At 44.6% G+C, this 144,179-nt stretch overlaps 1 protein-coding gene across 2 annotated transcripts; it reads left to right on the plus strand.

Moving 5' to 3' along the window:
• Positions 1 to 615: 615 nt before the first annotated feature.
• DOK5 (docking protein 5) lies at positions 616 to 62,465 on the plus strand. 2 transcript variants are annotated; one of them, XM_053394295.1, is made up of 8 exons: positions 616 to 831; positions 43,043 to 43,150; positions 51,615 to 51,729; positions 51,853 to 51,972; positions 54,268 to 54,457; positions 55,965 to 56,100; positions 59,963 to 60,083; positions 61,896 to 62,465. In XM_053394295.1, the coding sequence occupies exons 1-8, from the start codon at positions 766 to 768 to the stop codon at positions 61,952 to 61,954; spliced, it is 915 nt and encodes a 304-aa protein (XP_053250270.1). In that variant the 5' UTR covers positions 616 to 765; the 3' UTR covers positions 61,955 to 62,465. The 2 variants fall into 2 exon arrangements, with proteins under 2 accessions (XP_053250270.1, XP_053250271.1); XM_053394296.1 differs by having other exon boundaries at positions 54,307 to 54,457.
• Positions 62,466 to 144,179: the final 81,714 nt, after the last annotated feature.

Genomic DNA, 144,179 nt, shown 5'->3' on the forward strand with positions numbered 1-144,179 from the left:
TTCACTCTTGATGCTACTACCAATTAGGTGCCAACACAAAGTCTCCAGCTGAAAACCCGATTTTCTTGCCCCCACTATTTTTTAATGCCAAGGAGGGGGGGGGACCTGTAGCCCTCCAGAGGCACTCCACTTCCCATCAACCCCACCCAGCATGGCCAGCTGTCAGGGATGATGGGAGATGCAGTGCAGCAAAACATCTGGACTGAGGTCCACAGGTATCCTCATCCCTGGGCCACAATCAGGCGAGCCCTTCTTTCCCGGCGCAGCCTCACCCGCTTTCAAAGAGGGAAGGGGGCAAACAGACGTCGTTATATATAAGTGTAGCATTTCTTTCACCCAGGCAGCGAGTGAGGGCGGATCTCGCCGCCCACAACCGGGGAGGGGAGGAAGGAACGAGGCTTGGGGAGGGGGAAGCTCTCTCTGGGCTGATTCTCTGATCTCATCGCACAAGCCAGTCAGCTGCGAGCTGTCTGCCTCTCTCGTCAGCTGATCTAGCAGGAGAGCTTTCCGTCTCTCATTGACTCTTCTCCTCTCACTTCCCAAGTGGATTCCTTCCTTCCTTCTTCTTCTTTTTTTTAAAGATAGCAGCAGCAACAAAACTCTTGCCGGGGAGGAGGATATATTCCGAAGGCTGGTCTGTGGGGGGATTTAAAGCAAAACAACAACACCTAAACACAGCAGCAGCAGCACCCAAGCCCACAGCCCCAAACTGGATTGCATTGCAACTTTGCTCCAACTCCGCTCCTTCTGTTCCCTCCATCCAGGATGGCTTCCAATTTTAACGACATTGTGAAGCAAGGGTATGTCAAGATAAGGAGCAGACGTTTAGGAGTAAGTATTTTTATTTTTTTAAAAAACAAACAAACCAAAACCCTCCACTGGCGTTATTGTACCGTGTTTGATTTATCAATGGGTCAGTGTTGTTTAACCACAGCGTTGGCCACGTGCGTTGTGTGCGGTTGTCCGAGGATCTGAAAGGGAAACAAGGTTGCACGCTTTATTTTTATTTTATTTTTGACTGTGCAAAGGGCCAGTCCTTTTCCAGGTCTCTCTCCACTGCCATATGTGCACTATAAATATAGAAGCAGCTTGCAGTGCCGTGCAAAGGACATTTCTCGATAACGGATACAAGCGGGGTGGAGGAAAGGAAAGCCTGCAAAATCCACACTGGCTCTAATGCTATCTTTCCAGTGCCTTAGCTTTGTTTGTGTGTGGAGAAAGTAGCAAGCTTTGGAATGTCACAGAACTCTTCTGTTAATGGGGTTTGTGGAAGTGAAGCTCATTTCCGAAGATTTATGAGCGTGCTTCGATACATTTCTTCTCCAATCATATTAGAATTGTCTAAGGGATCTCCTAGTCAGCCAGTGTCTCCTCTTAACTTTTCACTTTCAGAAGAGGAGCCAGCAAGCAGACTTTAGACTCAGTGGTTCAGTGCCCATGCGCAGTTCCCATTCATTTCAATGGGGCTCGCCCAAAAGAACTTCCTGGCAGATTAAGAGTGTTGTAGCACCTTAGAGATAAGCAGCCTGACGCTGGACAAGCTAGCTCAGAAATAAGCCCTGCAGGATCCAGTGACATTTATACCCCAATAAATATGTTGCGGCAGTAAATTCAGTGGTATTTTTGCATGCAAAAGGTCTCTGGTGAAACCCCTGGCACCTCCAGGTAAGGCAAGGAAAGATCTCTGTCTGGAACCCTGGAGAGTCAACAGGAAACCATATGGACCAATGGTATGAGTCAGTATAAGGCAGCTCCCTACATTCCTATGCTGCCTTGAACATTGATAAAGAAAGCAGATAAATAATTTTTTTGAATAATCATCAACAACGTAATATGCCTAGATGACAGGCAGCAGTAATGCATTTCTTTCTGAGCCAACATGCAAGGGTGCTATTGTGGTTCTTTCATGAACAGTCCTATCTATGTCTAATCAGAATTAAGTCCCATTGACTGAAGTCCCATTGACTCCATAATCCACCCCATTAAGTGTGTATAGGATCGCAGGCTGCATGATCTGGCGCAGACATCAAGCTACAACGGGAATGTAAAATTCACATTGGCCGCAATGTGACAAATATGTAAAATTCACATTGGCTGCAGTGTGACAAATATCATCTTGTAGGTAATTGGAATGACAGTTCTTGAATATCATTGTCTCATATTAACAAATCACCTGTTTGAAGGGACACATGTCTTGCTACCTGACTAAATATTAGATGTTCCTTTCAAATGTGTACTGCTCATCATGGATACAGGTGCAAATGTGAGGATGTCATTTCCTGCATACATGGCACTTGTCAGAAACCTCTGCAATGCATCTTTAGGTCTAAGTTTCGGTGTCAAAATGTTGCCAAGGATGCCCCCTCCATGCAACATTTGGTACCTAAAAAAAAGCCACAGTCTTTGGTGTGCTAAGTGAGCATGCAACTCTCCTCTTGGTTGGAGAGTTTGAGGAAACAGGAACCTATACTATTCCAGTGGGGTTGATATTCAACAGAACTGCTGGCTTTAAATGTTCACAAAGTTTCACGGTATGGAAGGTGTGTGTGTGTGTGTGTGTGTGTGTGTGTAGAAGAAATACCTTGTATGAACATGTGTGTGTTTAAAGATATATCTCCAGACCAGTGCTTTATTGATTGCAATAGAAACTGATGCCTTAATTTCCTGGTTTGGCTATACATTTTACGTTTAAGCAATTATTTCATTTATTTACACTTCTGTTCCATTTTGTACTCTAGGTTCATGGAGGTTTATGTAGCAAACCTCTGATAGTCTTAACTCCGCCATCATGCTCTCTGCTACACAATGTTGAACTACAGTGATCCATATTAGGACTGGGTTCTGGAATTCTTGGGTTCAAATTTGAGGGAGGCACATAGTTCAATGGTAGAGCACATGCATTGCTTGCATAAGATTCTGAGTTCAGTCCCAGGCATCTCCAGACTCTTATGATACGAGACTCTTATGGGAAAATCTGGAGAGCTGTTGTCAGTCAGCGTAGACGTTACTGGGCAAGATGGACCAATGGCAGCTTCTTATGTTTCTATTCTCACCCATTGATGAATTTACTTGATAGACGCTGGCAGCTCACTATAGTTCTGCCTTGGTTCTTCCATCTGTGAAATGGGAACTATGACCGATCTTGGAGATTGCTCATACAGAACATATAACTAAGGTGTCTCATGTGGCAAGTAGCAGAGAGAAAAATAGGTGATGCCTGAATTTCAGATCTGAATTGCAAGTTGACTCCTAGAGTTCTCACTAGGAATCGGAAAAATACAAGAGCTATGTACAAAAATATACCAATGGTTTTTTGTCTATGGCAGTATTTGAATGACCTTGGTTAAGAAATATAGGAGAAATAAGATTAACGGTACAAATTGTTGTAAGAATGTATTAGAGAATATATAAATAATAGATTAATATTGGTAGGTACATTCACTATTAGAATAAAAGCATACAACGGGAATTGACAGGGTCCAAAGTTTTTATGATATTTTTTGTTAATAAATTTTGTTAATATTCTTTGTTAATAACCGCATAAAAAGTTGCATAAACACACCTGAAGCTTAAGGTTTATAACTATGTAAGAAAAGACAAGTATGTGGGTGTGGGTGTTTTTTTGGTGTGTGTATATGATTGAAATCTCAATTTACTCTACGAGATGTACTATATATATGTAATGTATTATAAGACTATTAATAAAGGTTGTTACATTGCAAAGAAAGTATCCTAAGGAGCCACAGAATAGTCACTTCCAATGGTACAGTAAACGTGGGAAAGGTGGCCTGTTGGGAGAAGGAGATAAAGCTTGCTAGTTGTTAAAAGTTTCAAACAGATGATGCCTTGCGAAGATCATAATGAAATATGCCAAATTGTACCGTGTGCTAGGGCCCTCAGGTACAGTTCACATTAAATTGTCACCTCAGGTGTGGTAAGCTTTCTGTGATTATTGTGCTCATCTATGGTGTTACCCTTGTTAGCTTTGCTGTCATTTTTTTTAAAGTGTTTGAAACAAACACAGCAAAATGGTCAGTGCTGCTGCTATCATTATATTGCTAATTAATTATGTTTTGCACCAGGTGTAATGAGAAAAAACCACCACCAGGTGCTTGTTTAGATGGGAGCTCAGGTGGAAAGAGGTGCTTATATTTTGTTGAGTACACTTTATATTGAAATCATGGTGTGGAACAGACTGTCTAACCAGAGTTGTGCGTGCTCTAGTTATCTCCCGCTTGGACTACTGCAATGCGCTCTACGTGGGGCTACCTTTGAAGGTGACTCGGAAACTGCAATTAATCCAGAATGCAGCAGCTAGACTGGTGACTGGGGGCGGCCACCGAGACCATATAACACTGGTCCTGAAAGATCTTCATTGGCTCCCAGTATGTTTCCGAGCACAATTCCAAGTGTTGGTGCTGACCTTTAAAACCCTAAATGGCCTTGGTCCTGTATACCTGAAGGAGTGTCTCCACCCCATCATCCAGCCCGGACACTGAGGTCCAGCACCGAGGGCTTCTGGCGGTTCCCTCCCTATGAGAAGTGAAGTTGCAGGGAACCAGGCGGAGGGCCTTCTCGGTAGTGGCGCCTGCCCTGTGGAACGCCCTTCCAGCAGATGTCAAGGCAATAAACGACTATTTTACTTTCAAAAGACAATGAAGGTGGCCCTGTTTAGGGAAGTTTTTAATGTCTGATGCTGTATTGCTTTTAATATTCAGTTGGAAGCCACCCAGAGTGGCTGGGGAAACCCAGCCAGATGGGTGGGGTATAAATAAATTATTATTATTATTATTATTATTATTATTATTATTATTATTATTTAGTTGATACCTATTGGAAAAATTCCCCCTCCCCCAAATGTTATTGTCCATTTGATTTGTTCACCTATGTATTTATAAGCTATTATTTCTTATAATAAAACATGGATGCCTACGGAGATGCCAAAAGGAAAAGGGAAAACCTACAAATTCAGTACTGCTATTCATTTCCTTTAAAGTGAAATAGAATAGTTAGAATTAATGGAGTCCAGGAGACATTGTTTTGGATGTCACTGTGGCTCCTGGAGATGAGTTTGTGGCTGCTTTCTGCCTCTGTTCCTACTGCTGTGAATTAAGCCATGGTTGGCTTAGCATGTTGTCTGAGCCCAGGCTCGTAGTTTCTCTTGCTTTAGACAAACCATAAGCTGTAACCCAACTTTGTTCTTGGCTTACAGTTTGTGCTTTGCCTGGAAGAGACAAACCACAAGGCTGGGTTTGGATGACACCCTAATCAAAACCATGGCTTAGCACGAAGCAAGGTAGCAGCAGAAGGGCTGGGGCACCAACTTGGGCCCCCCACTGTGGGTGCCCAACGTTGGCACTCACTGCACCATGCCCTAGTGAAGTTGTGACATGGCATGATGTCATCATGTCACGTTGTGATGTCATTGCTGTGTAGCACTCTCCGGTGCTGTAGCAGCAACTGAACCAGAGCGAATCTCAACTAAAACATCTGTAACATTCATGACTTGCTTTGACACAACATCATTCTAGCCTCCCTGGAATTAGATCCTGAATACAAGATCACAAGCACATGGAATCAGAGATAGGAATTGTGGGTGTGAACTATTAGTGTTGAGGCCAAAGACTTATACCTAATGGTTTCAGTGTGAAGATCATGTCTCATATTAAGCCACAGTTCCCTTTATTTATTTGTTTACTATTTTATGTTATAGTCTTCCTTGGTCATGATGGTGGGTCAAAAAAATGTAAGAATTAAAATAAGTAGCAATGTACAATTAAAATCATAGTATAAAAACCAGAAAAAACAACCAATATTGGTGTAACAAAATGACAGCACAGAACTGTAGAACTACACTGGAGGAGGAGGAAGAGGAGGAGGGAAGATGTCCACTCAGCCCAAGGCCTGAGGTGCCCCTTGACCAAAGAGGTGCAACTTGACCAATCACCAAAAAGCATAAGTGATGGAACAAGGCAGACGTCATAGGGGAGGTCATTTCACAACCTGGGGGACACCACGGAGAAGACCCTGTCACATGCTACCACCTCTTGAACCATGGAGGGTGGCATCTCAGCCAACCAGGCCTCTGCTGCTGATCTTAACATCTGGGCAGACTGATGTAGGATGACACACTTCTTCAAATATTTGGGGCCCAAGTTGTTTAGAGCATTGGCATGTGACGCAGGGAATTCTGGCTCAATGTGCATTAACAACTGAGGAATTATAAACCAGGATTAGTTATTCACTATTATATTATATAAGAGCAGGTACCTTAATTTCCTTATTTTCTACTTCCTTTGTCCTTCCTCATCCATTATCCTTTGGCATCATAAATATATTATATAAATGTATTATACTCAAATTGATTTTTTTTTTAAAAAATGACACATAGTCTAATAGTCATAATAGTCTAATAGTCATACTGCCAAAGGATGAGGAAGAAGAAAATAAGGAAATTAAGGTACCTGCTCTTATATAATGATATAGAATGAAATTATAAAATAGCCACTGTGATGAACTCAGTTTGGGGCAAGGAAGAGAGGCGACTAATTGCAGTTGGTCCCATCCAAGCCAATGGTATGAGCCTCACTCTTGTTATTTGTGATAAGACAGGAGACAAAGTCCTGCTAAACATTTGAACCAGCTGAAATATTTATATATACAAACAAGTTTTTGCTTGAAGGCCACAGTAAGTGAATATACATGTAGCAGGAAAGGGAATTACAGAAATGATAGCTGGTGGCTAATTTAAAAATCTGATTTGGGTTATTTACTGTTAGTAAAAGTGCAATTTTACATTCCATTTGAAACGGGCAATTAGCATATTCATTTAATTAAAAAAATAGTTGCCATGGAAGCAATAGTATCACATCCTCCTTCCAAAGAAAAGTAAAATTATCGTATTGCCTCTCTAAAATACCAAATTCTTATAGAAAATCCAGGAATCTCAAGGCTGTTGTTGTCGTCATTTTCATTATCATTCTGCAAATTTTTTTATCTGCCTTTTGACTTCCAAAAGGCCCCCCAATGTGGCATCCAGATTAAAAAAAACGCAACAAAACAATAAAAAAATGAGATAAAAAACAAACACAGTACATCAATTAGATGATTTAAACTATATGTGCACCTTCTGGTTAGGATCCCCAAACAATGACTCAGTTTCTCCCCCTCGTAAGTGAAATACCTCTGAGCATCTACAGAATGCTCTTCCTTAGTAAATGGAATGTGCCATGAAGTGGCTTTGGTCCTCTACTTCTATTTCAGCATGTAATCTAAGGGCCAAGGTAGTTTAAAAAAACTCTTAAAGTCAGCCAGGGAAGGGGAATGCTGAACAGCTCTCCCACTAAAATTACCCCACCCCCTGCTGCAAGCTGTTATTAGCCCTTCTGGAGAGAAAAAGATCACAGAGGGTTGAGCTAGATGATCCTTGGTGTCCCTTCCAACTCTACAATTCTATGATTCTGTGATTGAAGGAGAATATTTCAGCTGGGAAATAACACTGGGGGTGGGGATTAAACACTCCCTGTTCCATTGCTTGTTCTCCATTGCTAAATTAAAAACAGCTGGGAACATTGTCCTAATGTTGTCCTGGTTTAGACAATACCATACCCTCCAACATTTCTCAGATGAAAATAGGGATGTCTCATTCCACAATGATAATTTTACTATTTATACCCCACATATCTTATGGGGTTGCCCCAGCCACTCTGGGCAGCTTCCAACATATATAAAAACACAAAACATTAAACATTAAAAAAACCTTCCTTATACAGTGGAGCTTCAGGTTACAGACTCCACTAACCCAGAAATAGTACCTCGGGTTAAGAACTTTGCTTCAGGATGAGAACAGAAATTGCACAGTGGCAGTGCGGCGGCAGCAGGAGGCCCCATTAGCTAAAGTGGTACCTCAGGTTAAGAACAGTTTCAGGTTAAGAACGGACCTTCAGAACGAATTAAGTTCTTAACCCGAGGTCCCACTGTACAGGATTGCCTTCAGATGGCTTGGAGGTTGGATAACTCCATGCTCTCCAACATTTCTCCCATGAAAGTAGGGACACCCTAAGGAAAAGTGGGATCAAATCAGAAACCGGGATGTCTTCTCTAAATCAGGGATGTCCCTGGAAAATAGGGACACTTAGAGGGTCTGCAATACCCTTGCTGCATATGCGAGACTGAATGATCTGTAATCACAATATTACGTTGCCTATGCAATATATTATACAGTTATTTATCTGGACTATGAAAACTGAATCCAAAGGGCACTTTCTGCTCTCTACCTAGATCTGCCTTCCTGTTCTATTGTCAGTGGAAGGGATGAGCTACTATATTACATCCTGCCATACTCATTCTACTATTTGTAAAATGATCACCATTTCTCTCTTCCAGTGCTTCAGTCTAATTATGGGCGATTCCATTGGCTGCCTCTCCTACGGTTTTCCTGCTAGATCTTGTATCATCCTTGCAGGTGTCCTGAGAACCTTGTATGGCTTGTCAAAATCCACTGCCACATACTCGGGGAGGGGGTGTGTTCAGAAATAACACCGTCTTTTCCCACCAATTGTAACACGAAGAAGAATCCCAGGCGGAGAGGCTTCTGCTATATATAGAGTGTGAACTGCTAAGACCTGAGCATTCCATAGTGACTTCCTTCCTGCATCTTTGATATCCTCTTTAATGGGGCAACCTGAGGATAAGACTTGGAACTGGCAGGGCTTGATCTTGGATGCAAGCTGCCAAATGTGTTCACAGACCAGTTTAGAGCCACCCACTGCTGTTTCTGGCAGAGGACTCTGAATTCTACCTTGCTCCCCACTTCCCCGTCCTGCTGCTTCCGCAATGATTGCAATTTTATCGACCAATAAAACGGCAGTTAAGGAGTTACAGACTTCCAAAGGGGCAGTAGCAGAGCTATGGGCACCAGCACCCAGCTGATGCTCACCAGGCCTTGCAGTGCACCAAGATTAATTGAGCTCATGTACCTTCCATGAGCTAGTCAGCCCCATTCCCAGGTGTGTGCAAAACGGTTGCATCTCTAAAATTACCACATGGATTTTGTGATCATGCAGGAATTTATTTGAACATTAAAGTTGTTTCTTGTCTTTCAATCCTATACAGTGGTATCTCGGGTTACATACGCTTCAGGTTACAGACGCTTCAGGTTACAGACTCCACTAACCCAGAAATAGTACCTTGGGTTAAGAACTTTGCTTCAGGATGAGAACAGAAATTGTGCTCTGGCGGCGCAGCAGCAGCAGCAGGAGGCCCCATTAGCTAAAGTGGTGCTTCAGGTTAAGAATAGTTTCAGGTTAAGAATGGACCTCCGGAACGAATTAAGTACTTAACCCGAGGTACCACTGTACATATTTCTGTTAAGCAGAGCATTAGTTTGTTTTCTTCCCCTTTGAGCACTCCCTGCAAAGTTGGGTTGTTCTATTTGATATTACTGTCAAATTCTTCCACTCTAATACTTATTAATGGCCAGGTCTAACTTCTTTATCACTCACTCTACCCAGCTGTTTATTTTGTGTTTCTGTCTTATCCTCTGTTATATTCATTCTCTCGCTTGCTCTTTGATCAGAAATTCCTTTTCGTCGATAACATTTTGCTAGATTCCTGTGTTTTTTCAAATGTGCCGTACTTCTAAAACATAGTTTCTTCTGTTCCCTGCCCCTCCCAACACCTATCCCACAGTTAAATGTGCAGGATCCTTGCTGCACATGACTGCAGGTGACCTGTATCTGAAACCTTTCTGAAACTACACACCAGGGGACATAAGAACAACCACCCAGTAGCTCCTTCTATGCCCCCCCTACCCAAATTGCATTGAGATAATAAGGCAGTGAATGTCCAGTTGCTGACAAATCCAGCATGGATCAGTGATGGTCCGTTGTTAGGGAGCATTCAGGGCCATGTCAGTGCAGTTTGCCTCTGAATACCAGTTGTTGGAAACTGTGAGAGGAGTTTGGGGCTTCCTATAGGCATCTGGTTTGCCCCCGTGAAAACTAGACTTTAAGCCTGATCCATCAGGGTTCTTCTCATGTAGTCTGCTAAGCTCTTGACTGGCAGGAGAGAAGGGCACATCTGCCTCAGAATAGTGCCCCTCTTAGTGTTGTACACATTCTGCCGGTTACCTGGTTTTATCTTCCTTGCTAGTATCATTGACAGGAGCGAGCCAGCAGTAAATTACACTGAGTAAGTTGGAGTTAACTCTTGATTAGCAAAAACGGGATCTGCACAGGAGTGTCATGTCTAATGAGCACAGCAATTCATCTCTAGCAGGTCTTGTTGTGAAGACTGAAAGTCCCTGCCCCTCCACAGCTGCCTAAATCCTGTCCTCCCCAGGGTTTCCCCCAAGTAATCTGAGACTATGCCTGTATGAAGCTAACTACTCTGCCCTCTTCATGTCTCTCCTGGTTCTGGGAGACCAGGAGAGAGGGGAGCTTGTTGAAGCAGCAGGAGGAGACACCTGTGCCTCTTCACCAGCTGGACTCCTCTCTGCCTCTTGGCCTCCCCCCTCTCCTGCTTCTGATTCTGGACTCTTTGCCACAGACTCTCCCAGCAAACCCAGCTTACCTCTTCAGCTTCTGACACCTCCTCCCAGTCTTCTCCCTCTGACCACTCAGCATCGTCCCCCCTCCCCCATGTCTTGGAGCCTTCTTCCCTTGGGGCTTCCTCACCTGGTTTCTGTTATGTATCTCACCCTGGGCTAGCAGGGAGATACTGTAGATAGTTTTCACTCTGGTCCACATATGCAAATAAGGAATTGAAAGTGACATTCAGTGATTGGATAGTTACAGAAAGTTGTTACAGTTGCATTGTAGTGGAGCTCTATATAAGCAGGCTGGCTGAACCCTTCAGTTCTGTTCTATTCTGGGTCCGTGAATAAACAAGAGCTGTTTGAAGAATCACTGTGTCGTCTAATATGTTCACCCACAACTTAACAGTTTCTCTCACCATTCTCCTGTGCCCAACCAGTCCATGACACTCATTAAGCAGCACAACTTGAAATCTTTCAAGCCAACTGCAGCTTGGCTGTGTAAATAACTGATCTGATTTTGCTGTTTATCTGGGACTGTAAATACAGGATGTGTGTGTGTGTCAGGCACCTACAGAAGATAATATGTGGCTAGTATGCTGTGTTTGGCTTGCTGGGACACAAGTCATTCAGACTTGTTTTAATTTACAACCCCCAAATGTACAGGGGTTTTATTTATCTCTTGGTATTTCAACACACGCCATCTTTAGAATGTAAATTAGGACTTTCTTCTATTGCCAATTTTTTTGACAGGCCATTTGTTTGATTTCCCTGTTTTGCAATTATTAGAGAACCGAGGGGGAAACCGAGAGAGTGCGTGAGAGAGAGCACACTGTGATTTTTAAATTCACCATGTTCGTGTTGGAATGCTTTTCTGCACGACCTGCTTGTGCTGACTCTTGGTGGTGTGTAATTTGTAATTCCAGGCCATGTTTTCCCCCAAGATTCCATGGATTTATGTTTTAGCCACATCATAACGGAAAATTTGCCAAGACAAACCGCTAGCTGTCATTGAAGATTTACAAAAGAATATTTTTAAAAAGTTAATCTTGAAGCAGCATCTTGGGGAAAGTTGCAAAATGCTTTCATGTCTCAGAGATGATGGTTCATGTGTCGGATGAGCTAAAAAAAAAATATGATTCTTACTCTTGAAAGAAGTTAAAAGTTATTAAAGTTATTATTATAGCTGATCATGTCTGCCAAGCCTGTTTTAGGATTGTAGAACAGAGATAACAGACATATTTATGTGAGTGTCTGAATTGTTAAGAGTTGCTTTGGTCATCTTTGGCGTTCTGTTGAATAATTTCCCTTTGGAAGGATTTCCACAGTGTGCGTAACAGAAATAAATACTTATTCATTCCTTTGGAAAAAAAGAAATTATTATTATTATTATTATATTGATTAAATTTTTACTTGCTTTAAGGTGCCCAAGGCAATCCAAAGCAACTTACAACCAAATATAAGTGCCTGTGTATTATATATTTACCTAGTCAGACATTAGAGAACATTTGGCAAGTTGTGATAACCAATCTGGTTTTATTCTGTTATTTTTATGCTGTGTATTTTAGCTTTTAGTGTGTTGTCATGACCTTCATGTGTGCGGCCTCCGGCACTTTCAATAAATACTTGGTATCGAATAGGCCACAAGAAAGGTGACAAGTGAGCCTTTTTGGGAAGAGTATTCCACAGCTGGGGTGCCACCACTGGGGAGGCCCTTTCCATTGTAGTTACTGTAACAGAACACTTCTCAAACAATAGTATGTTTTCCATTTATCCAGGACAGCTTGTAACTTTCAGCCAGCGCCTGGTGGTATAGCTCAAAGCTAAGGGGTGCTTCCTCAAAGTAGCAGCCTTGTGTTCAGCAAGACATTCTCCCTGTTTTATATTCCTGCCTTAGGCTGTAACTGGCTTGGATCCACCCCACTCATGCTGGTGTCATTGGTCCATCTCACTCAGTATTTTCTACACTGACTGGCAGTGGTTGGCCAGTATTTCAGGTGTCAGATCCCGCTAACCCAGAAATAATACATCGAGTTAAGAACTTTGCTTCAGGATGAGAACAGAAATTGTGCACCAGCGGCACGGCGGCAGCAGGAGGCCCCATTAGCTAAAGTGGTACCTCAGGTTAAGAACAGTTTCAGGTTAAGAACAGACCCCCAGAATGAATTAAGTTCTTAACCCGAGGTACCACTGTACTGAAGATTAACCTCAGACTTCCTGCATGAAAAGCGGATTTTCTACCATAGAGAGAGCTACAGCCTTCCTGTCAATCACTGTTCTCATGTGAAGTCAGGACCAAAAACCAGGCCAAGACCTAGAGATGGATTTGCATCATCAAGGCAAAGTCCTAGGCAGAAAAGGAAGCATTTACATCCCTTCCTGTTGAGGAGAGATAGTGGCCAGTCTTGAATGGGAGAGACACTGACCATCCTTCATTCTCTAGGAATATGCTCCAACCTGTAGGCCTGATGGCTCATCATCCTACAAGGCCAGTTGTGCAGAGAGCCAAGGGTTCCTGAAGCCAGTGCTTTTTTCTGGGGGTACACGTACCCCTAAACATTTTGTGAATCTAAGTTTGACCTCTTTGAGGGGCAGTATTTCAATATGAGTAGGAAAATGAGAGTATCCCTAAACATTTTTAAAGGAAAAAAAGCACTACCTGTAGCCCCTGTAGTTCCCCACAAGAGGAACCACAGCTGCCTGTATTTTATAAGTCTAGGTTGTGAGGTGATAACTCCAATTTACTGCTTCTCAGTGACTCAGTGCTTAAGCCTTTAGAGTAGTTATTCCCCACTAAATTTTGTGGAAAATGATTTGCTGGTTACTAGTGACAATTAAGTGAAGTTGCTTAAAGTAATGCATGCCATTGGCTATTTCCTTTCTATTCTTCATTGGCGGAGCTTAATTAAATGGAGTTGCATTGATTCAAATCAGCACAGGAGCTGATTGAAAGTAATCCAGTTACTTTATATAGAACATTTAGATGACAACTTCCAGGGCAGAACCTTCCCAAGGCGGACTGTGTCAGAAACTTAATGCATAATGCATCAGATATCAGCAAAGGCAGTGTCTCAAAGAAAAACATTAAAGCATGAACTTTCAGCGCCAGTAACACCAACAGTCAACAAACTGGGGAGGTTTTCGAGAAAGTTATGAGAGTGGAAAAGGTCAGGGAGATAAATCATATGTGGGCAAATGGAAATAGCAAGGTATTTTAGAAAAGCCAGTTAAGGCTGCAGTTCTGAGCACTCACATTGAGAACTCGTTGGAAAGTCAATGTGTTTAGATCAGGCTGCAAGATGATTATAATACTCAAACACAAAATATAATGTTCTAAAAGGGAGCAATTGTTCTCTTGATCTACTGAGAGAAGCAGCAATAGCAATGCTGTCTGTGCTATAAGATGACAATTTAAACTGAGCTGCTCACTGGAACAAACAACTGAGAGCCTTATGGAATTTCCTTCCCAAGAAAAGAAGGAGCAGACATCTGCCAGGAATGGTTCACGTTTACAACGTGGCACCTTAGGAAACTGTCGTGGTCCCATCTGCGTTTTACATTTAGTTTCAAAAGGGAAGGCCTTGATTTGAACTGGGTCTCAGGCAGTAGTAAGGGAGAAGGAGAATGCTAGGGAGTTCAGCGTGGGACTTTTTCCATAGCAGGAGTGATGATGTCAACAATGAGAGCAGCAGGTTATTTGATGGAGCCTTCTTGCTTTGGAAAACGAATGAGTTGACGGCGAGGCTTTCAAGTTTGTTTTCAACAGATTAGCATAGAGGAAGGCCATAGGATGAGGGAATCATCATGGTGAAGCTGGTTATTTATTTCCTTTTCTTTAATGCAGTTTAAATGGTTACACTTCTTTGCAAGTTGTTTTCATTTCTGATTGAATGCCTCAAAGCAGTGGTTCCCAATTGGTGGTCTGTGAACCCCAGTTGTCCTACATAACCCACCCAGGGTGTCCGCGGCACCATTCACATAACAAAAACTATTGTAGAGATATCAATTTTTTCAAAAATAGTGGGTTAATGGCTTGGCTTTTGAAAAACAGGGGGGCTGCTGTTAGGGTTGCCATAGTGTCCAGAAAATTTTGAAAAATCGGAAATTTTGAGTTTCATTTCCCCAAAAAGCTCAAGAACTTTTGAATTTTACTTCTAGAAATATGGCAATCCTACTGTTGTACTTAGCTAATTGGAAACCACTGCCTTAAATATTGCATGTCACCTGGCAGAAGATCTTTTTTTTTTAAATTAAGTTCAGTGTGTTTTACAGGTTGAACTTGTGCAGCCAGAAGCTCTACTGAGTTCAGTGGAGTTTGCTCCAAAGAAACTGCATAGAATTGCAGTCCTGATAAACTGGATATTATGCTATTTATTGGTGCTCGTTGTTCTCTATCTACCCCTATCCATTCAGCAGCCTGCATTTTGGGACTTTCCCTGAGGGACATGCCTATAGACATTTATTGGGACTGTGGCGGCAGCAGGAGCCATTATGAAAATTTACTACTATACCACAGAGTGCAGAGGAATTTGTGAAGAGTGCTTCTGAGCATGTACAGGTTACATATAGCTCATTACTAAGTAGCTGCAACCGTCTCCCCCCTCCAGGCAGAAACTTGGCATTTGCCTTTTTCAGAGACAGACCACAGTGTACAACTTTTGGGGCCTCTTCTCATATATACAGTATATAGGATAACCAACAATAATTGGAGTGACTAACTGGGGATTAGATTAATTTTTGTGGAGTTGATGGACTTTTCTTTCCACTTTCATTTTCTTGAGTCATCAGCAAGTATGGCCAGGGCCCACGCTTCTAAAATGACTCAGGGCTTTGTTTACCACTGTACCACTCATCTCTTTAGGTAACAGGCTACATAGAAACGTAAAGAAATTCATGAAGGGTGTTTCTGAGAATATATGGGTTACACTTTGCTCATGACTAAGCTGCTATCATCTTCCCCCTCTGGGCACCTAGGTCAGAACGTGCTCTTTCCACACACTTTTGAACACTGGCACTTGCCTTTTTAGAAACAGACCAAAAGTGTAAGACTTTCAAGTCTTCTTTACCCATCTGCAAGATAACCAGCAAGCAATAATTGGGGTGACATAACTGTGGATTTGATTCATATAGTTTTTTTTTGGAGCTGACAGATCTTTCATTGCACTGTCTGCAAATATGATCGGAGTCCCACGCTGCAAGAGTGACTCAGACTTTTGCTTCAGTGAAATTAATGTCACTGGTTTTAATTGAAATTATTGATCCATTAGGATGTTTACACCATTTACTTCCTGGTGCCTAAACTGCAGAGGATTAAATAATTGGACTCCTCATTTGTTTGATGTCAACGAAGAAAACGTTGGTTCCAGTGAACTTACTGATTTAGTTTGGAGCGTGGCGAGGGAAGGAACCCTTTTGCATCTGAGGGCTCCATTCCTTCCGGGGGATGCATGCCAGCAGGGGAAAAGTCCAGAAGCAAAAGTGGGAAGATGAGACTCTTAACCTTGATACAGTAGGCTACAATCCAGCTGTGCAAAAGTCAGACACACAGACACATGCACACACCTCTCTCCTCCATCAAGGCAAGCAAGGGGCATTTTTTGCTCAAAGAATAGCACTTGATGAGGTCATGGAGCAGGGCCAGTGAGGGGTGTGGCCTGGAGAAAGTCCGTGTGGCCCAGTGTGGGGGAGGGGAATAGCCTAAAGAGAGTCCTGAGCATCAGACAGATTCCTGGACAATTGCATTTGGTCCCCAAGACTTTGGTTCCCTATCCCTGGTTGAGAGTATGCTTTCGAACTTCTTCTTTTGTTCAAGTATATGTATGTATACGATAAACTCAATTCAATAATATTGAATGGCGTAGCTTATTATAGCAGCAAGGGAGTTCTGATCATGGGGCACATCTGTTAAGGCCTTGGTCTTAGCTTCTGATTTTCTGGTTTTGTGGAGCTTGAGTGAGCATCAGACAGCTCTAGCTCTGAACTTAAACCAGCAGAGGTTGTTGTTGTTGTTTTCTAAAAAAACATTAAATAGCACGACTTGCCCATTAAATGAGCAAGGCTTTTTTTAAAGCAAACAACTCTGATAAAAAGGCATCTGATAAAATGTATCTGAAGAAGTGTGCATGCACATGAAAGCTCATACCAAGAACAAACTTAGTTGGTCTCTAAGGTGCTTCTGGACATTTTTTTTTAAAAAAAAAATACATTTCTGATAAAAAGGCAAGATTCATCACATCCTCCTGACCACCTCGACTCTTCTCCCCACAACCAAACAACCTTCAAAACACTCCTAGTATTCCTGAACCTGCTACTGCAAGTCTTGATTGATTACCAAGAGGTCAGAAATCGAGATATGTGTGTGCACAACTGGACCAGTCCCTAAGCAAAAAGTACCACGAAGGTATCACCCTGTGGCAATAAGCAGAAGGCATGTTCCATCTGTTTTGTACGTCATTCTCTTATGGCTCATTTCATCACCATCACCACCATTATTAAAAGTGGAGGAAAGAAGGCAGCATACCACAGAAGATGGAGGTGCGCAAAGTGTTAATGAGTGCATTGTACAAGCTACGTCAACATTAGCAACAGACGACAGCTCTTCCCCCTCCTCTGCGTCTTCCTAATTAAATGCAGTAAGTAGGATAGAGAGAACCTTAAAATGCCACAGCCTTCTTCCTAATTGCTAAGTCCTCATAGTCCCCCAAGTTCCAAAGTCTGTATGGCCACGAGTTAGTCACTGGATGTATTGCACTGGCAGGCAGCCCAAGTTATTAATGAACTGACTCATTTATTTATTTTTAAGCAATATCTGATCTGCGCTTCAGTCAGGTAGCAGGGACTGAGCTGAATCGATAGTATTTTCTGTGTCTTTGTCATTATAGACTTAGTTACTGTACTGTGAACATTACTCATATAATTTATATCCGGAACCAGCTTCACGTTGAAGCAGAATGGATATTAGTGTGGGCACTCAAGGTGGACTTTCAGCACTAGGGACAAGTGTAGGAGGAATACCAGATTACGATTTTGGATATAGTTCTTCCTCACGGAATAAATTTGAGTGTTCTGGAGGATCAGCCCCAGTTAGACAGAAGAGGCAGTGGTTGGTTTGGTGGGAATATCTGTAATTCAGTGGTAGAGTATCTGCTTTGTCTACAGAAGGCCCCAGGTTCAAGTCCAGACATCTCCAGGTAATGCTGGAAATATCCCCTGACCAAAAGTCTGGAGAAACTGATGCCAATCCTGGGCTAGATGGACCAGTGATCTGACTCAGAAGTTTCCTGTGTTTCTCACACCGAAAATCCATTTTGGGGTTGCCATTTGGGGAGTTGCCACTCTGAGACCTTATTTATGGCCCCCAGCATGGTTGAATGCTTGGTGAGAGAGTGTGGAAGGAAAGCTGTTGGTCACCTTGTGGGGTGAGAGCCCACAACAATGGTGGTCATAAGGCTCTTCCTGGTGAGAGCTGGGGTGGGAATGTCTGCACTACCCCAGGTAGGAGATGGAGTGGCCTCCTTGGAAGGATGAGTCTAAGAACCAAACCAAATATTGAGTGTGCTACTATTCTATTTATGTACCTGTTGTCTTTGTCCATGGAGTTTTCTTGGCAGGGATACTGGAGTGGCTTGCCGGTTCGTGATCCACCTGGAGTCGGACACAACTAAACAACAACAACAACTATTCTATTTAGAATCATAGAATTCTAGAGTTGGAAGGGACCTTGAGGCTCCTTCATCCTCCATAGGTTCTGAAAGCATAGTCACTGGGTCCACTGCCTTGTCAGGCCCAAGTGCATCTGGGGGCAGGGAGGTTTCATCAAGCAGGCTCTGTGACCTCGTCTCATCCCTGTCCATTTTTGAGTCCTCATCCTTAGGTGCCTCCTGCTCCTCTGCTGAATCACAGGGTTCCGAGGGATTCATATGACAGCTGGATGGGGAGACTTAATGGGCCAGAACTGTCCTGGGGGCAGCAGTTTGTCACCTCTGCTTTATGGGTGGCATCAGAGCTCCCACGCTTATGCATGGTGTGGTAAGATTCATGGCTGCTTAACACCATATTTGCCGTATGTTCCAAATCCATGAGCAGTCAGGCACTGTCTGGACGAAGAGGAGTGGTGGGAGACACATGCCAGTGCACTGGTCGTGGGACACCAAGAAGAGGTCTGAGGGAGAAGATTAGGAGGAAGTGCTGGATGCTGAAGGGGCAGCAGGATTTAGTGAGCAAGAGGACTCTGTGAAAGGGAACAGTACAGACTATAAGGCTGAAGCAGAGGAGGAGGGGTCAAGAATCCAGGGAGTCTTTCTCTCTGGCTGTGACAAACTCCCTTTCCCCCTGGTTTTCAAGAACTCAGAGAGTAATGAGAAGAGCAGAACTGAGGTCAGAGGTGTGCAGTCACAGTTTGAGACTGCTTGGGGAACATCTGGGAGGGGAAGAGCCTTAGAGAGGGTGGAAGGCAGAGATCTTCAGTCCTGGCAACTGCTCCACGGGGTCAGGACCTATTGGGAAGTGTTGCTGAATCAATTAGACCGAGTTGTATGTTTGCTTCCTTGAATAAAGTGTTAAGTTCCCTGACAACAGATCTTCTTCCTTTATTGCTGACCTGCATCTGACTCCAACCCTGACATGAGCCCGCAGGAGGTGAAAAAACCCCTCACCTCATTTTGCACTTCACACATTATGGCACATCTATATTTTCCTGCAAGGAGACTCTCTCCCTTTCTCTGTCTCTCTGTATCTCATTATCTCCCTGTAGTAAAATGAAATGTGTGGTTAGTTCTGCAACTGGTGAATGTCCCTTTTTAAATAAGAACCGTGCGTTTGTAGCAGCAGGAGGGTGATAACAGTGTCATGGGCAAATAACAGTGTCATGCTTAATAAATTTGAGGCATATTTTAGGATGCAGACATAGAAGCCTTACTTCTTCATACTACTCATTGGTTTAACCATTTTAATTAAAAAGACAGTTTGCATGTAAACTGTGCTGCAGAGGTGGAACGAGTCTGCTTGCCACAGCCATCTGTTTGCTCCCTTTGAAAATGGGATGCTGGACAAGGCAAGCCACCGACATGATCCAGCAGGTCTCTTACATTCTTATGCCTCGCATCTTGTGGTAGTGGTGAGCTTCCATTTTATCAAGCATGCCACAAGTAAAGATCGTGTCATCCTTTAAAAACATAGATAAATAGTTCACTTTTTTAAAAAAAAGTATTTATGGTTTATTTGTTTGGTATGGGTGATACTCCAAGTAGACAGACTACTGAAATCAACTGGTCTACTTTCTAAATCAATAGGTCTACTTTTGAGTATGACTAAAATTGACTATTGCCCTACATAAGGCCAAAAAGGAGAGAGAAGGGCCTAGATAGAGGAAAAAACCAAGTTCTCAGAGTGCCAAAATGTTTTATTATCCCCACACCATTTCAGAATCAAGAAATTCTTTCGATAGCAGCAACATTTCTCAAGATCAACCAGGACACATAAAATTCTGTAGCACTTCTGATAAGAAGTGTCGCCCCACTGAAGGAATTTCTTAAGTCTGAAACATGTTAGGCATAGTTTGGGAACTTGTCCTCTCTGCATTTTCTTATATTTACACATGGTCATCCAATAGCTTTGTTCTCTGGATGGCACATATAAAACAATAAAATGCAAAATTAAAATACAGTATCATAAAATCACAGTTTTCAGAGCAGAAAAGCTTCTCCCTGGAAGAAATAAAAACAAACCACAGCTCAAAAGTGGTGGCTAAAACTATGGCAATTTCATACATGTTAAAAACCACAGGGTTTTCGAAAGGCTAAGATAAATAAACAAGTCTTCACATGGCATCGAATAGGCCACAAGAAAGGTGGGAAGGGTATGCCACAACTGAGGTACCACCACTGAGGAGGCCCTTTCTGTTGTACCAACTGGAGTGTGACCTCAAAGTTCGGGTAGCCATTCTTTTAGGTATCCTGGTCATTCGGATTTAAGAGATGAAATCAGCACTTTTGAGTAGTCATGGATATGGACCCATTAGACTGCCAAGGAATGGCAGGCACTCACTATCTGAACTTTCCAGAAACAACTGAAGGCATATTATTCTGAGAAGCTTCCCCAGTTGGCTGCATAGGTCTACTGCCATGTGTGTCTACTTTGTCTTGTTCTTAAAATTCATATTTTGGTGTGTGTGTTGTTGGTGCTGCTTTTATTATATTTTGTACATTGACTTGGGACGTATGTTGAAGGCGATTGATAAATAATATTAACCACAACAACATAATGCATATTAAACAAACCTACACTAGAAGCTACCAGCTCTGGACAGCTCATCTGGGATAGCTCACCCTGCTTCCAAAGGCTGGAACCCACCAAATATTGAGAAATAAAAAGAGAGGGGAATAACACAGAATCTTTATAATAGAATCTCTTTTCACCTTCATATGCTAAAATTACCTTACTGCAATTACTCTCCTGGAGGTTCATAATGTTCAATGATGTCTTGACAATATTTAGGGATGGCTTGCCAATAATTAGGGATGCTGTCAAATTCCACCACCATTGGCCTAGAGACTGGAAGCCCAGATATCAACTGGAGTGGAAACATTGCTGGAAAGGGTCAGGACCTGCCAGACTGCAGATGCAAGGAATCAGTTATTTATACCAATAATCTGGCTGGGGAGTGTGGCAGCTTTAAACTACTAGAAGCCCCTTCAGCGAACCTTGGAGGACCACTGAGAGAATGTTCTCTTTAAAACAAAAATGGGGAACTTTAAAACAAAAATGTGGTGTAGTGGTTAAGAGCGGTAGTCACGTAATCTGGGTAACCGGGTTCGCGTCTCCGCTCCTCCACATGCAGCTGCTGGGTGACCTTGGGCCAGTCATACTTCTTTGAAGTCTCTCAGCCCCACTCACCTCACAGAGTGTTTGTTGTGGGGGAGGAAGGGAAAGGAGAATGTTAGCCGCTTTGAGACTCCTTAAAGGGAGTGAAAGGCGGGATATCAAATCCAAACTCTTCTTCTTCTTCTTCTTCCAGATTTGGCTGGACGACTACTCCCATAATCTTGGTTGGGAGTTGATGGGAAGTTGCCTGGCACTGTAGCAGTCATACCTCACCCCTTCCCCCAAAGGTATTAGAAGGGGCTAGGTAACGTTCAGCATCTCCAACTGAAGTAGCTTCTTGATGGTGCCACCGTACAGCAGTTCTTGAACCTCAAAACTCACCATGGCAGCTTTCATCAGCCTGCTGCCCTCCAGATATTTTGGAGACCAATTCCCATCAGTTCTAGCCATTGTAGTCCAAAACATTTGGAGGGTTCAAAATTTGAAATGACTGGCTTTTCATTGTTGTTGTTGTTGTTTAGTCGTTTAGTCATGTCTGACTCTTCGTGACCCCATGGACCAGAGCACGTCAGGCACTTCTGTCTTCCACTTTCTCCCGCAGTTTGGTCAAACTCATGCTGGTAGCTTCGAGATCACTATCCAACCATCTCGTCCTATGTCATCCCTTCTCCTTGTGCCCTCCATCTTTCCCAACATCAGGGTCTTTTCCAGGGAGTCTTCTCTTCTCATGAGGTGGTCAAAATATTGGAGCCTCAGCTTCAGGATCTGTCCTTCCAGCGAGCACTCAGGGCTGATTTCCTTAAGAATGGAGAGGTTTGATCTTCTTGCAGTCCATGGGATTCTCAAGAGTCTCCTCCAGCACCATAATTCAAAAGCATCAATTATTTGGCGATCAGCCTTCTTCATGGTCCAGCTCTCACTTCCATACATCACTACTGGGAAAACCATGGCTTTAACTATACTATATGACTTCAACTATACTATAGGTTCCAGCTTATTCTGTCAGAGACCTGATATCAGCTCTGACCTTTTCCAAGCATGCAGGTCGAGTTTAGCATAAAATTCCAGCTGGAAAGCTCTTGACATCTTACTATGTTTCAGAACTTTTGTGAAACAAAATTCCCTGCATGGAGAAATTTTGTCATGATCCCCCTCCTTTAAGGTAAGTACAACGTTAGTGAAGCAGAAGGCATGGTGAGAAATGTCTCCGTTAATGAGCTGCCACCCTATCTCTAGGTCGTCTATTTTTACAGGTTTATCTCAAGTATAGAAAAGTCAAATTTTGGGCACAGAGCCAGGTGTGTAGAATATGATCTTGCACTGCAGGGTATTGCATTCACTTAAAGAAAGAAAAAAAGATAGAATAAAAAAACCAAATTCTTCAGAATACCTGATCTGTCAGTTCTCATAGGTGTTTCCTGGCAGCTTGTACAACCATGGCAGGCACATACTGCTTTTGTTGTGGAAACAGCAGAATAAATAAAGTGAAATCTCTGTTTTCCAGAAAGTCTTGCATTTGCCTCAATGAAGCAGAGCTTGACCTGATTTGTCCGTGCAGGACAGTAGTGACAATAATTGTTGTTGTCAGCATCTGTCTGTCTCTGGAGACAATGGAGGAGTAAACTTTTGGGAGTGAAGTCAAACTGTTGGAAGGCCTCAGTGCCTGCTGTAGCTGTAGAAACTGATACTGGAGAGACATGTTTTGTTGCAGCTGGGGCAGGTGAAGGCATCTGGCTGTGCTGCTGCAGATGCACCCCGGCGTTTCTTCTCTCTGCGCTCCTCCTCCTCTGGTCACTGCTATGGGTACATGACCTGTCTGTCTCCAGGCACTGCGGTCATCTGCAAGGGATTCCCACACAGCTGGGTTGATGTTGCCAGGCTTTGCAGATGTCTTTGTAATAGAGAGTTGGTCTGCCAACTAGCCTGGTGCTGGAAGCCAGCTCCCCATCTTCCATTCTGCGGACATGAGCAAGCTGATTTGTCCTATACACGACTGTAGTGACAATAATAACATTAGATGACTATTATTATTATTATTTTGTAAAATAGTGTTTATTGTATTGAAATATTATACTTTTCTTTATTCCTTTACTGTCTACTTTTCTTCACATTTTTTTCATTTTCTTCTTTACTTTTTCTTTCTTTCTGTTTTATTGGATATTATTCTTTATGTATGGTTTTATTTGGATGTGTTTACTTTGCAATATAATAAAGAAGAGTTTTTAAAAACAACAACACCCAAATTAGCTTATCAATACCATTGCAGTGCAGTAGCTGCAAGGTGGACAACTGTTCCTTAGCCCTGGACCTCTGTGAGTCTTTTCACACAAATGTCATTCTGGGGATAACTGAGATAAGAACTGCTCTTTGTATTCCAAAAAGCAATATGGAAATAACACCTCAAATTCTTAACCATACATTTCATTTGAAACCAATGCACCTGTTTTGTATATGGCAGCACACTCAGCTATTGGTTATACCAATGCCCAACCCTTCCTCCAAGGAACCCTGAATGACTTAGATTTGCCCCCCAAGCAGTCACTGGCACAGGTGCTGGTCAAGGTCAGGGCTGACAGAGGCTTCAGAGATGGTGCTACGCCAGGCACCTGCAAATTGAGAGAGCTCATTGGTAGGACACATTGGTTTGCAAATATCTCTAGGTGGTGTTGGGAAAGACTGCTTCCTGAAATGTTGGAGAGCTGTTTCGGTCACTGTAGACAATATTGAGAGAAGTGGAATAGGGACCTGGGCCAAGGAATGGTCAACTCATGGCCTGTATACCAGAGTTCATCAACAGTGGAGTTTTATCTGCCCAGGTGGTCCTGTTAGTGATGAGCCAAAATGGATGTTGTATTTCATCAGCATCACTCCCCACCCTGCAAAACAGCCCTCCTAAGCCTTTTGATACTTCTATGTACCCTTTAGTGTAGGGGTGTCCTTTGGCATGTTCCATGGCCCCACTCCTCTTCCTCTTCCTAGGCTACCTTTGCAGGGGAGCGGGTGGAGCTGTGGTCTAAACCCCTGAGCCTCTTGGGCTTGCTGATCGGAAGGTCGGTGGTTTGAATCCGCACGACGGGGTGAGCTCCCGTTGCTCTGTCCCAGCCTCTGCCAACATAACAGTTCAAAAGCACACTAGTGCGAGTAGATAAATAGGTACCATTGTGGCAGGAAGATAAATGGTGTTTCCATGTGCTCTGGCTTCCATCATGGTGTTCTGTGCACCAGAAGCGGTTTAGTCATGCTGGCCACATGACCTGGAAAGCTGTCTGCGGACAAACGCTGGCTCCCAGGGCCTGAAAAGCAAAATGAGCACCGCACCCAATAGTTGCCTTTGACTGGACTTAACCATCCAGGGGTCCTTTACCTTTACCTTTTACCCCTTGCAGCAGCCTTCCCCTATGCATTTTTTTAAGTGTCCTGAACTGTGAAAATCCCTCTTGTGCGCTGTTCTGCATAGGCCTGTGACTTCTGTCTAGCTGGAATGTATAACCAACTATAAAAAAGGTAAGAATCATACCCATTGCCCTGGTTTGCTGCTTGAACAGCAACTCTAAGAAAGTGGTTGCCACAGAGCAACTTAACAGCATTTGACTGACTGATGGATCGATTGCATGAAGGCACTGGCCATTTCCAAAAACAATGAGGCAAAATGTTTTAAAGACTAAGAGCAGAAATTTGAACCCTGCGCAGACCATGACCGCAACCCAGTGCAAGGCCTGCTGCCAGATTCTGCAATTACATGTTAACAAACTCTTTGTATTTGCTTATTTTGTCCCTCTCCCAGAACGCTGATCTCTATCATTGTTTTAGCTTTCATGGTTGTTGGCAGTTTGTCTAAGCAGATGTTGAGCTGAAGACATTCCAAGTGCCTGAATGACAGACAGAGAGAGGCAGAAAGGCAGGCAGGCAACCCAACCCCATCTCCTCCTGGTGTTCCTTCAGATATTTGATCCTCCTCATTTAAGAACAAATTGCTTCTGTTCAACTCTTTGGCTGTGAAAAGTATCCAGCTGTAATAGCTGCCATGTGTCGGGATCAATACAAAAGTGTGAAGCCAGTGCTTTTCCTCCTCTTTAACCAGAGAGAGAAGGAGGCAAATGAATCATTTTGAAGAATCAGCACTTAGGGATACATTAAACCTCTTTGTCTTTGTCTGTGTTCATTTCCCCGTAATCCTTATGCAAAAGAAAATGAAATCCTGACAATGTGTTTTATTGATCTCTCTGGGTATTGCTATTGCCGTGAGTTTGCTTCCTGAATTAAAGTTTGTTGCGCGCTGCAGTTAGTGTGGGCTTGATCCGGAAGATGTTGCTTGCAACGTGCAGCAGCCAGATCAAAGGTAAGCCCTTGTAAGTTCAATGGGACTTTCTGTCTCGGAGGTGGGGAACCTTTTTCAGGCTGAGGGCCACATTCCCTGGTGGAAAACCTTCTGGGGGACACATGCTCATGGTGTTTGGGACCAGTATAAGAGCCAGTCTAAGAATTGATGGGTGAACATGAAACCGCATACACATCCATTTGTGTACCCTCTGATGCAAAAACATAATTTGGGCTGGCTACCTCAGCATGTAGCAGTTCCGAGCATGGCCAAGATTATGCATGGGAAATTGTGAGGGGTGGTTGGAGAATTGCTAGATGACCGCCCCCCCCAAGTCCCCTCACAAAACTATAGTTCCCAGAATGGTTTAACAACCAATCCCTCTTCCCAGGGGATGGAGGGAATTGTAGCTGTGTGAGAGGAACAGTTCTCAGCAGTCTTCACAAACCACTGTTCCCAGGTTTACTTAGGGAAAGGCATGGCTGTTTAAAGTGGGATGATACTGCTTTAAGTGTAAAATGCAGACGGGGCTTAAGTTAGCAAAAACTGGAAATGTTCAGGCTCTGGAATGAGGTTTTCAGTTGATATTTTGATGCAGGGATAGTGTTTCAACATGAACTGTCAAGGAGAAGTTTTATGCAGCTGTGGTTTTTCAAGCCACTTCATTTCCCCCACGCTCCGCTGAGCAGAAATGCACAGTGTGTTTTATATATTGGATGACAATCTGAATAATTGTTATGAATGGATTTGACAACAGCCAGAGAAACAATGAATTAATGCGCACGTACTAGGCAAGTCTATTATTCAGAGAGCAAAATGCTCTCAAAGCATGTTGTCATTAGACATTTGTGAACCTGATTTCACTTGCTCAATGCTGGAATTTTTAATGAGAAAATTATTATTATTATTATTATTATTATTATTATTATTATTACCCTAGCCACTCCATGTTATCTATAGTGATCTAAAATATATAGCCACTATACGTTGTCTATAGTTATGTCTGAACAGGACCTGAATCACTTATGACCCACTAGCCTGAACATAGCTCACAATGTATGGTGGTGTAGCAGGGGCTCTATAGATGTCCCAATTTTTCTGTTGGCCTGGAATAGCAAAAGCAGGGAGAATCATATCAGCATCTAGGAGGAGAAAACACATGGTTCTTGTCTCAGTTTGGCTTGGTGAGTCACAGTTTCTGCAGGTCTTATGAAGTACCACCCACTCAGTAACCGAAGAACTGGAAACTGGAAACTATGGACTTAGCTAGATTGGTAAAGAAAAAGTGATCTATCTGTGTTGTATATGCACTGTAACATCATGCCACCAGGTGGTGCTGTGGAGCCCAGTTTTTCTCTACCTGTTTCCCCTGTTTAAATTTGCAACACATTTAACTGAAACACTTCTTTGATGTGTCTAGATCCAGCCTATATGTGCCAGGATCAGAAACCATGGTTTAATCTCTGCTTTTTCAGAAAACCATCACCAAGGCTGGGGAACAATTTCCAGCTTGAGAGCCACATTCCCCTGTGAGCAGTTTTCTGGGGGGCTGTGACTCTTAACATGACTCTTCCCCTTATGTATCACTGGGGTACATGATAACACAAAAGGTTTGTTTCTACACACCATCCATGAGTTTCTTCATCTGGGCAAGCAGGATCGAGACTTCCAGGATACATTCCAGTCATGCAGAGACCGTGGAGCAGGGCTGGTGAGAGTTGTGGTCTAGAGAGGCCTCAAGGATTGCATTTCTTCTTCAGATCTGATGTTCCTCACTCCCAGTTTAAAGCTTATCCTTGTCAGACGTAATGACAAAGTGCCATTGTTGCGTGTCGAGGTCCCCAAGCCACCCCCCAAATAACTCACAACGCACACTTAATTTTTGTTTAAGGTTTTTGGCATAATTTTGGCCACAACTTTATTTAAATACAAAACCGTGAGTGGTTGTTTAGGCATTGGTTAAGACTATCTGTCCCCCCGCCTGGGGACAGAACTGACTTCTGGGCACCACCGAAAGACAGTGCGGGGGAAAGCAAGTCGGGGAGAAATGGAGCTGAGTCATAGACCCTCAATTCTCATCTGCAAGCTCCCCGAAGGCTTGCCGGCCCTAGTCCCATTCCAGGGATTGGACGAAAAGATGGCAAGCCCCAGGATTCCTTTAACAGAATTCCCTTTCCGCAGCAACCATGGAGGGGCAGGAGCCTATCCTAACCCCTCCTCCACCAATTTATAAAGGTAAAGGTAAAGGTACCCCTGCCCGTACGGGCCAGTCTTGACAGACTCTAGGGTTGTGCGCCCATCTCACTCAAGAGGCCGAGGGCCAGCGCTGTCTGGAGACACTTCCGGGTCACGTGGCCAGCGTGACAAAGCTGCATCTGGCGAGCCAGCGCAGCACATGGAAACGCCATTTACCTTCCCGCCAGTAAGTGGTCCCTATTTATCTACTTGCACCCGGGGATGCTTTCGAGCTGCTAGGTTGGCAGGCGCTGGGACTGAGCAACGGGAGCGCACCCTGCCGCGGGGATTCGAACCGCCAACCTTTCGATCGGCAAGCCCTAGGCGCTGAGGCTTTTACCCACAGCGCCACCCGCACCCCTCCACCAATTTATAACCAATGCCTAACCGCAACCTTACAAGTTGTGACGATTTGCTACACAGTAGGCAAAAACCAAATGGCCCAGCCAATCAGCCAGATGGACAAAATTCCTACCAAGCCCCTGCCCCAACGGCAGACGACCCCATGACAGGCATAGCAAGGTCAATGCAACAACCCCTTAGTCAAGGGCGGGTGGGCGGGTGATCCGTTGCAGACAGCAAAGAGAAAGCTCCAGGCTGCGTGCAGAGTATTTAAACATTTTACCCCTCCCACCAAAATTGCAACATAACTTTTACCCCAGCAACCCAGTGAACCAATCACTGCCCCAGGCCATCTTTAGAGACCCTGCCTGGTAACAGAGGGGTGGCTCAGCAGACCCCACCGCAACACGTGCTCTCCATGAAGGAGAACACACTTTGTTGTTGTTTAGTCGTTTAGTCGTGTCCGACTGTTCGTGACCCCATGGACCAGAGCACACCAGGCACTCCTGTCTTCCGCTGCCTCCCACAGTTTGGTCAAACTCACGTTAGTAGCTTCGAGAACACTGTCCAACATCTCATCCTCTATCGTTCCATAAAGCCTCCTCCACTTAGAGCCTCTGAATTATCAAATTCTGCCTAAAATTGGGAAGCTGAGCTAGAATTCCTCCCAAGCCAACGTCTATGCTTAGCCCGAGAGAAGATGAGCTAGAGAACTCCTTGCCGCAAGAAAAGGTGTATGGCAAAGAATTTAGAAAATTCACCCAAAGATGGGTGAGTTGCGTGTTGAGTCCCACAATGCCACCCCCCCAAAAAAATTCACACTTCACACATCAATTTTTGTTTAAGGTTTTTGGCATAATTTTGGCCACAACTTTATTCAAAATACAAAAAATGTGAGTGGTTGCTTAGGCATTGGTTATGACTATCTGTCCTTGCCCTCAGGGACAGAGCTGGCCTTCCGGACTCCGGCGGAAGCCAGCGTGGGAAACAAGTATTGGGTGAGGAAATGGAGCTGGGCAACAGTCCCTCACTTCTCACCCTCATGTTCCTGTGGGGCTTGCACGGCCCAAGTCCGACTCCGGGGACAAGGACGAAAAGAATGGCAAGCCCCTGGATTCCTTTAACGGAATTCCCTTTCCGCATCATTTGGAGGGATAGGCACTTACCCCTCCAAGAACCAATTTAACCAATGCCTAACCGCCAACCTTACAAGTTGTGACGATTTGCTACGCAGTAGGCAAAAACCAAATGGCACCAGCCAATCAGCCAAATGGCAAAATTCCTACCAGGCCCCCGCTCCAAGGCGGACGACCCCATGACAGGCATAGCAAGGTCAAGTGATCAAGAAAAACCACCCTATAAAAGGGAGGGAGGGCGGGTGATCCGGTGCAAAACGGCCAAGAGGACGTCCAACGTCTGGCCCCTGTATTTAAAGACTCTTACCCCTCCTCCAAATTGGCAACAATCAAAACTCCCCAGCAACCCAAATTTAACCACTTAAAGGCTTGGGTTCCTTACCAAATTTGCCTAGTCACTGCAGGGTGGCTTGTTCCCCCAACCGCAACACGTGCTCTCTGTTAGGGAGAACACGCTTTGCGTGTTGAGTCCCACAATGCCACCCCCCAAAAAAAATTCACACTTCACACATCAATTTTTGTTTAAGGTTTTTGGCATAATTTTGGCCACAACTTTATTCAAAATACAAAAAATGTGAGTGGTTGCTTAGGCATTGGTTATGACTATCTGTCCTTGCCCTCAGGGACAGAGCTGGCCTTCCGGACTCCGGCGGAAGCCAGCGTGGGAAACAAGTGTTGGGTGAGGAAATGGAGCTGGGCAACAGTCCCTCACTTCTCACCCTCATGTTCCTGTGGGGCTTGCACGGCCCAAGTCCGACTCCGGGGACAAGGACGAAAAGAATGGCAAGCCCCTGGATTCCTTTAACGGAATTCCCTTTCCGCATCATTTGGAGGGATAGGCACTTACCCCTCCAAGAACCAATTTAACCAATGCCTAACCGCCATGGAGCCCACAGCTCACCGCCAAACCACTCACAGCCCCAGCCAAGACCTCAGCTTGACCACCACCGCACCTATCCAAGCCTCATTCCCAGAAGCAGAAAGGTGCACGCCATCAGCTCGGAAAAAGGATGGCACCTGAAAAAGAATCTCAGGGTGAAAAAATCACATCTCCACCCAGCTCAACGATCTTTTTAGACACAGCAGAATTGATGCGCTTCCTGGCCCTTTCAGTGGCAGCTGGGCAACGACTACCCTTCCAAACACATCGTTGCAAAAGCTTTGACCAAAATATTTTTGCTGTCGGCACCACTGCCCGCAGCTTCTCCAGGTCACCCAAAATTGCAGCACGTGGTGAAAAAACAGTCCATGGAAACCAGGTCGTTCTCACCCAGCTGCACCCCAACAGCAGTGGGCGGCCCTTCCAGCAGCACCTGCCTCCGAATCAGTGGCAGGAATTCTGGCCGGCGCATTCCCCGTCTGGACAGCCAAGGCAACTGCACATGTGGAGGAAGGCCAAGACCCGGTCCCAATCCGGACTGCCGTGCACTGATGCCAGCCCAATGCATGAGGCTGTGCCCCACCATCCAGATGCGGACAGCTGCTAAACCTAAGATAAAACAAGCAAAAATTGAAAGACACCAATAATGTTAACGAACATAACCTTTGAATGCATTCAATTTCCAACGACCTGTATTTTATTTCCACTGCCTTATTAACACGCTTTCCGGCCTTCACGGTGGTAGTTTGTCTAGGCATTGCTTCCCAACCAGCTGCACCTGACCTCAGCAGGGCACCGCTGACGACTGGGCCCCACCATATCGTCAGTACCAGCAAACATTGTGGGGGAGCAATGAATCCCAAGGCAACCGCATCCCGCCAGGTGTCGTTCCCCATAGGGGAAAGATGCGCCCCATCTGCCCTAAAGAGGGCAACAGCCTTGAAGAAAATAGCAGGGTGCAATATTACAGAACCACCTAAAGCAAGGACCTATTTTATTTGTTATTTTATTTTATTTACTTTATTTATTTTATTCTATTGTCCACCACCTTATTAACATGCTTTCTGGCCTGCTCGGTGGTAGTTTGTCTAGGCATTGGTTCCCGACTAGCTGCACCTGACCTCAGCAGGGCAGCACTGACGACTGGGCCCCACCATATCGTCAGTACAAATAAACAGCGTGGGGGAGCAATGAACCAGGATCAGACTCAAGCTCACCCCCAAATGCTCCCAGGGACTCTTGCGTGGCCCCACCCCTCGAAAGGGGTCGACAAAAGCATGGCGAATCCTTGGATTCCCTTAATGGAATATCTTTGCGCATTGGAGGGAACAGGTGCTCCAACCCCCCCCCCTCCAGACCACCTTGAACCAATGCCTTAAATTATTTTGAGTCCAGGGAGAGCTGCCATCAACTCAATCCAAGCCCTCTTGCATGCAGGGATGCAGACTTATGCTGGAGGAAGACAGCAAACATTCTCGCCCAGCTGTACTACCAGCACTGCGGGAGGACCTGCACAGGTCACACTCGACCGCACCAAAGGAAGCATCTCCACACAAAGCATTCCCCATCTGGACATCCAGTATATGTTCACATGGGCAGGAAGACTGAGATGGCACCCCAGTCCAAACTTGTCAACATGCTTGCCAGCCTAGTGTACAATGCTGTGGCCCAAATGTGCACAGCTGCTCCTATGGGGGGGGGGGAAGGAAATAACAGACAAGCATCAGCACAGACATCATTGTGACACTTCCTGATATAACCCTTGTCAGCATCAGACTTCCAATGACCCGTATTCACAATCCTGTCTCCTGACAGGCCCCCAGTGTGCAGCCTTTGCAGCAGCACCTAATCGTAAGGAATGAGGCGTGTTCAGCGGTAAGCAAGCCATAGGCCGTAATAACTGGTGCACGACGTAAGCACATTGATGCCTGGCTAACGGGAACCCATTTTCATGCACTAGGAGCGGGCCAGCCCCCAGGGAATAAAAAGCCAAATATTCTGTTATCCATAACCGGGCAAGGGCCCTCCTCACCTGTGGCGGGAAGCCTGATTGTGGCACTCCTGCCCACCAAGTCTGTTTTTGAGTTCCCAACTCTAATGACAAACTCCAAAGGATAAGGAAAAGTCCTGAAGCAATAAGCCTCCAGACTCTCAGCCCCGTGCTGGCTCCAACAACCATTTCCCAACCCTCAGTGCAAAAATGCAATGGACTACTGAAAGGAGTCTCGCCTTGATCTTTAACCAGCAGACAAGTTTTAACTTGTTGAAGATACTGCATATGTAAAAATTGACCGACTTCCTGCCCACTGTCCTATGAGGTTGGAGCCTATTCCAACCTTCCAAGGCCCTGCGCACTACAAACTTTATACAAGGGTCTCCGAAAAATAAAGCTTCAGTGTAACAGACATTGCAGCGGACTGAATTCTGATAGTTATAACCGCATGCCCAATCTGCAGCAGGTGGACCAAATACTGCAGGATCTGCTCAGAGGATGGGGGCCAATTCATCTGAATGGCCGAGGACTGCCAGCTTAAGGCTAAGAAATCCATCCAGGCCTTCCCATAAGAGCTAAAAGCAGAAGGGGAAATGGAAGCTGCTGCTCTCTGTAATTACTAATTGTTGTCAAAATGCCACCGGTGGTCTGGAAAAGTCTGGCAATAGCTGAGTCTGGAGCTCAGGATCTGAAGCGCTTCATCTGAAAATGGGATAGAGTGTCAGCGACATCATTAGAGGATCCCGTAATTTGGAGAGTAGAAAGCACAATATTAAACCTTAAGCGGCGCAGCTCGAAAGCATGAGCGGAGGGGCAGAGACTGTGCTAGAGCGTGAGGACTGTTTTGCCAAGACGCTCACCACTACCTGGTTATCAAACCAAAAGCAGATCTGATGGTCACTGAACTCCTCGGGCCACATGTGAACTGCTACTACAATGGGGAAAACTCAAGAAAAGTTATGTCACATGATTGCCTCACCACACCAGGCTTGAGGCCATAGCTTTGCACACCAGCAGCCCTTGAAATAAAAACCAAAGGGCAAAGATCCAGCAGCACCAGCATGAACCTGAAAATCCCTGTACGGGTTCAAGGTATCCTGCCATGGCGAACTACTATTGCATACATTCAGGAATTGCTACCATCGCCTGATATCTGCCTTCACCACACTTGGTAGGCGTACACAAAGGTAAGGGGACCTCAGGCCGTAGGCAGCCTGGCCTAGTGGGAAGATTAATCGGATCTGATGAAGCATCACTTGCTACAGAGGAAGTATTACAAAACAACTTCCTTCAAGGCAGACAGCTTCTCCATAGGCAAGTGGTATGTTTTAGCAACGATATCCAACTGGATCCCTAAATAAAATGGGAATATGGGCAAAAGGTATTGAGCTATTGCTTGCCAGCTTCCAGCCCCCGCTTGGGCAGGGGGCATCTTGTGCTGCCATCATGATATGTAAATTTACAGGGCCGACGCTGGCCAGAACCCCTAAAGAAGTCCTGACAAAGCTGCCGCCAAGCCAGCTTCCTTTTCAGACACACACTCTGTGCAATGCAAAAACACACTCCGTGCAGTGCACACACACTCCATGCAATGCAACTACACACTCCGTGCAATGCAACTACACATTCTGTGCAATGCAACTACACACTCTGTGCAATGCAAAAAACACGCTCCGTGCAATGCAAAAAAACACGCTCCGTGCAATGCAACTACACACTCAGTTCAATGCAACTACACGCTCCGTGCAATGCAAAAACACACTCCGTGCAATGCAACTACACACTCTGTGCAATGCACACACAAACCCTCCGTGCAATGCAGCTACACACTCAGTTCAATGCAACTACACGCTCCGTGCAATGCAAAACACACTCCGTGCAGTGCACACACACTCCATGCAATGCAACTACACACTCCGTGCAATGCAAAAAGCACGCTCCATGCAATGCACACACACTTCATGCAATGCAACTACACTCCATGCAATGCAACTACACTCCATGCAATGCAACTACACTCCATGCAATACAACTACACACTCCGTGCAATGCAACTACACACTCCGTGCAATGCACACACACTCTGTGCAATGCAAAAAACACTCTGTGCAATGCAACTACACCCTCCATGCAATGCACACACACTCTGTGCAATGCAACTACACCCTCCGTGCAATGCACATACACACACTCCGTGCAATGAAACCACACCTTCCGTACAATGCAACAACACACTCCGTGCAATGCAACTACACACTCCATGCAATGCACACACACCCTCCATGCAATGCACACACCCTCCGTGCAATGCAACTGCAAATCTCTCACGCAATGCAATGCAATGCAATTGCAGCCTGTGCAGCGCCGTGCCCTGCAACGCACAGAGCAAACTGCAATGCGGGCACGCAAAGGTGCTTTCTCCTACTTGCATATTGCAAACGTGGCGCCTGTTACATCCCTCGCAGTGAGGTAACCACCAAAAGGACCTAAGTGTCCAGGTAGAGCAATGGGGGAGCATGCAGCTGTCCCATACAGGGACCAATCCTGCAACCTAGGCATTACCGGCACTATGCGCTGACCCAGTGAAACCAATGCTTCATGGACCACATGGGGACACTATTCAGGCCGGAAACGCTTCCAGGCCATTAAATTCTAGGGCAAAGCCCTAGGATCACCTGCTAAGCCAGGCATAAATGTTTCCACTGAAATAGCAGAGTTGAGGTAGCCCACAGCTTGTCCAGGTACCCCTGCTTGCCCTTTTAGAGGGAAGCACCCCTTCAAGAAAACCCAAAGTTCTTTTATCACGAATGGGCTGAACTACCCAGCAACAGAATAGCCCAAAAGGAGCAGTTTGTTTTGTTTTGTTATAACAATGGCTAAGAGGGGGATATGAACCCTGTCTCCCAGGTCCTAGTCCTATACTTTAGCCACTAAGCCACAATGGCTCGTCTCTAAAATGGCAGTCGCCACTATCAGGGCAAAACAAACTTAAAGAAAATAAACTTGTTCAGAAACAGCATAGTTCAAGAGCATATACAGAGTGCTCATAGTCCTTGGAGGCACAGGGAGCCCCTGGGGCCCTCTGTCTGCCTCAGATATACATTAACAGCAACTGGGCCTGCAAGCAGATACATTCCAATAGCGAGAATGAGTCACGTGTCACAGAGACTTAACAATTAACTGCTACCTGTAACAGACTTAGGCTTGGAAGTTATGTGCAGGCCGAATAGGCCTCCCTGCTTCTGATCTTGAGAATCTTAGTCTCATAGCAATTTTAAAGGAACTCAAAATAGTGCTCCCACCCAAGGCTATCTTAAAATTTGGCCAACAGCGCTGCACACACTCAAAATAAAGCCAACCTTCGGGGATACTATAACGAAAGTGATTCCACCTAAGCTGGGAACAGCCCTAACTAGCCCCACAATTTCAACAAGAGAAATGGGGGAAACCTTTTTGCAAAAGAAAGCCCCTAACGGGGGCTCTCTCCCTATTGGGAAAGGCAAGCCATAGATACAGGGAGAATCTTCCCACAGGGCAGGGTAAGAGGTGGGGGAGAAATTGAACAGGAAAGGGGGGGAATTAAATTATTTAAGGGACTAGAGAGGATTAAAAGGAAAGGGGAAATACAGAAATAAAGAAATGTAATCAGACAATGAGAAGATTGTCCAAGTGCTCCATGTGATCCGGTGCAAAACGGCCAAGAGGACGTCCAACGTCTGGCCCCTGTATTTAAAGACTCTTACCCCTCCTCCAAATTGGCAACAATCAAAACTCCCCAGCAACCCAAATTTAACCACTTAAAGGCTTGGGTTCCTTACCAAATTTGCCTAGTCACTGCAGGGTGGCTTGTTCCCCCAACCGCAACACGTGCTCTCTGTTAGGGAGAACACGCTATATTAGTAGAAAATGATGTCTGTAGCTGCTGACTCATTATGCCAAACTCTGCCTCTGTCTGCCACCATTTTGTGGCAGGCTGTGCCCCCTGCACCACCATTTTGTGTCTGGTGGGCCTCAGCAATTTTCAGCTACCTCAAGTGGGCTCTGGGGGTGGACAGTTTGAGAGCCCTTGCTCTACGGGAACTGAATCAAAACCTCTCAAAGAATAAGTGTGTGGTGTCTTCTAACCTTTCGATAAATGCCACACAAATTGACGCCATTGTTAGCATAAGCAGTAGTATACCGCCAAAGGTTTCAGATGCTGAGAAACCAGCCCTAGAGTCATGACTTGTAGATTTACAGAAGGGAGAAATTTACAGAAATTCACTTTGACTAGAAGCAAATCCCTTCTCAGCAGTATCGTTATTACACTCGACAAATAAGCATGTTTACCTTCTGGCTGCTAGCATTACAGATTCAAACAATCCTGCTTAACCTTTGCAAATAATCCTAGGGTTATTTTAATAAGGCACAAACTGTTCACCCACCAGCTGGATTCCCTAAATCTTTAGCTGTGCTTTTATTTGCCAAGCTGTTGAACGCAATGCCACCTGGATGCCGCAGCAGTTGCTGGAGTACCTCTGCACTCGCTGGAAACGGAGTTTGGTTTCCTAATCCTGTGTAGTTATTTTACCATCAAACGTCGCCATTCTTCTCTTGTGATGATGTATATCTTTGGTACCTAGATCTGTCATCCTGAACGTGGAACTCAAGCAAGTGGGGATAAAATATCGCATCAGTTTGGATGGTTTTGTTCACAAAAATGAATGCCCTTTTTGTGTCTCAGGCAATCCTTTTCAGAGCTCTCCAAAACTGGCTCGGATCCAAAGAGCCATGCAATTAGCTGTGCATGCCCCCCAAAGGGGTTTTGGTTGAATTTCTCTGAAAGCAGATCCCTTGTCACCTGACAAACCTGCATTTGAAATGCAGGAGGGATTCAGAAGCATTTTGGGATATGGCATGTTATTCAAAGGGATAACAAAATATGTTTAAAAAAGCCTCATCAAGTCGCTCTTGCAATCCTGACTGCGGTTCGTATAATGTGTGCTTTGAGAAACACAGAGAAAATATTGTAGTACAAATGTGGATGTGATAATAATAATAATAATAATAATAATAATAATAATAATTTATTTATATCCCACCCATCTGGCTGAATTTCCCCAGCCACTCTGGGCAGCTCCCAATCAAGTGTTAAAAACAGTACAGCTTTAAATATTAAAAACTTCCCTGAACAGGGCTGCCTTCAGATGTCTTTTAAAGATAGGATAGCTGCTTATTTCCTTCACATCTGAAGGGAGGGTGTTCCACAGGGTGGGTGCCACTACCGAGAAGGCCCTCTGTCTGGTTCCCTGTAACCTCACTTCTCACAATGAGGGAACTGCCAGAAGGCCACCGGCGCTGGATCTCAGTGTCTGGGCTGAACGATGGGGGTGGAGATGCTCCTTCAGGTATACAGGACCGAGGCTGTTTAGGGCTTTAAAGGTCAGCACCAACACTTTGAATTGTGCTCGGAAACGTACTGGGAGCCAATGCAGATCTCTCAGGATCAGTGTTATGTGGTCCCAGTGGCCACTCCCAGTCACCAGTCTAGCTGCCACATTCTGGATTAATTGCAGTTTCCGGGTCACCTTCAAAGGTAGTCCCACGTAGAGCGCTAGTAAATACTTAGTAAATACTAATAGTAAATACTTTCCAAGCTGTAGTAGAGGATGGTCGACATAATGGGGTTCATGTGTGGTAGAACGAAGTGTGTTGTGAGTTGTATTGTTTTCTTTATAGAAGCTCTAATAAAGGGTTTGGGAAGCTGCCAGCCCACAGATGTTAGACTCCAATTTCTGTCAGCCCCAACCAATGCATTCAGCAGTCGAGGATGATGGTATTTGTCACCCAACAACATCTGGAGGGTCTCCATCCTGTTCTTTTGAATGCACATGTGGAAGGTCTGCTGCCATTATGTCCCCACCCCCAATGGATTTTTTAAAATAATCTATTATGTAGGTCTGTAAGGATCAAAGTGGATGCCTTTGATAGACGCCTGCCTGAAATCTTGCAGAGCTGCTGTCAGTCACTATGGACAATGCTAATTTAGATAGTTAGTATAAGGTAACTCTGTGTGTCTTGGTGGATAAATGTCCCATACAGTGGTACCTCGGGTTACAAACACCTTGGGTTACAAACACTTCAGGTTACAGACTCAGCTAACTCAGAAATAGTACCTCAGGTTAAGAACTTTACCTCAGGATGAGAACAGAAATCACATGCCGGCGGCCTGGCAGCAGCAGGAGGGTCCCATTAGCTAAAGTTGTACCTCAGGTTAAGAACGGTTTCAGGTTAAGAACGGACCTCCGGAACGAATTAAGTTCTTAACCTGAGGTACCACTGTATATTTCATATGTCCACTTTGCATATTCTGTCTTTTCCCCATTTTACTGGTGCCTCCAGTCCTATCAAATGAAACTATCAGAAAAAAACCTTTAACTGGGTTCTGAAACCATTGCATTCTGAAATTACTCCCAAACCATCCTGAGCTCTCTGAATTCACTGTCAAAGCCGTTTAATTCCAGTGCATCACCCCATTGTATCCTTTTGCCTAGTATTCCCACCCCCCCAGTCTTTCCCCAAGTATATAATATACTGTAAACTGTCCTGCAAACAAAGCCCCCAGTTCCTTCTCAAGGATACGTAATGAGAAAGGAAGATGTACTGCCAGCTTTAATTATACAATCATTAGGTTTGTACAGCATCTCAATACCAACAAAGCCAACTCCTTAGGCGGTCCTGTTCTCCTGGGACCCTACATTGCTTTGCATTAGCATATCTACCACTTATGTTTTCCCAGTTGACTCTAGAAAGGCTAATGCTCACAGAGCTATTCAGTAATCATTTTCGTATTAGGCTATTACGTTGTTTACTTAGTATATTGCCCCCTTTGTTAAATATAGAGAATTCTACGCTTGATCTCTAATCTGCTTCATTTCAGCAAAATATAGTTTCCCTCTTTCAGCAACATGCTTATTTGACTTGACTTCCTTGCACATGTAGATGCATGGACACTAAAGCACCCTCTGGTGTACAACCTGCCACTCCATTTCACTTGTGGTAGCTGGTGAGGTTCATTTCAAAGTGTTAAGTATGGTAACATATACTGCTGGACAACTATGCTTTGTTATTTCATTCTGGCACAACCTCCTGTTTTGGTTTTCAGTTACGCAGCTAAGTTTTGTTCCTTCTCGGTTGCTGAAACACAGTGCCTCTCTTCCCTTTTATCCCCCACATAACCATCTGCCCATATAGTAAGTGGTGCTGTTTAAGTTGCAGCTATCTTATAATAAGTACAGCAAATCAGCCGTGTGTCTAAACATTGTGCGAACCATCCTCGGGTTTTTAACAAAGAGAATTGTTATGATCGGTTTCCCAACATGTTGGCTTCTGAAGTGGGTGCAGAACAAGCTGTTGCAGAAGAAACAAAGACAGCAAGGAAAGGGCCTCCAGGATTGCTTAGCAGAATATATTACAGGCATCAAAGAATTTTACCTGTTTGCATCTGTGAGTTGGTGTGGATATTGTCATTGTACAGCCTAGGGACTAGGTGGCACTGGACTTAATTGTATCTGGGAGGAGTCAGAAATTTCCCGGGTCTATTCTGCTCTTGTTTAAGGGAGACAATAAAGTTCTTGCCTAGCTTCCTGACTGGTGTGTCCTCTAAGCCTTCCATGGCAATCGCCTACTAGCACTGGCGGAGGAAGGGGGCAGGGGGAGCATACCGCCCCCAGACCACATTCCCGGTGGGCTGCCATTGCGGCTGCCCCCCGGACTGGGCGCCATGCCCCCAGGACGCGCACCATGCCCCTGCGGGCAGTGTGCCACACCCCTGGGACACACACCAGCTATGCCCCTGGTGCTGGAGCATGAAGCTCCACCTGCTCTCTGCCCCCGGTGCTGGAGCATGAAGCTCCACCACTGCCTACTTAGGGAGGTTCACATAACCTTTCCCCTGCAGGTCGAAAGGGCATGTGGGGGATGCTGTGGAGGGTATCCCCAACACCAGTAATGCCCCCCTACTGTGAGTGGGCACAATGCTCCTGTCCTGCCCCAACCATAGATACGCACAGCAGAAATTACTCCCCTCTGATGTGTGTTCAGCCAGCATGGGTAAGGGCTGTGCCTGTGTACTACACGTAGTGTGAAGACATAAGGGGAAGACCCTGACTGGCCGACATCCCCTAATTGAATTTATTTATTTAATATTTGCTCCTAAATATGACTACCAAAAGGTTTTCAAAAATAACCGATCTGTTATGTAACATGTATACAGCAAATGAATGGACAAGCTACAATGCAATTGACAGTGTGTTTAGAAAGCAGCTTAAGAGTCAGGGATCCCTCCTCCTTGCCAAGGGACATCTTACTCACAGCATGCAACATTCACCTCACTCACAGAGAGATGCACATCACACCCAGATCCTTATATTGACACAAGTCGTACAATGTCCGCTAGCCATCCCATTCTACCCCCACACCTTAGAAACATCCCTAAGCACACCACCCACCCAAACGCTCCAGTATCTCCCAGTCACTATCACTAATGTCGCCAACCACTATCATCAATCTCTCTGCCCACTCTACTAAAAATGTACTCCAGAAACACCAGGAGACAACTGTTCACTGATAGACGCATATAAAATATCAGGAAAAAAATCCATCCACCAACCACGTGTTCTAGATGTAGTCATTACAATGACCCTGTAAGGTGGGTCAGTATGAGACTGATGCTGAGAGACACTACCTTGCTTGACACACCACCTAGCACAGGGGTGGACAGCATGGTGCCCTTGCCAGCTGTTTTGGACTACAAGTCCCATCATTCGTGATCATTGGCAGTGCTGGTTGAGTGATGGGAGTTGTATTCCACAACATCTGCAGACTACTTCATTGGTTGCCCCTCTACCTAGTATGTTCATGGTGAGAGGAGATTTGAAACAGGACCTTCTAGCTCCCTGTACCAGCTTTTAGATGAAGTCCTTTCCTTCTTCCTCTTCCTCTTCTAACAACTACCAATGGATTTTACATTTTTCAGCCATTTACCACCACTACTGTAATGCGTGTATATGAAGTTGTTATTCTGCATCAAAGGCAATTTGAATCTCTCTTGAATTATGCAATTACCAGTGTAATACAGGGATACTCTTTAAAAATTATCTTGCCATTCCTCTGTGCTCACTGCCAGCAAATATGCTATCATGGGATTGGGGATTGGATTGCTACTTATGCACCACCACCACCAATGAAAAAAGGATGAAAGCGAACATGCTTCTTCATATGTACAGATGCAGATTTGGAAATAATTACTTTACACATTGCACAGGTCCCAGGTTCAAAATACAGGACCCCCAGGTAGGGCTGGGAATGTTGCCTGCCTAACACCCTGAAGAGTTGCTACCAGTCAGTATGGACATGGTTGAGCTAGATAGACAAATAAGGTAAAGGTACCCCTGCCCGTACGGGCCAGTCGTGTCCGACTCTAGGGTTGTGCGCCCATCTCACTTAAGAGGCCGGGGGCCAGCGCTGTCCAGAGACACTTCTGGGTCACGTGGCCAGCGTGACAAGCTGCATCTGGCGAGCCAGTGCAGCACACAGAAACACGGTTTACCTTCCCGCTAGTAAGCGGTCCCTATTTATCTACTTGCACCCGGGGGTGCTTTCGAACTGCTAGGTTGGCAGGTGCTGGGACCGAGCAGTGGGAGCGCACCCCGCCACGGGGATTCGAACCGCCGACCTGACAATCGGCAAGTCCTAGGCGCTGAGGTTTTACCCACAGCGCCACCCACGTCCCAGATAGACAAATAGTGTGACTCATAAGGCAGCTTCCTATGTTCCTAACAGAAATAGGAACACTATATATTTTAAGATAGTAGAGAAGACTGTGACGAAGTGATCTGTGGGCCTTCTCAGTCTTCTGCCCAGGTGTGAAGAGTGGACAGGGAAATTCAAAGCCCTTCCTGCTCTCCCTTCAGAGGACTGTCCCCTGACCACCCTTCAAACAGAAGCCTGCCATAAGCCTGTAAAATAAGACACATGTCTGGCCTAGTTGATGGAGATCTCTACAACACCCAAGCCCACTGGAGTCCATTCCTGGGGAAGAGTGTAAAGGAGGTTCGGGGCTGAATCTGGGGAACTGCAGTGGGGACAGCACAATAGCTGTGGAAGTCATTGGCAGTGTCTTCCCAGCAGCTGACCCAGGAGGGGAGAGCTTATGAGGAGAGGAAGAGGATGTCCACTTGGATAATGGTGGGTGTCACTCTGTATAGGCAGATCTCCTTGAAGGTGGTTGTGTTGTGCAAATAAGCAACTTGGAGATCTTTTGGGATTATAAAGCAGAATATAAATAAGATAAATAAGCAGTGCTTTTTGTGTGATTTTGTTGTCATGGATACCACTTTTCTTTGCTGCCCAGGGCAGCCATTTTGTTCTGGCGCCCATGACACTTTTATCACGATATGAGTACTGACACCTCATTTGTTACCAAAAAAAGCGCACTGTAAATAAGTAAGCATTGAAGTCCATAAATAAATAAGGGTTTTGGCAACCAAAAGCAACAACAAATGCATGCTTGTGAGTGAGAATGTAAGTTGGTACAGGAAATGGACATCATCTGGAAAAGCAGGAGGAGGAAGAGTGTGAGAAAGAGGAATCAAAACCAACTCAAGGAATTTTGCTGAGCTGAGTACCTGCCCCTTGCAATTTTGTGGGACTCTTCATTCCCCCAAATGGAATATTTGAAAATAATTATTTGTCATAAGGTTCATTTTTTAATAATAATAATAATGTGTTTCAATGTTCCTAGATTTATCAGAGATGCTGGCTAGTCTTCAAGAAAGCATCAAGCAAAGGGCCCAAAAGAATAGAGAAATTTTCAGATGAGCGTGCTGCTTACTTCAGATGCTATCACAAGGTAAGAGAACGTGCATGCTTCCTCTGTGTCTCCTTCACAAACAGGTTTTCCCATGTAAGTAACTCCCATGGTTAATGTCAGGGAACTGCCATCGGAGCCTAGAGTGGAGGTAAGGCTCCCCAACGATGCAGGAGAAGGGACCAGCAGGGAGAGAGAGCAAGCTTCCTTTGAGGAAGGAAATAGGAGGGACACCAGGAAGCAAGGGGAGACTGCGGAGGGAGGGCTCCGAGACTCTTCCACAGAGAGCAGCGGGGAGAGCCCAGGACCTCCGTTGGGCACGCCCACTCTGCGCAAGAGACTTCCGCGCAGAGAGGCTAGGCGGAGACTTGGGGTGAAAGAATTTTTATGCTGGAAGAAGTTCAGAAAACGCCCACTGACGGATTCTGCCAGTGACCGACACAGCCATGGAGAAAGGGCTGTCCAGCCAGGGAAAGGTTTAGCCAGGCAACGTTGCCTAGAGCTGCAGCACTCTTTACGCACAAGCAACCCCCAATTCCCTTTACAGTTAATCTAGACTTTAGCAGCAATTCTGCTAATGATTCATTGTGATTTAGGCCCTATTTCCAGAGCTATCCCACCCACGAGGCCGGGTGAGGTGGTCGCCTCAGGTAGCAGTTCCGCCCACTGCCCTTGCTGCCCACCCATCCACATGTCTCCCCAATCTCCCCAATGCGCCACTGGCACTTCACTAGTCCTCCCTCTCTGGGCCCATTCTGCACATCCACCCAAGAGCATCTGGCTGACCACAGAATGCTGGACTAGATGGGATTTTTGCCTGACCCAGCAAGGCGCTTCTTAAGGTCTCTTCTTCCTATCAGTTTATAGTCAGCCTTAGAGAAGATATAAATAGTTATTTAAATTGTAACTTTAAAAATTAATACGTCCCTTTCAGAGAATACCTATCAGGGGTTGTATCAATGGAAACAATATAATTCGTTCATCATTTGCAGAATCGTTGTTGCTAGATAGAAAAGTTTCTGAGACTCCTTGTTAAAAAAAAAAATCAGTTGGGGATCGCTCTGCCTGAGAAGGTACATGTGTAATTCCCCTCAGCACCATAACAATAATAGACCCTTTAATTTTTAATCTTTGACGGCAACAGCTTAATATATTAGAAAATTGGGATTTAGGTGTGCAAACAGTCTCGGCGCCTGGGAGCGAAAAGATAAGCTTTTGGTGGCTGATCCATTCTTATTTGGCTTGAGAGGTGTTTAAGGAACAAATCTCATGAGAATACCACATTTGAATCTCCTTAAACTATTTGCTCCGATCTACATCTCTCGGATGCATAATTTATACAGGACTGGCCATGAAGCCTGGGGGACAATTGGCCCTACGTGTGTCTAGAAATAGAAGTTCAGGGGAAATTTATCTGAGGCCATTTTCAAAAGTCACGAGAAGAGACTCAAAATCCCTTTCTCTGCTTCATCTCAACTCCTACTGGGATTGCGCAGAATGTATATTTAGAGCACTTTAATTTCGGCTCAGCACAGAAGGTGTGTCATCTGTAATGATACTGAGCCGACAAATTATTGATGCAAATCTTATGTCTCTTTTACTCTCTCCCCTTCTTCACATGGTAATGTGAAGTATAAGTGGTACATCCACCTCTGAATGATGTGGGAATTAGGGCTGAAATAGAAGATCATGGTCTTTTAAACATTCGCTTCTTTAAAATGGGTCTTTGTTTCCTCCCCTTGCATAATCCAGAGACTAGATTCTCTGCCACTCAAGGTATGTAGCTACCAGTTAAACCCTGTTTATGTTGGTGTAAAGTGAACAATGGGTTAAATTACACAGTGCTTGGTCTCATGTCTTGAGGAACACATCCCCAAATCTGGATGTTCTGAGATAAGGTTCCAGGTGCCCTGGGTTACCATAGCAACACCAGCAAGGCTTTGTCTCGATGTGACATTCACTCACCAGGCTGCACTGGTCTGTGTGGCGTCTCCCAGGGTGGCAGCCATGGAGAGAGTTGGCTGTTTCATCCTTTTCCCCTAGCTCAGCGGCAGTAGTTCTGGAGGTGGGAAGTGGGACATTCCCAGATCCAGATGGAAGCTGGGAATGCTGGGAATTTGGGATGTACTGGTAAAAACAGGGCAATTCTGGGTATGGTGATATCTACAGACTTCCTAGAACGTCTACATTTGCAACCATAATTACAAATAAAGCCGACTTTTTGACATGTTTGTTTATTTGTTTATTGTGGTTTATTTGCGTGCTGAGTTCCCCCCAAACACCCCTACCCCAATAACTCACACATCACTCATAAATCTTTGTTTAAGGTTTTTGGCATAATTTTGGCCACAACTTTATTAAACATACAAATTGTGAGTGGTTGCTTAGGCATTGGTTATGACTATCTGTCCCCCCCGCCTTGGGGGACAGCACTGACTCCCGGATTCCAGCGAAAGCCAGTGTGGAGGAACAAGATCAGGGATAACTGGAGCTGCAGCACAGACCCTCAGCTTCTCCCCGCATTCTCCCAGGGGCTTACGCGGCCCAAACCCGATTCCAGGGGTTTGGACGAAAGGATGGTAAGCCCCTGAATTCCTTTAATGGAATTCCCATGCAGCAGCAGCATTGGAGGGGCAGGCACAGCCAATCCATACCCCTCCACCAACCAATTTAAACCAATGCCTAACCGCCAACTTTACAAGTTGTGACGATTTGCTACGCAGTAGGCAAAAACCAAATGGCACACACTAATCAGCCAAATGGAAAAATTCCTACCAGGCCCCCGCACCAAGGCGGACGACCCCATGACAGGCATAGCGAGGTCAAAGCACAAGCCCAAACAAGGGAGGGTGGGCGGGTGATCCGGTGCCCACAGCGAAAGAGAAAGCAGCTTGCTGTGCACCCTGTTTAAATAACCTCTGTTCCCACCCCCAAATTGGCAACATCAAATTTACCCCAGCAACACCAACCACCAATCCAAGCCAGGTCCCTTCAATCTATCCTGCCTGGCAACTACGGGGTGCTTTGCCTGGCCCCATCCGCAACACGTGCTCTCCTTTAGTGAGAACACGCTTAATCAAAAGTAAACAGTAATTCAACTAATCAAACCCTAGATTACCACACTAAAGACAGCAGCAAAACTCACCACTGATCAACAAACAACAACAGAATCAAAAAGCTTATGTAAAAGAGGATTTTTGCTCAGTTGTCAGCAGAACACAAATACAGAAGAAGATGCCCACATTCTCATGGAAGGAGTACTAGCACTGAAGAAGCCTTCTTGTCATGTCACAATGAACAACAGCACTCTCTTTTTTATGTATAGAGCCAGGAATTCTAAAACATACTAAACCTTTATTGGCCTCGTTGGAATCAATAATGTGTTCTAATAAGCATCACAGGCAATGATTTGGGATCAGTTTAATTCCACAGTGCCTGGAACTGATATAATCTAGCTGGTTTTTTCCTAGTGATTTATTGCACTAGCTCATCTGACTTATGTTCCCTTGCCTTGGTGATGTATGATGCTGGCATATAACTCTGATGATCTGGCTTTATAGATACATGGGCATAGATCCAGAGTTTCCTTCTGCCAGTGGCAGCATCCTGGGAGCATAGTTACACGCATGAGATGCTCTCACTGCCTGCTGGTGGAAGGTAGCTTTAAATGTTCCCCTTGAAGTCCATTTGGAGGAGGCGCTGTAGGAGTTAGTGAAAGTTGCCTTCCTGCAGCTTCCAGAAGTGAGATCCTGTTCTGGATTGGCAGCCCTTTCTTTCATGGTAAAGAACTCTGGATCCAAGTCGTGGTCAAGGGAAATTATATCCAGAAGGGTTTGCCTAACCAGGTGATAGGAGAAATGTTTGAAAGGAGAAGGTATGAGGGTATCTTTTCCAGCTCCCTTATTCTATCTGAGGCATGCCAGCACAGTGTTGCACAGCATCTTTGTAGGGAGGCCTAGAACAGCATGAGGATTCAAGATCGGGGAGAACTTACTGAATTTTCTGGAACAATATGCAAACTGAAATATCTTTGTAAATTGGCACCTCTCCGTCTTTTGCAGTTAAGCTCTCCAGCCAAGTAACATGTACAAAAATGCATATGTGAGTGAAAATAACATACACAAATGCATTGTATTACAGAAAATAGCTTTGCAAAAATGTGTACATTAAGGAAAATTTCTATATAACATCTAACAATATTTGGAGAATTTGGAAAATCCCTACTGGATATGTCAATGGAGAGTGTTAGGCCTCTCTGGAAATGTCCACAGCAGTTCGTAGAATCCATTCCAGATATTATAATGTACACTGGAGTTTTGGTAGAGTAGAATGACTCCATTCTGCCCAAACTCTTCAAAGCAGATCTCAGGCAGCTTCTCATTCCCAGTTGTGGTTTTGGTTATATATCACCCTAATGTATGCATCGTCTGGCTATTATTGAGTAGAACAGAATTTATTGTGTTCACGTAGATGAATGCTTCTTGGTCTCTGCAATATCAAATCAGGACCTTTGGCGCTATGAAGATAACAATCATGGGAGATGAACAATCTTCCTTGCCTGCTTTATGAACTGATGCCAAAATGAAGTGCAAACGGTGGGAAGGACAAGTAGCAAAAAGAAAACAAATTTTATTCTTCAGGTGAATGAACTTTGAAGCCTCAAATGTGAACTGAGGCTTGCAAGATCTACGCTGAAATATATTGCTCTGCCTTTTGGATTTCTGCATAGCAGTTGCTCTTTCGGTGTCTGACCTTTAAGGATGAAATGATAACGTGAATAAATCGAGTAATGCTTCACTTTTATTACTTCTTTCCCTCCTAAACAGCATAAAGCCATCACAGGCAGCCAATAGTCCATGCCTCATCCATATACAGTTACCTTCATAAAGAGCTTGATATGAGAAAGCGTTTCAAAATAGAGTGCAATATCTCATTTCCTTCTACTCAGAGGAGACCCAATCATATTAATGAACTTAATTACTTAAGCATGATTAAGTACTCTGAGTGTGATTAATGCTGGATATCACCCAGAATTCAGATTAAAGCTATCTTGAAAATACTAAGCCTTTGTAACCAAATAAATGATGGCATATTTTCATTTAATTGAGAAAAATATATGGAAGAAAGCTAGATTTCAACAAGGCAAGAATAAAATCACCTTGTTTGGGTTGGGCAAAGTCTTTCCTTCCCCTTTGCATAGTGTGTGTGTGAGAGAGAACATTAATGTGTGTGCATGTGTGTGAGTGAGAGAATGAGAGAAATTATCAGGTGGTAAGGTGGTGCTGTGGGTTAAATCATAGAGCCTAGGGCTTGCCGATCGGAAGGTCGGTGGTTCAAATCCCTGTGATGGGGTGAGCTCCTGTTGCTCAGTCCCTGCTCCTGCCAACCTAGCAGTTCGAAAGCACATCAAAGTGCAAGTAGATAAATAGGTACCACTCTGGTGGGAAGGTAAACGGCATTTCCGTGCGCTGCTTTGGTTCGCCAGAAGTGGCTTAGTTATGCTGGCCACATGACCCTGAAGCTGTCTGCAGACAAACGCCGGCTCCCTCAGCCTATAGAGGGAGATGAACACCGCAATCCCAGAGTCGTCCACGACTGGACCTAACGGTCAGGGGGTACCTTTACCTTTAAGGTAGTATTATTTACATATGGTAGAAATTTAGGCATTCAGATGAGACTTAATATTTGTTTTGTTTTTATTAATAAAGCTTTCTCATAATACAGTAAGATATAAAAATAATGTAAATGAAAGACAAAACAGAGAGAGAAAGAGAAGAAAGAGAAAGAGAAACGACAGAATCCTTGTTTCACACAGAAAGTGGTGGACGCACCTGATCTCTCACCCTGGGAGGTCTTCCCTTCCCTGCCTCAGATCAGCCTTAATCTTTGCATCCCACTCTAATAACAACTTTGCTGGATTGGACCACAGGGCATCTTGTCCACCAGTCTCCTTCAAACACTGCTGAGCCAGAAGCTTCTTGGAACCCTTCCAGCAAAGCATGAAGGCAACAACGTCTGCTGTTATTTTGTCCACAGTATCTAAAAATGAGAGATAGGTTAAGAGGAGATGTCATGACTGCCCCATGAGCCTCATGACCCCATTGGGAGTTGAATGTGTGAATCAACTGAAAGGCTAGAGGCAGGAAGGAGAGGTGAAGCACAGATAATTATGTCTGCCCGGTGGAATGGCAGGGTACCTGATGGCTTTTTGAGAGGATTAGACATAGAATGGAAGATGGCAAGATCCCCAAGGACATGCTCTGTGGGGAGCTGGCTTCAGGCACCAGACCTGTTGGCAGACCAATTCTGTGTCATAAAGATATCTGCAAACATGACATGAAGGCTGGCAACCTGCCATGTGAGAATCCCTTGCAGATGACTGCAGTGCCTGGAGACAGACAGTCAGGTCATGTATCCACAGCAGTGACCGCAGGAGAAATCACCACTGGCAGGAGCATAGAGAGAAGAAATGCCACAGTGTACTGGCAAAACCAAACACCTTCATCTGCCCCAGCTGCAACAAAACATATCTCTCCCGTATCGGTCTCAGCAGCCCGAGCCGGCGCTGTAACTCACCAACGGTTTGACTCAATGGCATACTCTTCCATTGCCTCTTGAGACAGATGAATGTCAACACTGAGAAGAATATATTTGCCTATCTTCGGCTGAATGGGGGGATGAAAGGAATCTGTGTGCTTGCCAAGGAAGGTTCATTACTGAGCTATTTGAAGTGCGTCAGATCACTCTCCTTCCCAGGCTGATGGGGGGAAAATGGAGAAAACAGGATATATACTGAAACAGTGTGATTGTTGTGCTGTTGAAGTTGCAAAGCAATGAACCACGTGGCGGAGCGCTGGAGAACTTCTGAAACAACTCTGCCCAAGGCATGATGGAGAGCAGCAATGGCTGGGAAGACCATGGATAGAATAAATGTCACACACAGGAGGAATAAGGATATAGTTTGAATGATTCACCTAGAGGGTTTATAAATCATTTAATGTGTCAAGACGAATGGATGTCGTTAATATTGCAGTTTTTGTATAAGGAATGGTTATTTTGAATGAAATGTAACAGATAAATAAGATCTTGGAACACAGAAACAAAGAAAATCATCAAACCATCAATTCTATCATGAGGGAGGCCACCTAAATTATATAATTGGGCATCTGAATGATTGGGATCAGTAATTGTATTGTATTATAATTTGGCATTGCTATCATGAGACCACCATTGGATTATTGTAATTGAAAACTAATAAAAATTATTGTTTTAAAAAACATTGAGAACAAGGCTGTCGGGAGCTACTAGCCATAATGACTATGTTCTATCTTCTCTATCCAAGGCAGTATGCATCTGAATAAGAGTTGCTGGGAACTGCAGGTGGGCAGAATGCTGTTGCACTCATGTCTAAGTTGCAGGCTTCTCAAAGGCATCTGGTCAGCAACGAGATGCTGATCCAGATGGATCCTTGGCCTGAACCAGCAGACCCATCTTAAATTCTTATGCAATGTGGTAGAATCATTCCCAGCTATTTTGTGTTAAACTGTTTTTAATGTACTTTAAATTGTTGTGACATGCCCTGGGACCTTAGGGTGAAGGGTGGAATCATCATCATCCAGTTCTCTGGCCAAGTAGAGAAAATCTGAGAGTGCATGCATATGAGCCAAGCTGTTGCCAGATGGACCTGATGTTGTCTCTGGTGCATGTCCACCAGCAAAACTGCTGCTCTAGCACTCTGCTCTTGAGCTTTGAGCACTCAGAATCCCATACCTTGGTAATGCAGATCCCTGCCTATTGTGCTGGCCCTGAATCTATCTTGTCAGATGCAGGGCTGTCTTAAGCATATGTGGCGCCGGTGTGCAAAGATCCGCCTGGTGCCCCCCCCCCAGGTTGCCCAGACCCAGGCGTGCAGGAGGGTGGAGCCGGCTGGCTGCCTCAGAGCCTTGCTGGCTTGCTCACCCCCAACTCGTGGCGCAGAGCCGCCCACAGCAGAAGAGCCCGTCGTGGTGCTCCAACCGACAGACAGGCTCTTCCCCAGACTCAACTCTCGGGCCCCGGACTCTTGGCCTAGCGCCCCTGAGAGCCTGGCGCCCAGGTGCTCCGCACCCCTAGCTCCTATGGGGAAGACGGCCCTGGTCAGATGCATCATTTTTATTCATTGTGAACGCACAGATTAACACATTGTATTCCCATTTCTCCTTGCCTTCACCCGACCTGAAGAACGCCTAACCCAGCAAGCCAAATGTAGTCAATCTAGCCACATACAGTAGCCTCCTAGGTCCTTAACAAGCCATCTTGCTTTTGCCATCTTGAGCAGGAAACAAATACAGAAACTTATAAGTCCCTGTCATACATGCCTGGTGAGTTGTGTTCAGTGCACTGAGTCACAAGTTACACAAGCCTCCTCCGTACAAACCTCTTTGTACAGAGATCTTAATGAGCGCTGCAAGTTGCTGTCTTATTTTATTCCCCTCCCCCTCCATTCTTCTTCTTCTTTTTACTCCAGGTTACGGAACTTAATCATGTGAAGAATATATTGCGCTTGCCAAAGGGCACAAGGAAGCACGCTGTAGGGATATATTTTAATGATGACACATCCAGGACGTTTGCTTGTGAATCAGGTGGGTTTAGTGGCATGGGCGGTTGTCATTAGCTGTAGTAGCTGTAACTGTCGCAGCAAGCCGTAAACGTTATAAATGTTACATGCCACACCAACACGCAGATTTTTGGTTGTTTATATGCAGAGCTTGAAGCGGATGAATGGTGTAAAGTCTTGCAGGTGGAGTGCCTGGGGACTCAGATTAATGATATTAGCCTTGGAGAACCTGACCTATTGGCTTCCGGTGTAGAGAGGGAACAAAGTGGTATGTAAATACTTTTTCTTTTCTTTTTTTTACACAACTACAAATAGAAACGTTTAGGCTGCCTCTGCAATGTGCTCATGAAATCCATAAATACTGTGGACCAGTGCAACAGAGTGTGACATTCTTCCATGCGATCGTGTTTTGTGCTCCATGGTTGCTGCTGCTCCCAATGTTACCCTATTTATAGATGTGGATATATTGCATTGACCAAAGTTAAAGCGTTTCAGCTTCCGACAACTCAGTAACACAGTTGGGATTTAAAAACAATTTAAAAAATTGAACCTCAGCTGTGATACAAAGAGGAAACCGAAAGGTTTTGCTGCACAGTGCTAAGCCTGCTTTGAATTTCATATGTCATTTCATATGTTGTTCTATGTTTGACTGAATCATTCTAGGGTCAAAAGCCTGCCTCAGAAGCAGGGGAAACTTTTCAGGCTGAGGGCTGCATGGGAAAATGTTGGGGTAGGTGGGTGCATGCCAGTCAGAAGTGGTGCCAGAGGAAGAAAAATGGGAGGTGCAAAGGCTGTGACTCCTACTTTTGTATAGTAGGTTATGTGCCAGCCAGAGAAAATTCAAGGGTCCTTGCAGGGCAACATATAAGAAGCACCACCCCAGTTCAAGATATTGGAGAAGGGAATAGAGCAGGGGTCAGCAAACTTTTTCAGCAGGGGGCCAGTCCACTGTCCCTCAGACCTTGTGGGGGGCAGGACTATATTTTGAAAAAAAGAACAAATTCATATGCCCCACAAATAACCCAGAGATGCATTTTAAATAAAAGGACACATTCTACTCATGTAAAAACACATTGATTCCCAGACTGTCCACAGGCCGGATTTAGAAGGCGATTGGGCCGGATCCGGCCCCTGGGCCTTAGTTTGCCTACCCATGGGATAGAGCTTGGGCTAAGGAGAGCAGTCTGAGGAAGAGCCATGTCATATGAAGAGTCTTGAAAGCCATGTCGAAAGGCCTAGAGGATGCATTCAATCCCTGGACCTGAGCTTTTTTCACCCTTGGCACATCTGTATTTATTGGTTGGTTTAAAGATATCAGTGTTCAAAGTATGGATGGGGAGGAGAGAGGCACACATGCAAGATCTGCCTCCAACATGCCCACGTGTGATGTCCTTTGCACCGATTCTGCAGCCATCAAGCTTGGCAGCAACAGATTTTGCTACGTGCCTGCCTATATCAAACAGCTTCGCAGTCAACTCCTTTAAAACTGGTAGCAGGCTTTCACACAGTCAATCACTTCCCTTTCCTGCAGATTGTCAAAGTGACAGAGCAAAGATCAAACTAAGGATAATAGTGCGGAATGCTTGCGTTGAAGCTTCCAATGAACAATACATTCCCTGTTCCTGGAAATGCTATTCCATTGCATCCTGCCCCCCATATACTCATTATCTAATATTTATCCCCCATTCTGTGCCCACTGAGCTCAGGCCTCACTGGGCTTTGATTGGAGTCATCCCCCCTCGAAAAAAATCATCTCCCAGATAATATAGTGGTGCCATTTTGGACAGATAACAACTGATTCTCAAAGAGTTGAGTTTGCTCTTAGTCCCATAGCAAATTCATCTTCCCATAGTCCTTTCATAAGGATGTGAAACCAAGTCTGCAGTCAGTGGCTGTCTAGTTCCTAAGTCCCTGAAAATTGAATTTTTTAAAGACTGAATCCTGTTGCTTGTTACGCATCGTCTCAATATTGAGGCAGGGAAATGCTATAGATGAGATCTTTTCTACACATCATGCAGAACGAAGTGCTGGTAGTATGAGTTGGTAGAATTCTAGACTTTAGTAAGATAACTGCGGGTGTCACTTTCTGTGAGTGGTCTTCCACCCTGGGTAGAAGGCTACACTGAACGTTCTGATGTGCAGAATGTAGTCTTATTCCAGCATTATAAAAATTGGGAAAGTTCCACATAGGGGGAGAAGCTCTCAGGGACAAGGTACCTTTGTCCTGCCTCCCATGAACTTCTTTTAGTGCATCCTCCTTGAACACTGTAGAATCCTAATTTTCTAGGGTCCTACATTGTGTGATGAGCTTACATGTGTACAGATTCAGACTATCATCCTTCAATTCTGATGGCAAAGGCGGTGGATTTATTTCTGAACTCCCCCTCCCCCCATTTGTGGAATTTCCCAATTGCTCTCTTGTTTTGTAGGACTGTTATGAGAAGAAGAACTGCAGAATTCTTTGGACATTGAGAAATGCTGTTATGATATGATTGTACAATGTCTGTCATGATGTTTTTGATTCTGCAAGGATTTTAGTCTAAATCTTTTGTTTTTCTCCCAGAGAGATTCAATGTGTATTTGATGCCATCCCCTAATTTAGATGTGCATGGGGAATGTACCTTGCAGATAACGTTTGAAAATATCTGTCTTTGGGACATCCAGAATCCCAGAGTAAAGCTCGTCTCTTGGCCTTTAAGTGCCCTCCGACGATACGGGCGGGACTCAACATGGTTTACATTCGAAGCTGGGAGGTGAGTGAATGCTTTGCAACAAGGCTCCACAAGTTCTTCAGACTCGGGAATTCTGGGCACACCATACATTTATTTAAAGCACTATGCTGGCACTTTAAATAGCCATGACTTTCCCCAAAGAATTATGGGAACTACCCCATCTCTATTTAAATGGCCCCAGAGCTGAACTTGACTTTTAGCAATCTGAGGCTGTTTGAAACCCACTCAACCAAGATCCGTATGCCTCTGAATACACCCAATTTGACTTGGGGTTCAGGCCTTGGGCAAAAGTGGAGCCACCACCATAGATACATATATTGACTAGAGCTGAATGCCAGCAGCATACTAAACAATGGTTTAATTGGGGTTTGGGGGTAACAACAGAAAACCTCCACACAGAAAACTGAGCAGCAACATCATTCCCTTGTATGCAACTCGATGCCTTAGATCCTTCGTATATATTTTAACTTGAATGAGTAGATTGTCGTTTTATCCACAATGAGAAGACTGATACTTTGGCTCAATGTGGAACCAATTGCATTTGATAACTTCTGCCACAAGTATAGATGAAATTTCAGAACGTGTGATGATCGTCTTCCAAATAAAAATTAAAAGTGAAAGAAAGGGAGCTGTTCTGCTTTTGTGTCCTCCTTTCCACTGAATGTTTTTGTAAGGCTTTTATTCTTATATAAATCTAAGAAAGAAAGAAAGAAAGAAAGAAAGAAAGAAAGAAAGAAAGAAAGAAAGAAAGAAAGAAAATAAATTCTGCCTGCCAAGCCATTGAAGCTGCTGTGGTTTGGTATCTAAACTTCTATATTAGTTGCATGCTTATGAATATGCACACATACTTACGATGCATATATTTACTTTCTGACTTAACACATATTAACAGGGCCACCCCAAGACATTTTGTTGCCTGAGGCAAAGGACAAGATGCCCCACTTCAACTGGATGTTCAGAAACCAAATGGGCTGACACTTGACTCTTCCTTCAGCCCTCATGACAGAGCAGTATCCTGCACCACACTTGAGGGTAGCAGGCTAGCCTAGGAGTGCAGGAAGAAGTGGCTTATTGGGTGGGGTTGAACTAGCTTCCTGGTTGTTGTTTCTTACTGGGAGGGAGAGGGGAAGGTGGTGGGGAGGTTGGCGTGAGGCAAACACAGTCAATCTGGCCCCTCCTGCCAGTGTGTTTGCACCACCATCTTGCCTCTAACACTCTGCTTCCCAGTAAGTAACAGCAATCCACCAGCCAGCAAACTAATGCAGCAGCTCCACTCCACCCAGCAAGGCTCTTCTGGATTCAGGGCAGGCCACATGGCACCCATAGTTCTGTTGGCTTGCTGCCATGCCCCCAATCTGCCACCTAAGGCAACCTCCTCCTTCTGCCAAACAGTAATGCCTGGCCCTCCATGGCAATCAGCTGCTGTTATCTCCTCATGCTGTTACATTTCTGTGCAGGCACTACTACAGATGCATGCTAATAAATCAGTCTGCTCACATGTGACCCTACTCTGTTCTCTTTCTGGCAGGATGTGTGACACAGGGGAAGGGCTATTCATCTTTCAGACAAGAGATGGGGAGGCAATCTATCAGAAGGTTCACTCGGCAGCTCTGACCATAGCAGAACAACACGACCACTTATTACAGAGTGTGAAAAACTCAATGGTATGCTTACTGGCCCTGCCTGTCATCCTCTAGCAGTCAGCGGTAATGACATAAAATCCATAGGCCACCTTCCTAAGCATGAGTTCAGATTGTGATTTTCAGATTGCAAACAGATTTGAGTGTGGGGTTGTCTGCCTCTCCTCCTTGTTAACTCATTCAATTTCTTCATTTCTTCATGCATGGGGTTATCGGACAAGTCTGTAACTATGGCTGCTTTTCAATTAACTAGCCTGATAAGAAATGACTCTGCACCAGATTTGCAGATTGGTTTATGGATTTTGTTTCTTTCTAAGAAGTGAGCATGTTGTCTAAGTTGCTACAACTGATCTAAGTCTTGTAGCCCGACAAGAGTAATGTATGGCATATCAAAATGCGGTAGGGTGGTGGGCTTCAGCCTTTGCATGAAATGTAAAATACCTGCTCCTCATACTTCTTGCTATAACTCTACTTCTAAGGTTAAACCACAGAGCCTAGGACTTGCCGATCAGAAGGTCGGTGGTTCAAATCCCCGTGATGGGGTGAGCTCCCGTTGCTCAGGTCCCTGCTCCTGCCAACCTAGCAGTTCGAAAGCACGTCAAAGTGCAAGTAGACAAATAGGTACCACTCCGGTGGGAAGGTAAATGGCGTTTCCGTGCACTGCTCTGGTTCGCCAGAAGCGGCTTAGTCATGCTGGCCACATGACCCGGAAGCTGTACGCCGGCTCCCTCGGCCAGTAAAGCGAGATGAGCGCCGCAACCCTAGAGTCGGTCACGACTGGACCTAGTGGTCAGGGGTCCATTTACCTTTATCTTTAAGCTCCTGATGCATTCTTGAAATGCAAGTTAAAAAGGGTATATGAGAATGACATCTTCTGTATCTTCACATGTATAGCCCATGTTCCATGTGATCTATATGAATCTCTGACCCCTTTCAATACTTTAGCTGCCTAGAGTGGCTGGGGCAACCCAGTCGGATGGATGGGGTATAAGTAACAACAACAACATCATCCATATTTAGTATCAGATGCTAGACTAAATAGTACTTTGGTATGACCCAGTAGCGTTTATGTTCTTATTTCTATTACCTATCAGCTTCAGGGCTCTGACCATCTTAAATAAATCTTATGATGAATCGTATGAGTTTTATTTGAGCAATATTGCTTCAACTGGCATAATTTGCATAGGAACAAGCCTGTGCTTCCGAAGAAAGTTGATGCACGCAAGCATCAAGCAAATGTCACAATAGATCAAGTATTCCCTCATGCATGACAGAGGAAAAGGAAAGCCTTTTCTAAGATGGTGCCTGTCACTCACAAAAGTTAATATTAAAATTATATTTCTAGAGAAAGCTGCTACCCAATTTCGATTCACAAAGCCCTAAACAACTTATTTCCAAGGGATAGTCTGAACCCTTATATCCCAGCTTGATCATTGAGATCACCTGCAGGAGCATCTTTGGTCCTTCCCCCATCATCAAGACTCATGTTGGAAGGGACACCCCAGGGTCAACTAGTCTGACCCCCTGCAAAGCATTTGAAAACAAGACATTGAGACTTTAGTGTCACCAGTGCAGTCCTGTGGAATAATCTGTTCATAGAGATTCAGCAGGTGCCATCTGTGCTAACTTTTAAATGCCTGCTGAAAACCTTTCTATTCTACCTGGTCTGTGCAGGCAGTTAAGAATATTTCCTTCCATAATGGTTAACTGATGTCTGCTTGTAACGTTTTTCATATATATTTTTTATTGCATGGTTTTATGTTTTATTGCTGTAAACCACTTTGATTTTTCTTTCTTTAAAAAATGACATAGTGGTGTATAAATATTTGTATAAATAAAATAACTGGGAGACCTTTTATAGAATTATGGAGTTGGAAGGGACCCCACGATCTATCTAGTCCAACCCCCTGCAATTCAGGAATTTTGGCTCAAGCATCTATGAGAGATGGCCTTCCAGCCCACGCTTGAAAACATCCAAGGAAGGAGAGTCTCACCTAGGAACTCCCTGCCCCTTGACATTAAACAGGTTCCTGCTAAAAGCATTTTTGCTTCGGCAAACCTACCCATATACATCAAGTCAGCATGCATTTTAATATGTATTTTTTAATATATAATGTATATTTGCAACTGCCAATTCTATTTATATTTTGAAATGGTTTAGACCTACGTATTTTTAATTTCTGACTTCATTGATTATTTTAATGCGTATTTTATATAAACCGCTTGGAGGTTTATATAAAATAAGCAGTATACAAATTACATTGCATATATGAAAATCTTTTCTTTTGAGCTCCCCCCTTCTAATTGTTTTTCTCTAGCTGTTCTCTTCTAGCAAGTTTTATGTTCTCTGCGAATAAAAATGATCACTCCCATTTTCACTGAATAGGAGTTAACAGTGAAATCAAAATCATGAGGGTTCTGCTTTGAGAAATGGGGTGGGTTGTGTGTGTGTGTGTGGTTTTTTTTTGGTGCAATGTTTGACAGAGTTCTGCAATTCCAAAAATAGATTCCGAGTTGTTTCCATGACACTGGAATGTAGGATAACATTACAAGTTCTGTTGAAGCATTACTTGAGGGACCATATTTATTTAACATGCTGTGGGCGGAAGCCTCTATTGTATGTTCAGTGTTCGTTAGATTGGTGTGGGTGTTTAAAGATAACTAGTTGATTTCATATTAATTCCCCACACCCCCCCACACTTTTAGTCTTTGTCTGAACTTTGAAGAAATTAGAAGTTAAATATGAGACTTAAATCAATATAGCCGAATATCATAACTGACCAAGAGTTAAATCGCAAAAGGGAAATGTAAAGATTCAAAACTGTCCTTTGTTATAGCTTCCGTTCCCCTCCCAGTGGTACTAAATTACTAAAAATGACAAAGTGTTGCGTGGATCCCATACTTTTGACGCGAGGATGAACTGTACTTGTAAAGTACAGTTTCTCCAGATACCCTTTTATCTAAGGGCAGATATACACTATACATTTAAAGCACATTCAGTGCACATTTAAACCAGTCGTCCCTCTCCCAAAGAATCCTGGGAACTGTAGTTTGTTAAGGGTGCTGAGAATTGCAGAGCTGTAATGGGGAAGCTACAGATCCCCAGATTCTTTGGGGGGAGATATGTAGTTTAAATGCACATTGAAAGCACTTTAAATGCATGGTATGGAGCACATTAAGCCCTTAGGGCACGTATATTATTATTGCCATTCCCTCTCTCTCTCTCTCTCTCTCTCTCTCTCTCTCTCTCTTAAGTCACATAAAAAGCAATGGTAGCCATGTTTGTGCATAAGGTAAAGGTAAAGGGACCCCTGACCATTAGGTCCAGTTGTGGCTGACTCTGGGGTTGCGGCGCTCATCTCGTTTTACTGGCCGAGGGAGCCGGCATCCAGCTTCCAGGTCATGTGGCCAGCATGACTAAGCCACTTGTGGCAAACCAGAACAGCGCATGGAAACGCCGTTTACCTTCCCGCCGGAGCGGTACCTATTTATCTACTTGCACTTTGATGTGCTTTCGAACTGCTAGGTTGGCAGGAACTGGGACCGAGCAACGGGAGCTCACCCGGTCGCGGGGATTCGAACCGCCGACTTTTTGATTGGCAAGTCCTCGGCTCTGTGGTTTAAGCCACAGCGCAACCTGCGTTTGTGCATAAGAGAGGTTAAAAAAAAAGAGTCTTGAAATTCATAGTTGGGCAGCACCTTTACTTGGGAATAATGGAAGTATCACAAAATAGTGGCAAGTCATATTTTGCAAAATGCTCCTTTTGCAGTAACACATCTCCAAGCTAAAGTTTCTACAAGCTTGAGCTAGGTTTTAACGCAACATTTTCATGACTGAATTATATCGCCATGTGTTTATCTCAAGGTCCGTTGCCTTTTCTTTCAGCTACAGATGAAAATGAGTGACCGGGCTGTTTCCCTCAGCACCATGGTCCCCTTGCCCCGCAGTGCCTATTGGCAGCACATCACACGGCAACACAGCACTGGGCAGCTCTTTGGCTTACAAGGTAGGAAGCTGATGGAATAATAGTTGAGGCCTTCTTTCATTAATAAGTACTATATCACGTGTATTGCCAAACGATGGTTTGGTATGCCAGGAATGGGCTTGCATGCTTCCCCCTTCCCTCACATGCTCTGATTCTCTTCCTGTCTTCCCATGTCAAACTATGGTTTGTGCTCACTCTCCAAACCAGGGTTGGAAGCCACCGCCAAACCATGGTTACCAGCTTCAGGTTGAAGGACAAGCACAAACTATATTTTGCCAATTTGGTTGTAAGAACAAACTCTGGTTTGCTGTCAACCAGGAGGTTCAGGAGACAAGTGGAAAGGGCAAAAGGAAGAAATGAAGAAAAAAGAGGGAGTAGATGAGCCGAAGGTTTGCTAGTGTAGTGTCATGGCCATATGTGAGCCAACAGTGATCAGTTTATCAGAAGACATTTCCCCACTGAAAAGACAGATGGATGCCATCAGTCCTTGGGTGATATTTGCCTCATACTGTCTAGCCTTCACATCAATATTTTCTGGGCTATTGGCCAAATATTTGCCAGGATTGTTGTTAGAACAACAGCCACTTCCCTCCACTTCTATAGTTATTCTGGACATTTTGCAAAAGTGCTGCGAACTATACCTCATATCTCCTCACATATGATCACAGGAAATTTTATAATAAAGTTTTTAATTATCCTCCCCTGCTAAACATGGCAGATGTGTGTGTGTGTGTGGAGGGGGCATATATATGCATCTAATCATTGGACAGCATGTTAAATATGTTTTCTTATGATCTCTGAGGGACATCTAGTGGCCAGGATAAGTACATTCACTAATGTTCAATAAAGCATTTCATTGCCTGGATCTGGAAAGATGGGTGCTCATATCTTCAGCTGAAGTTCCTGTGGCTGCTTCATGTTTCTAAATTCAAATCCTGAGAATCTAGGGAGGAAGGAGTCTTGAAAATGCCCATCTTTGCTCAGCCGTGTATACCTGAAGGTTGATCTTAGTGTTTAAGCACTTAAAATGAATCAAAATATTCCCAATATGTGATAATTAAACCATAGGGATTTCTCCTCCTCCTTTTATGTTTGAAGAAGAGTCTTTTTTCTGGAATGTGCAGTGGGCAAAATAATAAAGTTTTGATCTGTGTGAGGATCAGCTGTGGGGGCTGTTCTTAGCAACGAATTTGGAACAGCAAAAGAACATACGAAAATGTGGGAGAAAATTAAAAGTTCAATGGAAATTGGACTCAATCTAATAGGGATCCCAAACCTAGTTTGAGAGTATTCAGACCAGAAGTTATTTGAGCCATATTCAGCTAAGCATGAACAGGGCTAGGTAGATTTCTAGGGTTAAAAACTGGGCAAAGCTAAGCCTAATCTGGAGTGGAAGGCAAGGTGTGAAATGGAATTATGCAAGATGGCAGCAGGTGCAGGAAGGAGAAGCTGGCCTGGTCAACAGGAATAAGGACACACTAGGATTCGTTGATGCTGAAAAGCATCAAAAATCCATTGTGCAAAAAGGGCAGGGCTCTTCCTGAGTCCCAATTGACTGAGAAAAGGGTAGGCTGGGGTTTACCTTATGTTGGTTATTTTTACTGCTTTTAAAGGTGTTTTATTATATACATATAATAAACTGTCCTGCTATCTGTGGGCCTCTAGCTCCCATCATCCCTGATCACTGGCCTTGCTGTCTGGGCTGATGGGAGTTGGAGTCCAACAACAAATAGAACGCCATATTCCCCACCCATGTATTAGACATAACATGTATGATAGTTGGACTGATATATTGATTTCCCCCCCTCCACCCCCTGATCTGATTTGGAGAAGATAGTCCACTGAAGATCCATCGGACAGAGACTTTCCCCACCTATCGGTCAGAGCATTGATAAAAGAAAGCCGAGGACATTTGAAATGTGTGCTGCTTGAGATAGACTGCTCCAGCAAAGAGGCTTTCATTGACAACTGGCCAACAATAATGATGCTGACAGAAGAAACGAAGACTGGATTAAGACTGCGATGTTATTTTTTAACCTTCAACCAAAAGATATACATCTTAGAGATAATATTGGAAAGTTGCTATATTTCATAGTTACATCCAGAAGAAAAGAAGCTCTCCTTTGGTGTGTGATTATTATTATCTTTGGAATATAATTGATATCTGTTGATGATTTGTCCTATGCTATCAGTTGGTCAAGATTCATTTTGATGGTATCTTAGATAATGTAGTTTACATGTATAAACTACATGAAATATTTGTATATTTTTCTTTAACTTCAGTGTCCTGATTCATCACTGAGCATAGCAATTTTCAGAATGGTGACCAGTTTTTTGGAACTGGAATCTGTTGTCCCTGTCTATTAAAGTCTGATTAAGACTAATCTAAGTTATCAGCAGACATTTCTCTTGTCTTTTTATGTTTCATTTCATACTCCTGTGTTTTAAAATGCCTTTTAGAGGTTTAGAAGTAAAATGCTCTTTGCCACATCGCTTGAAATATTGCATGCGAGTTTTCTGAGAGACACAGGTTCAGAACATCAACAGAAGCACCTTATCTAAGGTGCTGCCAACAAGTAATAAGAGTCTGACTTGACATTCTCAACATCTTATTGGGAAGTGCACTGCATCCCAATGGCATCACAAGAGGTAAGCACATACGTACATCCTTTGCCGAACTCAAATCGAGGGATTTCATTTCTTGTAAACGTTCAAGTTATGGAGCTGAGAAAAATAAACAATATTGCAATAGGCATTTTTAATAAAGCTGAACTTATATAATAGTAGCTTGTACACATGCAGCTAAACAATAAAGCGAGAACCAAAACATGAAGTGAAATAGTATGCTCAAGCCTTAATATGAAGGTGGTGAAAGTGAAGTGGAAGATATTAAGGGGGGGGGGGAACTAGTGAAGAGAAATATGGATGCAGAATATCCTGTTAGCCCAGACTGAGACAACTGTTGAATGCAACAGAACATGAATTTACAAAACATAGAAAAGTGCCTTATTCAAAATCAGACCATTTGTACATCTAGCTCAGTATTGTCTACAGTGAATGGCAGAGGGGCTCCAGAATTTCAGTCAAGGACAGTCACATTTTTGCCTGGAGATGCCAGGGATTGAACCAGGGACCTTCTGCATTCAAAGCAGCTGTTCCACCATTGAGCTTGTCCCGATAGTCATGGCTCGACTCATGTAGGGTTCTAACCTATGCAGGGCAGTACCTCTATGTTAGCATACCAAGGATCTTTGGCCCAGCTTTAAATGAGGGTGAACTGCTACAGGATATGCGGGAAACTCCTTTACAAATACAGTGGTACCTCGGGTTACAGACACTTCAGGTTACAGACTCCGCTAACCCAGAAATAGTACCTCGGGTTAAGAACTTTGCTTCAGGATGAGAACAGAAATCATGCTCCGGCGGCACAGCAGCAGCGGGAGGCCCCATTAGCTAAAGTGGTGCTTCAGGTTAAGAACAGTTTCAGGTTAAGAACCGACCTCTGGAACGAATTAAGTACTTAACCCGAGGTACCACTGTAATAATCTAAGTCATCCCCATTTGTTTAAAATATGGTATAAATAGAAGAAATAAAACAAAACCCAACCCATTTATTTTACAAACAGGAGTGTGTCCAGTGGAGCTGGTTCACACAAATATTGAAAGAAGTAATAAAGTATCAAATAACAAAGTTGGTCAGGGAGTCTGGGCCTTAGCTTTGCTACTGTATAGGTTTGGCCTTCCAGGAAATAGCTCTGAGCATGCTCAGAACAGATGTATAGGCTCCTGGATCTATCAGAAAAGTTGAGCTGCTAATGTGACTGGATTGACATCATGACAACAGGAGGGAGGAGGGAACTGCACAACTGAGACTAAGAACCAGTAACTCCTTTAGCACACATATTTACTATCATATTGGTTTTTTTGGCCTGTAGGCAGATGGGTGGAACCTCTTGACCATAGCAATACGTTTGGACTTAGACTGGCTGAGTGGTGCAGAGAACTGCCTGGTCAGAGAAATGGAGATTGACAGAAATGTCTTGCTGAGCCTCTCAAAATTCAAATGAATTATGGAAGGATGTGTGGGATAGAAAACAATGCAGCTTTGAGATTTTGGGAGAAACTACACAGGGAGTAGGAGAAATGAAGAGTGGAAGCAATGCAACAAACTAAAATTCTAGAATTCAGCAATGGCAATTCATTGCTTGTCGTCATGTTTCCAAGGTATGCTCTCAGTTAACAATGTATATTTATAACTTGGACCCCTTTCAGTCATGGCAGGGAGGGACAACTAATTTTAGGTATTCACTGTTGGCAACTTGTCTCAACACTTCTGGCATTGTGTTTAAACCAGCTCCTAGATGCTTGCCCTAGTATGTTATTGAGACTGGTTGCACTATGCATAGCACTTTCCCCCGAGTCAGGCACACAGGTCAGTTCCTGGATGCAATATTTTAGTATGTAATTTTTTGAAGTGTTCAGAGTCATTTGCATGGCCTCATTGCTATGCATTGTATCGCCACGCTATTTATTGGCAAAACCTATTTGGTGTCTTGCAACTTTCTGACTGAGGGACGCGGGTGGTGCTGTGGGTAAAACCTCACCGCCTAGGGCTTGCCGATCGCATGGTCGGCGGTTCGAATCCCCACGGTGGGGTGAGCTCCTGTCTTTTGGTCCCAGCTCCTGCCCACTTAGCAGTTCGAAAGCACTCCTAAGTGCAAGTAGATAAATAGGTACCGCTTTATAGCGGGAAGGTAAACAGTGTTTCCGTGTGCTGCGCTGGTGCTGGCTCGCCAGAGCAGCTTCGTCACGCTGGCCATGTGACCCGGAAGTGTCTCTGGACAGCGCTGGCTCCCGGCCTCTTAAGTGAGATGGGCGCACAACCCTAGAGTCGGACACGACTGGCCCATACGGGCAGGGGTACCTTTACCTTTACCTTTAATTTTCTGACTAGTTGCAGGACCTTAGCCAGACCTAGCAGAGTACACGCAGAATCCATGGAAGCAATTGGCGACTTGGCTGCAGACAGGATAGACGAAGCAGGAACCAGGCACTTGTAGTTAGGTGTTTATTATATACAGTGGGCAATTTACAGGAACAGAACACGGATCTTTAGCTAGCTCTCTCATACACGACTCACAACTCCTACACTGACACGCAGAACTCTGAACCTCTGAACAACTGAATTAACACATTCCAGTTAGTAGGCCATTAATTATCACTCCTTTAAGACAGCTTGACCAATCCATGCCTCTGTTATCACCAGGCAGACTTACTCCTTCAGATTGCCTTCTGGCTGTCTGCCAAACCTTAATTGACTCTGTGTGCGTAGCTGCATGTACACAGTTTCCCACAGTTGATGAGACTGGTTGTACTATGCATAGCACTTTCCCCTGACAGCTGAGTCAGGCACACAGGTTGGTTCCTGGATACAATATTTTAGTATGTAATTTTTTGACGTGTTCAGAGTCATTTGCATGGCCTCATTGCTATGCATTGTATCGCCACGCTATTTGCCTACATATGACTTGAGGGCAAAGCATTCTGATCAGGAAGGATGCCCAAGTCTGTACCTGGTTTTCCATATGAGAATACTTGCCACTCACTTCTCACTGCAACACCTGGCATTCCAGCAAAGGCCAGGCGATCACTCAAAGTGGCATATTGTCAGACCCAAGGGGTGCCACCACAAGGAAATGTGCCAGAAGTGACTTGCTGGGTAGGGTGGTACCCCCCGCAGGTAGATTGCCGTTGCTTACGAGGAAGGTGAGGTGGCAGGGAGGTCAGCACAGTACAAATGCCCTGGCAGAGCCAATCCAGTGCTTCTGCCAGTGTGTTTGCACCATGCCAGCTTTCTTGTCCCACCTGGTAAGCAACAGTAACTCAACAGCCAGGAAGCTAGTGCAACAAAGAAAGCGATGGAAAGATAAATGTCACTTAACAGCATTTGCAGAGGAGGACGTGGAGAGGTTGCATGCAACAGGAGAAGAGGTCGTCCACAGCTGTTGGGTTGCGCAATGTTAAACAGTTCAGAGCATCACAAAGCAATCATAAATGAAATGGGAGACCAAAGAGAGCACCAATGCATTTTGAATGAATGAATGAATGAATGAATGAAATGGTACCTAGCTATACAGAAGAGATTCCTGAAAACCTGAAAGCATAGCTAAGGATTCTAACTAATCCTTCATTAAATGTAGTTCTGAAATGCCAGCACAAAAAATTGTGGGAACAAACGTCCCATAAGCCACCTGATGCGCTATAATTCTGCTAGTCTGATGACTGGGCAGTGGGTAAGAATAGTCTTTGGATTTGCAATTTTATCAGCTTTATCATCCTTAGGAGTCCTTCCGAATCGAAAGGCTGTAGAAAAGTGAGATGTCCTAGTAAATACAGAGACAAAGTAGGTGCAGACAAAGAAAGGTGCAGCTCATCTGCTTTTCTCTGGCCAAAGGATCCATGTGAAATAAAGGATAGTTAGATGGCACTGTGTTGCTTAGCAAGGAAATTAATACAACACTGTTGTTTAAGACCTTCTGCACAGCTCTGCTTAATTCCGCAGAGCTTAATTTATAAGGAACACAGATTAAAACGTTATTTATTTCTGGGCTGGGCTTCTCACATAAATAAGTGGTTTAAATGGCAATTTGGGACTGAATTGGTTGCTATCTTGGAAATTTTGTCCTGCTCGCACTTTCCCTTGGGCTAACGACAGCATCCATTTGTGTTTCTGTTTATCATGGAGGTGGCAGTTTTGTAGAAGCCTCCATCAAGACTATATCCACCCAGTAATTGATTGTTGTTGTTTAGTCGTTTAGTCGTGTCCGACTCTTCGTGACCCCATGGACGCCAGGCACTCCTGTCTTCTACTAGTAATTGATACAGTGCAACTATATATACAATAGAGTAGTCCAGTTATAAGGAAGATGGGAAATTCCATAAACCTGGCCTTGAAACGATAAGCCCGTTAGTCAGCTGCATCGGATATCTGCCTACATTCCACCAGAGTTGTGGCAGAGAGGGAGTGGGACCCAGAGAGGTCATGCTACTTTCGAATGTTTTGCATTCCTCTTATGATTTGGAATATCATTTATGACATTTGGTGTCAAAAGCTGTCGCAAACTGTTAGACAAATGTGTACCTGTGGATACTGATGATCAGAATCAATTTGTCAGATGGGTTGTTGCTCCACCATTGTGAGCTGAATTAGCTAGAGAGGTCATTAGCTAAGCAGAAGGAGAGGGATTGCGAGATCAGATCGCTTCTGGCTTAGGGTAAAAGGTTTCCAAAAAGCTGCTTGGAGATGAATTCTAATAGGTTCCTTTATACTTTAGGGCTTGCATGTAATGATGAGATGGTGCACATGTAACTGAATTTTGACACTGCATGCCTCATTCACTGGAATACCAAAAGGTTCTGAAATATTAAATTTAATCAACCAACCAACCAACCAACCAATCAATCAATCAATTAGATTTCTATACTGCCCTTCATCTGAGGATCACAGGGTGGTTTACAATATAAAAACACACACAAAAAAATAACAGTATTAAAGAAAAATAATAATAACCCCCTCCCCACAAGATTTAGGAAACGTTGATTTAACGTTTTTAAGTTTGGTTTTATTTGTTTTATTTTAAAATGTAAATACCAGTTGCTCAACAGAAGACCGCTAAGCGGTTTGCAATGGAATATACATGTATGTGATTGTAATAAATCTTTGCATGGCTTAACCATTTATTCAAGTTAACCATCCATTAACACCCAACATTTCATTTTCATAAGTGCTGTGGACATATATATAGGTATAAAAGCAAGAGTGTGCATGATCAAGCACATGGCTTCCTGGGCACCAAAATCCCACTGAAATCAATGAGACTTAAGAGCTTAGAAAGCTGTGCTGGAATGCAACCAACAAGGCCTTTAAACACCCCAGGACTGCGATTTCAGCTTACTATTAATTAAATGACCTTGCACATAAACAGCATGCAGAGGAAATAAGGGTTGAGCATTGCTACCCTGTGGCTCCGCATAGTGAATCTGACATACTTTCTGTCTTTGCATTGCTGTTCATTTTAACAAGGACAGAGTAAACTACCTTGGTTCCAAGCAGGAATGAAATGCGCCCCTATATAGGAAAGTTTTTAATGTTTAATGCATTATTATGTTTTTATATATGTTGAAAGCTGCCCAGACTGGCTGGAGCAACCCAATCAGATGGGCAGGGTACAAAAAATAAATTTATTATAATTATTAGTTTCAGCCACTTCTAGAAATCTCCTGCTCTAGCTGGGAGTCAAAGCCTGCAACCCTAGCCCTGTTTGAACTCAATGGGACTTACATCCGAGGAGACATGCATAAGACATGCATAAGCAGGAGATTATCCTCATTCATTAGTGAAACATGCAGATAATTTTTATTATAGCATAATTATTCATCATTCTTAATTTAGCAATATTCAGTCTTGCTGCATCTGGGACAATGATATTGTGACCAGTGTGCTGTAGTGGTTAGAACAGGCTTCCTCAACCTCAGCCCTTCAGATGTTTTGAGACTACAACTCCCATCATCCCTGACCACTGGTACTGCTAGCTAGGGATCATGGGAGTTGTAGGCCAAAAACATCTGGTGGGCCGAGGTTGAGGAAGCCTGGGTTAGAGTGTCAGACTGGAGCCTGGGAGACCAGGGTTCAAATCTCCGCTTAGCTATGGAACTCAATGGGTCACTGTCACTCAGCCTAATCTACCTCACAGGGCTGTTGTGGGGTTTAATTGAGGAGGGGAGGAATCCTGTGCACAGTCTTGAGCTCCTTCAAGAAAAAGGTGGGATAGAGATGCAATAAATCCTAAAATAAACAGTACTGGTCCTCTGCTGTGTGAATTGCCATGGTCGGAGGCAGTAAGGCTTTTGAATACCAGTTACTGAAAACCACAGGAGGGGAGAGAGCTCTTGTGCTCGGGTCCTGCTTGTGGGTTTCTCACAGGCTTCTGGTTGGCCACTATGACAACAGGATGTTGGTATAGATGGACCACTGGCTTCATCCATCAGGCTCTTCCTATGCTCTTCAGTGGACCAAAGATGACCTGGCTGGGTTTGCTGTCAGTAGCCTGTCAACATAATAGGGAACAACAGACCCTCCGAGTGCCCCTATTTTCCAGGGACAGCCATGGATTTTCAGAAGCCATCCCGGTTTCTGATTTGATCCCAGAATGTCCCACTTTTCCTTGGGACATCCCTATTTTCACCCGAGAAATGTTGGAGGATATGGAGATAAGTAACTATATAACCTTTGGAAGACATCTGAGGGCAGTCCTGTATAGGGAAGGTGAGTTTTTTTTAAAAAAAAGTTTAATGCTTTATTATGTTTTTATATATGTTGGAAGGCACCCAGAGTGGCTGCAGCAACCCAGTTAGATGGGCAGGGTAATATTATTATTATTATTATTATTATTATTATTATTATTATTATTTAGGACGTTCCTATTTTCACCAGAGAAGTGTTGGCCGGTTTGGTGACTGGGAACCATTTCAAGAAAGGTGGATCTGTTGGATTGCTTAGGAAAAATAGACCTGATGAGCACTCCTTTAAAATGAGAAAATTCTCTCTAACTAGTTTCTCCTCGTCCCCCCCCCCCCCCGTTGTCAAAACGTGTGCTTTCAAAGGAGAAGACATATTTGCCTGAATGGTATGTCTACGTTTTAATAAATATTTCAAGGTCTTCAGTCTACTAGTCTTTTTAAATGGATTCTGAAGACAGACATGGCTCAGATGTGGTCGTTATGAAGCAGACACCTTGTTCATTCATGGTTCCCCTCCTATGCGTGAGTAAGCCATTGATGTTGGTGCTGTGCTGAAAATGTCTCCTATTTTTCACCGATCGGTTAATGAGAAAAGAAATCATCAAATGGAAGAGACCGTTTCACTGAAATTCTCACAGGTGGGGTGCATTTGGCATGCTTGCCTTACATTTGAGTAGCGATGTCTTTCACAAGAGTCAGGTTTTTTGGTTGCTGTTTTTTTGCAGGAGGGGAAAAAGCAGGTTTTTGAGTATGTTATTCCAGAATACTGATGATGTTGTCAAAAAATCCAGAACACCCCTAGCACTATAAATTGCAAGTGTAGAAAGGCACTCAATATGGCTCATGCACAACTGTATGAATAGTTTTTGCCACTTTTAAAAACATGTCAGACTTAAGATTTAAACTGCATTTTTGTGCACACCCATTTGGGAATAAGTCTCATTGAACTCAATGGCATAACTGTATGGTGAGGTCCCAATGAAAATACAAGGTAGCTAGTACACAAGGGGGGAGGATCAGTGTTGCCACCCCACAGTTATAACTCCCAAAGTTTCTTTCTATTTCTTACACCCCATTTTTCAGGAATTATTTTCCCTTTTGCACCCATATCCATTTCCCTCTCGGGACAAATAGCAGCTGCATAGGAGAAGAGATTTTGTTGGGGAAATATCACAGAGGGGGTATATGCTTCCCCACGCCACGTTCCTGATTCCAGATTGCCCCCTCCCCTCTCATATCTCATTTTTAAAAGTATGTGAATGTGACAAAACCTAGTGAGTGGCATTCAGCTAAGCTTTACTAAATAGCAGACACACTGAAATGAGTGAACATGACTAAGTTAAGTCCATTCATTTTAATGTGTGTTCTCTGAGTACAGTCAAACCTCGGTTGTCGAATGTAATACATTCTGGAAGACCGTTCGACTTCTAAAATGTTTGACAACCAAGGCGCGGCTTCCGATCGGTTGCAAGAGCTTCTTGCACTCAAGCGGAAGCTGCGTTGGATGTTCAGGTTCCAAAAAATGTTCAAAAACTGGAGCATTTACTTCTGGGTTTTTGGCGTTCAGAAACCGAAACGTTCAAAAATGGAGCCGTTCGAGAACCGAGGTTTGACTGTAAGCCTTAGCTGAATACAGCCCATTACCTAGTTAGGCCCTGAGACTTCATCAAACAGAATGACTTTATATCACAACAGATGACATCAAGATATCACTGAAAAATTGCACCACAAATTCAGCTGATGAAATAAATATCTATTTGCAAAGGAAGATAAGCACACCCAGCCCTATGGGACAATGATTACAAAACATGAAAAACGAGTTTTACATTGTAGAATTTAGGAGGTTTTTTTGTTGTTGTTGTTGGTCTTAGATCTACTTCTTACCTTTCATTTTGGGAACGTTGTTGCTCCTCTGACCACTAGGCGTCACTCTTTTTCCATCTCAGAGGACAAGAGAGGAAACCGCCAACTGTTTTATTTACTTATCAGTGCCTACTCTGTGCTTTGATCCCTGGCTAAACTGGGGTTTATAGCTAATAAAGTCAAAACATCTTACACTTTTTCTTCTTTTATCTCACTTGTGGAACCGTCCCCAGTTTCTGCTGTATCAAGCCTCCATCCTTTATCTCCCCTGTTGCTCGTGGAGCAATAGAGCCAGCGTGAGGCACCTGGGCTATTCTAAATGGGATCTTGCCGGCGAAACCTTATAGACAAAACAATAAAAGTGTAAATGGGAAAGGGGGATGAGCTGTAATCGTCTCCTCTGCAAATATATGGGCCCTGGCAAACCTTCCCTGAGCTGCTGCTCCACATGCGGTATGAACAGGGACTTGCGGGGTTTAAGTAGAGAATCCTCTCTTTCAAGGTTCTGCCTCCTCTTTGGTCCAGGGAGATGTGGGTTTGCTCTGAGGATTAAACAGCAGCACACATTGCTTGAGGGAACGCCTCTGTCTTGCAGAGAGAGTCCCCAACATTTATCTTTGAAAGACCTCGGAAGTCTGAGAATATGGGAGAGAAAGTATTTCTTCAGACGGTGTATAGTTCAGCTATGAAACGCGGTCCCTCAGGAGGCAGTGATGGCCTCCAGTCTTCTAGATGGCTTTAAAAGAGGATTAGGCAAATTCATGGTTGGCCACTGTGAGAGCAAGATGCTGGACCAGGTGGGCCATCAGTCTGATGCAGCAGGCTTTTCTTAGGGTCTTAAAATGGAGCGACTAGGAAGCAGCAGGGTTTGATGGGGCTGAGCAGTTCCCCTTCATTCTGTTCCTTTGATGAGATGGTTTGCATAGGGGGAGCTTGCCCGGTGGGGCAGAGCCACAGCAATAGCCTCCCGGCTGCTGCATCTCTGGTGCTTACCAGCAAGAAGGTCAGGGCTGCCTGAGGGCACTGAGGGAGCCAATCTGGCACAACCCCTAATCCACCAGTGGCACTGCCTGGTCCTTCCTGCTATTTCTCCTGGCAAACAGTGGCAGTGGTGCTTTGCTGCTGTGCCTCAGCAGATGAGCTGCTTCTGGGTGTCCACAAACGCCCTCCCTGCATTCAAAGAGTGCATGGAGGAAGCTGCATTCTTGTTCTTTCTTACCCTTTACTCATGGTCATCTGTGCCATTCTTTACACATATGGGCCAATAAAAGTTATGTGCTCCTCGGATGTCCACTGAAATGTAGATATTGTCACTGTGGGGCAAGGATATGACAAGGCCCCTCAGTCCCCCCCCCCCAATTTTCATTCAACATGTGAATGGGATCATGTGAAGTCTCTTCACATGGATTTGTTCTGCTCCGCATCTCACCTCTCCTGAATCCTGGTACACCAAGCTACGTAGGATAATTTCGGAAATTCCTGAAATTTTCATGCAGTTTTTCATTCCTTCTGTTCATTTTGACCCCTCCACTCCCAGAAACCTACAATGTAACCTCACATTAACAAAGTACAGTCATACCTTGGGTTACAGACACTTCAGGCTGTGCGTTTTCGGGTTGCGCACCGCGCTGAACCCAGAAGTACCGGAATGGGTTATTTCCAGGTTTCAGTGCTTTGCGCATGTGCAGAAGCGCCAAATTACGACCCCCGCATGTGCAGATGCGGCTCTGCCGGTTGCGAACGCTGCAGGTTGTGAACGTGCCTCCCGCACAGTTCATGTTCGCAACCCGACCGTCTACTGTAATGGCCTAAAATAAAGCACTGACGTAATTATATCTATGATAGCATTTATTTTAGTTATTTAGTTATTTAGGAATCACCTTTCTTCCATAGGAGCTCAGGGTGATTATACAGTGCATTTTTTTAAAATAGAAAAAGGGTGCTGTACTCACACTGAAGATGTTACAGTAAGTGCCAAACTTTTAATATTTTTTGGGGGGGAGTGGTGGTACTGCATACCCTTGGAGACCCCCAGAAAAAATGCACATACAACAAGCTTGATATACAACAATCATAAAAGGGGGAAAAGTACACCCAACACCACACTAAAATAGAAGAGGCTTGCTGGTGGGGTGGAACCAGGGCTTTTCCCAGCTGGAACTTTCTGGAACTCAGTTCTGGCACCTCTCAGGTGGGCACCATTGGCATTATAAGAGAACAAGGGAGTTGAGTTCTGGCATCTCTTTTTTCTAGAAAAATCACTGGGAGGATAGTGGGTGGAACCCCAATCTAGGAGGGAGAGGGGTGAGGTGGCAGAGAGGTCAGCACGGTGCAAATGCCTTGGTGTAGTCAATTTGGTGCTACAGTATTTGCCCCATGCCAACTTTCCCACCACCTTGTTTTTTCCCCTCCTGGTAAAAAATAGTAGCTGACCTGCCAGGAAGCTAGCCAGGAATGGCTCCCCGCAACCCCACAAAATATTGTAGGGGCCCAAGTAAGCCCCGCCCTGCTTAATCAATCACATGATGCACTGCACACAGACCATTTGAATGGGACTGCCCAGGGCTGAAGTTCCCACAGGCCCTAGGAGTTGGCTCCTATGTCCCTTCCCATCCATGTTCAATGGATGTCTGCTAATGTTTCATTTTATATAAAGATATTAAAGGTACGCAGGCCACAATGATTAACTTCTCCCTTTCTGCGATAAAGGCAAGCCATCTTTTGCAAAACATCTTGCCTCTGAAACTGGAGTTAATATTTGCATCAACACTGATTCCTTCACAAACACGTAATGACCCAGATGAAATGTGCACGGTGTTAAATGATGGATGATCTCTATTTTTAGCATAATTTAGTCAAGGGAGAGAAGGGCACCTACATTTAGCATGCTTTTAAAAATATATTTAAATGCACAATAATATCCTGTAGTGTTCTAAGCCCTGAGAAACAGATGTTATATTTACAGCCATATGTTTCTATTTTTATATCACAAATGCCTCCAGTTAGGGTTTGCCTATGCAGTTCTTTTAGTGTATCTTTCATCTTTGTTGGAAGCCGCCCAGAGTGGCTGGGGAAACCCAGCCAGATGGGCGGGGTACAAATAAATAATAATAATAATAATAATAATAATAATAATAATAATAATTATTATTATTATTCTTGCTTTGCAGACTGGGAATACAGTTCTACCAATTCTGATCCTCACTGTTCAGAATTGCAGGCTGCTGACAGTACCTGTTGTTGCCTATTGGCCAGACTGAGGCTAGCATGGGGCCAATAGGGCTTCAGAACTTATACCCCCATCCATGCTTCATAGCACCTCTGTGGCCATACCCCCCCCCAAGTGTCCCTATTTTCCAGGGACAGTCCCATATTTACAGAAGCTGCCCTGGTTTCTGATTTGATCCTGCTTTTTCTTAGGACGTCTCTATGTCCATCAGAGAAATGTTGGGGGATATGGAGTTATCTGACCCCCCCAAGTCATCTGAAGGCAGCCCTGTATAGGGAGTTTTTTTTATGTTTAACATTTTACTATGTTTTTATATATGTTGGAAGCCACCCAGAGTGACTGGGGCAACCCAGTCAGATGGGTGGGGTATAAACAGCAAAATGATGATGAAGATTATGATGATGGAATAGGGTGTCCCTATTTTCATTGGAGGGTGCTGAGAGGTGACAGGATACTCCCTATTCCCCCCACAGAGCTATAATTCCCAAAGTTTCCTGTGAAGAATGATTGTTTGTTGAATTACTCTGGGAATTGTTGTGCTGAGAGAGGATGAGGGGTCTCCTAGCAACTCTAGGCACCCTAAACAAATTTCAGCTCCCCACAATTATTTGAGGGAAGCCATGACTGTTTAAAGTGGCATTACAGAGCTTTATGATGTGAATGTGGTCTTAGTCTGATTCCACCCCCGCCCCAAGTTTACTCAGAAAAGCACTTTCAAACCTTTGCAAAAGAAAAAAGAAAAAAAGAAGAATAGAAAGTTTAATTTGACTAGTGGCAGTTTTATCTTTCCTCAAAACATTAAAAAAGGAATATAACGGACAGAGGGAAGGGGGGGGGGGAAACCTCAGTGCCTCATACAATCATACAGCTTCATTCCAGATAAGAGAAAGCAACAAATATTTGTGGGAACAAAGAAGTCTTGCGGTGGACCTTTGATGACCTTTTGCAGGATGACGATAAGGATCGATAGAAAATGGAGCTTACCTTGAGCAGAAATAGAGAAAATACATTTTGCCGAGGTCTCTTTCAGGGCCTGTGTCTCTCCGTGTGTTTTTATAACATTTATTCTGCCAATAGATTATTCAATTTACTTGTTTACAGCTTGAAACCAAATCAATCCAAAGTTGCTTTTGCTTTCCAGCATGTGATGGCAGAGTCCTCACAGCGAATTGCTTAAAATGGTGCGATCCGCTTGCTCTGAGCAAGAACAAGGCATTTAATTAGAGTTTCATCTCCATACTTGTGTGTTAAGCTCTCTGTTTGTTCGTGGTCCCTTTGGCTGTCCTTTATTTTATTTATTCAGCTCCGTCTGCTCAAAAAATATATACTCACTTACAGCAAAATAATAGTCACTTGTTGGGAGTGTGCAGTTTCATATCAGTTGAATTTGGGTTATGCAGGCTGCTGCGTGTGTAACTATGATGGATGAGGCAGTCAGAGAAAGCAGGGTGGGAAAGGATGGGGCTGTTTGTAGCATCACTGCAAGCTTTAAAGGTAAATAAGGAAACAGAAGTCCTGCAGAATATAGCTGGGTCCAGATACAATCAGAACATTATACGGAATGGATCCAGACAATGGACATTTATTTTTGCAAGCCCCGTGTGTTCATATGCAAATGGCATAGACCTGATTTATGCCCAATTATACCAGGTAAGGCTCATGAGTTATTGACCCAGTGGGTGGCAGACAAGTAACACACCCCATCAATGTCTTGTGCAATGGGATTCCCTCCCCCCTCTCCCCAGGACATCCAGCACCTTCCCCAATTCTGTTCCAGAGGGTTTGGCGCATTCCGTGCACAGATTCAGTGTGTGCATGGGGAGAAAGGGGAAGTTATTCTGCTAGCTGAAGGCTGATTGCCGAAGAATTGATGCTTTTTAATTATGGTGCTGGAGGAGACTCTTGAGAGTCCCATGGACTGCAAGAAGATTAAACCTATCCATTCTTAATGAAATCAGCCCTGAGTGCTCACTAGAAGGACAGATCGTGAAGCTGAGGCTCCAATACTTTGGCCACCTCATGAGAAGAGAAGACTCCCTGGGAAAGACCCTGATGTTGGGAAAGATGGAGGGCACAAGGAGAAGGGGACGACAGAGGACGAGATGGTTGGACAGTGTTCTCGAAGCTACCAGCATGAGTTTGACCAAACTGCAGGAGGCAGTGGAAGACAGGAGTGCCTGGTGTGCTCTGGTCCATGGGGTCACGAAGAGTCGGACAGAACTAAACAACACGACTAAACAACAACAATTCTGCTAGCAGAATGTTAATCAGTGCTACTTTGGACGCAGCTGTTTATGACTCTCAGGGAGACCCCACCCCTGAAGGTCCCAAGGATCTTCAGAACTCCAGAGTGTCTTCTGTATTCAGAGACTGCCTGGTGAGCCCCTCACTCTCTGAATTTGGGTGCTCTCATCAGCATAAGTTCCTGGGCCCTTTCGCCTATTCCTTGTAGTGTATGATCCCTACTGACAGCCCTACATTCTGTAATGTAGGATCTGCGCTTGCTTGCTACAATTTTGTAGTTTCCCCTGTGCACTCCACTTGTGTTACCTGCCCCAGACTTTCCCCTATTGCCCTTGTGGCTGAGATAAGGCTACCCACCAACTGTTCCTTCCCACCATATTCATTCTCTCTTCTCTTCCTCTGCTTCCAAGCCTCTGCCTCTTGCCTTCTTGCCTGGCCTTTCTGATACTCTGACTGCTGATTCCTCCCTACCCTGTTCAGCGCCAGCCACTGCTTTCTCTTCTGTCTGTGCACTTCCTGAGGCGTCTTCTATATCATTGCCGTGGTCCTGACTTCCAGCTTATCTGACTCACCTTCCAGCCATGGAGCAATGAGTTGCCCACTGCATCACTGGCTCCCGACAGTCACTAATACTCAGATGTTAGGGGCAAACACTTGTGGCTTGGAGTGGGAAAGGGGTCTGGGCCATAGTTGTCAATGTTTCCCTTTTCTAAAGGGAAATCCCCTTATTCCAAATAGGAATCCTCACAAGAAAAGGGAAAAGTTGACAGCTATGATCTGGGCATTCACAGGAGTCCTGCCCCATGTGATCCAGATACACTTTTGACCTTCCTGCAGAATGCCAGCACGTGTGGGGCCACTATGAGTGGGATTCAATGAGATTAAGGGCCACTATCTGAACGATAATCTTGGTCATTTGATTGTCCTTTTTACCCATTGTTGTCTTTTTAATTGTATATATTGCTTGTTTTATGTTGCTATGGCTGTTGGCTAATGCGTATAAAGTTTATATATCTATCTATGAGTGGGATTTGTACCCCAGGAATGGCAAATCAGTTATGTGCCAAAATCTGGGCACATTGTTTTGTGGAATTGCTCCAATGAGTTTGGCCCATCTCTAGGTTCACTATAACCTCCCTTTGTAGGTTGAACATAAGATACTTCTTTAGGAGTGCAATCAGCAAGAGAGAAAACCCTGGCCTGATCTTCTGATTTCCTCCCCTGCTTGGCTCACAGAAATCAAATGTGCACTGCTGGAAAAATGAAATAAAAGTGATTTGGGAATCTACAAATTGAGGTTCTAGTAACAGTCTCCCACTTATCATCAGGGGAGGGATACAAACCTTAGCATTTTCTCACCACGTTACATGTAGAAATGTACTGATTAATTCATTATTCTCACCCTCAGTGGTAGCTATTTAGTCTGATTTTAGCTTCAGCTCCACACACCTTGGCTCTGTCCTGCCCAGATTCTAAGCTTAAAGCAGCATTTCATTGCTTTAGTTTGAAGAAGAAGGTTATGAATGGGAATGTCTTAAGTAAAGCCTATTTCTATTTTTTCCTTCAAGGATTTTGATGTGCTGAAATAAGTAATGGAACCAGATAAAACAGGGGTGTGCATCCTTCCTTCTCTCAAGGGCTGCATTTCCTTGGAGCTAGTCTATTTGGGGCTGTTTGGCAGAAGTGGGGGGGGGGTCAAATCCAATATGGGTGGGGGTCATCTGTTTTCTTCTCCCCTTCTCTCCTCCCCATGGGTTGGGCTGCTAGTACAGTAAGCAGCCCAGTTAGCAGCTCTTGGATTTATACATAGAAACACAGCTAACAATTGACTTGCGCACACCTCCAAGCTTTGTGATTCAGTTTTCCTTCATTGGGGTGGTGGGGGCAGAAATGCATACAAAAGTGTGTGCTGAAGTCCTCTCCCCACCCTAATGAGACCCCATGCTCTGCTGGGGGATGCGGGGAGGATCTGACAGCTTTCCATCTCCTTCTCTGGCACCTAGAGTCACAAGGAGAGGACCCCTCTTCTCCATCCCTGGGAACCAGTCATCCCCTCCCCCATCTGCTCCTTCTTAGTGTTCCCCCTTCTCCTGGTCTGTCTGGGGCTACCTAACTATGTCACATCCCAATAGAGCCAAGGGACCCACAATCAATGGAAATAACACAGAACAGAACCTGAGTGCCAGCATGGCCCCACGAATGTGGGTACCCTGGATCATAGGTGCCATGCAGTGTGCTTGGCCCTGGTACTGAAATTTATGGGTGCCTGGTCCCTTCATGGGAAATTTTGTGGGTGCTTGGGTACCCAGAGTACCAGGGAGTTGGCACCTATGGAACTGAAATAGGATGGCTGCATATTACAGTAATCAGCTTAGACATAAGGCATGTGTGATCATGACCAGATCATTCAATCTGATCTGGAAGATGGGCTTCTAAATAGATGCATGGTTTGTGTGTGGGCTAGTAGTTGGGCTTAAGAAGGGCTGAAAGGAAAAGTTCCTTATGCATGCTCAGAAACACTCTCTTTTAGATTGCTTCACTTGCTTCATTGGTTAAGCCTTGAAGGCTGCACCTAGCTATCATGCAGATCAAATTAAGCACTGTTGGGTTGTTGATGTCAACCGTCTGTCTTTGTAACTCAGAGATGGTTTGACAATGGGTCTGTTGCCTGAAGCCAGCTCCTCCTAGGGGAGGATCCTGAGGGATCCTGCCACCTGCTAATGTGGTCATGATGCCATTGGGTAAGCTAAGAGCATAATGCACTTGCATCTTCTGATAGTTGTAGCAAAGGAAAGCCCGCTAGGGAGCGCACATGATGGTGACACAAACACACAACTGCCTTGCCGATATTTATTCATTTATGAATGACATTGGTATATAGCGCTTCTTCATATATGTCCCAGGCTAGCTCACAATACAAATGAGAAACGATAAATGACAAGCGCAAATACAAAAAGCACTAACACACTTCTAAATAGCAACTTTAAAAAAGCATACAAAGGGTAATTAAAACACCCGGAAAGATTTCTCTTCGTGCATTAAAAAAATAGGTGGATAGCCCAGGGTTGATTAACGCTTCCATTAGACAGAGTGAAATGAACACCTCTAGTATTTGGTTTCAGTGTCCTGAAAGGACAGCAAATTGTTGTGTAGGCTGCAAACCAAACCCCCAATCCCAAGGGGGGGGGAGTGATTGGATGATGCTAAGCCCCAAACAGCTCCACTGATCTCCACGAGAGTAGATTGCTCCATTCCACATACCCAAAGGGCAGGTGGAGCTTAGCCCCCAGAGGGTGTTGGTTGTATGGTTCAGAAGTGGCTAAGCCACTGTTATCACTTGATAGAATTGGGCTTGATTTGGACCTGATATCTCCACTATCCCCAGGCTGGCATAGCGTGGGAAGAGTTTTGTCTACCCTCTGCGTTCTGCCTGTTTAGCCTAAGTGGCAAGGCTGTGGGTGCAGAGGTGGCTGAATCTAGGCTTGTTCTGGCACATTTTTTTTTATTATTATTATTATTATTATTATTATTATTATTATTATTATTATTATTGCATTTTATTTCCAGGTAGCGGGAGATGGGATTGTAGGGTTTCCTTCCTTAGGTGTCAAAATAACCTAACCAGCTTTGGGTTCTACTAGGGATGGGTATGTCAGTTTCAGTTCTTCAGTTCTTAAAATCTTAAGCTCTGTTTTCCACAGTTCCATATCAGTTTGTGATTTTCTTTTCTTTTCATTTTGAGAAAAAGTCCTCATGGAAATGCACCAGCACTTTAGTGTGAATTTCTCCTAATATGCATGTGTTTTGGTGTGATTATGCTGAATCCACACATTGCTTTTTCAAAACAGTTTTCTCTAATATAATGTATTCTTGCATGTTTCACATTTCTTGTTGGAGACCTGCATTGTAAAATCAGAAATGTGCGGATGTTTATGGATGTCATGTTTTGGCTCATGCACTGCTTTGGAAAGTAGGACTTAGGTTCATTTGCCTTTCAATGCAAACTGAGTTGGATTTCTGCATTTGATTCTCCACTTCAGGCAGAAAAATGTCTTGGGCCAAACTGTACAAGCCCAGCCTCTATCTGCTGCATAAACTATACAACTCACTCCCACCGGAGACAGTGATGGCCCCCAACTTGGATGGCGTTGGAAGAGGATTATCATGGAGAAGAAGGCTATTGATGGGTACTAGCAATGATGGTCCAGCGGTGGGGGCCTTCTGGCGGTTCCCTCACTGCGAGAACCAAAGCTACAGGGAACCAGGCAGAGGGCCTTCTCAGTAGTGGCACCCGCCCTGTGGAATGCCCTCCCACCAGATGTCAAAGAGACAAACAACTATCTGACATTTAGAAGACATCTCAAGGCAGCCCTGTTCAGGGAAGTTTTTAATGTGTGACATTTTAGTGTATTTTTAACCTTTGTTGGAAGCCGTCCAGAGTGGCTGGGGAGACCCAGCCAGATGGGCGGGGTACAAATAATACATCATCATTATTATTATTATTATTATTATTATTATTATTATTATTATTATGTGCAGTGAGTAGCAAGCAACATTGTTTGATAGGGCTGAGTAGGCAGGGGCGTAGGAAGTGGAGAGGTGGGGGTGGATCGCCCCGGGTGCCCTCACTGAGGGGGGTGACATTCAGTGTGCCGCCCACCCACGACTCCCAAGCCTACCCTGAGCCGTCAGTGTAAGGGGAGGAGCTGCACAACTTTCCCGGTGGCATCCCCCCCTTCCCCCTTCATTTTGACAGCTTGGGGGAGGCTTGGGAGTTGTGGGTGGGCGGCACGCTAAATGTCCGCCATGGGCGGCTCACTCCATCCCCCCACGGGCAGCTCATTCTGCCCCCGGCTGCAGGACGGCGAAACAAGGCCAATATTCCGGAAATCCTTGTCTGTGTAAGGATTTTGTGGAACTGTAACAACCTTTCATGTGGATTTTTTGGACTTTACGAACAGACAGATGGAATAGACACTATTACACAGATGGACCTTACGCATGAACTGACTAAAGAATGAAGTGATCCACTGGGTCTTCTGCTTTGTTTGTTTGTTGAACTTTATGAGTTACTTCCGTTGAAATTTATAATTTCATACTATGAATAGTATACCTTGTTTACCTAAGAACACAGCCGGTTACGTCTTGTGTGTTTATTGAGTATGCTTCAAGTGACCATAGGTTTGTTTGTTCTTTTGCTCCGGGCACCTGAGCAGCTATCCTGCACCTGGGAGGGCACCCTCCATGACATGCCCCCCTCGGGAGCACGCCACCCCCCCAGGCAGCGCAGGCATATGCTCCTCCACTGTGAGTAGGTTTTCTCCATTCCATTCCTTTGATGAGATGCTTCATGTATGCTCATGTATGCTCATGAATGCTCAGCTCCAAACCGCCTTGCCGTTTCCACAACAGTGTGGCGTTCTGTGTTTCTCCACGGGAAGTCGCCAAACTTTTTAAAAGTCTAGCCACAAAGTCTTCATTTCTATTTTGTATCCCCCTGCTTCATTGCACTACCAAAGCAAACACAGGCTGTGTAGCTTCTCTGCAGGGCTTCATCCTACAGGTGTAGACAACTGTCAGAAGGTTGATGGATCTGTCCTTCACTTCAGTTCCACCCTGGTGAAGGGTGTGAAGAGAGATGCAATTTGCTGATTTCCCTGCTCCATCTTTGGAGATATTCTTCCCTCTGCTGTGTAGAAGGTCCCAGAGTTGCTTACTTACAGAATCTTTGGCAAAAGCAGCTGATGCTCTACAAATCACTTCAGATTTGCTGCTCCTTGCATTTCCACCTCTCTGGTTTCAAAAGTTTTCATTCTCGGATAAGATTTTAACCTTCATAATGTCTGCTGCCCCTTATGGTTGCTTGTTTTTCAATACAGAGGTACTACCCCTCCGCTAAAACTCCATACATATAGATACAATTGCCCCTTCCTCTTCCCTTTTGCGTGCACCTACTCTCTTACGCGGGTGGCGCTGTGGGTTAAACCACAGAGCCTAGGACTTGCCGATCAGAAGGTCAGCGGTTCGAATCCCCGCAACGGGGTGAGCTCCCGTTGCTGGGTCCCTGCTCCTGCCCATCTAGCAGTTCGAAAGCACGTCAAAGTGCAAGTAGATAAATAGGTACCAATCCGGCAGGAAGGTAAACAGCATTTCCATGCACTGCTCTGGTTTCGCCAGAAGCGGCTTAGTCATGCTGGCCACATGACCCGGAAGCTGTACGCCGCAACCCCAGAGTCGGCCACGACTGGACCTTTTGGTCAGGGGTCCCTTTACCTTTACTTACTCTCTTACTCTGACTTGCCAGAGGTAAAAGTACTAGAAGAAGTAGCCAGAGCTTCCTGCCTTGTCCCTCTGGGTGCCAGCAAGCACCCACCATTTCTCTCTGTCCCCCCACCCCCATTATTCCAAACATAAATTCAGTTTGCCACACGTTTACACTGGGAACTATTATTGTTGTTAGAAAGCCATCACTCAAATTTGTAAGCATTTCGGTGTGAATTTTCCTTAACCTGCACATGTATTTTTGCAAGCCATTTCCCCTAATATAATGCATATTTAGGCTATTTTAAATGATATACACATTTTGGGCATTCTTTCCCCGAACGTGCACATTATTGGTTGGAGAACTGCGTGGCAAACTTCGGAGAAGTGTAAATTTCAAAGCACATTTCGGTTCACACATTGTTTCAAGAACTGTGAATATGGTAGGTCCACATGAAGAGGCAAACTGAATCAACTCCTGCCCCACCCAGCCCTATCACGGATATTCTCAGGTCCTGGTGCTGATCCTGCAGCATTCTGTGTTTATTTTACTGCTCTCGTGCAGAATTACAGCATGCTACAGACATCATCAGGATAAGGCAAAGCAATTCTATGCCGATTTAGCTTCTGAAGAGCAAGCTGCTAAAGCTGATCCGTTGGATCGGGCTGCCACCTGTGAAGGAAAGATTATTCTATAGAAGACTGAGCGAGCAATACTCAAAGTCGTCTTGTGACAATTTATACACAGCACTCAAAGATTTCCAACCTAGTTTTTTTCTTCGCCGTCTTTCAGGCCCCTCTCTCAAGCCTGCAGCAATGCATGTATCTTTGGATTTCTTTAATGACTCAGGATATCATCTTCTGAAAGGCTGACAGCTTTATCCCCCTCCTTTATGCATGGAGGCATCATGTGGACAGCCAATGCGAGGCAATCGTTTTGCACTTAGCATCAGCTCAGCTGATTTGCTCACTGACTCTGACTCAGCTGGGGCTTTTCCATCCCATCATGAATAAATAGTCAAAGCTCCACACAGGTATTGCAAAGCAGAAGCTTTCCCAGGTGATGACGACTTGGCCTTCGTACTCCATGCTCTGGTTACTTCCAGAATGGATTTTTAGAATGTGTTCTATGCGGGACTGCCCTTGAATACAACTTGGAAACTGGTCCAAAATACAACACCCAGATTAATGGCTGAGGAAAGGTTGACATGGTGATCACTAGATCCCAATGTCAATCTTTCTCACCACCTTGTTTCTGATGTCGATCTTCACTCACCCCATTTTCCCTTGCAGGGAGGGCACACACCCTTGGGGTGAAAAAGGCTCTCAAACCTTACTTGATGGATCGGTCAGCTCCTTGACACTTCGCTCACATTTCCCTGGTGTTTGAACCACACAATTTCCGCGTAGTGGCATAAAGACTAGTGCATGGAGGCTGCTCTGCAGATATTCTGACCAATGTATGGAAAGTTAGGTGTGGTGGGGCACATGGAAGGGGTGGGGCCTGCTGCTGTGACCATAATGCCCACCACATGCATACCCAGTGAACCTCTGTGAAGACAACTGTCTGCTCATTTATGCTGTGGACCACTCTGAGATCTTCAACATCAACTTCGTTGGACTGGTCATGTTGTGCGGATACTTGATTATCGTCTTCCAAAGCAACTACTCTATTCTTCACTTAAAAATGGTAAGCATAATGCTGGTGGTCAACAAAAGAGGTTCAAAGACACACTCAAGGTAAATAAATAAACTAAAAAAAAGTACAAGCACCGACATTTGGGAAACACTGGCCTGGGAGCGCTCCACTTGGAGAACAGCCTTTACCAAAGGAGTCATGGGTTTTGAAGACGCTTGAACTCAGGATGAAAGGTGTGGGATGTGAGAACTTGCTAACACAAGTTAGGAAGGATATTATTAAACAATATATCCTCTCCTGTCTCCCTAAACATCCCCACAAAAGAGAGAAACGCGCGAAGAGGAAGGCACGCTTGGGAAACCCTCAGCATGATCAATTCCCGCCTGGAAACCTATGTCCCCACTGTGGAAGGATGTGCGGATCCAGAACTGGTCTCCACAGTCACTTACAGACTCACTTTTAAAACCGCGTTTATGGAAGACAATCTTACTCGGCTACGAGTGATCGCCAAAGAAGAAGACAAATCACATACATACATACATACATACATACATACATACATACATTACTGGGAGCAAGCACAGAGTTGCCCTTCCCTTTACTGATATCAAAGCTGCATGTTTGATCATCTCTCTCCCCCACCCCTCTCTTATAAGACCTGGGATCACTCAGTTAGTAAAGCATGAGACTCTTAATCTTAGGGTCAAGGGTTCAAGCCCCATGTTGGATGAAAGATTCCTGCATTGCAGGGAGTTGGACTAGAGGATCCTTCCAGCTCTGCAATTCTATGATAAATGCATCTATAAGTCTGATTTCTGATTATCTAAATGATAATATGAAAATCACCTGCTTTAAAGTCAGGGCAGCAGAAGAAATTAATTAGACATATTTCAGCATAGCTCGAAGGAGATCTCAGGCATCGTGAACGCAAAGCCTCCTATGTGTTAATTAAAATTTGACTTGTCTCTCCCACTGTAATATGTACACGACCTATCTGGTGGTTTGCCACCAAATGTGGAATAAAGCAAGACATGTGGGGAAACAGAAAGCCACTCTCACCGCCTCTGCCTGATGAAAGCCTACAGAATGGCAACGATTAAGTAAGACAGGCAGTCACTAGATTAAAAAAACAAAACCACACCACCGCAGCATTGAGTTCTGAGCTTCAAACAGAAGGCATACTGTGCCGCAGTCCGCAAAACATTACTGGTGTTGATGCTTTGCTGACTGAGAGTACTTTAACAGTTGCAGTCCCCTTGAAAGAGTCTGGGGGTGCTTCCTGGACCAAGATTCCTTGACTGCAGTCAGGGCCAGATTTAGGTTTGACGAGGCCCTAAGCTACTGAAGGTAATGGGGCCCTTTATATGACCAGCTGTTATTGCCACTGTTTTTTGTGTTGAAAATATGCTATATGGTAATTTATGGACCTAATGGGTATCTAAAGCCATTTGCACATGTTGCCCTGCAACCAGTCCATGCAGAATGTAGGCACCCTATATATAGAAATGAGCAAACCAGTGACATTTTAGGGAGCAGGCTAGCAGGCGGGGCCCATTACTTACATCATAGGAGCCTGCACAACACAAAACACTGTTGCTGTATGTAGGTTTTCTTTTATTTGTTTTTTATCTCATATTTTTTGGAAATGTACATCCAGCTTTTTTTCCCCTTTAATTTTTTTGGGGGGCCCCAAGAGAGTGGGGCCCTAAGCTATAGCTTGTTTAGCTTATACGTAAATCTGGCACTGACTGTAGTAGTCTAGGCATTGGTTCTTCAAACTAGATTACTGCAAGTCTGTGGTGCTTCCTTCATACTCTGTGTGGAAACTATTAGGTGCAGAATATTATAGCAGGAGGAGGAGAAGAGGAGAGGACAGAGGGTGAAGAAAGAGCTGTGAGTTGAGGGGGACCCTTTTCTCGTCCTTTGAACCCCCTGGGGAAACTCAACAAACCTGCTGTACCTGGAACAGGGTGTGCAGAGTGCAGCTGAATAGAACACAGCTGTGGGCATCCATCTTTAGCTTGCCCATAAAAAGCAAGGACATAGCTACACAGCTGCAAATAAAACGTTTTATATGTGTTGTAAAGTGCAGTATACAAATGCGACACTAGATGGCGACAGTGAGCTACGCAAAATTCAATATATTTTTCAAAACGTTTTAAAATAAGACATTTTCACAGCTTTTTTTTATATGTGTGTAGATTCCACCTGGGTCTAGGCTAGGCTGACGTTAGCTGTTGCCAGTAACTCTTTTCATTGTGAGACTTTTGTGGGTGATGTGAGAGTTTGTTTGGACCCTGGGTGACAACCTGGAGACAGAGGGAGAAAACGAATGGATATTGATTGAAATATATTAGTAATTTTGCATTAATGCAACATTTTTATATGTAACTGTGTGGTTTTTTCGTAATATTTTAATTTAACTGTTGTTTCAGTTTTTTGTGCACTGCTTAGAGATACTTTAAATGTATTAAGTGGTATAGAAATCAATCAATCAAATAGGATTTCTGAAATGAGTGAGATTCTGTCAGCCTATCACACCTCTGCTTGGAGATCGGCATTGGCTGCAAGGAAACACCTAAACATTAGAAAGAACTTCCTGACAGTAAGAGCTGTTCAACAGTGGAATTTGCTGCCAAGGAGTGTGGTGGAGTCTCCTTCTTTGGAGGTCTTTAAGCAGAGGCTTGACAACCATATGTCAGGAGTGCTCTGATGGTGTTTCCTGCTTGGCAGGGGGTTGGACTCGATGGCCCTTGTGGTCTCTTCCAACTCTATGATTCTATGATTCTATGAAACATACATATTTTTCAAGTGAACTGGTTCCAAGCTGTTAGCTGCTTTATATACGGTACCAATAGTAACACCTGAATTTGTCCGAAGTAAGAATTTGCCAGCCAGTGTAGAACTCTGAGGAGGTCTCACAGGGCATTTGTTTAGATATTAATGCATATTATTTCAACTGTAAAAAGTACACAATACTCCCCTCCCCGATTCCATGCTTTACAACAGCTGGACAACCACAGTCCTGATACATTAGAATCAAATTGACAACAAAACCATCCTCCACCCCTGATAATACATATATATTTAAGATGAAAATAAGTTATGAAATTTGCTTCTGGAATGCATCCAAAAATGATTTAAATACTTACAACAATATAACAAAGAGCCATATTCTACTAATGAGTCCTGTCAGTGCAAGGATTTCCATTTGCACATTGGGACTTCCCCTCCTCTCCTTCCCCTCCTGTGTGTGATGCAAACCTCTGCAAATATGCTCCAGAAGAGAAATCCTTGCATCGACAGAATGTTTGCCTTAGTGCCAAGCTGGATTCCACGCAAAGAGTCTTGTGGCACATTAGAGATAGACAAGTTTATTTTAGCATTTTTCAGACTGCAGCCCACTTAACCAGATATACAAAAGCATACATCAAAAGAATTGTCATATGGCTCTTTGTTTGTTTTTTTGCAGTATGAAACTATCGTGGCCACTCCTCTGAAAGTTATATAAAAATATGTATTTTTAAATGCATTTTCTCTAAAAATACACATTTCTCAACATATTTGCTCTCAAAAGTTGTAGCTTCAAATGCAATTTGAGACTTCATTTTTTTTTTTGAGCTCTCAGGAAGTGCAGAAGCTGTGGGATAACAAAGGACTCAGATTTCCTTTTTATTGTGCATTGATTTCTACTCCTGACGGCATCAGGGAAGTTATATCTACTTCTCAATAACGTTTGCACCTGAAAATGTTTCAGGGTGGACTCATTCCTTCATAGCTTCCTGCCACAATCCTGTGACATTTCAGATCATAAATTTGTGGGTGGGGTGTGTGTGGATTGTCCTGCTTTTGTTGCATGTACTGTAGCTCAAGGGTGTCCAATGGCTATAATGCATTGCAGAACAACTAAAAAAACCTGAAGTCTTAATGGGCCACCATTATTGCAGCAATAACATGTCCTAAGTTTTGATCCACACATCAATCTGTAAGGATGCAGATCTGATCAATTCATTTCTGAACTGACAAAGATCGAATTCTCCAAGTATTCTTGGTAATAACATGCAACTTATTTAGCACCTTAACGAGTATATAGGTGCTATATTCCTACTGCCAGGCTAAAAGACTTTTTTTAATATATAAAAAAATCTACCTTCCATTTCCCTTTGCAATACCTTTTTTAAGTCCCAGGATATTATCATGTCCAATGTAACTGTGTCAAAATGTCAACAACTCAATCTACTCCAAACACATCTGTATTTAACAAACACAAAGGGAGAATTTAGAGGTCAGATATTCTGACATTATTTCTTGCACTTTCCGCACAGCTCTAATAAAAGGCAGCAGATGGTTCAATTTACCTTGTCATTTCAGAGCAAAAAGGGAAGGTGCTGACTCGACCGTTATTCACCAAGAGTTTCAGATGACCTGAAAGCAAGAACACCATCTCTATTTCAGCCGGTGTTCTGAGATCTTTTTAATATTCTCTGTGGTGCTGGCACCAAACTAACCTCTCTCGTGTCTTGACACTCCTGAGCCAATTTGGGGGTGGTGTGTGGCGGGGGAGGAGAGGGGGAAATCCCACTGCACTTGCAGAAGTCCTTGTGCAGCAATATTCTAGCAGGACCCTATACAGTTGTACCTTGATTGACGAATGCCTTGCGAGTCGAACGATTTGGCTCCCGAACGCTGCAAACCCGGGAGTGTTCCGCTTTGTGAACGTTCTTTGAAACCCAAATGTCCAACGCAGCATCTGTGGCTTCTGACTGGCTGCAGGAGCTTAAGAATTAAGGATATATATATAAAAAAACACCATGTGAAACAGTTATCTAAAAGGTAAAGGACCCCTGACAGTTAAGTCCAGTCGCGAACGACTCTGGGGTTGCGGCGCTCATTTCACTTTACAGGCCAAGGGAGCTGACGTTTGTCCGCAGACAGTTTTTCCGGGTCATGTGGCCAGCATGACTAAGCCGCTTCTGGCGAAACCAGAGCACCGCACGGAAACACCATTTACCTTCACGCTGGAGCGGTACCTTTTTATCTACTTGCACTTTACCGTGATTTTGAACTGCTAGGTTGGCAGGAGCAGGGACCGAGCAACGGGAGCTCATCCCATCGCGGGGATTCGAACCGCTGACCTTCTGATCGGCAAGCCATAGGCTCAGTGGTTTAGACCACAGCACCACCCGCGTCCCGAAACAGTTATCTACCCCACAGCTAATAACTTCAAGGATACTAAGAAGAGTATATTTCAGCCATCAATGGCCTGGGCAAAGAAGAATGTTTTAAAATTGATCCTCAAAGTTAACAGTAAGGGAGAGAGATGCATGTCACCAAGGGAGGACATTCTACAAACGGGGCCACCACTGTGAAGGCCCTTTAATGGTTCAACACCACCTGGGCAGACCCTGGCTGTGGCACCACATACACCCCAAGGCCTCCCTTGCTAACTGTCAGGCTCAAGGTGGTTGATATAAGAGGAAGCACACTTTCAGCTATTTGAGTCTCAGGTTGCTTAAGGCTTTGTACAATAGGCCTAATAGCTCCCTGACAGCCTGTGTAGTGACTCTAGGGCTGATGATATACAGTCCTGTTCGGCTGCCCCACTTACCAACCTAGCACCCACATTCTTAATGAGCTCCATCCTTCAGAGTCCAGACCACTGCCGGATTTACAAGCTATAGCTTAGGGCCCCACTCTCTTGGGGACCCCCCAAAAAATTTAAAGGAAAAAAACCTGGATGTACATTTCCAAAATATAAGATAAAAAACAAATAAAATAAAACCAACAGTGTTTTGTGTTGTGTAGGCTCCTGTGATGTAAGTAATGGGCCCTGCCTGCTCCCTAAAATATCACTGGTTTGCTCATTTCCATATACAGGGTGCATACATTCTGCTTTTTATAATTATTAGTAGTTTGCACCTCTTATTATTTCATGTTATAGCAAGTTTCTAGAGACTAGATTATGAGTCTTTGTAAACTGTGTTTCTAAAGGAACTTTTGTTATTGCCAAATAAAGGCTTACTTTGGAATTACCCAGAGGTCCGGCGGTCCGCCAACCCCGTGGCCAGAGGGGAAAAACAATTCCAGAGACTTCTTGGTCAGAGAAAAGAGATTTATTGAGATCTGCGCAGAGGCAGCCAGTGGAGTCCTCTCCAAAGACTGGCTACAACGATACAAGTAAACAAGCATTTTTATACCTGAGAGCATGTCCATCTCCCCAATTCCCTCCAATCAGCTGGCAAGGTTAAGCTTATTCCCTTATATGGCATATGGCTATATGGTTAGCTAAACGCCCCTCCTTCCCTTGTTCGTGTGCTCCTCTCTTGCGTTACTGCAGCAGAGAGCATGTGCAGAAAGCAGCTCCAGGTTTGCAGAACTCAAGTAATTGCAAAGAGGAAGTAGCTCCCAGCTTGCAGAGCTAAAGCAATTGCGGTTTTGTTAGCTGCTTAACCACAACTGCAGAAGTTAGCTTAGGTGCAGATAGTATTGAGATTAACCCTTTCACAAATGCTAATGTGTTTGCATTATTAAGTTTGAATAAAAAATCACTTTAAGTTAGAGCTTAATAATTATTTCACTATTAATATACTTCTTCTTAATTGTATTTCACTATTAATATGCTTCTTTGTAAGTGTATTTCAGTTCAGCAATTACTTTGATAAAATACATATTTTGCTATGTGAAAATGGCATATATCCAACACAAAAACCAGCGACAATTTGTTGTTGACAAAGGACAGCAGGACATATAAAGGGCCCCATTACCTTCAGTAGCTGAGGGCCTCATCAAACCTAAATCCAGCCTTGGTCCAGACAACCTTCAGTGGCAGCTGCCCACATTGGAGGAGAAGGAGTTCACAGTTAGGACTAGTGGGGAGTTCTCCCTGGTGTGCCAACTTTCTAAGCTTTCCCAGAAAACTTTCAGTTAAAAAAAAAAGACCCACCTTTTTATGGAAAGTTCCCTTAGCTAATTATGAGGCAAGCCAGAGGGACCTCACCCAGAAGTAAATAAAGACAGGAAACCAAGCTTTCATGCTTTCCCTTATCAAGAAGAGAACATTAATCATAAGGAATGCTGACTGCTTTAAGGGACCCCCAAATGGCACAAGCCCCTGGAAAGTCCTTAATAATTATTAAGGGACTTACATAATTTACCTGCAACATAAATCATCTGTGACAGAACACGCGGCTGGAAGAAAGAAAATGTTTCAGTATGTTGAAAAACTGCACTATATCGATCCGTTGTGTGCCGCTGCTTTATTGTGCTTAGGGTCAAAAGATACAGCTGTCACTGTTGCTGTAGCACTAAGCCTATGCCATGCGGACAGGCCTGTGCAATTGTCTAAAATGTCCCTCGAGCAGTCAGTCATTTCAGCGATTGCTTTTAAACGTTTTTACGTTGTTGTCCCCTGCCCTGGTGATTTGCAAGAAGATGGTATATACATACTTTTAGAACTAGATTAAAATAAAATAATAATTATTTATATTAGGGCTGCCATATGAAAATGGTGGAATTTGAGAAAACCGGTAAAAATGTTAGGGAAAACCTGGGCATATGGCAGCCCATTTTTGGCGAATATCCCAAAAAGTAGCTTAAAAAGTTTACTTTTTATGGAGATTTTCTGAAAAAAAAACCTTAACAACTTTGGCCTTAAAAAAGCACTGTCACTGTGCATGACAATTTAAACAGTATAAATCAGGGATGGGGAATCTCAGGCTTGTCCCCCCCCCCCAATACAGCCCTCCAAACCTTTTTATCTGACTCTTGAGTCATTCTGCAAGCCACACATTCTCATCTGTCACACCCCTTTCTCCCCAAACAACCCACACCACACTGGTTTGTGCTTTTTTGAGTGTTTTTGCCCTCAATCTTTGCTTCTCCTTGAACTCTGAAAATATTTCTTGCTTGCCTGGATAGAACGCAATGTGCAAGTGTGTGTAGAAACGATCCGACTGAACAATGGTAAAATTAGCATTTTTGGCTCCGCCCGCTTTTGCCTATGGCCCTACCCACCACTGTCATGTGATTCCCATAGAAGGGAATGTGGCTCCCATGCTGAAAGAGGTTCCTCATGCCTCATATAAGTAAGCAATTCTACCCTCATAATCTAAACTGTGCCATGTGCCAAACAATATAGGGAGGATGCAAGATTTTTCCAGTCACACATGCTTAAGCTGAACTACAAGCTGTGTTATAGCATGCTTGGGGGGCGGGCTTTCCATTCAGGGCAATCTTGTGAGACCTTTCTAAGCACAGGTCCAAGAGGTTTTGCCTTTACCCGGCTGCTTCCCCCACGAATACCTGCTCTTTAGCGATAAATCAGAGCAAATGTCAATGTCAAAACTACTCAGACCTGTGCTTTCTAGGCTTGGGACATGGGCAAGTCTGGATGAGTCCTAAGTCCTGTTGATTTCAAAAGTTCTACTATGACTAAGGGTCCTTACTGCAAAGTAAAATTGTTTAGATGCACACTGAAATGGGAAAAGCATGCATGTGTATTGCTAAGGGTTTAACACTGGAAAATTTCATTGGGGCTCTAAAGCAAAATAGGGCTCTCTGAGCTTCTAAGTAGGTTGATAATTAACTGTTGATGCTCTCTGCTCTTTCACATGAGTATTTAACCTTAGATCATGTGAGTAAGGTAATCAGTTGCATATATCCATTTTGAAGTGAGTTGCCTTTGCTCTTTTGTTCCCAGCCACAGTGGGAGAAGGATGTGAAAATGATTCTGCCCAGGAGAGAAAACAGCTCCAGGCTAATGGAAGCTGGAGAGAGAGACCTTTGATTTTAGGTCTGCTTGGAGTAATCTAATATTACTAAGAAGATGAACCTATGCTTTAATGAAGGAAATTAGACAAGCATATGTCTTATGGAACTATTTCGATGTACAGTTAAATACTTAATTCGTTCTGGAGGTCCGTTCTTAACCTGAAACTGTTCTTAACCTGAAGACCACTTTAGCTAATGGGGCCTCCCGCTGCCGCCGGGCCGCTGGAGCATGATTTCTGTTCTCATCCTGAAGCAAAGTTCTTAACCCAAGGTCCTATTTCTGGGTTAGCGGAGTCTGTAACCTGAAGCCTATGTAACCTGAAGTGTATGTAACCCGACGTACCACTGTATCATTATTTGTTTTTATACCTGTTTTGAAGAAGATTCTGTTAGTAAAGCTTTGTATCATATTTATGGGTCTGGACAATTTTTATTCAAAGAGGAGTCAGTTCTTATGCATCCGATTGCTTCAAGCTGCACAATATTAAAATCTGCAATACTTACAAGTGGGTGTTTCTTCTGAGATAACTGCTCCTCACACATGCAAATTTTTTTTTTGCAGTGTTCAAAATGTCAGCCTGTATTTCCCCCCATTTAATCCAGATTGACCATTAAACAAAAACAAAAAACCTGTTGCCAACAACTTGCTTCTGATATCTGAATGACCTGCTTACAATAGTATGCTCCTGTCTGGATGCACCATAAGTCTGGATCCAACCCCGGTGAGCTTCCGAAGGGTGGCACTGCTGTACAAGGTTGAAGGGAGAAAAGACATTTCAAAAGTTTTGTTGTATGCAAAGGACTGAAAAAAGATGGCAAATCAGACACTTACCCTTCTTGTCTGTTAAAAATAATAATAGTGTGTGGGTCCTGTTTATTTTCAAGGTCTAATATTTCACATTTGCTGGGTCCTTCATTTCAGAGCCCAGGTGGTTTCAGACAAATAATAACCCAGGTTTCACAGAACAAGGTGGTTATGAGTTCCTTGCCTTCAGGTCAAGTTGGAAGAGATGGCAGTGTCAAGAATACAAACAGACTGGTTCTGACTTCACAGACACTTAATTGGGTCTGCAAGTTCATTTGCCACAGCTGCAGAAGATAGGGCAGAAATGCCATGAAGCCAGCTATGGCTGTGTCAGCTGAAATTTATTTCCCAGTAAACTTTGAATGCAGTTATTTTTTACGAGGGGTGGAAAGTTCCCATTATTTACCAGTCAGTTTGATTCTCTGAACCAAATCTTACCCTCTTTCCTTGCCTCTGCTGATCATATTTCCTCTTTGCTATTTTATCTGCTTTCTATTCTTTCTGCAAGACTGTTCCCAAAATACCTCAGGGTGCATGCCAAGCTCTGGATGTTCATTACCTGCAGATGCCCTGAGCCCCAGATATTTATTATCTGTAGACTTCAGTCTGGAAACAGAACAATAAACTTTGCAGCTTGTTGTGGCACTGGAATAATCTGGAATTTGATTATATATATATATAGAGAGAGAGAGAGAGAGAAAGGAGGTTTTGGGCCACTTTCCGATCTTCCTCAGCAAACTTTACGTTTTATATTTGCTTTCTCTTCTCTAATTCCCTGCTTCCAAAAGTGGAAGTGACATAGAAGCTGTAGCCCAGAAATGTTCAGATGTGGGCAGAGTGATGCTATGGAGGCACAGCAACCACCAGATACAGATCTCTGATGGTCTTGCACCAGCCAGGGAGGTTGGCAGATGTGTGCAGCTGGAAGGAAAATAAGCATGCAGGCGTCAGGGTTGGTGTAAATCTACCCCTGAACCCCCCATTCTGGTGACATGGGGAAATTGGAGGACTTTGGATCAGATGGAGCCAAAGCTTTCTCCAGTATGGCCCACAATGCCTCCAGCACATCCCAGCTGCTGTTACCAGGGCCGCAAGAAGGAATTACTTTGCGTTTTGACCATTGTTCACTGAACCAGTCTCAATTGTTATGCCAGCTCTAGGCTGGCACTGCAGTCGTTCTGCCCTTTACCAATGGATTCAAATTATAAGAAAGGAGGTTCCAGCTGAACATCAGAAAGAACTTGTTAGAATTCCTGCTCCGTGGTTGCAGTCATAGGATTTTTGTCTTTCATATGACGGTATATGTTTTGACTCCACAGAGTGGGAAGTGATGGAGACAGGATGTTTGTGTTACTGTGTTCCGTGAGGTGGGACTGTTGTCCTTTGTTCTTTTTCTCTTTGCTGTCTGATGCTAGAGAGAGAGGGAGCCATGTTGCAGTGCTCCGTGTGTGTTTATATGTAAATAAAGTAGACTAGCCAAAATGCTGAGTTGCTGGGGTTCTGTCATGCAAGTGGCGCAAACTCTGCGGATCCCTAAGTGTGCCGGTGTCTGTAGGCATTGGTTGCTGTGATGTTCGGGCAGAAGAAAGCTTTTGAAGCTCCTGAACGATCAGCCTGTCTCTGCCAGGGTCCTACTCGAGTGTAGGCTGAACTCCTGACAGAACTTTCTGACAGTAAGAGCTGTTTGACAGTGGAACGGACTCCCAGTGTGATGTAGTGGTTAAGAGCGGTAGATTCGTAATCTGGGGAACCGGGTTTGCTTCCCCGCTCCTCCACATGTAGCTGTTGGGTGACCTTGGGCTAGTCACACTTCTCTGAAGTCTCTCAGCCTCACTCACCTCACAGAGTGTTTGTTGTGGGGGAGGAAGGGAAAGGAGAATGTTAGCTGCTTTGAGACTCCTTTGGGTAGTGATAAAGCGGGATATCAAATCCAAACTCCTCTTCTTCTTCCCGTAAAAGTGGTGGACTCTCCTTCCTTCGAGGTTTTATAGCAGAGGTTGCCGGGGGGCGACGACTGTCAAACATGATCTACTTGAGATTCCTGCATTGCAGGGGCTGGGACTAGATGACCCTTGGGGTCCCTTCCAACTCGATAATTCTACAATTCTGCTTCAGGTATCATGAACATCAGGGCTGAAGTCGCAGTGGTGTTCCCACCACTCCGTAAAGCTATGAGGGTGAGGGAGGAAAGCTGCAATCTTCTACACACTTACCTAAGAGTAAAAGCTGGGGAGATATGTGTGGCTCTTTATAACACAACACAAGTGAAAGACCCATATCCACAAAGATGTATGGTGCTGATTTAAATGCAGTGCAACGACTATTCATATGCAGCTAGCACCCCATTGGAGATTGGACATATCCATAATTTTATCGGTGACTCCCTATCAACTACACAGGTGAAACCATAAAGTTTCAGAGTCTTTAACGAACTCATACAGGAAGAAAAAAAAAAGATCGTGGATAAGGGTAGCTTTCGATTTGTTGAACAAGAATTTCTCCCAACATGATCACTGCATCTTTGACCTCTTGTGTTAAAGGGAAACTGGTGCAGCATTTTAAAAAGTCATTAGAACAATTTGTCACTCCCTGCTGGGCAATGTATTTTCTCGCTGGATGCTAAAAGCTTCAAAAATTGGCAACTAACTGATGTGAATAAAATATCTCAGTTTTCTCTCTCTTCACCCCTCCCACTGAACGTATCTGATGAAGAAACCAGAGATTTAGGCTGCAGTCTATTTACCTGGGAGTAAGTCCTACTGAGCTCAGTGGAGTTTACTTATGGATAGACATATACAGGGTCATGCTGACAGCTTCCTCTGTGCTCACACTGACGTTCTGTCTACGTGGTGAACTGAGGTTGACTTTAGTCCAGGCAACTCCCCATTTCCAGGTGATTGGCACCTGCACAACTATCTTCAGCACTGCAAGGGGGCAGGGGTGGGACAGGGCAGAATGGGTTCACAGGTGTCTCACTGATGTGTGTGGTACCTCAGAATACAACCCCCACATAAATGGGGAGTTGCCTGTATTCAAATGGCCAGCAATCATATCAGGGCATATTAGAACACCAATTTGCTCTGGATTAGGATCCGGAACAGCAAGGTTCAAATCCCAACTCAGCCACGAATCTCACTGGGTGACTTTGAGGTAGTCAACCACTCACAGTGTAAGATTCTTGGTAGTAAGAAGGTTTCAATTTTAAAAAATAATAATCAGAGAAATCATGCTCAGAGTCTCCTGTAAATGATTTGATATGCCACCTGCAAACTCCTCTGTTTCCTTTAAGCAAACAGAGATAGCTCTCTTCTTCATAGTTCCTAGGTTTACACCTCTCTCTCTCTCTCTCTCTCTCTCTCTCTCTCTCTCTCTCTCATATGACTTCTCTAGTAAGTCCTCTATAATGTGCTCCCATGCACACTTGGTGGATTTGCACCTTAATCACCCAGTCTGTGGGCAGGAGGATATCTATTGATTTTAATAAGGTTTAATAAGGTTTGAGATAAAATAGTCATAGCTGCTTTAGAAATAAATGGGCACTTAGGCTTGGTCTACACATAGAACAGAAGGTGTTAGGAATATGGTGTTTGAGTTCTGAGGCAGCAGATAGGACTGTACTATTTCAGACACCGGGGTGGCGGAATCATATTTTGAATGCACCCTTTGGTGGGCGGAACCCTTTCTTAGCAGGTAAGGAGTGTGCTTGGCTAGTTTTCTATATAAATGGCAGCCCTCAGATGCAGTCTCGATTGGAATTGTCTACACTCCCTCTGTGGATTTTCTACAGCCTTACTGTATCTCCTTAATTGGCACTGATGGCCCTGTTACTGCACAACCATGAACCCAACAAGAGTCTGATTTGCTATAGCAGGTGGAAGAGAGAAGGGATATGATAGCACAGTGGTACCTTGGGTTACAGATGCTTCAGGTTCGAGACGCTTCGGGTTACAGACTCCGCTAACCCAGAAATAGTACCTCGGGTTAAGAACTTTGCTTCAGGATGAGAACAGAAATCGCGTGGCAGTGGCGCAGTGGCAGCCCCCATTAGCTAAAGTGGCACCTCAGGTTAAGAACAGTTTTAGGTTAAGAATGGACCTCCGGAATGAATTAAGTTCTTAACCTGAGGTACCACTGTAGTATGTATTTAAAATGGTTGGTGATGTGTTATTTTCTTTGAATGATATTCATTGCAATGCACTGGATCAGGGGTCGGCAACCTAAGGCCCATGGGATGGTAGCAGCCCACAAGGCTTGTCTAACTGGCCCATGGAGACCACTGCCGCTCCCCCCACCCGCTCTTACTGGCGCGGTGCACCACAAGGGAGGAGAGTTGGTAATTTATTTACTTTTGTATTACTGTTGATCACATGACCCCAGGGCAGAGTAAAATGCACATCAATATGTGAGCAACACAATTCCAATAAAATTGAGAGAGCAGCTAAATCCATTCACACATCTTTACAATTAAGAGACCAGCTAAATCAATTACAATACATAAAAAGCATACAAATCAATATGGCTAATCTGATGCAACAACAACCCCACCACCACACACATACATACAAACAAACAAACCATACTGCAACCAACTGAACACAACCAAGCAAGCTCTGGACTCTCCAGTCTCTGTCAATACCAATAAAAACAAATAACTATATAAATACAGATGCTGACATGAAAACCCTGTACAAACACTGTGCAATAGAATGAATAGATCATTACCCCCCCAACCCTCACCCTTCCCCCTCTTTCCCTCCAGTGTCTATGACAATAGTGTCTCACACTGAATGTAAACGAACTGTGTAAAATACTCTGTGAATTGAAAGTGGAGATGCTTTTTCATATTTATTTGTTTGTTTTGTATCACAAAAAAAAAATCATTACTGAAAACTTTTTTCTTAAAAAAAAAGCCCAAGGGAACTGTCAACAGGCTCCTTCATTGTAGTAGCAGACACAGACTCGTCCAAACGAAGGGCAAGCACTGACCACAAGACTTGGTTTGGACCCAATCTGGTATTTCAGAATATAACCCAATTTAGTTATATTTAACCTCTGATGGACTAAATGGGCAACACCATTGATGGGAGGGCCACAGAGTCCCACCGTATTAGCCACCATACAGCACCAGAGACCTTTGACCGAGTCCCATCCCAGAGCAATGGCTGATGAGACCAAGGTGAGAGGGCCAAGCTGTTTTCGCACACCTGTTAAAAAAACACTTCTATAGCTAAATCACAGTGCTTGAAATCAGCTATGAGGTCTTTAGTAAAGAAGTGTGAAAATCATTCTTTTGTGAATACTGCATTCCCAGGACAGACCTGCTTTGTGAGGAACGTATTAGGAGGGGATTTATGTGCCTATTTGCTTGAAGTAAGTGAGCTTTCCATAGCAACTCCCAAGCCATCCATTACATACACTGCCTTACAAGTTTCATAAACTTACCAGATAAGTGGGTAAAAGCAAAGCCAGGGGGACATGAAAAGGAAAGCGATGTTTGTTAGGACCTTCTTACATTTGCTACCAAGTGCCCAGAGATTACATATATTTCTCACGTGAAAATTAAAACCCCCCAACCTTTCTGATAAAAGTCGCCATGGGAAGGCTATTCTACAAGAACATGAAGGAAAGGGTTGTTGTTGTTGTTTTTTACTTCATTAACGTAATATCATTGTGTTTTGTGTGGGAAGAACAACAAAAACATTCAATAGACAATGGTATTCCTGGGTTTGAATACTATGGATTTGAACGCTACTGCTTGTAACAACCATGGGGTGAATTTTTCACAGATGAATTCCAGAAGCTGGGGTTGATGAGGGATGGGGTTCACCAACACCTGGAGAACCACAATTTCCCCATCCCTAGTGAAGATGATGGACAGCTATGTAAATGGACCAGTGATCTGTCTTTCTGTTCCATGTTCTGTTGTGGGAGTAATATCATATGGCAACTATTTGAAAAATGCACAAGCTCCTTATTTCCTAATGTCTTCACTCACTTGTTATCACAGAAACTGAAGAGGTGAAAGGCAACCTAATCCAATCCTTTGCCAGTCTTCAAAGTGGAACTGAAAACAGATTTGTTTCAATCAACTGCTCCTTATCTGCGTATGGAGCTGCTATCTGAAATTTCAAATTCATTCCATTTCTAATCTGGGTCTGCGCAAACTGTGAACTGCAAAGCTTGAACGCAGCCCACAAGCCACGTACGACACCCCACGACACGGGAGGCTTGACAAAAGCTCCTGTTCATGCTGACAGCCTGGAATGGAGAAAAACAAGGAAGCAGCATATTGAGCGCAGGTCACAGAACACTGCGAGTGTGTTTGTCTGGGTGGATCACAAGTTGTGCAGGCCTTCTCTAATCAACACTTCTGCGAAGATGTGGTATCTGAAATAGCTTCATTTAAAACCCACTTTTTGTTTTGTTGTGTTTTCAAGGCCTTCTTCCCACTTCTCAAGAAACATGTAGTGAAGAAGGAGAGGGAATGATTCACCTACTTGAAAACCAATTTGTGGTTTCTGTTTGTCTTGTCACAAATACAACTTCCCTTGCTCTCTCCAGCACACAATACTTACAGTATAAAAACTAAAGCTAATGCATATGCTTGCTATCTATTAACAACAACAGCTTTTTTAAAAATAATGTATACTGCCCTATAGGCAAAGGGTGTCTCAGCGCTGTTCACTTTATAAAGTCACAATATAAAAACACAAAATACATAATGTCAGATGGCAATGGTGGTTGCTCGTGAGTAAGCAGTCAGGACTCCAATCTGTCTTTTACAGGTTTTATTTTGGTGCAAAACTATTTACAGTGCAGAGCCACAAGTTCATGTCTGCCTCAATCGCTAGCGGAATCCGGGAGTGGTCGTTTCCGGGTCCTCCCCCAACGTTAGAGCTTAGTCACTCCAAGCCTTTTCCTTCCTTCTTTGCATTTTACACCTCGGCGCAGGGTGGGCGACAGAAGAGGCATGCTTCCCTCCTGGCCGGCTTGGCCAGGAGTGGTACTGAGGCTCCCAGCAGCATCCTCTGGTCCCTTCCTCTCTTCCCCACTGGAGCTGTGGCTTTCCTCACCACAGGAAGAGGAACTGCTTTGCAAGATTTTCGGAGGTTCCCTGTAACCCAACTGCCCCTCTGCTTCCCTACCCTGTTCTGATGGCAGTACCCTGACACATAATAAACACAGAAACAACAACAACCCAATAACCTTGCCTTCCCCAGCACATAAAGGGGCATTGGAGGTCAATCAACCAAAGGCCTGTTTAAAGAGGAACATTTTTGCCTGGTGCCTAAAGGTGAACAATGAAGGTGCCAGCTGAACCTCCCTGGGGAGAGCATTCCACAAACAGGGAATTCGGAGGGCAACAATTAGTAAATGACCTCGACTGGTTAAAACAACATACTTGAAGAGAAAAATGTACACATCCCATGTTGGCAAAACTATTTTAAAATCAAAAGGCAGCTCAATAATTTGACAGGAGCATCTTTCTTAGCTATCAGAATTAATCCCATCAGTAGCAGCTACCGAGTTAAGTGGTTTTCCAGGACATGTCCCAGTTTCTCAAATAGTTGTTTAATGGTCAGCGTTCCCAGAGGTCTTGCAATAATCTTTTTCAACAATCCGTGTCTCTAGCCTAAAGTGAACCTTGGTTACATCAGATGACCTAGTTTTCTGGAAAGAAAACCTCCGCTTCCTGCAAACGAATGATGAGGAATCTGTGGCCTTCTAGAGGTTGTTGGACTCAATTTTACACCAGTCCCAGCCAGCATGGACAATGATCAGATCTGATGGGAGATGGTTTCCAACATGTTGTCAGAATTTAATTTTAGGGTAGTTTTTAATTAGGTACCAGAAATTCTGTCTGGAAGGTCCTATTACTTTTCACTTGGCCTGTAGAGCTCAGTGCTATCAAAACAAATGAGGTTTTGGTTTGCCATTAAGAGGCAGAAAAGCAATGCAATTAGCATACTTAGTTCCCTTTAAAACATGCTGACTTTGATATATTACAATCTCCCGCCTTATTAAAAAAATAATCTTTGTATTTGGAATCTAAACCTTGGAAAGGTATTTAAATAAATAGTTATAAAGATAGAGGATGAGGCCAACACAGATTCTTGATACTGGAGCAGTAATCCAATCACTGTGCCAAAATATTATTTTGAGTATTGGGGGGTCAGTCTGGATGAAACCCTAGTTCCCCTTCCAGGACCTGGGATTCTGTATCTGTGAGGGCAGAATAAGGGGGAATGTTGCTTTGTTAATGGTTCCTGCCTTTTATCACCATCACAAATAAAGCACCTACAATTTTTCTTTGCTGCACAAAGATTTAAAACAACAACATCCCAGTCCCTCACAATTTAATAGGCATAATACAGAAAAAGCAGGACAAAAGGGAGAGAGAGGGTGGGCAAAGCAGAAAGAAATTCCTCAGAGTTATATAAATGTTCTATAGCATGCAATAGCTACTAAGGAAGACAGCTAGGAACAAAGCCTTATGCTCAGTCAGAACGTTGGTGCACCCAGCCTAGCAGGGCCGGCCAACACATAAGACAAGGCGAGGCGACTGCCTCAGGCAGCAGGATCTACTGGGGCAGTATAACCTAATGTAGATTTTTATTCAGGGCTGGTCCACCCATGAGGCAAGGTGATGTGAGGGGGAAGCGACCACCTCGGGTGGCAGAATCCACAGGGAAATGTCCCTTCCTGTGACCTTTGCTCAGCCAGCTCCATTACCTTGTTGCAATGTCTCTTGCTCTCTCAAATGATTCCAGACTTCCTCCATTTCTGCCCCTAAAGCCTCTGTGATTCCACCCCACTTCCTTTCTCCCAACCCACCATTTCCATGGGAGCTTGGTGGCTTTCCCGCCATGTATTCATTCACATACGACATACATGCTGCGTTCATACCCATTTCTAATGAGGACTCAGCTACATTTGCAAAGATAAAGCGCTTTATGTACAGTCATACCTCGGGTTGAATATGCTTCATGTTGAGTGCATTCGATTTGCGCTCCGCGGTAACCTGGAAGTAACAGAGAGCATTACTTCTGGGTTTCGCCGCTTGCGCATGTGCAGATGCTCAAAATGACATCACACGCATGCACAGAAGCGGCGAAAAGCGATGCGTGCATGCGCAAACGTGCCGTCGCTAGTTACGTTTGCTTCTGGATGCGAACGGGTCTCCAGAACGGATCCCGTTCGCATCCCGAGGTACCACTGTATATGTGTTATAACACCATGGCACCAGATGGTGGTGTGGAGTCCCATATTTCGTGAACGGAACTTCCCTGTATGAAGTTTATAACACGTTTAACTGAATCACTTCTTTGATGTGTCTAGATCCAGCGTGAGAAGCTATTTCCATGTCAAAACAAACTTCTGGAGAATGTAAGATGAGCCCATCTAGTCTAGCCTCCTGTTCTCATGATGGCCAACCGGATACCTGTGAGAAGCCTGCAAGCAGGGCTCAAGTACAAGAGGCATTCTCTCCCCTCCTGCGGTTTCCTGTAACTGTTCAGAGTCGTACACAGCATTTCTTATTCCAGTCAAAAGACACGTTTGCATATCAATGGACAGGCAGAGGTCAAAACGGGTCACCAAGTGAATGCTTGATTGGCAATATGTTAAATTACAAATAATCACTGCAATTTTTTGCAGTGTAAATCTTTAATGACTTGTTCTGAAATGGATGACCCGAGCAAAGAGAGGAGGACTGGAAGAAAATGATATGATTGTGAATTTGATACTTGATGCAGTGAAGATTCTTTGCAGCCATCCATTCCTAAACTGATTAAAATAATTTGTTCCTTGCTGTCCTTGAAACCTGTGTGGTCCCTTAAGGGTCTGGCAAGTTATTAGGGATGTGTGTGTGTACACAGGCGGCACTGAACTGCATCTGGGCAGTCAATCTCCTTTGTAACATCGAGCTGGAAAAAAAGGAGATGATGTTACTATGCTCATTTTTATGTTTTTTTAATAAGAATAATATTTTTATTAGTTTTTACACAAAATGAGACATTATTCAATTCACTTTCAATATAATGCATTTTGACTTCCCATCCTTACATCTGTGATGATCCTGTACCCCTTTATCTGCTGCCATAACTGCCATTTATTTTCAATTGTATTATAATTTACATTGCAATAATGTATTTATTCTCCCTCCCTTACCTATTATTCAAATCCTGCTCGCAATTTCATTTGGCTATAGCTTTTCCTCAAATAGTCTGAAAAGAACCTCCACTCTTTGACAAAGTTCTCATCTTTTTATCTGTCATTTTTGCTGCCACCTTCACCACCTTCTGTTTTATCATGTTGTTAATATTCTGTTGAAAGCCGCCCAGAGTAGCTGGGGAAACCCAGGCAGATGAGTGGGGTATAAATACTATTACTACTAATTAAAAACCAAGACCAGTTTGGCATGGCATAGGGGTAGGATCCTGCCATTGAGTAGCTTTTCTGCTGGCTGATGTTTTCCCCAAATCCACATGCTGGGGCAACCTTCAGGGAATTGCTCAACTCTTAGGCCCACCACCATGAAGGTTGCTACATGACCTAATGGAGACAGGACTAATCTACACTGGCGAGTTATAACATTAACAATGCTTTATAAAAATGCGACACCAGAGGGCACTGTAGAGCAGTGATCTGTCACCAATGGGAAATTGCATTGGGATATCTATATCTATATCTATATCTATATCTATATCTATCTATCTATCTATCTATCTATCTATCTATCTATCATCTATCATCTATCTATCTATCTATCCATAGTGTTTTTTATAGCATTTTCCAGATCAGTGTAGATCCAGCCTCTGTCTTCCCTCCGGTTCAAATCCTTGGATCTGCCTCAAGAACCCACCAAGTTCAAGGTGTTGGTTCTGGTGTACAAAGCATTATGCAGCTATGGGCCAGGATACCTAAAAGACCTTCTTATCTCTTATATACCCAAACAATTACTGCAGGAGAGAGCCTCTTGCACATACCAGCTTATCAGGAGATCTTTTCCATATGATAAAGGAAATGGGCATTTAATCTCCTTTTACACATGAGTCAGGCAAGGCACTATCTCTATCCCAATCTGTGTTTGCACTGAATTTGAAGTTGTTTTTATATATGGAATTGTTGTTAACTGTTTGCATATATGGAATTGCTCTTATATACGAAATGGGTTTTTTAATTGTTAAAATTGTGGATGTTTTTACTGTGAAATTGCTGTGAGATGTTTCATGGGAAGAGATTCATAGATGGAATCTAGTGCTTGCATAAATTTATCTGAAATGACTCCCTGTAGAAGCTACTTCCATATCAAAAGTTTATTTTGTTCAGTGGTTCACTGTTCAATCTTGAGGGTTTTCTTCTCAGAACCGTAGAGCATTTTTTGCCCTCTTTTTTTGAAGGTTTGCAATGGCGTGGAAATCAAAACAACTCCCTGTTTTTATGCTGAATTGCTACACAAATCTGCTTACCTTACAAGAAGGAGCCACCTTGGGGAGCAATTTAGTGTGGCTTCCATATATCTTGCATGAACCTGCCATTCTTACAAAGCTTGGACCTTATTCTGAGTCAGCCTCTACTGGGTGTGAGGTAAATGCATGTACATCTGCAGAAATATATATATAGATATATAGATATGCAGCAAACATTCATTTGGATGAAGAGTCAAACCATCTTTGGTTTCTAAATGAATGGGCTTTTAAAAATTGATGAATGCAATACCTTCTCCCTCCCACTGAAACACAGGGTAGGATCCTGCACAAAATCATATTATTATTAGGTTGTATCCAATTATGTTTTACTCAAGGCAGAGTCACCTGGAGATACCAGGGGTTGAATTCTGGACCTTCTGCATGCAAATCATGTGATTTATCACTGAGCTATGGACATTTTCCTGAAGTATGACCATTATATGATTAAGAAGACTCCCTGAAAGTTTATGCCTTATATTAATTAACCATCTATTAAGATAAAATTATATTTAGCACGGGCCCTCTCTGTTTTGATTTCAGTAGACAAGTTCATGCAGGAGCTTACAGTAACTGAACAGCCAGCCAACTGACCGTAACTGCTATCTCCCAAGGAAGGTGGATAAATGAGTTGGATTCAACCCCTGCTGATCTCAGAACTGGGTAATCAGCTCCCAAGGGAACCAATGTTTATTGCACTATGCTACGTCAATGTTATTAACAATCTGTTTGTAACTGCTCATTTTCTTAGTCTTTCTCCCCCTTTTCCAAAGCCATTTAGATGTATTTGACTAAGAAACCATAATTGCAAAGTGTAAATTATTCCACAGGGGCGATCTACATAAATACACATTAATCCATTTTTTAAATGTGTGGTCAAGAGTTTCCCCAAGGAAGCGGCAGAGCTGTGGAAATGTGCAACAGTAATTAATTACTAAACAAGAATATATTCATATTGCATGTGGAGAATAATAAAACAGGAAGCATCCCACCAAGGAGATTCTGTTAGGTAGTGGCAAATGGGAGCAATATCTAAGAGCTCCACTGTTGCATTCAATATTGTATCACAAGGAAATTGTATTTGATTGTTGCAATGGATTTTCTTTCTGGAAAAGCTCAACTTTTCCGGAAGTGCACATATTTTATTCAAAAGAAACTGTTTTATTACCCTCTTGCCCATAAGGGCTCCTTTTATTATTGCAATTTTTTAAAAGAATCATTGGCTACTAAAAAATCGTAACAGTTATATTTCAAAAGACTGTGCCCTTTAATATAATAGCCTTGCTGTGTGCATATCCGCAAAATTAAGACCAGGAATTAGGGGTGCATTTGAAAATGTGGCCAGGGATCTGCATAGGTCTCAGTAGAGCCCCTTTCCTGCCCCGAAAGCTGGTCTTTGCAGAATGTGCATTACACTGCCAACCATTATTTTTAAACAAAAGACAGTGTATGCCTCTAATATACGAATTCAGCTTTCCCTCTTCAACAAAAACACTTAGTAGGAAAGGGTGAATTTGACAATTTTGGTTTCTCTCAATTTCTGAACATTTTGATCTCAAGTTTAGTTCTCCATGCAGTCGTAGCTTGGCTCTCGAACATAATCCGTTCCGGAAGTCCATTCGATTTCCGAAAACATTCGAAAACCAAGGTGTGGCTTCTGATTGGCTGCAGGAGCTTCCTGCACTCAATCGGAAGCCATAGAAGTGTTAGGATATTTCCGTTCCACCTTAAAAGGGAGCAGGATGTTTGTGTCACAGCCTGCGTGTTTTCCTGTCTCACAGGATGTTTATGTTGTCTGTTCCTTTCGTTTTCTGCTGTTTGCCTGAGCAGTCGGAGCAGACGGTCATGTCTTCTTTTGTTCTGACCTACTCTGAATAAACTGTAAATATGCTGTCCTGCTGTGCAACTTTTGCTGTGTGAAATCTGCTGATAGAGTGTGCACAAGCCTGAGGCTTCGTGCCGCTAAATTGTTGATACTGCATGACTACGGGAGGTCGATGGATCGTCCGGCAAGGAGCTTGGGGGCTCAGATGGACTTTATCTCCCTGGCAGTATCCCAACAAGAAGCTGCGTCGGATGTTCGGCTTCCAAAGAACGTTTGCAAACCGGAACACTTACTTCAAGGTTTGCAGCATTCACGAGCCAAAACTTATGTGTACCAAGGCATTCGAGAACCAATGTACGACTGTATTTCCACATCAGTTTATGATTTTTTTTTAAGCCTCCATAAAAATTCAGCAGGAATTTATGGCATTTTATTTATTTGTTTAATAGATTTGCTTCCCACATTTATCCCAAATTGTTATTCATAGAATCATAGAACTGTGGAGCTGGAAGGGACCCCAAGGGTCATGTAGTCCATGTCGCTGCAATACAGGAATCTCAGCTAAAGCACCAATGACAGATGGCCACCCAACCTCTGCTTAAAAACCTTCAAGGAAGGAGAGTCCACCACCTCCCCAGGGAGACCGTTCCACTGTCAAACAGCTTTTACTGCCAGAAAGTTATTCCTGAGGTTTAGTTGGAATTTTCTTTCTTTTAACTTGAATCCATTCATGGCAACACCGAACAACAATGTGATCAAATAAGAAGTAATAAAAGCAAACTAGCTAAAAATAACTAAAATACATCAAAGCTAATTGAAAACCAGCAATTCAAGAAAGTTTGCCCTAATAGCAGCCCAGTGATTAGTGCTGTCTTCATCTTAATTTTCAAAGACCTGTCTGAATAAGAAGATCTTAGCCTGTTGGTGGAAATATAAAAGAGGAAGCCAGTTTAACCTCTTTCGGGAAAGAATTCCACAATATGGGTGCAGTCACAGAGAAGGTTCCATCACATGTCAACACTAACCATACTTCTGATGTTGATGGGACTGAGAGATGGAGCTCACCTGAGGATCTTAGCACCCAGGCAGATTCGTAAAAGGAGACAGTTGCAATTTTCTCCTAACCTACGTACATATTTTTTGCAAAGCAATTTCCATTATTTTTGCATATCATTTTCACAAATGTAGGCACACTTCACCCTCATATATGTGTTTTGTATACATTACTCGGCTGGAGAACTGCAACACAAAATTAGGAAAAACGCAATTTTCGAAGGATGGCTGTGTTTCAGGTTCTCATATTGTTTCAGAAAGTGTGAAATAGGGAGGTACACCTTTCAATGCAAACCAAATTGAATGTCTCCCCCAGCCCTAGAAATCTGTACCACCATTGAGTTATGTTGTACCCCTAAAGTGATTACTGATGCCCTCTGAGTTGCAGATGCGGCAGGGCTTTTTGCTAAGTTACTTTTCAAAACGAGAAAAGAAAGAGAGAAACACACACTCCATTGAATCTCCTTGTGCTTTTGTTCATGAAGATCTGCTTTAAGATAAGCCTGTTCTCATTGTGTGCTTTGGGAAACCAATATGTTGTCGAGCCATTTGTATACATGTGTGTGAAGTCTGCTTCAAGCAGAGATGTAGGGAAACATTTTCAGTGCTTAAAGGAAAGCAGTTGCCCATCAAGTATCTGGTGTCTGCATCTGCAGGTCCTTTTCACCTAGCCATTTGACTGCTTCTCAGTTTGAGTGACTGGAGGCCACAATCACACACCATAGAGACCAACTGCCAGCTTGGGTAGATCAGGGTAGAGCTGCTAAGCAATGTACTATGCGCAGAAAACAGAAAATACTCAGTGTAACATTGCATGGAAATCTATGTATGGGGGCATGCTTCAAATGAAAATATCCAGAGGCTGGACTACAAGTTCAGGATGAAGTTGTATTTCCCACTCCGCTAACTCTGAAAGTGCCTTACAGTTCATCTCCAAGTGTTCGGTAGTAGTAATGCTTGTTATTTAGCTGTATCCTAACAGTGCAAGTGTGAGCACAGAAACACCACATTAGGAGATGTGTAAAAGCCAGAGTGGTGCGGTGATTGGAGCGCCAACTTTTGGCCAGGGATATCTGTGTTTGTGGGACGTGGGTGGCGCTGTGGGTTAAACCACAGAGCCTAGGGCTTGCCGATCAGAAGGTCGGCAGTTAGAATCCCCGTGACGGGGTGAGCTCCCGTTGCTCGGTCCCTGCTCAACAGTTCGAAATCACCTCAATATGCAAGTAGGTAAATAGGTACCGCTCCGGCGGGAAGGTAAACGGTGTTTCCATGTGCTGCTCTGGTTCGCCAGAAGCGGCTTAGTCATGCTGGCCACATGACCCGGAAGCTGGACGCCGGCTCCCTCGGCCAGTAAAGCAAGATGAGTGCCGCAACCCCAGAGTCGGTGATGACTGGACCTAATGGTCAGGGGTCCCTTTACCTTTATATGTGTTTGCATCCCAACTCTCCTGGTGGGGGGGTGGGATGGGAGGTTCTAGGATCTATTGTCAAGTCCCAGAACACCCATTGGCAAAAACACACTTTGTCAGCTCCCACTGATGGGAATCAGAAGTACTGCTGCTTACCTGGCCTTTGTACTGAGCCGCCGCCGCTGATGGAGGAGAGGAGCAAGGCAGTGGTAAGAGCAACACACTGCAAATGTTCCAGCAGGAGTACCAGGCTGACTTCTCCACCATCTCATGCCTCCACCTCTTCACCGCATTGTGGACAAAACATGTCAATTTTGCTGTCTCTTATTTTTCCAATCTTAAGTTCAGTTTTAGTGTGTGCTTTGCCAAGCTCCCCACTGCCTTGCCCCTCTCCCTCTCGGTAAGCAGCAACAACGCATGACATGAGGGAAACTGGCCCTACCCCACCTCAAGATCTCGCCCTACCCCAATACAGTGGTACCTCAGGTTAAGAACTTAATTCATTCTGGAGGTCCGTTCTTAACCTGAAACTGTTCGTAACCTGAGGTACCACTTTAGCTAGTGGGGCCTCCCGCTGCTGCTGTGCCGCTGCTGCACAATTTCTGTTCTCATCCTGAAGCAAAGTTCTTAACCTGAGGTACTATTTCTGGGTTAGTGGAGTCTGTAACCTGAAGCATCTGTAACCTGAGGTACCACTGTATTCTGAGTCTGTCATTGTGTAAATGAAGCTGGGATATGTTCGAGCCTAGGCTCAGATCATTTGGGTCACGCCATATCTGTGCATGAGTGTTCATTCTTCCACACTACAGTGATAATATTTGGTTGGGTGAGTGTGAGAATTCAGAGCCATCTGCAACCTGCACAAAAGGTTTGAAGTCAGCACACAAAGCATCATGGATGCATGTCTGCATTTTGCCCATTTCCTCTTGTTCCACTTCTTGGGAAGGTCATTTCTAGAGGAACGAGATCCCACGGCACACCTTCCATTTGCGATTTTGCATACTGTCAGCACTTCTTAGAATACGGCTGCGTGTTTAGCTGCTCTTGCTTACTTTACAAAATCAAGGATGTTAGTGAGTCTCACAGCCTTGCCTGCTTGTCAACGAATGAGTGTTCCCTGAAGTATATTTTAAGTGCTTTCTTGTCCTGTGTGCTAGAGGTGAAGTAAGAGCAGATCACCTTCTCACACAATATTTATTGCCCACTGGCATTCTTTTAAAAGATAGCCATATGTTTTTTAGAAGAGAGGTTCTTGTTTCTAACTTATACAGAATTAGAATTCACCCAGAAACCAGATAAATAGATCACTGCCCTCATCCTCATCACTCAATTGCATGCCACCTTTTCATAGTTAAACCATGCTCAAGGCAGCTTACAACATCAAAATAATTCACTCTAACAGTTGCAACATATGGCAAAATGTAAACAATCATAAACAATAAACTAGTGAAAACATCTCAACAAATACACAATAACATTAAAAACGTACTACGTAATTCATAGAGAAGTCTAGCAATAAAAAGACAAAAACTTAATCCCAATAACAGCAAAAATAAGGCATGTCCAAATCTAAATGTTGACCAAGAAAAACCATTACCCCATCGCTAATAGTCTAGGCATCTTGGGTATGAAATCTTTTTAGAGTAACAGCAAGGTAGTCTCAGGCCCCTTCAGTAGTAGCTTTTGTAGCTGGAGTCAGTTAGGGCCATCTCTACCCTGGCCAGGTGAAAATCGACCAGCAAATCAAGGAGTAGGCATTGCAGGACTTCCAGCAGAGATGGTTCCTTCATCAACTTGCCCATGCATCCAGATAATGAGAATCTGGCTTGTTAGATCAGGCAAAAGATCAATTTACTCCAGTGTCCTGTCCGAACAGTGGCCAACTGGATCCTTATGGGAAGACCTCAAACAAGACCTTGTGATTCGCAGCAACTGGGATTCAGAGGCATTTTGCATCTAACAGTGGAAGTAGAACTTAGACATTATAGTTAGCAGTCACTGATGACCTTATCCAAGTCAACATCAGAGGAAGTCCCTCTAAGTCCCTCTCTTTGGGAGAAGTACATCGTATATGTGCAAAAGAGAAGGCCTTCCCTGATGTAGTGCCCCAGCTGTGGAATGTCCTCTTGTGGGTTTGTATGCCTGGCACTGACAATATGTAAAGACATTGGGCCACATTCAACCAACCTGTTGTGCTAGCAAAAGCCAGTGCAAGGGCTCCTGCTGGTGCATCTCTCCCCCAAATCTGCTTTGGAATCCATTCTGATGTTTAGGCAAAATGCTGTGAAACCATCCCACTCTTTGCCAAACCTTTCTAAAGTGGAACCAAATCCTTTTCTTTCTACTACCAATCTTTTTATTTTTAAAAAACTTTATCCAGATAATTGAAAAAAAACTGGAGGCAGTGGAACCACAACAGGAAAAGTACATGTAAGAGGAGCCTAATTATAGTATAATAGTAAGAAATAATGATAGTAAGGATGATAATAATAGTAAGAGAAAATGAATGACTGTTCATTCATTTAATGCTTCTGCTTGTCTGTCTCCTTCCAGTTCAAAACCTCTGCTTGTGTTGCCAGGACTGCCACTTCCTAGAATTCATCCCATAATGAAGCAGAGCATGACATGATCAAACAAGGACAATGGGGATTTAATTGTATTCCGAGAACTGCACAGGTACAACCTTAGTCTTGGTAGCTTATATAATCACGTTCCTGTTTAATAAGATCAATCAGGGAACTTGGGCTTCTGGGAACTGGGAGCTCCACTCTTAATCATATCAGATGCGTGACCAAAATCAATGTTGGGGTGGGGGGGAGAGAGAAAGCTATGGTTTTTTAAAAAAATAATCCCTCCAAACAGCCATCGTTAGAACCAATGTGGCTTCACACAGAGGAGAAAACAATCTCTAATAAGAAGTTAATAATTAACACCAATTAAAGAGTGTTAGACTGAAAGTGATATGACTGATTTAGGCTGCTAATATACTTACCTAGCAGTAGGTCTCATTGAACAAAATAGGACTTGCTTCTGAGTAGATATGCCTATCATATGAATATGTATGCTTTGCTGTTTCAAAACTGTTCACTTCAGAAAGCAGGGGTATATATATATTTGTGGTTAATGGTGAAAGAAGTGACAAAAACCTCCTGCAAGTGGAAAGCTAGCATGTCAGTGAGACATTTAGGACACAGAGCTGGTAAACATGGAGACTACAACATGTTGTGGTCTGCCCAGCACTCCTCTTCACTGTTTTATCAATCAGCCATGCTGTCTTCCACAATAATGCACTGCAGCTTTTTCTGCCATCATGTAGCAGCAGTGGGCGATACATTCCTTGGAGGCCAGATATGCTGCCCCTGTGGAGTCTGAGACGGTCATCTCACCTTGCCTCATGGGTGGGCCAACCTTGAGTGTGAACATACTCTGAGTTCCCTATCAGCAGCCATGCAACTGCAATGTGACAACAGCCTTACATTTTTATGCATGTAGGAATATCTTTCTCTGTGTGTGTGTCTGCATGGCTTTGGGCAAATTAATATGGTGGCTGGTTGGGCTCTCACCAGCACTATGCATTGCAATATGCACAGTCAACCTGTAAGCAAAGTAAATAAGAAACAGTTTTTGTTGTAGCTGTTTTTTAAAGGAGGGCAAAGGGCAGTGGATTTGGGGTCCGGGACATCTCCAAACAATACCCCTGCTACATTTTCCAAAACTGCAAAAATAGAGGGATTGTCAAACATCTGGCAAGTCACAATGGCTTTGCATCAAAAGTTAGGCAGCCTTGATTTTAAAAAATGGCTCAGATGGCAGTTTCATGAAGGAGGAGATAAACACACTCTCTTGGAAGTCTAAAGCCTGGCAGGTATGATTTTAAGATATGCCTGTTTTATTTACTTCTGCTGGAAACTTTCCACTGGAGATGAAAGTTATTTAAAAAGAAAATTATAATTTTCTGGCCCTTTTCTTAGTACTATAATAACCTATCAGAACGTCAGGGATTGATTAACTGAATGAATTATAGCAGCACTGAAGCTGTCAAAGGGTTGCTGGTGAACCTTGATTGATATTCAATTATTTTTCATGTAAACATCAATGATCTGAGCAGGCCTGCTTTCTAAAGTTGTATATGAAACCAACTTATGAAACAACCCATCACAGAGAGTGTCAGACCGGCTAGCCGCATGCCACTTCTCCCAAGGCCGTCAAACAGACACACAAATAGATGCTAGGAATGAAACAAAATAGCAAAATGTGCTTTCTTCAGGGCTTATTGCCCTGATGGATCTCTCATTATAAAATGTGCATCTCTCAAGTTGATATTTACCATTTTACTTGGAGAGGGTGTAGTTCCCACAAATTTGGCACAGGTATATGGTAGGAGATTGATATGCTGGCTGTAGTGGACCGTGGGGTGGGAAGGTTGCACTTACCTGACCTCCCAGCTGGCAGGCCGTTGCTGCTTACTGGGAGAGTGGGTTGTGTGAGATGCTGGGGAGGTTGGCACTGTGCAAATGCAGTGGCAGAGCCTATAGAGAAGGTTTGAGAAGCAGCATCCTGCAGGGTTGAATCCTCTTCTCACCAGTAGGTGAGTGGACAAGTTGAGGGTTGAGACTTAGCCAGTTCTTTTCTCCATAGTTCCATATTTGTGTGGTCTTCTTGGATCTATTTTAAATGTGCCACACATAACACTCGCCACCCTAAAGTTCCCTTTTCTGTTATTGTTGCAGGGTCTAAATACAACTCTATACCTTCCAACATTTCCTCGAAGAAAATAGGGACATCCCATTCCATAATGATAATGTTACTATTTATACCCCACACATCTTACTGGGTTGCCCCCGACACTCTGGGCAGCTTCCAACATATATAAAAACATAAGAAAACATTAAACATAAAAAACCCCACTTCGCTATACACGATTGCCTTCAGACGGCTTGGGGGTCGGAAAACTCCATACCCTCCAATATTTCTCTGATGAAAATAGGGACATCCTAAGCGAAAGGGGGGCATTCTGGGATCAAATCAGAAACTGGCATGGCTTCTCTAGATCAGGGACATCCCTGGGAAATAGGGACACTTGGAGGGTCTGTAACTCCTGCTCAGAATTGATGCTCATGCACAATATCCATGAGTGAGTGGTTAGTGGGGCACCACTGGGTAGCTACACCCCTGATGTCACATGTACTCACTAGTCCTGAAGAAGAGTTTGGATTTGATATCCCGCCTTTCACTCCCCTTCAGGAGTCTCAAAGCGGCTAACATTCTCCTTTCCCTTCCTCCCCCACAACAAACACTCTGTGAGGTGAGTGGGGCTGAGAGACTTCAGAGAAGTGTGACTGGCCCAAGGTCACCCAGCAGCTGCATGTGGAGGAGCAGAGACGCGAACCCGGTTCCCCAGATTACAAGCCTACCGCTCTTAACCACTACACCACACTGGCTCTCCTTTATAGCACAAATGTTTGTCAAGAGGGATCCTTCGCATGTGCAGGTTTAGTCGCAAAGTCTCCCTCACTGAAGAAGTTCTGCACAGATAACTTCTGAATAGGGCTACAGCCAGTCATCTCCTTTGCAAGACCACCTTGGACTTGAATGAATGCATTTATTGCCACAATCTCTCTGTGACAGCAGGGAGCAATAGTATCTTTAGATGTTACAGATGTTGCTGCATATTGACGTTGCAAATCCCTTATCAAAGTACAAAAGAGTGTTTGATGCTGTTGGAACGGTATCAAACTTCCCTGAGCAGTAGACATTCACAGAGTAGGCTCACAAGTAGAGAGGGAGCTGTGGAGCCATACGTCGGCTCTCCTATTGACAGATGTACAGGCTGAGCGGATGGGAGGAAAGCAGAGACAAGTACCACCTGTCCCAAAGCAACATCAGTCAAGCATCCCAATATTTCCAGTTGCTTGTGCCAAAGTTACTTCGTATATTTTCCCCAGCAATGCTACAATTCTAAAAAAAATGTAGTATAACACCAACAATTGGGAAACACTGGCTTGTGAGTGCTCCAATTGGAGAACAGCCTTTACCAAAGGTGTCATGGGCTTCAAACTCAGGACACAAGGGAGAAACGTGCTAAGATGGCAAATCCACACTGTGATCAACTCCTGCTCAGAAACCAATGTCCCCACTGTGGAAGGATGTGTGGATCCAGAACTGGCCTCCACAGTCACTTATGGACTCATTGCTAAAACTGTGTTTATGGAAGACAATCTTAGTTGGCTACGAGTGATCGCCAAAGAAGAAGAAGACAATTCTCTCTCTCGCAACAATTAGAACTGCCTCTTTCCCTTTTGCCTTAGTACACAGAGGTACATCCTGATAGGCAGGTAGGACTTGTATTCCAGACAGATCATTTTTTTGAGAACTGGCTGTTGTAATAGAGCATCCCTTTATTAGGGAGCACATGAGTGAGCAAGCCTGAAGCAGTCATGTACTGAGAATAATCTCAACAACCTGGAGTACAACCTGGAGGACCACAGGCTGGAGAAGCATCAACATTGCTTTTCAAATCAATCATGCCTCATGTACAGGTCAGAAGGATCTTATATCTATGAAACCAAGATTGGGACCTTCTGCATGCAAAGCAGATGATCTGCCATTGAGCTATGGCCCTTCCCACTAGAGCCCAGTTCTCCATGGGACTAGTTCCCTGGATGATGTTGCTGTTACGAAAAAGGAGCAATGCAGAAGCGAGCTCCAGGTGGCTGGAATGGAAAACAGGATGTTGATGTTATGGGACTGTACCGTGGGAACAAGGGACAGTCTATTCAGTGCACTGAGCACCGGATGTTAGCTCAGAGTGTCACATGACCCTGTACTGGAAGTACATGGGTGGAGTTATTCTCTCTCAGGAGTTGGTGATGAGAGAGTACAGAGATGATTTCTCTGTACTGCTGGAAAGACAGGAATAAAAGCATGTAAATATATTTCTGTCTGTCTCTTTCCCCTCCCTGGCAATGGGAGGGGGAGAAGTGGTGTGTTCTTCTCACGTTAGAGGAGGATCGCCGATTGAAGACCTCCCCTGGTCTTGCCGGGAGTCGCTGGCGGGGAGGTCAACAAAATTCAAGCCGGGCACCTGGAGGGTGGCCAATTCCTCTGAACTTTGCTGGCTTTTGGCTTGAATTCAACAGTTGCACTGCAGCTCATATTAATGGCTGAATTGGCTGGTGCTGATGGGAGTTGTAATCCAGCACAACCTGGAGGACCACAGGTTCTCCACCCCTGCTCTAACCACTACACTTCATTGTTAGAATCATGGTCTCTCTGTGGAAGCATCCCGAAGGATCAGCACTGTCTTGAAACACAAAAGTTCCTGCCTAACCAATCACACGCCCACACAGCAACCATTCACAGTTTTGTTTTCTTCACACATTTTCTGTGAATGTGGAGTTTAGTAGGAAGTTTGCACCATTCACAGCACAATGCTAATGCAGCACTTAGGTGCTGCATCGCATTCTTAATTCTCCTCTCAAAGTCATTTACGAACTATTAGCCTAAGTGAAAATCTAAAATAAACCACAGTCACACGGGCTCAGGTGGCGTGCTTTGGAGAACGTACTTGTGATTATAATAAAAAGACAAATTTCCTAATTTTACTTCATTAAACTTTAGTGCAGCAGATGCAAAGAAGAAGAAGAAGAGCTATTGCAGGTACAAATTTTTAGGGAGCTTCGGAAAACCTGAGGCAGATCTATGACAAATCCATCAAAAGATTTTTCCTTCTCCTCGGGAGCCAGTTCTTTCAGAGAATGGTAGTCCTTGTCCAGAGAGTTATCAGAGTATTCAAGCATGGAGAGGTTTTGCTCCTTTACAGCATTTGTACCCTACCCTTTAGCCAAAAAGGCCCTCAGTGGCTTTAAAATATCAGATCTTTAATGGCCCCTCTTTACCATTTACACTAATTCACAGCTCTCCTTATAGGCAAGCAAGAGGCACATTTCAAGGTCACATTCTAGCCAGGAAAAAGAGGGAGTGGAGAAAGGGGTGTGTGAATGGATATGGCTTGAGGATGGGTGTGGCCCAATAGAGAGGGTCCTAAGGGCCATATAGAAAGGCATGGAGGGCCACATTTGACCCCCCCAGACCTGAGGTTCCTCATCTTTGCATTATGGGATAAGCTTTTGTAGACTTGATTCTGTTTCAGATTCAGCTGTTTTTGTGTGTGTTCACTCATCAATCTTTCATCACTTTTGCATGAATCTGAAGTGTGTCAGAACATCCAGGAAATGTGAGAGGCAGTAGAAAGTTAAGTTCCAATCCACATGTTTGTCTGGGAGGTGTAGATCAGGTCGGTTCTTATTAGATTCAGAAGTGTGTTGCTTAACAACCAGGTTCAGTTGTTTTCATCCCAGGTAATAGGGAAGCTCCTTGCCTAGGTAGTTTTTCAGGGACAAAGATTTACCAGTTCTTCTCCAAGGCTTCCAAAGTGACAGAGTTGGCCAAGCCACCGAGATAACCACCAAAAGCATATTTTGGGAAAAGCCAACTTTTGAACAATCCACCGCCAGCCCAAAACATTTAGGCATCTGAGGTGAACCACAAAATGGTGTCCCTCCCCCACCACTAGGGAAGAAGGGCTGAGTGAAGATCTATATCAGGAACAAGGGGGAAATAAATATCTCCAACAGAAATCAAATTAACCTTACCCGATGGTTGGAGTGGGAATCATAGGCTATTATAGAGGAGAAAGAGGCCCAATCTGACTCTTGCTGGGGAGCTGCAGGGTCTAGGAGACCCCAGAGGGTGGCCCCTGCCATTTCATCCCTAGGGGACCAACAGCACCTCCTATTTGCCGAGAGGTTGCTGTAGACGCAGCATTGAGGTTGCTGCTGAGGAAGAGCAGAATGGCCTCCAAGAAGCATTACAGAGACATCACTGTCACTGCAGAAGTGGCAGTAGCATGGTCAATGCATTCTTCGGAGGCCAGATTTGTTGCCTAAGGCGGTCGCTTGACCTTGCCAGCCCTACTGGGCCAGCCCTAGTCAATAAACATATTATCAAAAGGATATTGCAATCCATCAAGTTGCTGCAGCACAGCCATGGCAAGCCATCCTGCCTAACTCCACAAAATGAGACAAATATTAGAGAAGAGGAAACATCAACAGTTCTCTGTTAGATTAACAAATCCTAAGTAGCAGATGTTAAGAAAAAAAAAAGAATTCTGCAAATTCCCTTGATGCAAGTCAAAATCTTCCTTCCTTCCTTCCTTCCTTCCTTCCTTCCTTCCTTCCTTCCTTCCTTCCTTCCTTCCTTCTGGAATCTGGTTGACTATTTCTGGGAATGCTGGATGTTGTTGGGGGCCAGCTGGCCAGCTGGCTTTGAGTAGCATATCATTTGCAATCCCATAGACCTTTAAGAATGCCATCAAATCACCACTGACCTACATTGCATGATTCGCTAAGCCAAATCACACAAGTCTGCAGGCTCATAAGCAATTTGCTCCTCCTTGCTTCTCTTTGTTGCCACAACCAGTGAAACCAAGGTTTGGCTTAGCACGTCGTCCAAACAGGGGCTTGGAGCTAATCTCTCTCTTCACTAAAGACACTCCCGACATAAAGAGGGGGTGGGGTTGCGGGCCCACGCCCCATCCACAATCTCGCGGGGCTGGCGTCAGCCCCGCGGGACTCAGGGATTCCCTTAACTCATTAGTATTCATCACCCTCATCGCCAGCCAATCGGCTGGCGCGGGGGGCGGGCTTGCCAGGTGCACTTAAGGCCAGGGCAGCCCTGCCTCGCCCCCTTTTCGTCTTACAGCAGCTGCTGTTTGGATCCCCTCTTTGTAGCTGCGATTTGCTTCTTTTCGGTTTTGGCCTTTCTTCCTTCTTCGTTACTCCTCCTGGCAGTCGGATTACAACAGTCTCCGCAGTTGGAATCCCCCTCGAGCGCCGAGCGCGGGGATCGCCGAGCCGCCCGGGCAAGTGAAGCGGTCAGTCCGCGCACAATCGGCGGAGCCACCTTCGTCCGACACTGCAATTCGCTACGCGTGAGCCGCTTCAGCGCTCACGAGAGGTTTGACCTACTGTTGCTTCTGCCGCCCCCCCCGCTTCAGCCGCTTTTGCAGGGGCTGGCTTGCTTCCTATAATTTCCCGGCCGTCAGGCAGTGGGTGAGCCGACCTTGTTAGTCGCGCCCGCCCCGCGGGGTCACTGCTTGACGCGTCCGCTTCCCGGAGACATCCTCCGTTCGGGTCACAGGGTCCGCGCTCCAGCGGGTTGTTCCCTTGGCGTGTTTGTTCGGCTGACTTATGTTTAGGGTTTCTGGTTAAAGATGCAGTTACTTGTTTATTGGGTTTTCCTTGGCAATTCGTTTATTCCTCCTTTATCTGGGTTTATTTTCGTTGTTTTGGGTTTCCTTGGCAACAAGGCGGGCGGGCGCCATTTTGGAGTGGACCACGTGGTCCCAGCAGCCGCCATTTTAGGTGAGGCATACCCAGGCCCTCGGCTCCAGTTGCCACGTTTCAGTTAATTAAGACTTAAAACTTCATCGATGAGAATTAGTCCGTTCGTTTACCGTCTCAGCTGGAGGCAGTCATTGCTTTAGCCATTGTCCCCGCCACGCTTCCACGGCTGCTCGGGTACCAAGGACTGCCGGTCGCCATTGTGAGTGCTAAACGGTCCCTCCGGCGGCCATCTTGAGTGAGGCAGCCCTCCGTGGTAACCCTTCGGAAAACGCTCACATCCGAAAGGGAGGGTTCTATTAACCTGATCGGTCCGTCTGTATTTTGATTTTGGTGCCTTTTACTGGTACAGGGCTCTTTCCCCCCCCTCTCTTTTCTTTCGATCTAGCTAGCGGCCTGCTTCTATACTTATTCGGGGCTGCATTGAGCAGTCTCTCGCATTAACATTTGCTTCCCTGATTTCAATCGTCAATTCATTTAGAGTCAATTTAGGAGTCTGTCCTTTTCAGCAAGTACGCTGAATTGGGGCATCGCTCTAGACCTTCGTTAATTTACGTAATTTTCAGGATCTTAACGCCGGACGTTTGGAAGGCCGCCTGATTCCCGCGTTTAGTCCAAAAGGTTTCCTTTGCGAGTCGATACTAGTTAATTGGCAAGCAAATAACTTCTCACTGGATATTATCATCAATCATTGAATAAATACTTGAAATAGATAAACAACAATAATAATAATAATAAATATATATAATAAGAATATTAATAAAAATAATAGTAATAATAATAATAAATAAGTATAAGAATAAAATAAGGAGAAACAAGTAATATAAAATACAATAAAAATTTAAAATAAATAAATAAATAAATAAATAAATAAAAAAAATAAAAAAATAATAATTATAATAATAATAAAATAAAAATAAAACAAAATTTTAATATACAGTAGTTATAATTAAATTCGTTTACCATCAGCAGTAATAGTATTGGCATTTTCAACACGGGCGTTTAATTATATAGAACATTCCCAAGTCCAGTTAGTTATTTAGGCTCTCTCCGAGTTCTTACACATACACACACACATATCTTACGCATACACACACATAGATCTTGCACGCACAGCTTGAAATTAGTAACATGGCTGACAGGGGCAATCCCCAGTTGCCACAGGCGGGCAGTGCGCTGGTGCCCACGGCGCCCTGCGATCCCCAGGCCTTGGCTCAGTTTTTTGCTGCGATCCAAACCTTTTATGCGCAATGCAGCCCTCCGGTTGCCCCAAATCCAAATATAGTGCAGGGTTCTCAGGATTGCATTCCGGACACCCCCCCCACCCAACAGGGCCAGGTGGGACCTTCAGTGGCCTCGGCAAGCACTTCGCGTCAGGGCGTTGGTCAGGTCAATCGGCCCCTAACACGCTCGCAAACTGCATACGCACAGAGGTCCAAGGGCATGGCACAAAAGGCCAAGTCCGGGGCTCAAAAGGCTCAGGTGCCGGGGTATAAGCCCAACGCACCGCGGACAGCCCCCTCCAATTCTAGCCAACACGGAATTGGCGTACCTAGTGTTTTCCAGGATTCGCCGGCCCAGCCATGTCCTCCGGAGGGCTCCTCTTCGGATGAGGAACTACCTCCCCAGCAGGCTACCACATCGGATAATGATCCAGCACCGCAGGACAACAACACCCGCGGAGGGAAGCGGAAGGCGAAGAAGAAGCACGTATCCAAGAAGAGCAGGAGAAGTGACCCATCCGACTCGGATGATGACACAGGTACCTCTTCTTCGGAGAGTGATAGTGACGCTCCCATGGAGACGTATTGGGGGGAGGGCGAAGAGACCGGCGTTCCTTTGTGGGTCCACGAGAGGAGGGCTAACTCACACCGGAAAACCTTTAACGGTTCCCTCGAATGGAAAGATGGGGCGCTGGTTGAAGATGTTAAAGTCTCAACTCACTTGTCCACTGACTTTATTCTTGGTAATCACCTTTCTAAGAGAAAAAGGGACAAGATTTTGAATGGGGATTATATAGACATGTTTTCCTTGCTGCCACCAGCGCAAATAAAGGGAAAGGGGGAAAAGAGACGGTATTATGGTAAGAAAAGATATAGGTCCCCTCGGGCTGAGCGTACATTCGAGAACTGGCTCAATGGTTACCAGGTATTTATGGGCATAGTGGTAGGTTGTTATCCAAAGCGTGGGTTGCACCTTACATCTTATCTGGCGCATGTAAGAAGGGCCCGGGAATTAGCAGGAGATGAGGCTGCCATCTCGTACGACGAGGACTTTCGTAGGAATGCCTCGCTGCTGTCATCCACGCGCTGGGATCAGCGGGACAATAACTATTGGATGGAGCACGTGGGGCCTAACATCGAAAAGAAACCTCTCAACCAGGCGAAATCCGGTAAGGTGGACACAAAACAGCGCAGGCAATGCTGGGATTTCAATAAGGGGACCTGCCAGCGCACCTCCTGTAAGTATTTGCATGAGTGCGATAAGTGTTCTGGCAACCACCCGGCCCTTAACTGCTACAAGAGTAAGCAACAGCCCTTTCGGGGCGGCAGGGGTCACCTCCATCAAGGAAACCGGGGTGGCCCCTCTGGCGCGACAGGTCCCGCTCAGGGAGCAGCCGGGAATCGCTACTAATTTATCCCTCGACCTAGCCCGCTCCCCAATCAAGCTCCAACCTCTAAGAACCCTGTTAAAGCTATATCCTAATAGACAAGCCGCTCTTCTCTTAAGTGAAGGGTTCTCTAGAGGTTTCCGAATTCCAGTAGCATTCGCCCCCAATTCCAGCTGCCCCCCCAATCAGAAGTCGGTTTTGGAGAGACCTGACATCGCTATGAAGAAGATTCAGAAAGAGATTAGTGCTGGGAGGGTGGCCGGCCCATTCGCTGCACCGCCTATTGGCCAGCTGCATATTTCACCTCTTGGCATTGTACCAAAAAAGGCACCCGGGGAATTCCGGCTAATACACAATCTTTCTTACCCCAAGGGCGCCTCCGTTAATGACGCTATTCCCCAGGAACTGTGCACGGTGAAATATGCATCTTTTGATCAGGCGGTGAAGCTGGTCAGGGGTTTCGGTAGGGGAGCTTTCCTGGCCAAATGCGACATCGAATCCGCATTTCGCCTCCTTCCAGTTCATCCGGAGGACTATCGTTGGTTGGGTTTCAAATTCCAGGGTTCCTACTTCATTGATAAAGCTATGCCCATGGGGTGCTCGATAGCCTGCGCCGCCTTTGAGACTTTCAGCACCTTCCTCGAATGGGCACTAAAATCCAAAACTGGTTCTGAAGGGGTGGGTCATTACTTGGATGACTTTATCTTGGTCGCGAGTAATGCAATGGACTGCACGGCCTTGCTGCAGGCCTTCAAGGCCTTGGCGGAGGAGCTGGGCGTCCCTTTAGCAAAGGAGAAGACAGAGGGTCCGGTCACTACGATGACCTACCTGGGCATCGAGTTGGACACGGTTGCCCAAACTTCACGCCTGCCTGCCGAGAAGCTGGTGGCCCTGAAGGACCTTATCTCGCAGCTTTTGCCCCTAAGGAAGGTCACACTGAGGCAAATTCAATCCCTCCTGGGTCACCTCAACTTTGCGTGCCGAGTAGTTTCCCCGGGTCGCCCCTTTTGTGGTCGGTTGGCAAAACTGTCTGCAGGTGTAAGATCTCCACATCATAGGGTGCGTTTGTCTCAGGCGGTAAAATCGGATCTCCAGGTCTGGCTCCAATTTTTGGATGACTACAATGGAATCTCTCTTTGGCAAGACAGTATGGCCCTTCAGGCTGACTTCCAAGTTCATTCGGATGCAGCAGGTTCCCTGGGTTTCGGGGTCTACTTTAGAGGGCAGTGGTGTGCACAGCATTGGCCCCCATCATGGCAGGGAAAACCCATACTCCGTGATTTAACTTTCCTAGAATTCTTCCCTATAGTAGTAGCAATTCATCTTTGGTCTGAGCAATTCAAGGATCGCCGGGTCTGCTTCTGGACGGACAACCAAGCTGTGGTGTCCGTTTTGAATAAACAATCTTCTCGCTCCCCCTGTTACGATATTTCGTCCTTTCTTGCCTTAAACTTAATTTATACGCTTCAGCCAAATTTGTGCCGGGGATTGATAACAACATTGCAGATGCTTTGTCTCGTTTCCAGATGGAACGCTTTCGCTCATTGGCGCCGGATGCGCAGCAGCTACCGCAGCCGTTTCCGGAGCACCTCTGGAGTATTGGCAACGAGAAGCAATAAAGGGAGTATTGTCAGCAGTGGCGCCCTCAACCCTGAGATCCTACAACAGGGCGTGGTTAGATTTCACGCTATTCCGTCAAAAAAAGGGTCGGTTTAAACCTGGGAGACCTCCAACTAAGTCGGAGGTTATAGAATACCTGGTGCGCCTTCGCGACTTAGGTCGGGCCCCCAAAACTCTCAACATTCAATCCGCTGCTATATCGTTTTTCTCCAAAGCTCTATTTTCGGTCGACCCCTGCGAGCACTTCGTGGTACGGAAGATGCTGGAGGGCTGGCGTAGATCGCAACCTCCTAGTTCCGACAGCAGGCGACCCATAACTTTTGACTTACTTACGCAAATACGCACAAAGCTCAGGGTTATCTGCTGGTCCAGGTATGAGGCCAGGTTATTCTCCGCAGCATTTTCCTTCGCTTTCTTCGGCGCCTTACGCATAGGTGAGGTGGTCTTCGACGACCAACTGACCGGCGCCAGCAGGGGCCTCCTCTTCGATGACGTGTCCTTGTCCAGCTCTGAGGTAGTCCTTAAAATCCGCAGTTCTAAGACCGACCAGTTAGGCAGAGGGGCACTAGTCCGCCTGCAGGCCACTCAGACGGCCGGCCCTTGTCCAGTTAAGGACGCTAGGAAGTTTCTATGCTTAAGGCCAGGAATGAGTGGCCCTTTCTTCATACATGCTGATGGCGCTTGCTTGTCAAAACACCAATTCACGAGGGTCATGCGAAAGGCGATTGCGGCCATCGGGCTCCCACCCGAGGAGTACGCCGCACATTCTTTCCGCATCGGCGCGGCCACCACCGCCGCCCACATGGGTTTACCAGCAGAGAGGATAATGGACATGGGGCGTTGGAAGTCGAATGCCTACAGGGGTTACATTCGGAAATCACGCTAACACCACCCCCTCCTTTTCCTTTCACCATCTGCCCCCCACCCTGACCCGGCCCCCTTTCGCTCTCTTGTTTTCAGATGTCGGCGCTGTGCGGATTTGGATCGTGGGCCACAGCATTGTCCACTGGGCAAGTCGGCGGGCAATGTCTAGTGGTTGTCGCGTGGATCTCCGGCTTCCCAGCAATGCTGAAGTTCACTGGATGGCACGCCGGGGAATGCGCTGGGAGGAACTCCTCCCAGCAGTTTTGAAGAAAATTGCAGTACAAGGCCCACCAGAGGCGCTGGTCATCCAACTGGGCGAGAACGACCTCGCTTACAGAAAGGGGGTGGACTTGATGTGGAATATTTTCAATGACCTGGAGGAGTTGAGAGCCTCCTATCCAAAATTAACAATCATCTGGTCGTCTTTACTGGAAAGGCGCTTCTGGCGGGATGCCTCTAATCCCGTGGCTGTTAATAGAGCCAGGCGGCTCCTGGAGCGCTCGGTTGCGCGTAGAGTGGCCGCAATGGGTGGGCGGGTCATTGGGCACCCAGGCATCCAATTTTGCAATGACGCACTCTACCGCGGGGATGGCGTACATCTTACTGATGCTGGTAACGATATCTGGCTGGCGGACATTTTTCATGGGTTAAAGGATTGGTTACAGGTATGAGGGTATTGGCGGCGAGCTTGGCTCGAGTGGCGGTTAGGCATTGGCAGGGGTATTGTTATGCAAATGAAGTTGGGGGGGAGGAGCGCCATCACCTCCCCCAGATCTTGATGGGTAGTTCGTTAAAGGACTCCGGGGGGTGTCGCCTCGTCCGAAACCTACGGAGGCTAGGGCCTAAAGCGCGCCCCCGAGCGGTGACCCCTTGGGGAGCACCCAGGGATGTGCATCTCGGGGGCTCCCCCTGTTGGTGCTTAACCCATCCCGGTTAGACCGGATAGTCTGTTAGGGCCAATGCCTAAAGCCAATACCTCTCTTTCCTGTAATCAATAAAGTTGTGGCCATTTACGCCCATTAACCTTAATTCTGGTGTCTGTTGTCTTCATTTATTCCATCTGGGGAGGGGGCGGGTATCGCCACGCAAAGACACTCCCGACATAAAGAGGGGGTGGGGTTGCGGGCCCACGCCCCATCCACAATCTCGCGGGGCTGGCGTCAGCCCCGCGGGACTCAGGGATTCCCTTAACTCATTAGTATTCATCACCCTCATCACCAGCCAATCGGCTGGCGCGGGGGGCGGGCTTGCCAGGTGCACTTAAGGCCAGGGCAGCCCTGCCTCGCCCCCTTTTCGTCTTACAGCAGCTGCTGTTTCCCACCCACCCGCCCTTTAGGTCTGCATTCGGACTTTGCTATGGGTTTCTGCCGGTCGCCGCAAGGGGCCAGGTAGGAGTTTTTCCATTTGGCTAATTGGCTGTATTTTGAAGCCACTTGGTTTTTTCGCCTACCTCGTAGCAAAAAACGTCACAACTCCTTGTGTTGGCGGTTAGGCATTGGCAGGGGTATTGTTATGCAAATGAAGTTGGGGGGGAGGAGCGCCATCACCTCCCCCAGATCTTGATGGGTCGTTCGTTAAAGGACTCCGGGGGGTGTCGCCTCGTCCGAAACCTACGGAGGCTAGGGCCTAAAGCGCGCCCCCGAGCGGTGACCCCTTGGGGAGCACCCAGGGATGTGCATCTCGGGGGCTCCCCCTGTTGGTGCTTAACCCATCCCGGTTAGACCGGATAGTCTGTTAGGGCCAATGCCTAAAGCCAATACCTCTCTTTCCTGTAATCAATAAAGTTGTGGCCATTTACGCCCATTAACCTTAATTCTGGTGTCTGTTGTCTTCATTTATTCCATCTGGGGAGGGGGCGGGTATCGCCACGCAACCACAAGCTGTAACCCAAAACAAATCTAGGATACAGCTTGTGGCTAGTGGGAAGAGAGCTTAACCAAAAGCCCCAGTTTGGACATGTCCAGCCAAAACCTGCAACATAAAAAGGGCCAGAGGGCAGCAAAATAGTTGTGGATTTTTCTCTGGGAGCCCACATAGAATCATAGAATTGTAGAGTTGGAAGGGACCTCAAGGGTCATCTAGCCCAACCCCCTGCAATGTAGAAAATTTTTCCCCATTGTGGTGCTCTAACCCACAACCCATAAATTAAGAGTCTTGTGCTCTACTGACTGAGCCACTCTGAACTTGCTTGCCTTAGCTTTGCTAAGTCAAGGTTTGGCTTGGTGCTGTGTGAACCAGGCCACTCTGTGAGAACCAAGCCTCTTTCCTTCACCCTCTTTTCACATCAAAAAGTACCATGTACACATGAAGCCATACATTTTCATGACGGAGACTTGAACATTTTATTCTGCAGGATAGTGTTGCTGATACCTCAAAGTAAGCAGAGCATTCTTGGTAGCCTCCAGTTAAGAACATGGTGCTTTCAAAGTCAGTCTTCGGTAGCCCATACAGAGTGATGCTTCAAAGGCAGAGGTTGGTGTTTATTTTTAGCTCAGTTCCTCAGGTTTAAAACAAGAACAACACACCCACCCATGTGGCAGCATAGAAGCAAGGTAATTAATACCCCTGGGTTCCCTGCTGCACACCAGTAATTTCTAGTTGACTTTCTGAATATCTTCAGGATGTGAACTGAATGTGTTTACATGCTGGGATTAGTATCTCTTTCACTATATGTCAGGGCATTGGCAGAAGCTGTTCCCAGACACAAGTGGGGACTTCAGGATTGACCCTGCTGCTGCCTCTTTCTCTGCCTGAATTCACTTTGTGAGAATTAGGGGCCTTGCAACTGCAGCTATAATCATTTTATTTCATTATCTTAATCATAAAAAAGTATCTTTCTCCCCCTTATTCAAAAGCCCGTGGAAGAGACAGAAAAAGAGTTCCTGTGCTTTGCCACTTCTGATTGGCACATGAGGGCAAATTGTTTGATCATTTTTTTCTTTAAAGGCACACAATGTTTCATTTTTCCTCTCATCCCAACATCTCATTATTCTGAAACTTTCAAGAGCCATATTAATAAGATGGTGAGCTCCTGGATCCTTCATCAAAGGCCACAACCCTCAGCTGAAAGAAGAATAGTCTGAGAATTTCTTTAGGACTTCAGGTCGCTTCACATCTTTTTACACTTTATACATTTCCTTTAATAATGCTGACCATCAAAATATATTTTTGTGCTATCAGGCGATCGATATCATTAGGGGCTATGTCAAATTGTTCATCACTGGAAGCAAAAGTAGTGCTTGGGTGTGTGCGAAATAACTTATTCTGCAAACTATATAGCTGAGAGTATTCACTTTTCCCCTTCCCTGGCAATTTTCTGCAGGCACATCACCCAAGTTTGCCACACTCAGGTCTGGAAATAAGTTTCAGAGGCTCATACTGCTCACTTCAAAGGAAAAGCAAGAATTAGCAGCTCTGGAATTCTTTTCCGGCTCAAATTAAAATAAAAACTGCAAAAAGAATCCCCAGGTTTTGAAAAACAACAACACCAAACCAAACCTAGCAGTAGAGGCCAAAAACAACCCCCAATAGAAGACCCTCTTATTCCAAGGGTGGGCTTTCATCTCCTCTGCCAATCCCAGTTTTCCAGGAGGTAGGTCTAAAATTCAGCTTCTCTAGCAAAGCTTCAGAGTATTTTCCCATGGCTTTGCAGGGGTTAGGCATGACATTTGAAGACTTGTCCCTCGGAAAACATCAATGGGAAATCTAGTTCAAGTTCCAGCAATGCAGAAATCTCAACTAAAGCATCTGTGACAGATGTCCATCCAACCTCTGCTTAAAAACCTCCAAAGAAGGAGAGTCCACAACCTCACGAGGGAGACCTTTCCACTGTCAGACAGCTCTAATTGTCAGAAAGCTCTCCCTAGGGTTTAGTCAGTATCTCCTTTCTTGTAACTTGAAGCCACTGCTTGCCGAGTGCTACCCTCCAGAGCAGGAGAAAACAAGCTTGCTTCATCTTCCATGTGACAACTCCTGAGATATTTGAAGATGGCTATCATATCTCCTCCCAGTGTCCTCTTCTCCAGACTAAACACAGTATTCCCGGTATGGTCTGATCAAGGCAAAATAGAATAGGGTGTTATTAACAGAATAGAATTGTGTACAATTACTTCCATTGATGGGGCAGGAATCCCTTGAGCGGGAACAGCAAACAGTCTCTTGCGCATAGCAGTTTTTGTGGGTATATTTACTGGGACCTTTAGTAGGCACTACAGGAGGTGCTGATGGGCACACTGGTGTCCCCAGGGGTGACCCTTGCCTTGACATGTATCTATACATTGTCAGCAATGACATTTTGAAAGCTTTTATGAGGCTTCCATTTTGTGTTCAGCAGGGAACCAAAGATGGCTTTGGCTAAAGTGATATCCCAGCACCGTAGTGGGCCCTGCCAGCACCCGGGAGGGACGTGGCTGTCGTATGCCAGCCCTGCACTGCTTTTTGGGGCAGTCCCGGGCCTGCTGGGTTCCTGAACTGCCACATCCCTTCCAGTCACCCATTTGGGAGGGATGCAGCAGCTCAGGCATTGTGCAGGCCCAGTGCTGCTCCTCAAAACAGTGTGGGACTGGCGCATGCCAGCCGTGTCCCTCCTGGGTGCCCTCCACCTGAAGGGTGCCTGAGAGGGATGCAGTAGCTTGGATGCCCTGTAGTCCCAGTGCTGCCTAGGGCAATCTGCCCCTCCTGCAGCCCCTAGCTACACACTGTGATATCCCGTCCTATTTGGGCAGAACCTGGTAAAAAGTAGATGTAAAGGACGGTAAAGGACCCCTGGACTATGGCCTCAGGCCAAGGGAGCCCGTGTTTGTCCGCAGACAGATTTCTGGCACAACAGGACACTGTGACGAGTGCCAGAAGACACAGAACTGTTGTTTACCTTCCCTCCACAGTGGTACTACTCATGCTACTATTCTTTCGAACTGCTAGGTTGGCAGAAGCTGAGACAGAGCAACAGGAGCTCACTCCATTGTGTGGACTTGAATTGCTGACTTTCCAATTGCCAAGCCCGAGGCTCAGTGGTTTAGACCACAGCGCCACCCTCTCCCTGTTAGGTAAAGGATGTCAAGTGGAATTGGGTATGTCAGTGGTTGTGCTGGTCCCGTGGGTAGCCCGAGAGGCGAGGTCCAAGTCCGGTCTGAGGTCAAATGTGCGACGTGGAGGCAGTCCGTAGTAGCTGAAGCTGGGTGCACGGCAGGGTGAAGTCAGGAACAGGCATACAAGCAGGGAGCCAGGGCGGGTCAGGAGCTCTGGCAGAAAAGCAGGACAGGGTTCAGGCAGGAACTAGCAACCCACAATGTTGCTCCCGCAACTTGGGACTGGAGTTGGCCGGCTTTTATTTGCCACGAGGCATAGGGTGGCCCTGATCCTCAGGTGACTTGCCTCTCCTGGCCTGGAGGCGAGCACTCCTCCTGCGGGAACTTAGTTCCCTCCGCCTCTCTGCCCTGAGTCTATGCAGCTCAGAAGAGGCTGGAGGGTTATTGGACCCAGAGGCAACCTCCTCTTCCCCTGACAGGGCTGAGAGTGGAGCACCTGCAGGCAATGGGTCCTCCATCACCTCAGGATCCAGAGCAGACTCAGCTGGTGCCCTCACCTGAGGACCTAGCCCAGGTGAGGACCCTTCATGCCCCACCCCCGGCTCAGCTGGTTTTGGAGGCGGAGAATCCTGTGCAGGCTGGGATCCCTCAGGTTCAGCATCTGAGTCTGAATCCCAGGCCATCACAGTGGTTGAGACAATATAGGCTTTGTTTGACTGGGTTTAACCTAGAGCACAGTATGGCAATTCATTCCTTCTCACATTTAATGAGATTCATTAAAGTATTAAACTTCTGGTCAACTTTGAAAGCCTATTTGGAATCATTTTCTGAAAGAGCTAACTTAAAACAAGATCTGCATCCAGAGAAAAAGTACTGAGCTCCCAGAATCGAAATTCCTGTGAAGTAGCCACCCATTTAAGCAAACAAACCAACATTGGATAAATAACCAAAGAGAGACCTTTGAGCACAGCTCTCACAAGCAAATGTTACATCTTCAAAGTGCTTGACAAATACTAATTAACCTACAGAAAACAAAGCAAATTATCTCAAAGTTCTTTCATGTAAATTGGGGTTACTTTGGTGAATAGACCTATAGCCACATTCGATGTAAACAGCTGTTGCAATGGAAGTCCTGTAAGAACATGCTGGATCAAGACAGTGGCCCATCTAGGGTTTGCTTGTGAGATAAGATCCTTTTGCTGAATCCCCTGGGATCTCCAGTAGCGTCCTAAATTTTCTTAGGCAAGTATTCTTCCCACTGCCCCAACTACCATGCACAAACCATTAAAAGGCCACTAAAAGTATTTTCATGTTTCTTTAAAATATTAAGTAGTGCACATATTTTTGTCCTATGAGTGATATTAGGCTTTTGCTATCTAGATTCCCCCATACTCTACGTTGGTAAGGATATGATAGATGGAGGAAAGCAAGGAATGTGAAAAATTGGTGTTCTAGTCATGGGAAACGTCCTTTCCACCATATGAAAAATTCAAAATAAAAGAGAATGAGAAAGTATTTCCACGTTTCACTAAAATATTAAGCAATGCATTTCTTTTGTCCTTATGCTTTATAAAATAGCAACCTTCTGGGTTTTCCTTTTTTGATCATGACCTTATATCAGCCTCTTCAGCCATTATACTCATAAGTAAAAAGAGCATGATCTGCTCTGTTCATGTAGGCTGCCCATGCAAAGTAGATCTCCAAGAGGTTCCTGGCTGCAGACAGTCACTCTGCAACTCAGGGAAAGTAGAGGGGCAGAGCTAGTGCTCCTTTTCCTGAATTCACATGCCATCCTTGTTTTATTTATCTGACAAAATGCACAGGCTACAGAGCTACAGAGACCCCTCAGTGGCTTACAAAGAGCAATCTAAAGAGAAGATAAAAAGCAAACATTAAAAACACATTGACCCCAGGTTGTGTTCAGTGCTGATCCAACTCAGAGTTGATGTCAATGAGCATGACTGACTTAGGTTTATGAATTCCAGTGGGTTTTATTCATATTTAGATAAAACATGATGGGTTAAATCCAACTAAGTTCAACATAACCCATCACACTTTATCAAAATAAAACTAAAACTCCCCCCTCCTTCTCTCTCTCTCTCTCTCTCTCTCTCTCTCTCTCTGTGTGTGTGTGTGTGTCTATCGAAATATAAATACATTCAATGTCTCCAGATAAGGCTGAACAAGACTCTCTTTCTGAAACACTGGAGAGCTGCTAATATAAGAATAAGAATACCCTGCTTGTTTGGCAGGGGTTGACCAGCCACTCTGGGAGGCTTTCAGCATATACAAAAACATAATAAGATGTCAAACATTAAAAACTTCCCAATACTGGGCTGCCTTCAGATGTTTTCTAAAAGTTGTGTAGTTCTTTATCTCCTTTGATTTGACGGGAAGGCTTTCCACAGGGAGGGCGCCACTGCCAAGAAGGCCCTCTGTAACCTCATTTCTCGCAGTGTGGGAACTGCCAGAAGACCCTAGAAGGTGGACCTCTGCTTAACCACTCAACTCAACAACCTGGTCACAGTGCTCTGCACCAGCTGCAGCTTCTGCCCCAATCCCAAGAGAAGTCCCACACAGCATGTACTCATTTATTCAGCATTCATCTGGATTTGTTTGCAAAAAGTTTGTGGGAAGGTTAGATGATGGCTACCCATTTGTATTTCTTTGTGTGGAGGTTATACAATGTCACATCAGGTACTTTTTACCCCACATTTGCCCGTGGAATGTGATTTCATCCCACCCAGAAATAGTGATGGTGCAGAAAGGCCCACAAAACCCTTATAGGGGAGCATCCCTAGTAGGTACTTCAGGATGTTGACAGTCTTGTTTGTTTCTACAGCATGGAGGTGACGGCTTTGCTCTTGAGCCAGAGGCAGCATTCCTAAAGGATATCTCCAAACTGAGGGCATGGGCATTAAAATGGCAAGTGGCAGTATGTGTCAATGATTCAAACATTTGTGAGCTGTTTTAGATCCCTTTAAGTAGCCTTGCATGTGGAAATTATTCAATTATTTAAAAACATCTGTATAGAAATTTGACAGGAGACTAATAAGTATTCATGGAAGGAAGAGGCTGACTCTCACTTGCTCCATCTGCTGTGCAAGATCCAATCTGTTTGAATAGGCGGCAGGTGTCAGATCTGAAAGAATAATTTTCTATTTGTTTTATTTTGGTTTTTCACTTCTCCTGAGTCTCTTTCCCCACATTTTGCTGGATTGCACATCTGATAATACTTTGCAATCAAATTAAGGGAGGCAAGATTCCTTCTAGGAACATCTGAAAGCGTACCATTGTGGGGGCAGAGATTCTCAGTTCAGAGTGAGAGAGCACTTGCTTTTTAATGCATTTGGATGAGTTATTTCTCAGGGTAAAAGATGTACTTGGGTCAACTTATGCTAGCATATTGGAACAGCTGAATATATTCATACATCCTAGCTGAAGTGGGGAAACTTGCCACCATGTGATGAAACCACATTAGGAGCTTGTTCACAAAATCAATTCTCCTAAAATAACACAGCCAGGGCAAACTTCTTGCATCTCTCTCTCTCTCTCTCTCTCTCTCTCTGTGTGTGTGTGTGTGCATGTGTGCACATGCCAGTCAGTGGTAGGCAGAGACAAAAGCCAAAATGAGTGGCACAAGGGGCATAAGTCTTATATTTTTACTGTTGTGTATATTCCAGCAACACCAAAGGGTTATGCACCAGCCAGCCACATCTTTCCATCTTCCATTCAGGCAAGCAAAACACAGGTGGACCAGAGTTCAAAGCAGTGCTGGCCCACCCATGAGGCAAAGTGAGGCAATTGCTTCAGGCAGCAGGATCCACAGGGACCGCATATTCCAATGTTGATCTCCCCCCTCCACACTCTCTTGTTCCTGATGTAGAGCTTCACTCACCCCTTCTTCACTGGCAGAGAGGGTTTGTGCTTTGCCCCTGGCAGCAAAATTTCTTGGGCCAGCCCTGATTCAAAGATACCTTGCAGTCAGGCCAAAGCACTCAGGCTGGGTGGGTTCAGAGCCGGGTCAGTAAGGGATGAGGCCTGGTTAGAAGGGGAGGGTGCTGAGGACTGAGCAGAATAGTCTGGAGGGCTTCATTCCCTTCATAGGACAAAGGTTCCCCACCCCTGCAATGGAAGAGGCTACTGTTACCTCAGGACTAAGAATACTGCCCCTTGCAGTTTAAAAGGCCATGGGTTGTTTAATTAGCCGAAGGCCTGGAAGAAGAGAAATGTTTTTGCTGGTGCCTAAAGATACACAAAGGGACGTGGGTGGCGCTGTGGGTTAAATCACAAAGCCTAGGCCAATCAGAAGGTTGGTGGTTTGAATCCCCGCGACGGGGTGAGCTCCCGTTGCTTGGTCCCAGCTCCTGCCAACCTAGCAGTTCAAAAGCATGTCAAAGTGCAAGTAGATAAATAGGTACCGCTCTGGCAGGAAGGTAAACGGTGTTTCCATGCGCTGCTCTGGTTCGCCAGAAGCGGCTTAGTCATGCTGGCCACATGACCTGGAAGCTGTACGCTGGCTCCCTCGGCCAATAAAGCGAGATGAGCACCGCAACCCCAGAGTCAGTCATGACTGGACCTAATGGTCAGGGGTTCCTTTACCTTTTTAAAGATACACAATGAAGGTGCTAGGTGAGCCTCTCTGAAGAGAGCATTCCACAAGCAGGGAGCCACCTTCAAAAAGGCCTGTTCTCATGTTGCCACCCTCCAGACCTCTCACGGAGAAGGTACATGAAGTGTTGGGAATTCCATTCCTCCCACACTGCAGATGTGTGGGATTGTTACATGTCACATATCTGTTTACCTTAGTCTTGTGAGCGGAACATCCACTCTGTATTGCTTTTGTGTTCTCTCTCTCCCTGAGAAGAACGACAAGGAGAGAAGCCATGTTTTCTTCATCCTGATTTATGTACAATAAATGTAGCCTGGTGTCCACGCCTCGAGCCAGATCTGTTGTGTGTTTACTCTGCTAAGTAACATATGCTCATGCATGCCAGCATGAGTTGCAGATGCACGTCAGAGGATGACTGATGGATCTCCGCAGCAGCAAGGCTGAGAAGGGAGATGCTCCAGCTGGGGCCTGTCCAGCTGGCTTTCCATCCCATGGTTCCAACATGAAGAAGGGACTCAGATGGTGGTTGCAGGGTCTGGATTGTTTCAGATAGGGAGAGGCAGTCCTTGAGGTACTGCAGTCCTGAGCTATTTAAGGCTTAACAGGTCAAAACCAGCACTTTGAAGAGAGCCTGGAAACTAACTGGAAGCCAGTGGAGTACGGCCAGGATTGGTGTTATATGCTTAAACTGTCTTACCCCAGTGAGCAACCTGGCCACTGAGCTGTGGGTAAAAGCCTCAGTGCCTAGGGCTTGCCGATCGAAAGGTCAGCGGTTCGAATCCCCGCGGCGGGGTGCGCTCCCGTTGTTCGGTCCCAGCGCCTGCCAACCTAGCAGTTTGAAAGCACTCCCGGGTGCAAGTAGATAAATAGGGACCGCTTACTAGCGGGAAGGTAAACGGCGTTTCCGTGTGCGGCTCTGGCTCGCCAGAGCAGCGATGTCACGCTGGCCACGTGACCCGGAAGTGTCTCCGGACAGCGCTGGCCCCCGGCCTCTTGAGTGAGATGGGCGCACAACCCCAGAGTCTGTCAAGACTGGCCCGTACGGGCAGGGGTACCTTTACCTTTACCTTTAAAGGACTTAAGGGATACCACACACCCCTCCTTTATTCATTCATTTATTTTTAGACATTACTGAGGGATAGCTCTGCTGGTGAGACTCTTAATCTCAGGGCCATGGGTTTGAGCCCCAGATTGGGCAAAAGATTCTTGCATTGCAGGGGGTTGGACTAGATGACCCTCATGGTCCCTTCCAACTCTACAATTCTATGATTCTTTGATTGTTTTAAAAGATTGGGATAAATAAAAAATTGATTAGATGGCATTCAAGTGAACATTTGCACACATGCACCCCACAACACCTTCAAACCTGCTCTGGGAATGCATGAGGGGAAAGACAGGGGAGAACATTCTATTGCACAAGGAGAAATCTGATGGAATGTTCTCTGTAGCACTACACTGCATACAACCCCACTTGCAATGAACTACATAACACCACAGCATCTTGATGATTGGTGTCATGATTCTTTGCTGAAATTCCTTGTTGCAGGGCCACTATTTTCAACAGAGTAAAAGGGTCAAAATCATCCTTGCTCTGAAATGATTGAAACTGATGTGGAGAACACACCAAGAACGATAACTATCCCTTTGAGCTTGGACCTTTATGTGCTGTGGTACAATTTGTTGCAAAGCAGCAGGGGCACTGGCAGGATGACCCACAAAAAGCCAAGTTAATCAGGGCACTTCTTTGTGGGATATTGGCTCTCATGCTGTAGAATTCAAAGAGGGTCGTGTGGGTGGCCTCTGCCTCCAGGCTTTAATGAGAATGAGTGAATACATCAAGATGGCTAACTTCGGTCTCGTTAAGAGGTCACCCAAAATACACAAAAGGCAATCCAGAGGAGCTAACCCACACCACATCCCTAGAAGAGGAGAGCAGCACAATTCGCATAACAAACACTGGGCAGCCACACAAGCTCTGAATATTTCTCCAGTTTGCTGTTACTTCAGTTTCTTTCTTTCTTTCTTTCTTTCTTTCTTTCTTTCTTTCTTTCTTTTCTCTCTCTCTCTCTCTCCCCCTCCTTCCTCCCTCTTTCCTCTCCCCACTTTTGTTCTCCTACATTTGGGGCCTTTTAGAGAAAAGGTTGAGTAAAACGAGACATAATAGAGGTTTTATAGAAATGTACATGGTCTGGAGAAAGTGGGAAGAGAAAAGTTTTTATTCTTCTGTTATAACACTAGGACTTGTGGTCATCCAATGAAACTGAAAGTTGGAAGATTTTGGACCTATTGAAGTTCCTGATTGGTCTTCAAGGGCAACCTCACATAGTGCACACTGCAATAATCCTTTCTGGAAGTTACCAAAGCATGGAATGCAGTGGCCAAGTCATCTTTGTCCAAAGCAGGAGCTGGAAAAAAACACTCATAACCACCAAGGCCACTTGAGCCTCCAGGAGCAGTGTTGAATCCAGGAACACCCTCAAAGTAGGTTGTTGAACAAACATCTGCACAAGTATGTGCATATTCTACACAGTTTCAGAATACAGGGAAGCAAACTTGCCCAATAGCAAGATTATTTTGACAACAGTCATGTGCACACATTGCAAGAGCAGACCACTGAGTTAAATCTAACAAAGTTCTTGTGCCAGCAATCCTCCACAGTCCTCTTGTGCAAATAGGGAGACACATAGGAAGGAGAAGGAGGAGAAGAGAAATTCTGCTGCATAAGTGGAGACTTTTCTGCTCACACAAGGGATTTGTTTATAGAATCATAGAACTGTAGAGTTGGAAAGCATCCTGAGGGTCATCTAGTCCAAATGCTTGCAATGCAGGAATCTCAACATATGGTCCCCCATCCAATTTGAAACCACGGATACAGGATCAGCTTTCTATCAGTGGTACAAATGTTGAGAATCTGCATTCCCCTCCTTTTATTCCAGGCATGTACCTATGGTTATGTCACATGCTAGAAACTTCCCTGTTCATTCAGGCTTTCCAACATTAAAAACCATCTATTTGGGGAAAGTGTACAAAAATGCATGCATGTTAATGAAAATACCATACAAACTTGCACCAGATTAAGGGAAATTGCATGCAGAAATGTGGACGCTAGGCAAAATAGCATGCAGAAACTTGGTCGATAGGAGAAGTTCTCATTGACATGCTGGTAAATTTTGAAAAGAGCTTCTCCACCTTTCAAACAGAAATCACAAACTGATGTGGAAATGTGCAGAACCCAAATTTAAGAATAGAAAAATGAGAATCTGGGAGAAACTAAAATTGACAGATTTGCCCATCCCTACTTAGGGCTGATAACTATTTTTATTTGACCCCAAAGGGCTGACATCATGATGTGAAGACATATCCTAAACATGCTTACATGGAAATAAGTTAAGTTGCACTGTGGTGAATGGAGTTTATTCCCAGATAAGTCTGCACAGGACTGCAATCTTAACAGTGTAGATGTTTAACATACAGTTTAAAGACACTTGGGATCTTGCTTTGAATTTTGACATTGCTACAACTCCTTCTGTACATCTAACACATTTAAAGATGAGAAAGTAGCACATAAAAGCTTCCCTCCCTACTTTCAGTTCCTCCTGTTTACATGTTCGATCGGTAAAAATCAAAGATTTATAAAAAGAAAGTGTTTAAAAGATGCAGTAAATTACCAGACCCTAATAAAGATGCACAACACTTTGCATAAGAAAAAAGAAAACACACACAACTCAGTTCTGTCAGGTTCTTTAAGTTCTCTAGGTTTCACCCAGCATGATTTTAATTGGCTACGTCATGCAGGATGCCATTTGGAATATATGTTGCCTGCCGTGATAAGTGGAGGAGAATTTTAGTACCTTATGGATTCTTGCTGAAAAGGCCAACCTGACTGACTGATCAGGGGTGGGTGTGGGGGAGTTAAATTGTCTAAAAGGAACAGAAACTGTTGGAAGTATTTCAAAGGTCTTTCTTTAAAATGGAAATCATATCATATATTAAACCTTAGAAGAGCTGTGTGTGTGTGTGTGTGTGTGTGTGTGTGTGCCAAGTTGTGCGCATAGAATATAATTCAGTTTTATCAGTTTCAAGAGGAGGATACATAGGCAAATCCAAACAGCCAGCCTTTGGATAATCGGTATGATGATAGGGTTAAAGGAGGAGCATTGATGGCTCCTATGCTTCTGAATGCCTCATTTTACACTTTCAGCATAGGAGGAAGAGAGTGAAGAGTAGCAAGGGCCATTGGTGAGTTCTCTGTGGCCAAGTGTCTCAAGGAACTACGGCTGCTACTGACTTGCCAAAGGGCTATTCATTGGCTAAGTGCTCACTGCTTTGAATGAATCCCAGGTCACAGTGGGAAGATGTCTCTGCCTTCCATGAAGCATATTAGATGTGGCATTTGGCATTGCATCAGCAAAAACATATCTACTGGAGCACACTCAGATTGGCCAAGAAAATCCTTGGAACATGGCTGTGGTATCGGTGTTCACTAAAACAGACTCACAGTAACTCTATCAGGGGTCCATATGGTGCGCCAAATGTCAACTCTAAAGGGAAAAGTGCAGTGTGCAGGATTGAAAGCAAAAGGGCTTGGCAAGTAGGTCTGATTTGGGAGGTGAGGAATAAGACCACCTCCCACTCTTTTTTCAAGGTGACACTCAACGATTAAAGTTATTTATGAGTTGAATGTGAGAAGCGCATAGCCAAAGCACAAAACAGAGCAGGTTTTGTTTTGAATACATGATCCTTGCAGACTAACACATTTATTACAGCAGTAGCTTTCACGGACCAGAATCTAATTCATCAGATACTAAGGGTGGAGGGAAAATTGTTTCCTTTGTTTTTTGCAATGAACTGACCTCAGCCAATGCTTCTGAGTTGGTTGGAGGATCCGAATACAACACCCACTCAGATTGTGCACATCTCTGTGCCAACCTTGCTTGCTGCCTCATGCTTTCCTCCTTCCTTCTGGTGACAGGAGTGACAAGAAGTCAGGTAAATGCCACAGTATCAATGAAGCTTGGGAGATAGGTCAGCAGTACACAAACAAAACATTTGAAGAAAGCCCTTTTCCTAAGGTGATCCAGCCAGTTGAACTCAAGTATCCCAGAAACAAGGCCAATACCCATTTCAGCAGTTCTGTTTTATTATATTCTCTCTTGCATGGTTTGCTGGTCAAAAGGCCCTTGTCTGTTACTTCAGAATCTAAGGACAAACCAAAAGAGGTTTATATAAAACCACATTTGTAATTATGATCTTGATGCTCTTTAAAGCCTGCAAGACTATAATGAAACTCAGATGCTCAGCTTGACAGGTATTTGCTATAATGGAATCCCAGGGGGACCTGCTGACAGCTACCTGCCATAAAATTCAAGTCTACATTTACCATCAAAAAGGTTTCTCTGTCACTGTGAATTAATGCATTTAGGGCATATAGATAGTCTCAGTTTTGTGAATGGGACTCATTCATCTGGAAATGAATTAAACCTGGGAACAAAGAATTTTCAAAGTAGCTGAGAAATTCCACTTCAGGTACTCTCTAAGGAAATAAATGAGTAGTTCTACCTGCAAGCAGAAATGACAAATCAGCTTGGAGTGGTGCCATTTTTCACAAGGCACAGATGTGCCAGAAAAACTAGAGAGGGCAAATTAAAAACAAAACAAGCCTTAACATTTCATTTGAAGCAGGTGCTAAAAAGTGGCGAATCCGTATTGTGTTTTCTTACAGAAATGGCTTTGTGTGCACACCAATCGTTCAGTTGTGTGATCAAATAGCTCGCTCCCAAATCATAAATACATCACTAATTTAGCGTGCAACATATGAGGAACACCCCTCTCATACTAGGATCAATTCCTAATGGACTTTATTTTGGAAGGTCAGCATATATCTTTCTCCACACTGACCAAGAGTCAGTTTTCATAGCCAAAAGAATATGAGGAAGTCAATGAAGATGGTCTGAAGTATGGAAAACAAGTCCTACAATGAAAGGATGAAGGAACTGGGTGTGTTTAACCTGGAGAAGAGAAGATTGATGGGTGATATGATAGCACTCTCCATTGGAAGAAATTTCTTGTGGTCAGGAACAGTATGTAGGGAGGCTGATGTTGAAGAGGCAGAGCAAGATTCAGTGCAAAACTGAATGCAAATGACTTTGAAGGCAAAAAAGAGTAGGGTGTTAGCATGTTACATTCAATGAATGTACCATCTGTGCACACGAAGAGTTGAGCCATACATTGTCCCGCTATTCACATGTAATGATAATCAAGTGCACAGTCTGCTACCTGTGTGCATAGTAGCTGACTTGTGAAGGTAAAGGTAAAGGAGCCCTGACAGTTAAGTCCAGTCGCAGACAACTCTGGGGTTGAGGCGTTCATCTTGCTTTACAGGCTGAGGGAGCCGGTGTTTGTCCACAGACAGTTTTTGCGGCTCATGCGGCCAGCATGACTAAGCCGCTTCTGGTGCAACAAAACACCGAAACCAGAGTAGTGCACAGAAACGCCATTTACCTTCCTGCTGGAGCGGTACCTATTTATCTACTTGTGCTTTTTGGCGTGCTTTCAAACTGCTAGGTTGGCAGGAGCAGGGACCGAGCAACGGGAACTCACCCCATTGCGGGAATTCGAACCGCCGACCTTCTGAGCAGCAAGCCCAGGAGGCTCAGTGGTTTAGACCACAGCGCCACCCGCGTACCAATCAATAAATGTACAGTTTTTCACATGAACACTTGTACAGGTGTACAGAAAGCTTGTACCTGTGTTCAGTGTAACGTATGAACAGGAAGCCATATTCCAGACCTCCCAGCCCCATGGATATCTTTCTTGTCTTTCTGTCAGTTTTTCATTTAAAGGGTTGTTAGCAGTGCTCCCCCTCCCCCTCCCCCTCCCCAAATAGCGTGCTGCCTTGAAGCAAACCGAACTTTGGATTTAAGCTTATAATACTCTAGAGAAAAATCTGTCAGCCTTAACAGCAAACAAGGTCTCGTTTAGATCCTGCAATTATCATACAAGCAAACAGTTGGTGTTTGCACAATCTTCATTGCCAGGTCATAACAGCGAGTGCTATCCTACTGAATAAGAAGAGATTTGGGGATGAATTACAAACATTGGCAAAACCTTAACAGTAAGTGTGAAAGGCAACAACAGATCATTAGGCAATTGCTCTGTTGCAGGCAATTTCAATACTTTTTAAAGCCAATAGTTATCTTGACACACACAACTAAGCAAAGATGGATATGCCAAGGGTCAAGGTAGATAGTTCTAGGCTTCCCACGAGCTGTGACAATGGAGGTTTCAGGGGGGCAGAGTCTCTGTAACATAAAGACTCCTCCTTTATTACTCTCCCTGGCTTCAATTTGATTAAGATTTGAGCAAAAGCAGTGAAGTAAAGGGATGCTTAACCCTCTCCCCTTCTGTTTGGGCAGCAATTTGAGGTGCTTTCCTAGGTGCTCTTCTCACAACCAGAAAAAGAAAAAACCAGCAGATAAAGGCAAAGAAGGATCCCTCCCACCAGTCCCTCCATCCTTAATCCATTGCTCTTCCATACTTGAACTGCAGGCTTCCAAGGCTGCTTTACATGAAAAAGATGGGGGGAACACAGAAGTTTGCTCCACAGCGCCCCACCCACAACATCACAGTTGCCACCAGCTCAGATCCCCAGACCTCAACATATTGAGTGGAAGCCTTGAAATGGGAGCTTATATGCATACAGGTGTATGAATCTGTATTAAGCTTGCCATATGTCTGGAAAATTCTGGACATGTATGGAAATTGGATACCTAAAATGGCGCCCCAGGGAGGGTTTTCTTCTTAAAATTTTAAGAGATTTCCAGAATTTCTGGGATGTATGGCAGCGGGTGGGATATTTCAACACACACCCACATACCCTGTGTCACATGGCACAGCCCCAAACTACTTGTCTCTTGCCCTGTCTGTCTCCAAGGGCACCAATGGCAAAAGGGGGGCGGGCCCAGGAGGAAAGATCGCATCACTGACGGTAAATGGTGGGGGGCACATGGGGCCAGTCTATGTCTGTGCATGCACGCCTGTAAGTTGCCCTCCCTCCCCGCCCCCTTCCTCTCCCTCCAGCCCTACTACCATTTTCTCCCCATGACGCATTTGCCTTCTCCGAGTTACCCATGCAGAGGTGCGAGGGGCAGGGCGGGGAAAGGGAGCCCTGGGGCCGCCAACCTCCCCTCCCCAGTTCTGCATGCAGGGCTCCCTAAAGTAAATTTTAAAAGGAGCGGGGAAAACAGAAGGAGCTTTGTTCTCTGGCTCTTACGCATTATTTGATCAGTAGAAGAAACTCCACCTCAGTCAACCTCGATGAACCTATTTTCAAACGGTTTCACAAAACACCACAGATGCCTCCTGCCTTCTCTTTCTTTAATTCAACAACTTTGGGTGTGTGTGTCAGGTATATTACTTTTTGAAATCAGGCAAGCCTAACCTGTTTGATCCACCATGCCATCAAGAGCCCCAATCCCACAGGGCTCCTGGTTGCAAGGAGGAACTGGTACATGCACACTGGGAGATACTTAGACTCTAGGGTGACCAAGCATTGATGATGAAGTAGATTGATAAAAGTTGTTTTCTGTCTCATAACACTAGAATGTATGGACATCCTATGAAGCCGAACGTTGGAAGATTCAGCACAGATACAAGAAAATATTTCTTGTTGCAGTGCATAGTTGAACTATGGAGCTTGCTCCCATTGGAGACAGTGATGGCCACCAACCTAGATAGCTTTAAAAGAGGATTGGACAAATATATGGAGAAGAAGCTTTGATGGCTTTGCTCAGCCTCCATGGATGCTTCTGAATACCAGTTGCTGGAAACCACTAAAGGGGAGAGGGTTTGGGTACTGCTGGGCAATTCTCACAAGCATCTGGTTGGCCAATGTGAGAACCAGTAGGTGGGCCTTTGGCCTGATCCAGCAAGCTCTTCTTATGTTCTACTGTACTGAATATAGTTTTCTGTTTGAGCAGATTTGAAGGGCTGTCAATCTCAGGAAGCCTAAGAAGACAGAGCGATGGAAGTTGCCCAGTAACAGTTAGTACCCACCTGGGCAGCAGACAGACAAGTCATCTGGGCAAAGTCTCCTCACTATGGTGAGACATATTGT

Source organism: Podarcis raffonei, chromosome 6 (genome assembly GCF_027172205.1).
Source record: "Podarcis raffonei isolate rPodRaf1 chromosome 6, rPodRaf1.pri, whole genome shotgun sequence".
Lineage (NCBI taxonomy): Eukaryota > Metazoa > Chordata > Lepidosauria > Squamata > Lacertidae > Podarcis > Podarcis raffonei.

What these genes read in the sequence shown, in the direction of transcription:
- DOK5 (XM_053394295.1), top strand. Translation starts at nt 766, where the DNA reads ATGGCTTCCAATTTTAACGACATTGTGAAGCAAGGGTATGTCAAGATA. An exon ending in TGTAGAGAGGGAACAAAGTG is followed by an intron (nt 51,973 to 54,267) that starts GTATGTAAATAC and finishes TTTTTCTCCCAG; the next exon opens with AGAGATTCAATGTGTATTTG. An exon ending in TTTACATTCGAAGCTGGGAG is followed by an intron (nt 54,458 to 55,964) that starts GTGAGTGAATGC and finishes TCTTTCTGGCAG; the next exon opens with GATGTGTGACACAGGGGAAG.